This window comes from Cheilinus undulatus, linkage group 13 (genome assembly GCF_018320785.1).
Source record: "Cheilinus undulatus linkage group 13, ASM1832078v1, whole genome shotgun sequence".
Lineage (NCBI taxonomy): Eukaryota > Metazoa > Chordata > Actinopteri > Labriformes > Labridae > Cheilinus > Cheilinus undulatus.
In genome coordinates this window covers 28,363,644-28,507,822 of record NC_054877.1, presented here as the reverse complement: position 1 = coordinate 28,507,822, position 144,179 = coordinate 28,363,644, and the positions used below count along the sequence as shown (strand labels likewise).

At 39.3% G+C, this 144,179-nt stretch overlaps 5 protein-coding genes across 8 annotated transcripts; 1 reads left to right on the top strand and 4 right to left on the bottom strand.

Moving 5' to 3' along the window:
- Positions 1 to 25,710: 25,710 nt before the first annotated feature.
- LOC121520756 (microtubule organization protein AKNA-like) lies at positions 25,711 to 37,568 on the bottom strand. Its single transcript, XM_041804363.1, has 21 exons — positions 37,364 to 37,568; positions 35,828 to 36,987; positions 35,655 to 35,729; positions 35,404 to 35,521; positions 34,931 to 35,079; positions 34,803 to 34,862; positions 34,323 to 34,456; positions 34,040 to 34,232; positions 30,841 to 31,016; positions 30,254 to 30,412; positions 29,886 to 30,039; positions 29,641 to 29,735; positions 29,335 to 29,540; positions 27,983 to 28,097; positions 27,674 to 27,856; positions 27,454 to 27,560; positions 27,196 to 27,327; positions 26,991 to 27,095; positions 26,300 to 26,414; positions 26,009 to 26,177; positions 25,711 to 25,881 (listed from the first exon to the last, which is right to left on the bottom strand). The coding sequence occupies exons 1-21, from the start codon at positions 37,566 to 37,568 to the stop codon at positions 25,711 to 25,713; spliced, it is 3,981 nt and encodes a 1,326-aa protein (XP_041660297.1).
- A 3,556-nt stretch (positions 37,569 to 41,124) lies between these two features.
- Positions 41,125 to 54,323, top strand: gpsm2 (G protein signaling modulator 2). 2 transcript variants are annotated; one of them, XM_041803093.1, is made up of 16 exons: positions 41,125 to 41,341; positions 42,155 to 42,193; positions 44,721 to 45,037; positions 49,285 to 49,506; positions 49,583 to 49,718; positions 49,820 to 49,959; positions 50,051 to 50,174; positions 50,274 to 50,389; positions 50,726 to 50,881; positions 50,969 to 51,077; positions 51,190 to 51,319; positions 51,408 to 51,484; positions 51,622 to 51,810; positions 53,005 to 53,164; positions 53,247 to 53,437; positions 53,533 to 54,323. In XM_041803093.1, exons 3-16 carry the CDS (start codon positions 44,973 to 44,975, stop codon positions 53,701 to 53,703), a joined length of 1,986 nt encoding a protein of 661 aa, XP_041659027.1. In that variant the 5' UTR covers positions 41,125 to 41,341; positions 42,155 to 42,193; positions 44,721 to 44,972; the 3' UTR covers positions 53,704 to 54,323. The 2 variants fall into 2 exon arrangements, with proteins under 2 accessions (XP_041659027.1, XP_041659028.1); XM_041803094.1 differs by lacking the exon at positions 44,721 to 45,037.
- Positions 54,324 to 54,359: 36 nt separating this feature from the next.
- Positions 54,360 to 73,947, bottom strand: wdr47a (WD repeat domain 47a). Of its 2 annotated transcripts, none has more exons than XM_041803091.1 (17): positions 73,796 to 73,947; positions 70,592 to 70,761; positions 70,134 to 70,217; positions 69,862 to 69,946; positions 67,700 to 67,831; positions 67,400 to 67,576; positions 66,765 to 67,276; positions 66,564 to 66,681; positions 63,313 to 63,494; positions 60,196 to 60,441; positions 60,060 to 60,117; positions 59,671 to 59,828; positions 58,235 to 58,404; positions 57,986 to 58,156; positions 57,756 to 57,887; positions 57,375 to 57,593; positions 54,360 to 55,877 (listed from the first exon to the last, which is right to left on the bottom strand). In XM_041803091.1, exons 2-17 carry the CDS (start codon positions 70,747 to 70,749, stop codon positions 55,735 to 55,737), a joined length of 2,745 nt encoding a protein of 914 aa, XP_041659025.1. In that variant the 5' UTR covers positions 70,750 to 70,761; positions 73,796 to 73,947; the 3' UTR covers positions 54,360 to 55,734. The 2 variants fall into 2 exon arrangements, with proteins under 2 accessions (XP_041659025.1, XP_041659026.1); XM_041803092.1 differs by having other exon boundaries at positions 58,235 to 58,401.
- Positions 73,948 to 76,882: 2,935 nt separating this feature from the next.
- Positions 76,883 to 127,438, bottom strand: camsap2b (calmodulin regulated spectrin-associated protein family, member 2b). Of its 2 annotated transcripts, none has more exons than XM_041803077.1 (21): positions 126,783 to 127,438; positions 118,000 to 118,259; positions 106,018 to 106,197; positions 104,058 to 104,141; positions 97,135 to 97,276; positions 95,919 to 96,058; positions 94,533 to 94,623; positions 94,298 to 94,393; positions 91,732 to 91,801; positions 91,343 to 91,624; positions 90,418 to 91,150; positions 90,158 to 90,304; positions 88,811 to 89,045; positions 87,485 to 87,665; positions 86,682 to 87,390; positions 84,646 to 84,782; positions 84,308 to 84,522; positions 84,126 to 84,225; positions 80,752 to 80,867; positions 80,538 to 80,656; positions 76,883 to 78,685 (listed from the first exon to the last, which is right to left on the bottom strand). In XM_041803077.1, exons 1-21 carry the CDS (start codon positions 126,910 to 126,912, stop codon positions 78,386 to 78,388), a joined length of 4,467 nt encoding a protein of 1,488 aa, XP_041659011.1. In that variant the 5' UTR covers positions 126,913 to 127,438; the 3' UTR covers positions 76,883 to 78,385. The 2 variants fall into 2 exon arrangements, with proteins under 2 accessions (XP_041659011.1, XP_041659012.1); XM_041803078.1 differs by lacking the exon at positions 126,783 to 127,438 and adding an exon at positions 120,009 to 120,210.
- A 4,966-nt stretch (positions 127,439 to 132,404) lies between these two features.
- ticam1 (toll-like receptor adaptor molecule 1) lies at positions 132,405 to 134,908 on the bottom strand. Its single transcript, XM_041802355.1, has 2 exons — positions 134,673 to 134,908; positions 132,405 to 134,444 (listed from the first exon to the last, which is right to left on the bottom strand). Exon 2 carries the CDS (start codon positions 134,303 to 134,305, stop codon positions 132,536 to 132,538), a length of 1,770 nt encoding a protein of 589 aa, XP_041658289.1. The 5' UTR covers positions 134,306 to 134,444; positions 134,673 to 134,908; the 3' UTR covers positions 132,405 to 132,535.
- Between the last annotated feature and the right edge of the window lie 9,271 nt (positions 134,909 to 144,179).

The following is a 144,179-nucleotide window of genomic DNA, read 5'->3' as shown; positions in this document are numbered from 1 at the left end:
CCACTTTTTAACTCTGACCTTATTCTGAATCAACCAACCAGCTCTACAGCCCAGAGACACATCCTACGGCTGCCTTATGGAGGCCTTTACCTTGGAGAAGTTGTAAGATCTTGTTCTTGAATTTCTTTTTTCTTTGAAAGCATGCCAATTGTTATGAAACATTTAAGTGGGACATTCATGGTCAGGTTTCCCCATCACATTATTTTTCTTAAGAGATGTCAGGTCTCATCATTAACCTATCAAATACATCAGATTGATTATTTATAAAAAAAAAGTACCTCTTTTATAACATTTGCTTTATTCTAGTGCAGAAGTTCCTCATACACTGTGTTTACATGGACAGAAAAAATCTGGCTATTGACCTTATTCAAAATAAACATCAAGATCATTAATGAATTGCCTAAAGAAAACTCATTTTTACATGTGAAAGAGCATAGTCTGATTAAAGTCCTAAAGCAGTATCCCTTGCACACAATACGTCCAGTATTCCCACCAAATTCTGACCAACCTGCAAGACACACTGTACATCTTTTGCACATTTCAGTAATTGTATTAAAATATGGAAAATAAGCTTGTCAGCCAGAGCAACTTTTAACACCAGTCATAGGCTGTGTCCAAAACCACACACTAATTCCCCACTTCTTTAACTCTCTACATATGAGCTCTCTATGGACTGTGTGTTGCATTTATTAGATTTCTGACTCTACTCTCTGTCTTGGTGGCTGTTGATGAAAATATCATTGCTCACCCTCATCTGTAACATGCAGCTTAAAGCAGGCCAGGGATCAGTAATACCAGTAAATAACAGTATGATTCTGAATAAAACACAAGATACTTGTGCCCTATAAAGAGGATTAGTGCTCAGTGAAGAAAGCCCTAATCCATTACTATTTGCCTCCCCAAGTTAACCGTGCAGACTGATGGGTAGTAAGAAACCAAGTGGGAACCCTCCTTCGTCAGTGTTTTGTCCAGTTAGTTTCAGTCAGTGATGACTAATAGTACAATGAGAGTTGTTTTCCTTAAACAGTTATAAAAAACACACAAAAATGTGAATTACTAAAATTCTGGTTAATAATTAAAGTTTCATGCCACATTTATGCATTTCATGCATTTATTTGTGCAAACAGTCAATGGTCTCATAGCTGTCGTCATGATTAGGAAAACCTAAATAATCAAAACTTCTGAATCCTCAATTTCATGGCTTTCACATGGCATCACACAATTATGAAACTGATGGTCAAAATAGCCTTCTTTATTTTTTTCTTAGAAAGAAACCCAGGGAGGAGATTGTTAATTAATGCTATTAGACGCTCCACTGTCTTTTTATGGAACAAAGAATGGACTTCTCCTAACCCTGCCTAATAATTATTTGTTAGGCAAATTATATCTGCCTTTAAACTACTTTTCATTCCTCAGAACAATGCAAGACAGTCTGGTTGCAGACTGCAGATCTCAGACCCCACTTTGGTGAGATGCTACATCTGTCAGAACTGAAATACAAGCTTCAATTTTTAATATAAAATCGAATTCAAACTTGTGTTTAGGGTTAGGGAAGGGTTACGATAAAGGCAAGGAGACCTAAAAGTTAAAATTAAAAAAAGGTGAGCTGCAAAACCTGATTGCAGAACGTTTAATAAAGCCTAGTAAACAGTCTGCTTACTCGAAAAAGTTTTGTCCTCCATGAAAGCACTCTAAAGTTGCTAAGGATGAAGCTAAGAAAGCTATGTTAGCTGTAAAGATAGCATACCTAAATCTAAAGCTAATGAAGTAATAATAGTTAGCATAATAATGTTAGCAATGTAAGCTATGTAGCTAAATCTAAAGCTAATGAAGTAATAATAGCTATGTTAGCAATGTAAGCTATGTAGCTAAATCTAAGGCTGATGAAGCTATGTGGGTAAAGATACATAACAAATGTAGCTAAAGCTACTGAAGTTATGTTAGCTAGCAAGCTATGTACGGTATGTATCTATGTAGCTAAATCTAAAGCTGATGAGGCTATGTGGGTACAGGTAGATAATGCAGTATTCCCAAAGTAGGGGCTGCGAAACACTGAAGAGGTTTGCAGGATGCTTTCTAAAAAATAAAGAACATTTTAATTGAGTTTAAAGAAGCACATTGAGTTTATCTTAAAACTAGAAAAGCACTCGGAGAGCGCAGACCTCCGCCATTAGCCCTATCTCCCATTAGTACAGAACCCTTAAAAAAATTCCTGGATCTAGACGGTGATCCAGATCACTCCCAAAATCTAATCATTTCTTCCTTATGCCATTTCTGCCATTTCCTAAAAATTTCATCAAAATCCGTCCATAACTTCTTGAGTTATGTTGCTAAAAAAACTAACTAACAAACTAACTAACAAACCCTGCCAATCACATAACCTCCTTGACGGAGGTAATAAACTCATAGTTATTGTGTGAGATTTGTGCTTGAATGTAAGCAATGCATACAAAACTCTTCAAAATGTTAATTTGTTAAAGATGGTTTGTGCAACATTGCACACTTTTAAAAAAAACATCCAAAACATACAGGCAAATTGAGTCCCTTTTATTCTGACAGATGTGGTGTCTCACCATAGTGGTCTGCAAGAGAGGGTGTCTGAGATTTAAGGTCTGTAGCAAGTCCCCTCAAACAATGACTGAAGTAACAGGTAACAATGATCTTGTAGCATGAAATAGATTTTGTGAACTTACACTCAACTAGGCTTTGTTGATGAAGAATCGCTATCCTGTCACTTCTAAACAGCATCATTATTGGATTATAGCTAAATACAAAGTAAAAAATTTTTTAAAATTTTGTAGACTTTCATGTGATGATGTAGGGGAATGATGCTACTTTCCTGAGCTCTTTTTGCCCTCCAAACCCCCACGCTGGTCATGTGACAGAAAGCTATGACTAAGCCTAAGGTATCACTCATTCAGGCTCACTCAGAGTCCTAGCAGCACTAAATGATGTGTTCCCTATAAAATACGCTGTAAAAATAAGTAGTGGGTGATTCTGGGCACAGCTATAGTTTTCAAGACCCTGCTCATGTCATGTAAGTGCCACAAAAAGCAGCAAAAATTGCTATAGTGTTATTGACAAGGGTATTTACATGGTAGTAGCTGACTTAATAATCAGAACATTGCTGTCCATGTAGACATGGCTTTAGTTATTCAGCAGAAGAAGGAAGCATTTCCTGTTTAGCTTGTCCTGCTTGTAAATAGCAGTAACAACAGAGCAGAGATACTTCTACAAACAAGAGTGATATTTCATCTGTGTGTACATTGGATCTTCAAACTCCTGTTGATGTAAACACATTCCTTTGTCCGTGTTTGGTGGTGATGGGTGGGGGGCGATCACTGCGGGGTAAGAGAGAAAGGAAAGAGAGAAGGATCAACATGGGCTCAGTGAGAAAAGAAGTTAAACCATAAAAGCTCCTGTAGAGATTCATCATCACTTCTTATATGTTGGCGCTGTTTGCAAATACAATCTGATATTTTCTTTTCTGCAAAGAGCAGAAAAAAAGCTTTGTCATCATGAGTCACCAGCTGTTAATTTTTTATCATATTACACCCACTCATCACGGATACAATAAGACATCTGTGTCACGTTCCTGCAGCAGCTCTACATCTTCATTTTCATGAGTCACGTTCCCTTCAATTCCCCCCAGTCCATGTTATATGGACTCTATGAAAAGTCCCGCTGGTGACGGCTGATAGAGATCAGCCTCACATGCGCTACCTGTACATGTTACTTTATTTCTCTCTTGTTGCAGCAGGGAACTAAAGATTCAGTCAGTTTACATAGGCGTGGGATGCTGTTACACGATACACTTCAAGCGTTGTTGTAGCATAATACATTCGTCCTGTAAAACAAGCCTTCATCAGTGTTGTTCACAGTGACAAAGGCAAACAGAGCAGCTTGCTTTTGTCATGTGGTTACATAACACGTGCTCAGAAGACAAAGCTTTTATAACCAGAGGGAGTTTGCAAAGACTTACCAAAATTAATTCAAACTGCGTCTTCCACGAGAGATCACTACAGAAAGAGATAGATAAGATCTCAGTTAACAAGTTTTCAAATGGCTTGAAATTAAAATTATGACATCTAATGATTCATTCATTCAAATATTTATTTGTAGAAAGATGAGTAGACATGTATAAGTCTCATTTATGTGCAGTACATGTGGAGCCATCATCAAATTATTAGCTTAGCTCAGCTTATCTTAGCATAAAGTCTTAAGACAAGAAAATCTCACTAGCCTGGCATGAGTTCTCTCATTAAATGCTTTTTAAAGCCCTAAATGTGCATGTTTGACAAAGTTAACAGGGTATACTTACTCATACCAGCATTACTTCCAGGGCAAGGAACTAAAAACACAACAAAATATGAACAAATTCATCCAACTTTGTCCACAACTCCATCATAAACTACAGTGATGAATTTAGATGAATGATACAATTTCATAGAATACACACTTGATACCATTTATGACTAACCTGAGTATGTCCTGGGTTGACAAAAGCTCACTTTGACCCCGTTCTGTCCCACTGGTGCTGCCACCACTGTGTACACATCCCCACATGTCTCCTCCTGAATGTCACAGAAATTTGTGCCCCATGCTTCAATACAAGTGTAGTTAGCCCCCGTCCCATACAGCTCCACTGTGTGGTTCACTATTTGAAAGCCCAAAGAGCGCCAGTACACCCTGAGGGACTGGTTATCCCTGCGGTACAGCTTGACACTGGTTGGACAACAGGCACCTAGAGGAATGAGTCATGAAGAGCGTAGTTATAAATATTGCTTTTTTGTTAAAATTAACACTCAAAGAGAGAGAGTTAAAATATAAACACTTTCCAATGTGTAAACTGAACTTGGAACCTGTGAGCATCATATAAGCTCAGAAAAAGTGTTAGATTTAACATTATAGGAGCTGAGTTAACAGTGACAATTTTGCTATTAATCTACACTAAAATCAGACAAATTAACGCAGCCATTCATCACATCTGAGACACCAGAGCCAGGAATGTCAATGCAGGTGATGCTTAATGTAGTCTTATATGTTCATACAATCAAATGATCTCTGAAAGATCTGATATCTTGTCCACATAACCTGTCAAACCTTATTCTTCACCTTACACGCTTAAACTGGCTCCTGTTTCTACATTTTTGTGTTTCTTTTCTTCTTACTTGATGAGAATCCTTGCACTTTGCACTCTGATTTGTGTCCCGAGCTGCTAATGGCCTCCAGGGTGATGCTGTAGTTGGTGCTACAAGTGATGCATCCCATCAGGCAGTGGGTTTCCAGAGTGTGACACTTGGCGTGTCCGCGTGAGGATGTCAGTGTGGCGATGTAAGAGCGAGCACCGTCGCCAGGTGACCAGGTAACATTGCTCATGGCCTGGGTGACCTGAGTCACATTTACAAACTTGGGGCAGCAAGGACCTCAGGGAGGGAAGAACAACACAGTCATCAGTACTGGAACGCATGCACAATATATCATATTTGGTCACAAGTAATTACTATGTTAAAATGTATGCATGTAAAACAACCATTTAGGGCCCTGTGCTGGCGATAGCCAAGGCCAGAGGCATTAAGCTTTCAAATTGTCCATCCATTCATCCAGGACTCCTTGTTTAACCATTATCTTAAGAACTCTTTGAGGGATCTTCAAACTTTACATTTAATGTCCACAATAGCTCAAGAATAGCCTGATTAGATTTTGTTGTCACACCTCAAAGGTCAAGGTTATTGGGCCTCGTGTTCATCCCGTACTTGTGAACATGATCTCTCAAGAATGCTTTGAGGGATTTTCTTCTCTTCTCTTCTTCTCTTTCTCTAGACTTTGCATGAATGTCCACTCTGACACAGGGTTAGTTGCTTAAACAATTTCTACAAATCACACTACCACAAACAAAAACACGACAGCCCTTCTTCATCCACCACTGCACTCTCACTATCTGCTAATAGTTAACCTTGCAGAAGGATATAACTGCCAGTGAATTGTTCTAGCTTTCTTAGGAGGTCTGCTTTATTTTCAAATTGAGATTTTCTTGAAGGGGGAAAAAAGTATAGCAGCCTTTCCCAAACTTAAGAATGCTTCGGTCCAGTTTGAAGCCTGAAACTCTCCTGGGGCCCATAAAAACCCTTAAACAAACACAACATAAGACACAAAATATTCACCGCCAACACTTCAGGAAGCAGTGGGGCTAGTTTCCCTGTCTTAAGCTTTAGTTGATTTTATTTGTAGGTGACTAAACTGGGCAGAAACTATATTAAATGGTATATTGCTATATTAAACTCAAGATAACTTATGGTAAAAAAAAAGGTTAACAAAGGGATAACCAACCTAACTGTAATACCTGTTTCCAAGATTTTTGTGTATCCTGGCAGACTTTTGCCTGTTGCTGCTGTTGCCACTGCCATGACCTCGTATGTTGAGCCACAGGGCAGCTGTGTGAGCTCACACATGGAGCTGTCTCTTGTGTGACATTTGTGTGAGTCGTGCTGCCCGGTGGCAGTGATGGTATAATCAGTGTTGGGGTGGTTTGGGTTTGTGAATATGACTTTGTAGGTAGAAGTGTTGGTCTGTGTAATGTTTATGATCTCTGGAGCACATGGAGCTGCAGGAGGACAAACAGTGAATAGAATTAGCCATACAGCAAAACACACGTACAGTATATGCATTTTATGTCTTATTTAAACTAAATTTGTCAATGTTTTCTTATGTATTTGGGATAGGTGCATTAATCCTGTTAAATTCATAAATCAAATTTGTCGCGTCAGTTCATCTTATTACATTTCATTTATTCTTAAACATAAGTCTGAAATCCAAATCTCAATGCTCTTACAAAAATGGTAAAGAAGCCTCCCACCACTAGGAGCCACTGTAGCTTCAGTTAATGATCGCTTTCTCCCTTTAAGAGCTTTACCCCAGCACTTAGCCTAACAAAATATGAGAAGCTTAGCACTTAGCATGTTGTAGGGACAGAACGGTAAGACAGTTTTTTTTTAAACTAGAAAATGGAGATAAAGTTGTAAGTAGGGTGTTGAGGGTTATACTCCCATAAACTACTTAACCAGTGACAAGTCACCACATTTAGCACAAAATTAATTAGGAAAGAAGAACAAAGGCTGGTGGAGCTAGCTGCTAATGTTAGCCAGGCTCTATACAGCATATTAGACTCGGATCATACCCACTAACACAATGACCCTGTGATCAATTTGACTGTTCTCTAGGCATTTTCTCCATTTTAGACAAGTTGGGTAAAAGTAATTTAAATGGGTTAGTTGAGAAGGGAAATAGATACCTGGGGGCATTCATACTATAAACAATGGATACAATTATTTATCAAGAGTAAGAGAAAAAGTTTTAAACAATCCAAGACAGTCTGGGGCCTTTCGCCTCTGAAGGCCACTCTCACGAACCAGTCATCTGAGAACCCATCTATTTCAGAACGGTAATAATGTAATTTGTCGCTCCAGCATATTTCCACTTTCAGATTAGATACAGACTATGCAACGTTTCGTTAATAAAGCACACAAAGGTCAGAGGTCTAATCTGGGATGCAATGAAGTCTAGAACTGTTTCAGAAGTAGCCTTATGAATGGTAGCTTGCTTTAGCTTAGCTTTAGCTGAGTTAGCCAAAGCTATGTTGAAATGTGAGCTTTAGCTAATGTAGCTACATAGATAATGTTGGTATGTAGCTTACTTAGCTGCTTTGTGAGCTTAGCTTAAGCTACGTAAGCTAAGTAGCTATGCCAGCTACGTTATCTATGTAGCTTACGGAGCTATGGAGAAACTTTTCCTGTAAGCAGACTGTTTACTCGGCCTTATTGAATGTTATGAAACAAGGTTTTGCGGGTCAGGTTTTTAACTTTTAGTATCTCAACCCTTACCTTAACCCTACACAGAATTTCGATCTGTTTTTTTTTTTTTTAAGTTTTAGCTTGTATTTCCATTTTGAAATAAACTGCGTCTCAGACAAATGGTCTGTGAGAGTGGCGGTCAGAGATTAACAGTCTGCAGTCAGACCCTCTTAAGCAATCAAATGTCTGTATTGTTACTATAAAGTCACCACCATCAGCAAGTTAGCTTAGCATAATAAAAAACACTAAAAACAGAGTGATACTAGCTCGTGCTGTGCAAATTTGCATGATCTACTCTCTTAAATCTAAGTCTACTTCATGCTAAGTCCATTGGTTAGCACAAAATACCTGTGGCCATCCTATTATTGACTAGAAACAACAAAAAAAATTATCCGAAAAATGTTTTGTTAGCTGTAAAGAGTAATTTGGTTGGGTCTACATGTTCAAGTACATACCAAACAAATTCATCAAGATTTCATCAGCCCTCATCTGCTGTTTATACCTGTTTCATGTGTGTGTGGTTTACAGGTGCGGTTGCATCCTCGTAAGTCGCTGCATGGTGTGACGGTCACAGAGTAAACCGTGTTGCACCTCAAGTCTGACAGTGCGCACACAGGCGCTGTGTCGTTGCAGTGGATGATGTCATCTGTCTGTGCTGCGGTTGTCTGGTACAGCTCGGCCCCTTTAACCGGTGACCACATGATTTCCAGGGTCTCCGTAGAAACCAGCTCTATGGTAACACCCTCAGGACAGCATGGAACTGCAGGAGAGGCAAAAAGAAGAGATGAAAAAATAGGTAAGTATACTGATCAAATCAGTGCCAAGGACCATATGTGACCGAAGCCAGATAAAGTTCCTGCAAGTCAGCATTCCGGTGGTTGAGAAAAATTAATATACAGTCGTTTTCTTCAAAATGATAATTTTTCATTTTTTCTCATTTTATCCAAGTCCGACAATGAAACTACTCATCCGATGAAAAAAGTAACACAAATGTGACATTTAAAAGCGTTAATTTTGTGTTTTAAAATGCCCTGTTTTCTGAGTTTCTGCGGGGAGATTGAGGGGAGGGTAAAGCAAAACTGCGATTATTGACCACTCAGCCTGCCATTGTTCCCAGTTTTGCCCATTGAGATGGACAATAACAAACACTGCATGGCTCAAACGCCACCCCTCCCCTGGCACATAAATACAGCTGTTTCTAAGTTATCACCTTTATCAACAAGCCTCAAGATGCACCCTGCAGCCAAGAAAAGTAGAAGAGACGATGAAGAAGTAGCAAGAATTATCAACAGACTTGGGACGACTTCAGGATCACTCAACAGTGAAAGTTTGATGAAGGTGGATTTCCTATGGGAATATTTTGATGAGCGTCACCAGTCCGATTCAGAAGCTTGGTTTGGGTGGACTTTATGTAAATGTGGCCCTATTGTTCACACCCATTACCTGGCCTGCCTGAAAGTATGACAAGTCCTGAAACTTTAAGCCTGGTTTTCTCAGAACAAACAGAAACTAGAAGTTAACATTCAAATAAGCATATCTTTGTAAAATATACTCAGATTAAAGTGTACAATACACCATTTGAAAGCTTGGAATCTACACTTTCATAATGTGTAAAAAACTCAAAAATGACCTCGGATGACTTGCAGGAGTTTTTACCAGCTTTGGTCACATATTTGAAGTATTTCCAACCAGCTTAGTAGCCTTAGATATCACACTACTTCAACTTGCTTAGACTTTTCACATGACAAAAGATAGGAGGGTAGCTTCCAAAGACTGTATATTAAGATGGACAAAGCAATGGTGGTCCATGATTAAAGCTAAAATTTTGAGAGCTCGCCCTGTTAACTGGTGGAAGAAAAGATCATAAACTCTGCCTCTTCCATTTTAACAGATGAGAAATGGGTCAATGGTTACAATACATGCAAAAAAAATCTTGTCAAACCTGCAACCTATAGTGATAGTTATTACTACTGTACTGATTTTTATCAGATGGGTTTTATCAGTAAGTTCAATGTGTGTGTTAGTTAGCAAGAGGGGCATGATGTTTTTTGTTTGTTTGTTTGTTTGTTTTTTTAAATTTTCCACCAGCTCCAATCTGTGCATGTCTTGGCTCTCAATAATGTCCCAATCTTGATTTGCCAGTGCCTATTGTGAGGGTATTTTGGCTTCACTTTTGTATGAAGGGAGATGGTAGAGCTATATTGTCCTTCTACAGTCATCTGTAGCTATAAACAGTAGCTATAACATGTTCTCCTTTCTATTTGTTGTATAAAGTGACGCCAATATGTTTAGGGAGGAGGTTTCTAGAGCAGTGGCACACCTAAATGGGACACAGCCAGTGTAGTGATCAAACTGTACCTGTAACTTTTCATTCCTGGAATTTAAATTAACAAAAGAAACACTGTGGTATAGTTTTATTCATACAGGAGTGACATAGTGGAGTATTAAAGGTAGTCTTTCATTTGAAATATTGAGATTCAGCTGCCAAAAGCCTTGCAGTCATGAACCTTGATATCTAAAAGTCAAACTGAGAATACTAACTGCTAATAGTCATGAAAAAGGTCAGGCGAGTTTGAATGCTTCTTTGTTAAAGAGACGATGTTGAGCAAGCATGGATTAAATTTAGATTTGAATGCTTTCTTTAAGACTTACAAAAACTGGATGGAAGGGAGCACCAAAATGTATGGTATAAATTCTAAGTTGGAAGGGAGAGCAGACACAAAACGGAGTTAATATACAAACATACAGAACCATGTGAATGGCCCTTTTACTTGATAAAATACACTGGCTCTAAAATGGTCTTACTGGTGGTGTAATTTCGGACTTTTGAGTAAGGGCTGGAGCCGGCCTGGTTGTAGGGGAAGACGGTGGTGAGGTACGTGTAGCCACACATGCAGAAAAACGAGCAGGACTTTCCAGTGGTGTTACAAGACTCCTCTGTCCCATCGTCCCTCTTTATAAAAGCCATGTAGTACTCGACCATCAGCACTTCATCCCACACCACGGAGCAGTTTCCGGCTGTGGGCTCCTCCACCCAGATGTTCTCTGGTGGACATGGATCTGCCAGTTTCAGAGGGACAGAGATCAAGTCAGTTCAGGTCAGGTTAGTTCTATAAAAAGCTAAAGGTGGCATTAGCTTAGCTAAGATAGCATAGAAATTAATTTGGGGTAAACATTTCCCTTGGTTTTACTGGGCCTCTTCTGCTTAAACAATGTCCAACAAAAAGTATTCACCCCATTAGATGTTTTACCTTTTTGTTGATTTCATATATATATATCTATCAGGGTCAATATTTAGCTTTTTTGACAAAAAAAATGCAACAAAACCTCTTTAATGTGAAAGTGAAAACCGATTTCTACAAAGCTATGTCAATTAAATGAAAATGCATAATGCAAAATAATAAAGCATAAATAGTCACCCCCTTAAAGTCAGTATTTAGTAGATGCACCTTTGGCTGCCATCACAGCACTGAGTCTGTGTGGATAGGTCTCAATCTGGACCGTTTTTAATCCATTCTTCTGTGCAAAACTGCTCAAGCTCTGTCAGGTTGCACAGGGATTGGGTGTGAACAGCTCTTTATAGTCCAGCCACAAATTCTCTTTTGGATTGAGGTCTGGGCCTTGACTCTGCCACTCCAGAACATTCACCTTGTTGTCTTTAAACTATTTCTGTGTAGCTTTCGCGGTATGCTTCAATTATGTCTTGCTTGAAAAGAAGTCTTCTCCCAAGCTGTAGTTTTCTTGCATTCAGTTTACTTTATATCTTTTTAAGTCTTCCAGGACCCTTTCAAAGTAGTCACAGGTGTCTTGGTGGCCTCTCTCACTAGTCTCCTTTTTGCACAATCACTCCGTTTGTCAGGACGGCCTAATCTATGCTTACACATGTGCCATATTCTTTCCATTTCTTGGTGATGGATATAACTGAACTCCGGGGGATGTTCAGTGCGTTGTGTGTGTGTGTGTATATATATATATATATATATATATATATATATACATACATATATACATATATAAATATTTTTTTATTTTTTTTATTTTTTTTTTGCATCCATCCCCTGGCTTACACTTTTCAATAACTTTTTCTTTGAGTTTCTAGGAGTGTTTTTGTCTTTATGGTGTAATGGTAGCAAGGAATATGATTGATCAGTGACTGACACAGGTGTCTTTATACTACAGTCGCTTGAGACACATTCAGTGCACTCAGGGGATCTCCGTTTCACTCATTTTGAGACTATTAGCACCAGACCTCTGTCACTTTAAAGGGGGTGAATATTTACACAGTCAATTTATTTACATTACATATTTTTGTTTAATTGACATTATTTTGTAGAAACCTGTTTTCACCTTGGCATAAAGATTTTTTTGTTTGTAAAACTTTATATTTAAAAATATATATACACGTACTGCATGTGGTTGTGGTTGCGTGTGATATACCCACATGTGATGTAGCCTGCAGGCTGTGAGGGGGTGCTGCCACCAGCTTTGTTGTAGGCGATAACAAAGACAGAATGGTTCTGTCCACACTCCACGGGTATGATAAAACAGTGACTACCACCTATTGAGGTACAGTTTTGACCATTAGTGGTCAGGGCCATGTAGCTCTCAGCTCCTTGCACTGAGAGCCAGTACACCAGGATCCCAAGAGACCGACCCTGAGTCATCTGGACCCCGGTTACATTTGGGCTTGTAGGACCTGGAAATGAAAGCAGAGGGAGATGAGTAACATGATCTGATTGTTCACAACCTATCCTCCTATCAGAGATTAAGGTTTTTCTCATGCTTACGTGTGATTTGGCAGACAGTTAAGTTGTCAGCAGCACGACCCTCAGCGTCCCAGGCTGTGCCCTTGATGCAGTAGGTGGTCCCACCTTCAAGGTCGTCAAAGGTAACGTTGGTGTTGGTGGTATTTACTTTGAGGCGGGAGCTGGAGCCCTCTCGGATGATGCAGAGTGTGTAGAGGACAGCATTCTCCACTGGGTCCCAGTTCACATGGATGGTGGTATTATCAGGAGAGCTGGTGTTCAGCTTTGGCGCCATTATCACTAAAAACAGGAGCACGTAGAGATTAACAAGAATGAATATAAATGGAAAATTGCACTGATATCATCTACTCTCGCTCTCTCATTTTTTGTAATAGGTGTAAAATGGAAACAATTTCCCTGTGATTATGTTTCGTTGATTTCTCCTTCGGGAAGGGAGACAACCCAGTTCTCATGGTTTTACTTTTCCTATTAAAAGAATAGGATGGTGCGGAGGCATGGATATTGTTTCCGCCCTCCTGCGATAGCTGCAAAGAGTAAAGACTCTGTGACAATGGGCGGTGAAATGACACGCCATCATGGCCGGCGGAGTGAGATAACAAGCTATTGTCCTGCAGGAACAACAGCAGGCCCGTGTTTCACTCCTCATACTCTGATTATCATCTTGAGTAAACTGCTTCTTCTGTATAGAGTCTAGACAAGTGAAAGTGCAGGGAAAAGTTTGTTAATATTCAAATTCCTATAATATCATGTTGATATAAATGGTCCTTAATGGAGAAGATCAGAAATGCTTCAGAACCCAGATATACATCTTACTCTCCAATTTGAAGCAGTCAAGCTACAGTGTGAAGAGCGTTTGGGTTTCTAAGTCAGACTTTTTGTTCTTACTTGTTCTGGCCTGGATGGGGAACGAGGGCTGACTCCGCCCCCCAGAGTTGACGGACATGACGCTCAACACGTACTCTTTGTAAGGCTGCAGCTTCATCATCGTGCCTGGAGAGCTGTTCACCTCAGTCTCAGAGAAGAAATCACCAACCACTGACTCTGCCCTCAGGATGTAGCTGTTTGCCCCAGAAACCTCTCTGAATTCCACAATGATGCTGTCGCTGTGTTTGGAGTAGGCCTGGTCGATGCTGGGGACTTCAGGGGCTGGGGAACAAATCAGAGCAATCAAATCAGTTTGACAGATAACTAAAATATGCCTAAACTCAAGAGTTTATGTTGATTTAAGACCCAAGTACTCTGAAGTGTGTTGCCAATACATTTTCTTTTCTTAAGATGTTTCTTCTTAAATCATTTTAGACAATCCCAGCTGTCACTTGGCGAGAAACAGGGTAAACCTAGGACTGGTTGCCAGTCAATCACAGTGATAACATACAGGGCCAAACAACCAGGCATGCATAATCACACTCACACTTACAGATTTTGGGCCACCTATTAACCTAACAAACATGTATTTGGAATGTGTGAGGAAGCTGGAGTACTTAAGGCGAACCCATGCATGCATGGAGGAAACATGCAAACTCCACGTAGAAAGGCCCATTACTCCTGCAAATTGCTGCCATTGGGACAAAACATTGTATCTCCATTTTTTTTTTTTTTTTATAAATCAGTGCTATTGCTCACCCTTTACATCTATCAGTGTTTTTTTATCCAATTTTAAAGCATTTAAGAGTGTCTAAGAGATGCTAACTATGACCATTTAATGTTAAATTAATTGAAAAGTACAATGTTTTTCCCATTCCCTGAAAACTGATGAATTTGGAGATACAAGGTTTTGGCCTGATGCCAGGGAAGTGTAATAACTGCTCATAAATGTAATAAAGAAAAAAAATAATACAAATATACCATTTTTAAAACAATAATCCCACAAATGTAATAAATTTCCCACAAATGCAATAGATGCCAACTGCAATCGCAAAACAAATTTTCCCAAACATAATTACCATTACATTTGTGGGAAGGTATAAACGCAGCTTTCGAAAATTTTAATAATTTACCATGAATGTATTATGAACATGAAAACTAAAGGTTTGTGGTCATTGTTTCTTTTAGCCTTTTTACAACTTCCAGTGGGTTGACACCAGCCTAAGCTCAAGTCAAACTGAAAAAATGTAATCATGGCATTTTTTTGTTTGCCATGAATCTTAAAGTGGGTTTAGATGTGTCAAAACTGCACTTTGAAGAAATTACAAATAACATACAGAACTATTGCAGTTTTATCCCCGTCCAATCAAAATGTGTTTTTTAGTCCTAGGAAGTTTGTACCCTGTATCTTGAAGATACATCAACTTCCTTTAAAAAGGAGGGGAACACAGCCTCAGCCTAAGTTTTTTTCACATGAAGAAAAAAAATGTTTTTTTGTCCTCTATGAACTGTAAAATTACCCCCGTCATGGTTTAATTCAAGAGGAAACTCACTGATTTTTCAGAATTTTCCAAAAGTGATACCAATCCTCTCCTTTTCTCATTCAAAAATTATGTGCTAAGATTCATGGCTCTATGAGTGTTTAAATCTTCCTGTTTCATGGCGAAAAAAAAATCCTCACCATAACTACTATGTCTGATGTGACTTTTGCTTTAGCTCACTTGAACCCACTGGCAGTTGTGAAAATGCTTCAGTAAATAATTACCTATTGCCATTTTTCATGTTCACATCACATTTGTTGGAGGTTAATACAATTTTGATTTTTACACTCACACAAACAAAATAAATCCCATCTAATGTTATAGTTATTCCATTTGCAGTAGGCAACTGCTTTTACATTTGTGGGAAATGTTTTACATCTGTAAGATTATCACATCAAAACCCAGATTTGTATTACGTTTGTGGTTTTTTTACGTTTCTGGGTTGTTTTTAAGTTTGCAGGTGTTAAAAGGCCCCATCCACCTGATATATGAACCAGGAACCTTCTTACTGTGAGGCAACAGCTAATACTAACCCCTATGCTGCCATTCAAACCTAAGAGAAAATATTAATCTCTTTATTTCTAAATTAAAAACCACTAAATAAAAAATCTAGTTTATTTTTAAAGACAAATTAGAAACTCATGTCTTGTATTTCTGCCATCAGAGAATGTCAATAAATGAATCATATTTATTTATAAATTGACTTTCTTCATATGATGATAAAGACATATATAATCATGATTTTTTTATGATCCAGTATGTGGCATATAACGCATTGTGAGCTGAATGTACCACTATGGCTGTTCCAGACTGGAAGCGTGTGACTTTCATACCAGATGTGATTGTGCTGCGTGTTATGTGAGTCTCACTGCTGTCACAGCCCTGTCATTTTTCATACGTTTACCTCAATAAACCTCCCTAAAAGTGAGTGAATTCATTATACAGCAGCAGTGCGGGGATGGATTCAAAATTAAAGCATTCTTAGGAAATGCACTCATAGTGTGTTTACCTTTCCTGTGACATATAGTAAGGGTGTGGAAACACACTTATGGATTAAGTCACCAAAAGTAGAAGTTTAGAGAAAAAAACTTTAGATGTATTCAAGCTTGTGGCCCTTATCAGGATCATTTAGAAACATATTGCAAATATATATCAACAATCTAGATGTAATTATGTTCTACTGCAAGGTAAATATGTCTCTTTATTTATCATTTTCCTGTCAATTTTCATTGGCATCTCTGTGTGTGAGTTGTGCGTATCAGGCGCATGAGACTTGGCGCTCAAGCAGGCAGTCTGAAAGGCCCGACTTGTTAACATGTAAACTGAAAGTGATGTTGTGTCCCGGCCATGACACGCATCTTACACTACCAGTCTGAAATGGCGGTTACATTTCTAGAAAGAGTAGCAACTTATGTTCTTTGTAAAGTTCTTTTTTCTTAATTTTTTGTTTAAGCAAACTGCAGCTAAAATAAGATAAAGTCTGTAACAGTCCACCAGAACCAAAATGATGTTTTAGGAACACTAGTGGAGTATTTTTTTAATTCTCAGCTTAAGTCTCAGAAAGTAAGAGTCTTTGGAACATTGCAAGCAGATCTTTTCCATGGGAAAAACTAGATGAATCTACCCACCTAATTTAACTGAGAAAAATCTGCTTACTGGTAGAATTTAATTTTACCCACATATAAGCTAGCAGATACAGTCATCACATAATTTGCACATGACTAAATTGTTTCAGGATCATCACTTTTCATCACCATTGTAACTAAGCTTTTAAATGTATAAATTGACACACTTGTGAATTTTTGAAAGTTAACCCTTTTGAGATGATAAAGGTGAAATTTACATTTCATTATTTTTGCAGCCAGAACAACTTTTTAAAATTTTAAACTTCTTCCTATTAAATAAAACACCAGTATAAGACTGGAACATTGTATTTGAAAGTATGAAAAGCAATCTGTAACTGTCTGACTGTATTTCTGATTCTGAAAACTCCAGATGTGAAGGAAAATCAGTCAAGAGATGGAGCTAATGCTTATCTAGTGTTAAAGACCTAATGTTAATTTCTAAAAGATCTACTGATAGGTCATGATCTACATGTTGGTGGCCCCTGATTGGAGGAGAACATAACAGGAAATGATGATAATTGCGGTCATGGCAGATAGTTATATGTATCAGAAACTGAGTAGTCACCAGTGGTCTCCTCCGTCTCTGCACTGCTGAGCACATTGAAGGCGTTGTCCATGGCCTCCAGCTGCATGGTGTACACCGTGTTTGGGGACAGGGAGTTGACTGAGCCTATCACCGTGTTGCCACCGAAATGAGCGAAGACGGGCGTTTCTGGGGAGTTCTTGGGCGTTGCTGTGATCTTGTAGGAGCTGGCACCAGTTTGACCGCTCCACTGCACCGTCATACTCTTAGATGTGACCGTGAACACTGACAGGGTGATGTCTGAAGGAGATAGAGATGGAAACAATGGGAAGAGAAGTAGGGATAAAAAGATGCTAAGGGATTCATACAGAAAGACTCTCTAAGTTAATCATTGCTTAAAATGAATCTTTATATAATATTAGAACTGCAGATTATTATTAAAAGAAAAATAATTACCATTTTCAGCAGTATTAATCTGAAAGGGACAAGAAAAATACATTAATGAACATTACAAGACATGAGTCTCTCAACATCTTGAGACAATGGCATCATTTAATGGGAGCAGGCTCATGGTATTTCACATTATATCCTGAGGCAAATTATGTCCTGTATCATATTCTGGGAGCATGAGAGGCAGCAGGCTGCACATTACCTTCACTCAACACAGATTTCAGGACTGGTCAGTGCAGGTATTTCTTTCAGGTCTGAATGAATTTGTCTATTGAGCTACCGTTGGGCATGCCACACGCACTTGTTGACAGCAGTGACACTCAAAAGAGCCCCTGTGTTGTTTCAAAGAGTCTTTCCTCAATTATCATCCGTCTGGATATGTAAAATATGCACTGCATCAAAGATAGACTCTACATCGATTATGTTACATTTGTTGTATTTGTGAATTGATTTAAAAGTTACTAGAAAAATGAAGAGAGCGTAAATATCTCTTACCTCTGCAAAAGCCAGTAAAAGTAAAAGTTTCAGCATCTTTAACCTTGAGGCTCCCATTTCTCTGCTGCCTGGAGGCAATGATGTGAGATGCTGTTTCTCAAAATGACTTCAATGAGACAGCTCAAGCTTAAATTTGACTTTTTCTTTCTCCTTTCACTCTCACTCTTCCCTCCCCCTCTCATTCAGATGAAAGGACAGGTTCTGTTTTGTTTCAGCAAATACCAAAGAGCCCCAAAGGTTGTAACTCCTCCCCGGGGGATGCCTGGGTGGCCTATCAGAGGGAGAGGAGGAAGCTCACCTTCGTCAGATGGGGATGCAGATAAAAATGATTGTGTTTCAAACTTTTCCTGCCTTTTGTTTTTGCATGACCATGTTTGTGAAATGCATGGTTAGTGTGATTTGTTCCTTACCCTGTTATAGGAAATATTTTATAGCCTAAAGATTTAGATGAGAAAACTCATCTTGTTTGGGTCCAGTGTTAGAGATCTGAATCCTATGATAAATTATCTGCACTTCAGAGGAACTCTGCATATGAAGACACGTTGACTGTGTTGGATTAACATTAGTTTGTTTATGTTGTAAATGGCATATAAAGTGTTCGGAGCAAATGAAGTGAAGTGTCCTGCCACAGGACACATTGGCATGTGGCAGAGGGAGCTGGAAATCGAACCCTTGACTTTGCAGTTGATGGATGACCATGACTATTTTTTCCTTTATGATATAGAAAACTTGTGTTTTATGCATATGAAAGACATTTATGTTCATCCAGTATCAATATGTCTTGTTATACAAGGTTCCTTTACAAAGATCTGCACAATGGATAAAATGTGGTGATGCTTCAGTTCCTTCATCTTCTTCAGTGTCACTCGGGGTCAAAATTCAATTCACACAACACAAAGAAAACCATAAAAAAGCAACATCCAGCTATCTTACATAACCTTGTGCATTTGATTTCTGTAACTCCATACACTAAAGGAAACTTTACCTCCCCCTATAGTTACTGTGTCCAAAGAACTGTATGTGATGATAGCACAAGTAAAAGTGACGAAGGTGGGGTAAGATTATTATAATTGCTGTTCTAATCCCAGGTGGCAGGTGCATCATAAAGACGGGCTCCCTAAGGACCAGCTCAAACTCTTTTGTGTATGGAGACAAAAAAGGGAGAACTGAACCAATCCAACTTCACATGCAAGATAACTGCTGCTTTCAAAAGAATGCAGTTTCAGATTTCCAAAATCTCCAGTCATATTGGTTTTTTTTTACTGTGTAGCTCCAGAAAACTTCAAACTGAAACATCTTCTACAAATCACTTAAAAAATCAGTAGACACCATTTACAAACAAAAACCGTTCAATCCTAAATTCAGGCTGTGTATGAATTTTAGATTCTTAATGGACAGCTCCACATTTTTTTCCTTCTTAAAGAAATACTTAGATTTCACATGTACAATCCCAATTCCAAAAACATTAGGGCACTGTGAAAAAATGTACATAAAAACAGAATACAATGATTTGCACATCTCATAACACCATTTTTTTATTACATCATTAACAACATAGCTGTTTAAACTGAGACTTTTTACCATTAAATGAAAAATACTTGTCCATTTTGGGTTTAATGGCAACAAACATCCTCAAAAATTAGCGAAAAAGCTGGAAAAGTAAGTGGTACTAATGAAAAACAGCTGGAGGAGCATATTATAACTATGTAATTAGCAGTGGGTCAGTAAGATGACATGATATAAAAGGAGCATATTAAAGAGGCAGAGTCTCTCAGAAGTAAAGACTGGCAGAGGTTCACCAATCCACAAAAAGAAACTGTGTATAACAATTGTGCAACAATTTCAGACATGTAAAATTGTGAAGACTTTAAATATCCCACCATCTACAGTACATAATATTACTGAAAGAGATTATTATTATTATTAAGAGAATCTGGAGGAATCTTGGCTGAATCTTGTCCCAAGGAACAAGGCTGAAGGTCAATATTGCTCATGATCTTGGGGCCCTCAGGCAGCACTGCATCCAAAACAGGCGTGACTCAGGACTGGAAATCATTGCATGGGCTTGAGAACACTTCCAGAGATCATGGTCTAGTGGTTCTCAAATGGTGTGCCTTGAGGCAAGTCTAGGTGTGCCCTGAGAATCTGTACAACCATACATTATTACTACAATTATACAACAACATAAGGTTCTTCAACACCAAATCCATGCATTTAAGCAGCTGTTTTGCATGGATTTGGTGTGCTTTGAGATTTTGGCTTGATCTTTGGCATACCTTGGGCAAGAATACTTTGAAAACAACAAATTTAAGTTGAAACTTTATCAGTCAAAGAAGAATCCATAAATGCCGCCATCTTCTCTGAGCCAAAGCCATTTAAAATGGGCTGTGGGAAAATGGAAAACTGTTCTGTGGTCGGGATGTATCAAAAAGTGCAAATTCTGTATGGAAACTACAGATGCAGTGTCCTGTAAACTAAAGAGGAAAGGGACCATCCAGCTTGTTATCAGCACACAGTTCAAAAGCCTGCATCTCTTATTATATGGGGTATTATATATTAGTGCCTATGACTTGTACAGTTTACACATCTGGAAAGGCACTATCAAGGCTGAAAAGTAGGGGTGCAACGATACACAAAATTCACGGTTTGGTTTGGTTCAGTACGTTTTTGTCACGGTTAGATAATTTTTCGATACAATGCCTTTTTTTTACTTGTTTATTGAAAATTAAATGCAGCTATACCTGACGCATGTTCTTTTTTTTTTTTTTTCTTAATTTCGGGCGTCCAAAAAAAAAAAAAAAAAAAAAAAAGTTCTGTTCTGCTGTGCATACTTAGCACCATATAAAACAAAAACAGCACCATGTAAAAATAAGAATAATATTTAAAAAATAAATGTATCTGATGGAGAAATCACCCATCTTATGTGGTGCATTCTTAGCAGCAGAGTATATATTACAAATAAATTGCTCCCTAAATATTTTTTGAAACATGTCTCCTAACAACACAGTATCAACCAAATACAGTACTGTATCATTTGGGGGTCCCTGATGGTGTATTTTCTATTTTTGGCAGAATATAAAACAAACACACCCAATCCCTGACATGAAAACAATTTTAGAACCACTGTTCTATGGTGTGCAGTTCTAAAAGAATATTTAAAAAAACATCAAATGAAAAGTTAAATGTATCTGGTGCAGCTATACCTGACATATGTTCTGCTGTGCAGAACATCCACTGAGCTTTCAGCACAGAGCGCCTCATCAGAAGTTGATAAAATAAATATAAAATTGCGTATTGTTCGATTCAGTGGTCTCGGTTTGGTCCACACTGTATTGAATGGTTCAATACAGATACATGTATTGTTGCACCCCTACTGAAAAGTACAGTACATAGAGGTTTAAGAACAACACATGCTCGCATCAAAACAACTTCAGGCGAGGCCCGCATATTTCAGGTCTTGCATAGTACAGTGCTAAACCAGATCCATTCATCCATCACAACAGCATGGTTTTACAGTAGAAGAGTGCTGAACTAGCCTGTCTGCAGTCTAGACCTTTCACCAATTGAAAAATAGAAAAATAGGCTCATCATAGATTGAAAATTCTGGCAAAGAAGTCCCAGGACTGTTGAGCAACTAGAATCCTACGTCAGGCAAGAATGGGACAACAACCCTCTCCCCAAACTCCATTAACTGGTCTCTTCACTTCCCAGACATTTACAGACTGATGTTAAAATAGTAGGGGATGCTATATAATGGTAAACATGGCTCTGTCCCTACTTTTTATAGATGTGTGCTGCCATCAAATTCAAAATTAGCTACTGTTTTTTAGCTAAGTGGTAAAGTGTCTCAGTTTCAACATCTGGTGTGTTGTTCATGTTCTATTGTGAATAAAACATGGGTTTATGGGGTTTGCAAATCATTGTGTTCTGTTTTTTCTTTTATGTTTCACACGGCGGCCCACCTTTTTTGAATTGGAGCTGTACATCACAAAAGTAACAAGACAAGCAAATTGAAAGCAACCTCAGCTTGTTACTGCTATAACACAGGAAGTGACAATCAGTCGTCTCCCAACTGGAAGGCTGTGGGTTTGATCCTCAACCCTGATAGTCACATGTCAATGCGTCCTCAGGCAAGACCTTTAAGTGCTCTCACTGATGTGTCCCTTTACCATTTAGTCTATGGCAAAGACAGTAAAAAGAAATTGTGCCAGAAGTTGTTGGTTTAGCACAGCTGGCAGAGCAGGCGCCCATAGAGGCTTGAGTCCTGAATGCACTGGTTGTGGCATCGATTCCCTATCCTGGTGCTGTTTGGTGCATGTTTTCCTTTTCTCTCTCTGCCTGTAGTTCCTGTCTCTATTCAGATGTCCTGTTTAAATAGATACAAAAAGGCCAAACAAAACATCCTTGCCCCAATAAACCAGGCTAAAATAAGATATTTGATATAGAAGAAAAGACTTAGAGTTACCCCACTTTGCCAAGACCCTTCTCTGTCCACTCAATGTACCCTAGACCTCAGAATATTATCAAAAGAAGTGGCCAACAAGAAGAGAGTGGTCCAAAGATGTTAACCAAATAGTTTTCCTTTTTTTAAATAATTTTGTCTTTATTAGATAGGAAAGCAAAAGAGAGGCAAAACAAAAGTGAGGGAGCAGGGAAAGACTTGCAGCAAACTGCACCATCATCAAAATTCAAACATGTGACCAGTGCACTGAAACTTTAGAGTGTCTGCTCTACCATCTGGGCTAAATAGGAGCCCATTTGATCAAATCTCAAGACTTATAGCACTTCAGAAAGGGAAAAAGGAGCTGTGCATACAATTTTAATCAGTATTATTGCCCAAAGGTTTGGTACAAAGAAGCAAGGATCAAACAGAGCTTCAATTTCAGCACAGTCTAACAGACAGAGCAAGGGAGCAAGTCCTGGAACCATGTAATGCCTTATTAATTCCAATGAGAGTGCAGTTTAGCATTAGGATGCTTAAAAACATTGTGGAGGTTAATAGTGGCGTCCCAGTGAATGCCGTAAGTGCTCTACAAGAGATGCCTAAAACTCCTGCAGTAACTGTGAAACAACCCTGGTCATCTGGAGGGGGAGTATAGTCGCTGTCAGCAGTGACTGCAGAAAGCATGCAGGTTCTAGGTTTTTCCTTACAGATGCTCTATGGCCATCAAACAGTTCACAACAGTCTCACTCCTTGGAGTCAAAAACAAGGCATTATACTTAAACACACCAACATGTGACTGCAGGAGATGGGGGTCAAACCCCTAAACTTTCGACTGATAGAGAACAAAATATTATAGTCAATTAAATGTAAAGTTACTTTGATAAAGATTTACTTAAGAAGAAGTAAAATAACTGGTCTATAAATAAACTCAAGTAAAAGTAAAAAATAATGTATTTAGAGTTCTCAAGAAGTTGTTTTGGTTCAAAAGTGAAACATGATTTGTTTCATTGTTTTCCAGCCTCCTCTGTTTTAGCCTGAAGTTTTTTTAACGCACCAAGGACCATAGCAGTCACTGACCCCACTCTGTGATTTCACATGGTCTTTCACTTTGCGGCTGATTTGCTGCTGTTCCTAAATGCTTCCACTTTCTAATAATATCACTTACAGTTGACTGTGGAATATGCATCAGGGATGAATTTTCATCAACTGTCTTATTGTAAAGGTGGCATCCATCACAGTATCACTCTTAAAGTGACTAAGCTCTTCAGAACGACCCATTTTGTATCATGTTTGTAAATAGAGACTGCATGGCGAGGTGCTTGATTTTATACACCTGTGGCAATGGGCCTGATTGAAACACACCTGAGTTCAATGATTGACAGGTGTGGTGAAATACCTTTGCACTTATAATGTATCTTATCTATCTGTGTAGATATGTGAGGGATTTTCTGCACTCACTGGAAAGTCAAAGCATTCCTGCTTGGCTAACCCAGCCAAATAAAACAGTATGTCTATGTTGCAATAAATGGTTAAATCTATGATGAGGGTGTTCCTGACTGTAATACTGATACCTCTCTAAGCGATGGTTCTCAGCTGGTATAGCATTACAACTCGTCACCACCTCCTCAGTGATTGCTACTCAAATTTCTTAACCTTTTCAATAATGACAAAATGTTTTTAATGAAAAGTCGGGCAGTTTGGACTTGAGGTGGAACTAAAGATGGACAGGAACAAAGAGATTGAGGCACTTCCTTGAAAATAAAAGCACATCAAAAATTCTCTTTTTACCCAGGCACTCTGAAATGGCTTTGTTACACACCTGTTGAGAACCAAGGCTCTAAAGCATTCAACAAACGAAGGAAATGAGTGAAAAATACGCAAAATATGAATATTTCTTATGTTTCCTTTCTACTCGGTTCTGAATTCATGAGCATTATTATATTTTTCTATACGTTTGTATATTCTCTCCATCCTGAACTAATCTTGGAGATTTATACTACTGATAATAATTCTGAGTCCTATTTTCAAACGCACACACACACACAAACCACAAATAGAAACATAAATATGATGCTAAATATTCTTAGAATCTATAACCCTGAGGGATTATTTCAGCTTCTGTTTCACAGCTATGTAGCGCACACCTCTTTGGCACAGTCACAGGCAAACTGAAGTTTCTTTGGTTCAGTAACTGCGTCCTATAATTGAGTTTAAATGTGAGCAGTCTGCTCTGTTGATGGCCTGCAGGTTTAGCGAACATCGAGAACTTCTTCTGTTCTTCAGACAATTGCAGAGAATACTTCAGGAATGTTGTTTGGACACTTCTTCTTTCCCCCCTCAGAACAACAAAGAAAGCAGATACCCCACAACCAAAACTAAACACAGCCCAGCACCAGCAGGCGATGAGGCCACAAAGACACCCAACGGTTTCAGAGTAAGAGGACACTGAGGTGCTGGTACCCACAGGCCAGCAGGGCTGGGCATTACAGGAGTCCAAGGAAGATGTAAGCTAAAAGGAGAAAAGGTGATACTCCTAAGACGAAGAGGGATTTTCCTGACATGTAATGTTAATAATCTGACCTAGTTTGATTTGAATTTACTCCATCTCCTCACCCTGTGGCTGTGATAGTGTAGAGGTGAAAATAGGTGAAATGAAAAAGAAAACAAAAGGCTTATGTGGCACAAACAGACTTACCCATAGCACTGTGAAAAAAAGTAGAAAGGTTTTAATGATTTATTGTTCATGTGACTTTGCACTGTTGTATCATCCTTAAAAAGTTAAGCTGTGTTATTTCCCCCTCCTTTATACTCATAAAACTCTTTGATTAAATGTTGTTGCCTAAAGACCTCAAATCAAATGTAATCATCAAACATAGCAATTTCCCCCCAAAACACAAACATAAAAAGGTAACTAAAAAGTTCAAAAATTAGAGTTAAGAGTGTTAGATTAATTTCAGACTGTCTCTGTGTATTACCAATATCATAAAAACTGTACAATGCAATAATTTAACAAAAACATGTAACTAAATACTACTCTTGGCTAAGAAAAGAGATATATAGTCGTGTTTTTTGTTTGTTCCAAAGGAATCAGGTGTCAGGAGGTGCCATGGGCTCTGATGATCTCAGGGTAAACTGATCCTTATCCCTCTCTGTTACAATGCATGGTGTTTTCTGCCCCCTTGTGGCTGCATGTTGAGCATTTTCCTGTGGAGTTTGGCCTTGGCTAGATCAGCTGATAGTCTCTCTGCCATCCTGTCTGTGGTCTTCTTCATGCTGAGGGCGACTTCAATGGCCTGGTCCAGAGCCCTGCTCATCTCCTCTTCCTGGAGTAGAAGAAGAAAAAAATGCAGTATGCATACCATGAAACATTTGAACAACGGTGATAGTCTCGTTCCTGTGATTCTTAAGAGATCCTTGCCTGAGCACAGAGGAAATAATGAGATATCTCACCTTGCTTCCTTTACGCCTGCTTGTCCTGATGCCTGACTTTGAGGGCGCTGATACTGGGCTCAGTGTTCGCTGGAAGTACACGTTACTGGGCAGTAGTGCTGTGTCTGACTGGGTGGAGCGTTTTCTGTGATGCGATGTGTACTGCAGCGGCGGCTCCTTCACCTTATAACTGGAGTTTTTGGATGGATATTGAAGAAGATTCATCTTTAACAGGGCTAAAAGTCTGAAACAAATGATAGATATTTGACAGCTGCCTGGGAAATTATGTGTTTGCTTTTCTCATGATGGTACCTTGCTGGCAGGCTGCTGGAGGAGCCATAGTTGATCTGGAGGAGGGGCTTCTGAAGAGATGGCGAGGAAGAAAGAGACCAACTCTCCTTGTAGGAAAAACTGTCCATGACTAGAACTGAAACATGAGAAGCAAAAATGCCATTTCATCTATATATATATATATGCATAGTTTTTGTTTCAAAGTAAAGAATTGAAATTTACAGGATGAGGATTCTGATGTTTTATTGATCATTTCTGCCCTGCTTTGAAAAGATCAAGACTCTTTCTAGTATGTATTCTTTATCAACATTGTTTTAAGGCTTTAATACTGAGATGGTTCTTATTGTTGTATGAGTGAGTGACCGCGAGTGTCATAAAAGATGCCCATAAATAAAATGTATCATTATCAGTTGTAAGCTTTTATATAATAGAGCATTTCACTTAACAAGGTTTACATTTTTAATCTCCTGCAATGATTCAAAAACGTTTTAAAGATAATCACTCAGGCGCAGATGGCCTTAGGTTGCGCTCCATATACGCTGGTGGCCTGGCTTCAAGTCCAGCCTGTGGCACTTTGACTGTATGTCTTTCCCCACTTTGTCATCCCTGTTTCCAGCTCTATCCACTGTCCTGTACCATTCTAATAAGAGCAAAAAAGACTGAAAATATGAAAGAAAATGATAGATAAGCATTAGACCTTCAAATAACTTACATGACGATCTCTGCCTGCTATGGCCACCAGAAGCCACTTCTTTCCCTCCTTTTAAAAAGGAACTGGTCAGTCCTGAGGTTTTTATCGGGCTTATTTTACCTGACCCTGAGGGATTGTAAACACATGTTGTACATTTTAGAGTACAATACAAACAATAAAAAAAAATCACAAACATTGGTGCACTGAAGCCCCCCTCAGCTCAAACCTTTGTTGGATTTCGGTTTGTTGTGAAGCTCAGGTGAAGAGAGCACACTGTCGCTGCCTCTCCTACCACCTCCTGGTGAACTGTGGAACTGCAACATGGTCTCAGAGCCAGCGGTGTCACCACTGTCTGTACCTAGAAATAGAAAATCATCCTTCCCATTTTAACCATAATGATAAAAAACATGCTCTTATTTACAAATTGAGAGGCCCACTCTAGGGCAATCAGGTTTTTTAGCCATCATCTTCTTTTGATGGTTACCTTTGCTCTTGCTGGGGTCCATGTCTGAAGAGATCCAGTCCTCTATCCTCATCTGACTGGAACTGAGATTGTTCCCACTCTGTCTGCTACTCAATGGCTTCCACACGCTGAAAGTAACAATTAAAAGGGGCGTTATGGAGTCCAAAGTCCACATAAACAACCATGAACAAAGCTCATTATCCTTCTTTTTTCCCCCCATAATACCACTTAGCAGGGCCACCTGTTGCATGATAGTCTGAGTTGGGTTCTGGGTCTGGATTTCGACCTGCGCTCTTGACGATCCTGTTTGTACCTGGAGGTCAGATAGTCCATCTTCTGTGCTAGATGAGGCAGCTGGACCAGGCCTTTCTCAAGGTCTTTCTTCAGTCTGGACACTTCTGACTGCAAAGCCAGGATAGCTTCACTAAAACACACATGAAACACATACTGATGCAGATATTTGCCCTGTAAATATGCAATATCAAAGTAGATCAGGATTAAATGGTGGCATTACAACAACACTGGCTACTCTTAGTATAAACGCACTAACCTATTACAGGAGCAGGACGTCAGTGGGCTGACTCTCTCTTCTGTATCCATGCTGACACTGAGTATTGGTTCAGATACGTGGTGATGGAGCTGAGCAGGCAGACTGCATTCAGATCCTGTTCATAATTAAGTATTTACCAGAAAATATGAAATAATGAAATAATTTTATGTCAACAGCACTAACACTTCTACAATAAGTGCACTTTATGGTTGTCATGGTAACTAGAATTTTAAACTTGGTATAATCCTAATAATGAATACTGAGTGATTACTTGTCTGTTATTATAACAAATTACAGGTAAACTCTTGCACACTGTCAAATTTACCCTAAACCTTAGGCAATGTTTAGACCAGGGATGACCAAACTATGGTTTGTTAGTGATAAAGCCACTAACCTTAAATTTCATATGCAAGGCCTATTTCTGCATGTCCTCACTTCCATTAAACATGAATTGAATTAAGAAACATACATAATGACATGTATTAAATTAAAAAAAAAAAAAAAACTGTCTGGCTATAGACCACAGACCTCAGATGCTGAGATGCTGCCTCTGTCAGAATGGAAATACAAGCTAAAACTGTCCAAATAAAATGGGATTAAATTTATGGTCAGGTTGGGATAAAAATCAATAACTTGACCTGCAAAACTTAAATACAGAATGTGTTACAAAGTTGAGTAAACAGTTTACTTACAGGAGAAAGCTCATTGTCCATGAAAACACTCTAAAGCAGCTAACATCGCTAAGGCTAAAGCTAACCAAGCTATGTAGCCAACATAGCTTACATAGCTAACCAAGCTTAAACTAATCAGGCTATATCACTTAGTTCACCATATGCTACATTTGCTAAAGCTTGCATAACTATGTTTCTTACATACCTAATGTAGCTACCATAGCTTTAGCTATGTTTACTAAAGCTAACCCTGTCACCTTACCTACATAGATAATGTAGCTACCTTAGCTTTGGCTGTGTTTGCTAAACTCCATTGCTAAAGTTTAAGATAATGTAGTTACATTGGCTTACATTGTGTTGTTAACTAAAAAGCAAGCACAGCTACTTTAGCTTAAAATAAAGCTAACAAAGCAAGACTGATTTAATTAATTTAATCCCAGTTTAGACCTCTAAACTTTTTTTTCTGTTCTTTTATGAAAATGTTGCTAGTCTGTAATGTTCGCTAGGTGGTTATTAGTTGAATGTAACTGCCAGACCCCTTTTGCTTAACATTGTGAAGGGAAGGAGTTCCTCATTACATGGAATGAGTTTAGAAAGACTGTAGCAAATATTATTTCTGACTTATTCTATAACTTTTTGCAGTGTAGAATAAGAACTGAATGTTAGGAAGGGTTTACTGACCCTGCAGACGGACTGGAGGCTCCTTTGTGGTGCTCTCCACCCACCTCTCCACTGCATCTGCTGCACCAGAGGACTGTGTTTTGACAGATGGATGGGGACAAGCCCCGTGTTTGCTGCTGAGGCTAGCTGAATGGATGGCTGTCTGCAGGTTAGAGCAGGAGCCTTCACTGTCTGCACTGCTTAAACCATCGTTCTGTGACTGCACACTGTAAGAAAACGTATCAGATTTAAGCTAGATAATGACAGTGGATCAGTCAGTATACATACTGAAATTATTCTTTTGTTGCTGTTTGTATGGATGTTTACCTTTCTGTGTGCAGATTTGTTTGAAATGATCCAGTTCCTGACTGATTTAAGTAAGAACTTCCAAACCCACTGTCAGTCTCTGGGCTTACAATCCTCTGAAAACCATGAAACAAAACAAAATCAATAAAAGTAGTATTAGCATCCTACACTGAATTTAAAAATGGTTGCATTAAAAACTATTAGAGTATAAAAGAATTTGAGGACAGCAGAGATGTTCAAACAAACCAATCATATCTGTGACTGACCTGTGATACAGATGAAGTGTTGATGGGAGGCTTCGAGAGCTTGTGGGTGGCTGAGTCTCTGGGTGCGGCAGAAGAAGAGGAGACCTCCACAGCTAGACTCAAACAGTACCCCAGATCACACTCCTCTGCAGCATGCAGGACTGGGGTGCTATGACTGCAGCAGCAACAAGTGACATATTCAAAGCTAGTAAAGTGGGCTGACAATGCATACACTATGTAAAAGTAGCTCACTTACACTGTGACATGTTTACAAGATGGATTACTTGGATGAATCATGCATTATTTAAGACTAAACCAGTTAGACGCACAAAGACAGAAAGTCACTGGAGGCATTGTTAGCTGTGTTCTTCAGACTTTGCAGCACTGACCTGTCAGGTGCCCGCTGTGTTGGTTCAGAAGATAAGCTGACTCTATTCAAATATGCTATGATGTTGCTGTGGTCGATCACATCTGACAAGGCAGAGCTCCTCTCCTCTTCTGTTTCCAATGTGTTGATTTCCACTCTCTCCACAGAGCCCTGTGAGCTCCTGAAACTGAAAAGAGAACAGAGTGTGAACACAGCGTTCAAACACTGGATGGAATTGAACACCAACACTGCAGCTGAAACATTATCTGCTCCAGGAGGGCTGAAAACGTGTCTATTATTTTGGCACAAACACGAAAACAACAACTGATCAAACATGGAGCACACACAAAGATGGAGAAAAATTCACATAATTATGTTTCAAGGAGAGCTACTTTTTATATACATTAACACTGTTAAATCCTACGTATTATTAACATGTGTGTCATTCAAATGATCACATGTAAATCTCTTTAAAATCAGAAATATTCATCCTTCATAAACAAGAAGATAATGTTCTGTATAAAATATGAAATAGGAGTTGGACCAAATCTATCATGTTATAATGAACAAGGGAGTTTTATTTGAGTGCTTGAATATTTGAACAAGTACCTTGAATGGCAGCTGGTGTGTTCAGTATTTCTCAGTGAAAAGCCAGCTGCACTGACTTCACCACTTTGCTGTAGTCCATTACCTCCACAGGCCACTCTGGCATCCTTTTCTTCACCCTTAATTTCTTCATCGTTCTCCATTTCCAGCCCCCAAGTGGAAAAACCTGAACTTTGTCCCTGCAACATGAGACCCAGTCAGATAATTCGCAGTAAGGGTCATCTTTCACCAACAAACTCATAGTATTTCCTGCAGGAGAGAATTAATTGTAATTGAAGGTCAAAGGTGGGAGTGTGACAACTCTTGAGATCATTGTGTTGGAGTTTCAAATAGTAAAAAAAGATACATTTTAAAAGTGTCACAATAGATCATGTTAACATGCTCATACTAACAGGCTGACTGCTTGAAGGGAAAATATTTAAGCTTAAGGAGTTTTAATCTGATTTGAACTGTATTAATACTGATGTCTCTTTATGTCCTACTAAAGCAAAATAAGAATATTATTGACAACAATGATAATTTTTTTATTATAATTCTTAACTCTTGAAAACCATTGATGCAGGGTGGATGTGTAAATAAAGCCAATTACAGTAAGTTGCAGAAACAGCCTTTGTTTAATTATTTATTACAAAGGACAATGCACATTAATGAACATGGACATGTAAATGTGCCAGATTGTAGCCATAGGCTAATTTCCATCTGTAGTCCCCCAGCAGGTTGATGGTAAACAACAAAGAGTATTCTCCACAGCAAAACTCTCAGCCTTTTAAATATTTTACTATCAAAGGTAAGACTGTTACATGCACGAGGATGAGATTTTTTATCAGAAAACTCTGAGTACACATGTACAGAACAGAATCAGCAACAATATTAGCGGTGCTGCTTTGTCCACAGGGGGCACAAAAAGTGACACAAACAAAAGTGGTAATTCTTTACAGTGTTACAATGCCATTTAGCAGAAGATTTTGTCCAGAGCAACCGGTGTCCATGGCGTTAATGACCTTGCCGAAGGACCCACACAAGATACTGATCGTACTTTGACTGGGATTTGAACCGCAGCTCCCCTGACATGAAGTTATTGATGTAAACCAGTGAGCTATCCAGTGGAGCCTTAACCTTTAGATGAAGATCCTTTTGTTTAGAGGTAATTATTAGGTTAATAAAACATTTTTAAGAGATGGAATACAGAAGGAAATTAGCTTCATGCTAAATCTGGTGCAGCCATCTTTTTATTTTTGTAAATAATCAATGACACTGCACACTGTCCTGTTAAATAAATTAAACATTAAGAACTTCTAAGATGGTATATAATAAATTTATCTACATGTTAATAAAAGCAGAATTAATATGTATATTTGTTTGTAAGACATTTAAAATTGACAACAGTTTATATACCTGCCATAATAGTCTACATCTGCTTTATCTCACATCATGCTAAATTTCATTATCATTACTAGAACAGTTGAACTGACTCTAAGAGCAACTCTATTTTAGCTGCTGTGACTATTAATAATAGCCCTCTCATTTTGTTATCGTCCGAGCTGCTTATGCTAATATGGCATTGCTTTGTTTCCTATCAATAATGGAAGTTGTTGCTAATGCTTTACTTACTGCCATCATTATTGACGTTTTAGCCATATCCTACAAAATGGAAAGTAATTTTATGGCCATGATAGCCCACCCCCACCTTCCAACCCCAGCGTGGCTTCGGCAAATTGCTGTCAACATGAGTCTGGCTCTGCTAGAGGTTTCTGTCTGTTAAAGGGAAGGTTGTCCTCACAATTGAAACAATGCTAAATACTGCTAGTGCCAGGCTCATGGTAATTAGCATTGGGTCTTTAAAATAATAGGTCACATTATAGTGTCTAGACCTGCCTGATTTGTAAAGTGGCTTGAGATAACTTCAGTTATGAATTTGAGCTATACAAATAAGGACTGAGTTAAAGCTTGAGATATGAACATTAATAAAATATTTAACATCAATTAGACTTTGTAAAGGTTAACTGTAGAAAAACTAAAATATTTATTATTGGCTTGTAAGACACTCATTGGAGTATATCAGAAAATTCCTAATGTTTATAGACAGCTTATGCAATTTGATAGAATATTTATTAGCATTAATGAGATTACACATTTTTATAACTGACACATTTATAATTGCTTCCCCTTTAGAAGCACAAACTAAAAACTTGTTAATAGGTTGAATAACCCAAATGAACCATTATAATGTGTTTATAATATAAATCAGAGTGTTAATAATCACACAGCCATATTTAGAAACTTGTTCACACTTTATAGACAATTTATCAACATTAAGAAGATGTTTGATGCTTGTCATTAGACTATAATAGGTTAATACTATTGCCTTAGAAAGATTGATTAATCCTTTAATATGTATTTATTAACTGTTAGCAAAGCTCCTTTGCAGCTGGATCTGAAGTGGGAGCTAATAAAGTGGCATCTGAGTCTTATCTAGATGAATAAATCTGGACTGCTTTGCTGTAGAGTCCACAAATGATCATGAATTAATCTATTAATTCATCAATGTAATCCTTTTGTGGCCCCTCAAGTGAAGGGTTAGGGTAGGGTGAACATGATCAGTCTTTAACATCATTCAAGTCCATACAGTCAAGAGTGATGTATTAAAGTTTGAAGTTTTTTGAAGTTTTTATTCTATTATTGTGTCATACAATCATATGCCCAGCCCACATGAGCTTACATGACACCAAGAATTTAAACAAACCAGGATCAGAGTGCATAGTAGTTATTTCGTCATCATAAAACAGAAAAGGGAGATGGAGACAAACTAAAGAACCTCAGGATAATTATGATTTATCCTCTGGGAACTTCAAATAATTTAAACTTGTTCATTTCCTTCAGAAAAAAACCATCAACAGTTTTTTGTATCAAAAAGGAAGAAAAAGATTAGCTGAGTATAAAATGTGAAATAGGAAATGCTACGTTAAAAAAAAAAAATATATATATATATATATAGCTGTGGCATAAACCTTACTTTGGTTATGGTTAGGGGGGTCTATTAAATTTTTTAAGCACTGTATATTTTTTTTGTAATATAAAGCATCATAATAAAACTTTGAAATGAATATGGAATGTTATTTTACTGTTGGGAAAATGGAGAACCAGAGCAGACATTATGAAATTGATGTAGTGCTTGTGAAGCAAGAAGTGTGTCACTGATTACCTCATGCAGAGATGGAGGGGGGGAAGGTGTGGGCATGCGGAGAGGACTGAGCTTCACGTGCTGGGTCTCTGTCATGGGTGTGGGGGTGGAGGATGAGTGCGGTGGAGAAATCTGCTCACGCACGTTTTTATCTATCATCTCCTTTATGTCCTCAAGGTGCATTCCTATCCTGAATATATCTCCTTCCACCAGCCTGCACACGTTTTAACATACATATGAGTAGATGATGCATTATGATGACGTTAACACATTCCAACAGGTGCTTCTGCAGACACCCGCTCACCTGTTGGGGTCAAAGGTGCCAGTGTTCCTGGACAGGCCCATGTAGTTTTGCATCTCCAGAGCTCTGTGCTCATCCTTCTTACAGATGTATTTCCTCTCCAGCTGGTCCTGAGACTCCATGAGGCTCCTCAGCATCTGATCAAAGACATATCTTAACTAAAAAGCACTACCTCACATGCCCTCATACTTTTGATTACAGATATTTAAAATCAAATTTTACAGTGTCCTACTTTTTAGAGATTGAAAAATACATAATGGATAATTGAAATACTTTGATTTAATTTTGGATATCTAAAATTAGAATTACACCCAGTTGCAACTGTAATTTAGATATCTGAGATAGGATTTTATAGGAAGAAGTCAATTCTAGGTATCCAGAATAATTGGTCTGTATAGGACAAACAACGATTTTGAGTAACAAAATGCATTTATAATGTACATCTAAATACAGACCTACATAAAGGAGGTAAACAACACTTACCATTTGCTGCTCCGCTGTGCTCACTGACATGTTGCTTACACTTGATCTAAATTCTTCCACCTTAATAGACAAAATAATTGTTTAGATATTTACTGATTAGTAAAATCCTGACAAACATTGCAACTTACAGTCTGCATGAACTGGCTGATGATGTCCCTCAGCTCTGCAGTCATTTTCTCCCCTTCACTGGGATCTTTAACAGGCTGGCTGGAAGAATCTGCATTCAACTCCTTAAAGTGGCTCTGAGAGTTTTTCTCTCCTTTTCCATCAAGGACCTCTAAAAAAATTGAGTAAAGTGGACACATCCAACATTCCTACTTTTCTAGCTTTAATGCTCAGAACAACTTAATTTGTATGTTTTTTTGAAACAACTGAAAATACAAACGAGACCTATAGATACCAATTGAGTGGGAATTTGAAATAAAATATTTTAGTGTGTTCATATAGTCAGCTTTGCCGGCACTGTTCCCATGTAATAAAGCTGATAAAACAGCACCATCTGTTCCTTTCTGCCTTCATGCATTCATCATGTTTCTTGCAGGTAGCAAAGCAAACAGTTGACATGTTTTAATATCAGATGTCAGGGGACACAGAGACGTACTTGTTGGGGGAAGGAGAGGAGTGAAGGATCCAAGGTGACCTCCCTCACCTACAGGCCTGTTTTCTGATTGATCATCTTCATCGTCAAAATAAAGCATGAGCTCAGAGGACGGCTGAGTCTGTGAAAATAGATCCATTCATTTAAATTGTACTGTAAATAAGACCTCAAGATGTTTTTTTTAATAGATTTTCACTCTTCAGTCTTCTTGATTAAGATTAGTTGAATATACCTGTTTTGTTTTTTTTACTTACATTAGCTCCAATTCTCATTTGATCGATAAGGTTCTCTGCCTCAGCATATTTGGTGAGTAATTTATCATATTCAGCCTAAAGATAAATGGAATAATACAAATGTTACAGTTGTCATATTGATACTGTCTCAGGTAAAAAGGCATTGTGAAGAGTTAAGTTTAAATATTTCCTACCTGTAGGTGATGCACCATTGCAGGAGGGGTCTGTTTGTCCTCATCCTTGACCATGTAGGGATTCTCTGACAGCTGAACAGAATCCTCCAGGACTCTGCTGATCACATTCAACATCTCCGGAGAGGACTGGGCTTTGTGCATGGTGATGGGACACTGGGGAACAGGTTTGGTCGTTCCACTAGAAGCTTTGGGGATTTTTACTTTGGGGGCCACCTTAGAGAAGTCAGGGAGCGGGTAATGTACCTGGCCTTGGCCATATTTCATCTCTGTGAAGGACTTGGTGCGTACAAGTGGGACTCGTTGCACCGGTTCATCCTCTTCTGCCTTTTCTGAGTTTTCTACATCTTCAGCACTTGCATGCTGGATTCCTTGTGTGGAGTTTAGAGTTGCAGAGCTGGTAGAGATGCTTTTGTTATCAGCACTACTTTCTTCTTCCTCCTCAAGACTTAAGCTTTGTGTTTCTCTTTGAGTCATCTCATCAGACCCCAAAACACAGAAACTCTGATTAATCCCAGAATTTCTGTCTAATTGTTTACTAACAGTTGTGACACAGTTTTGTGATGGAGCTTTGCTCAAAGCTGTGTCATCCATGCTCTCCAGCAGGGAAACCTCTGGCAGAGTCTCTGCTTCAAGCAGCCTTCCTGGATGCAAAAGCTCTTCCCGGGAAAAATGTCGCAACAGCACCTGGTTAATGTCTGCAGGGCATGATGAAGCAAACTCACTTGGCTTTAAAGCTTTAAAAATGTTATCCTCTTTGGTGTTGGCATCCACTTGTGACAGAGTTGTTGGTTTCTCTATGTAAACCAAGCCTTCAATGAAGCCATCTCTCTCAGATTTATAACATTCTTGCATATCAGGGCTTGCATGAGCAGTTTTTCTTCCATCTGAACTTCCTTCTCCCTCAGAGTTACCCATCTGGTTGAAGTAGGAGCTTCCAAGGTCCCCATCATATGGGAGGTCATCCTGCTCTTCATCGCTTGTATTTTGCCCTGCGTCTTCATACCCTATTTTTTTGAGGGGCTTATCTTGCATTGTGTTTGGTCTTATGGCTGACACATACACCAAGTTGCTCTTGTTCTTGCTGTTTGGCCTCTCACTCTGACTGCTGACAGTGCTTAACTCTGAGGAGGAAACATCCAAGGCTGAAAGCTCTGAACTCCCTTCAAATTCAAAAGCACAAAAAAGAAACAGATTAAATAAGAGGAATCTAAAGATTGATTATAATCTTAATTTGTGCATTTAACATTTTTAAAATGGATGCCCTAACATTTGCAATGGCCTAGCTGTACTCTCAAAACCAACACATTTATAATACATTTAAATTTGTAACAACTTCTCTATTTCTTAATCTTCATCTGCCTTGTTGTCACTTCCTTTGGCTGTCTCATTTTTCAAACTAGATGGAGGTAGCCAAAAGAAGAAGCCAAAATTGTAACTTCATTTGTAACTCAATAAATTGGCCAGCACTACGTTATGTTTATTCCTGAGTAAAACCATGAATAAACAGCAATGGACTACCATGACCCCAGGACTTACCACTGAGATGAATGCTGGCCTCAGATGCAGCAGATTCTACCTGGGACAGATGAAGGGCTAAAGAACTCTCCAGATCACTCAGGTGGATACTTTCATCCTCACTCAGGTCGACAAAGATGCTCTGCTGAATGCACTTCTCCCACAACACCCTGGGCTTGCCCTCTCCCTGAAGATCCTCATCTGACTCATCTGGCTCTCCCTCCATGAACACTTAGTCTGTGTGTTGTTCACTTCTCTTCACCTGTTGCAGAAAGGAGAGCGGGTAGCACCTGTTCATCACTTAGCAACGTAACTCATGAGCTGACAACATTGGATCAAAATGTGTTAAGCAGTCAATTATTTAACAATCGGTGTATTGTGTGGGCAGAGGATGGTGTGACACAAGTGTGAACAATGTGAAATAATGTGAATGATTGGGTCAAGTTGTGAGTATGTTAGTGATGCAAAATTAGCTTAACTGTAATTGCAATCACTTTGTGCAATTACATAATCAAATAGGAGGCAGCAATGATTTTTGTATGGCGTAGTACTTGAAAGGTTTACAAAAATGCTTGCAGAAAGAATTTTAGGTGTACAATAGTGCCACTGCATTTGCACTTTGTAGAAGTACCTTTATCATCAAACAAGGAAAAAGTTTTATGGAGAATATGAAGTCATTTTGAAAGCAGTAGTGTAAAAACTCCAGGTTTTGTCACTTTTTATGCTACTTAATATTTGTATGGTATGAGGTAAGAAATACACCCTAAATAATGGCTACAGTTTCAATAGGGTCCTCGCACCGAGGTTGGTGCTCGGGCCCTAACTATCGTTCTATGCATTTTCCTTGATAACTAAGAAAGCAGACTGTTAATGCAATTTACAGTATGTATTATACAGTAATGGCAATCCCAAACTGCAATAATATCCAGTATAATCGCATCCATCCATCCACTTTCAGCCCCTTATCTGGAGATGGGTCACGGTGGCAGTAGGCCATACACGCCCACTCTGACATCCCTCTCCCCAGCTACATTTTCCAGCTCTTCCTGGGGGATTCCAAGGCATTCCCGGGCCAGATGAGATATATTATCCCTCCAGCAAGTCCTGGGTCTACCTTGGGGTCTCCTTCCAGGTGGACACGCCTGGAAAACCTCCACGGGGGTATCAAGAGATATCCTTATCAGATGCCCAAACCACTTCAACTAGCTCTTTTCAGGGCAAAAAATGTAACGGCTCTACTTTGAGCTCCCTCTGTATGTCTGAACTCCTCACCTATAAAGCTGAGCCCAGCCACCCTCCTGAGGAAATTCATTTGGACCACTTGAACCTGTGATCTTATTCTTTCAGTCATTATACATAGCTTATGACCATAGAAGAGGGCTGGAATGAAGACTGACTGGTAAATTGAGAGTTATTTCTTTCTGGCTCAGCTTCCTCTTCACCATGGCAGCATAGGGCAATGACTGCAGTACTGCAGATGCTGCACCAATCTGCCTGTTGATCTTGCGCTCCATTCTACCCTTGTTCATGAACAAGACCCTGAGATACTTCAACTTTTTCACTTGGGCAAAAGACAACCTCCCCACGTGGAGGGAGCAATCCACCATTTTCTGGCAGAGAACCATGGCCTTGAACTTGGAGGTGCTGACCCTCATCCTGACTGCTTTGCACTCAGCTACAAACCACCCCTGTGTATGCTAGAGGTCCCCAGCAGAAGAAGCCAACAGAACCACATCATCTGCAAAAAGCAGAAATGGAATCCCTAGGGGACCCAATGGAAAACCCTGCTCCCCCCTGGCTATGCATCAGGAGAATAGCCACAAAAATCCCAGACAGAATCAGAGATAAGGGGCAGCCCTGGTGGAGGCCAACACACCAGGGCTGCCCCTGGCCGACTGCTGACTTTGTGCCCAGGATGTGAACACAGGTCTCACTTTGGTTATACGGGGACCTGATGGCTCGCGGTAGAGGCCCTGGGACGCCATATTCCTGCAGTAACCACCACAGTATAATTATAGTTGCACATGATTACTACATTGTGCAGCACTATTATGCATGTGAGAGAATTAGTCTTTAAGAAGTTATCTTATGGGAGAAAATGCAGCAGAAAAAGAACATTTTCAATTTCAAGGAAAAAAATCTTTAAAAAAGTGTGAAAAAAGTAAAAAAAAAAAAAAAAAAAAAGATGAATTAATATGAAATATGATGGCCCTGGTCAATGTCATATTTTTTTTACTTGAGTGTTTTGAACCATTATTATCTGTTAACAAATGTTGCTTTGATTGTCAAATTGATAATGTTAAATCAAACTGTAAAATTATATGAGCCTAAAGGTACTGAAGTGTAGTGTATGCCTCTAACCTGTACCCAGATGTAAATATAGCAGAAATTGGGCTTAGTCAAATGAAGAACTCAGGTTAAAATTAAATGTGGACTTTGTTTTTATTCTATTATCATATGCATATATTCCTTAAATACACCGTTGTTTAGAAACCCCTGCAAACAAAAACATTAGGCGATATTTAAAATGTAGAACTTTGAAGTTTCGATTCCAGTTTACTTTCGCATTTGCATCAAAAGTTTTACATTTTTAGTATGCGTAGTCTTAAAGGCACAGTGTGTAAAATTGGGACAATCAACATCTAATAGTCAATTCTGGAGTGTGATGCTCATTTCTCTGGTGATAACTGTGGGAACCAGTGAAGTTTAAAAATCAATACATGCTTAACTGTTATTTGGTTCCTTCTATGGTGCCATAGAAACAGGCAAAATGCAAAAATCCAAGATGGCAGCTTCCTTGGAGGGGACCCTCCCTATGTATGAATACAAGGCTTATTCTGAGTTAATTTAAAACATAAATTTAAAAAATGTATTATCAGATGTCAACACTAATTTAGATCAGTCTACTTATAAATGTTATGTTTCATTTTAACCAAACTTGTTTTGCTAAATGCTACTAGGCTAAATATTACACACTGCACCTTTAAGACTCTTATGTACGTTAATAATGATTTTATAAACAGTAAAAAGTATGATTATAACTTGAGTAAATCTACTGACTTTCTACCAGACGATACTACAGAAAGACTGTCGTAAAGCAAATATCACTTAACTGCCTGTTGACCTACTTTTAACTTTTAATACAATTTCGGTCTCATATCATGATGCTGTGGTTGTTGTGCTGGTAGGTACTTACTCGGGTGTTGTAGGTTCCTTCGGCCGAGAAACATTAAGAAGATCCGATCCACAGCCATGCTCTAGCTCCTGACATCATGTTGTAGCCGGCTACAGTACTTCTGTCCCTGTCTTTCTTGACATACGGTTTCTCGGTGAGGTTTAGTTTCTCCACCATCATTAATAATGTATCGGACACTGAGCGTCTGAAGCCGGACTGGCAGCTGTACAGGCAGAGTGGTTGCTTGGTTACGCTGTCAAAGCCAAAAAGGACCACTAATGAAGTTTGCTAAGGTCTTTTATTTTTCTCTATAACAACATGTTTAGAGCTTTTTAGAAAACGTAACACTGTTACTCTCTTTGATGCAGTTGTTTTTTATTATCATAAATATTTTCTTCACTTCTTTTTTACTGTTCAGTCAAGAGTGCCAAAGTTCAATTCATTTCAAACTAGTGGTCTCCGTTGGGTACTGAGTCTGACAGCTTAATGACGACGTCACCTCTTTTCTATTCAAATCTGTTGGTCCAATGACTGTTATTCTGGGCGGGCCCATTTTTGAATGCCACGTTCTGATTGGCTAGTTGGCGAAAAACACAATACACTGCGGGTAGCCACAAGGGATTTATGCTTTCTCATCGAAGTTAAAAAGTTTAAACATTGTTAAACGATAATGTAGTGTAGGGAACAGATATAGAACTGCTTGTACCGAAATAACACATATTTCCTGTCTTTTTAAAATCGGAACGGACCTATGATTTCATTCCTGTAAGAACTTTCCAAAAAGGAGAGGACAAGTCACCATTGTTCGAACTGGATCGCCTAACGTAAGTTTACATGCTAACATGCTAGCTTGCTAATTTTAGCTGGATGTGATTCTGTAAGGTGTGATGGTTGAGAACACTGCCTCGGGTTGTTGTTTGGGCTACAGTTAAACTTTTTAAAGGACCCCTATTCATTAGGGATGGTGTTAAAGAGCTGTTCTTTAAGTTCATTCACTCATGTTGGAATACTGTTAGTATGAATGGAGACCGATGTGAGGATAAGCGATTTATCATGCTATTACTAATATCTGTCCACTCAGAGTTACTCATTTGTGTAACGGCTTATACACACCCATTTAAAATGCCACCAGGATCCAATCCATACCACGTTGTAGCATTTTGTCTATTTGTGCAAATATAATTACCTTTTACCGATTGCAGTTTTCTTGGACTGACATTATTGGATTTATATTCCAGAATATCAGTAATACAATTATGTACACACAGACTATTGTATTTCTTCATAACAGACATCCCACTCAGATCAACCCAATCTAATCTACCACACATACACACACTCATGTGTTTAGACTTCACAATGTACAGCATGCTTAGTTTAAATTATAATTATAATTTGAGTAGATTACCATGTCTGGGTATTTTGTTTATAAGGTGCTTTTTGTTAGGTAAAACTGGATTTTTATGGCTTTGTTTATGACAAAACTGAAAACTCAGTGAATGATCAACTGTGGTTATAGATCTCTACAGCTTGATATGAATCATATAACAATTCTGTGTCTTAGTTTCTTACATGGATGGAATCGAATACTTGAATGCTTCTGTATCTAAAGTTGATTGCGGCCATTTCTCTTGCAGGCTCTCGAGATATCCTATCCCTGTGAGGAAGAGTTACCGGTCAGTATCCATGCAGCACCTATGTAGCTATTTCTTTTTTTTGTTTTGGAGCATTCTTTTCCTGGCTCATGCTGTAATAATACACTCTGTTTCTGTTTTTAAACCTTTCTCCCAGTAGTGGTAGTCATTTCAGGGCTTCAATGGGCTCTAAGTACAAAGAAAACAGGTCAAATCCTCCATGTGTTTAAGATGAAATCATCTCCCGTTTGTGATTCAAGGACTCATGGATTCGCTGTCATAACACTGTCATTAAGAAACAATCTCTTGTTTCCTGAAGCACCTTTAGTCATGAATCACTTCCTCCTTCTAAACACTTGTTCATGCACACAGTAGGTTTGTGAGTCTCTTTAACACACCCAGCTGGCATGCAAAGGTGGAAAAGGCTGCACCAACACTGGCACACGTCAGGTGGTGATTATAATAATCTGCAGAAACATGCACTGCACAGACTGCCAAAGCCCTGGGCTTCAGCTTGTGTTAAAGCAGTTCACAGTCATGCAGCAGCAGAGAGAACTGGGTGGCAAAGGAAAAGATTTCGACATACTTGTATGTAAACGCCTCAGTCCAGTGCATGTGCTCAACAAATACAGACAGTAGATTTCCAAAGGCTTTATTTGTCAAGCTAATTCATGGATTACTTTATGATACATGCCTCCTCTTTATAAATTTGCAGACTCTTGAATCATTAATTGCCTTTCTGTGGCCTTTGTGTTTGATGTAAACAGTGACTATACCAGTTTTATAACAGTCTTGTGCAATGACATTTTGACTGAGTGAGTAATTTAGAGGCCTCAATTTAAAGTCTGGCTGATCACGTTTAAATTACTCATAAAAAATAATCAAGGTGATCATGACATGTCCAATCTTTTAAGTTCAGTACAACTGATGTGTTTGTTTTTGAGGTTTTACCATCAATGAATGTTTTTTTTATGTACACTCTCACCTTATATGCTTTGTTCTTGTTATCCAGTAATACTCATATATAGAATGAACTCACTTTGCAAATAATTGGTTTGCCCTAGTTCCAAGTTTGTGCATGTGGGTTTAGAAGGAGAGGCTGCTTGGTTAAACTTGGGGGACAAATGGGTGTGGTTAGTATGACTTCATGGAGAAGTGAGCTAATGGTCAGCTCTGGTCTTTGCTTGGTGTAGTTTATCTTATCCATGTAGCTCACTGATCACTCTCTTTCCTTCTGGTGAAAGTTGCAATAGCTTAGACTGTTAAGCATTTTTCTTTCCACTGCTTTGCTTTTAATTTAGAGAACTTTGCAACTTCTGCAATAGGTTGCTGCTGGTTGCTTTTTCTTTCAAGTGACATCCTCATTCTTTTGGAGAAAAGGTTTTTCTGCTTGCACAGTACTCTGCTGCGATCACAGCTTGCTCAGCTTGTAGCAACTTTAGAGCGCACTAGGGTTGAATGATATGGAGAAAAACTGGCATTGTGACGATGTTGTTTTTCTGTGCGATTGATTTTTCAATGTCAAAAGTGCATTATCCAAATAAATGCAGAAAGTTAATGTAGGCTTATGTACGGGAAATTAACATTTGAGTCATACAATAATAATTGAATTAGCTCTTATCTAAGGATGGGTATCGTTTTGGCTTTTTCTGATACCGATGTTAAAACAGTGCCAGGGCCTAAACGTAGTCTGAATCGGTACTTTTGAGAGGAAAAAGTGTGAAAGTCAGTGGTTAGACTAAAAGCTGCCTTAAGCTGTATTGAGTTCACAGACATATCTTTAAAATATGCCAGTTGAACATGGGATAAGAAGAGGGTCGGAAACAGGGAAGAGAGCGGGGAGAGACAGACAGGAAATAGTGCCACGGGCCGGACTCGAACCTGGGTCGCCCGCTCACATGGTGCGCACCCCAACCACTCGACCACCAGCACGCCATAAATCATGCAAATTCTATAATGATTTTCTTGCCTTTCATTTGGGATGGTGGGGTAGTTTTAGGTCTGAACTTCATTCAAACATTGGCATCTGCTAAAATGATATCCTAAATATTGATTATTGGCAAAAATTTAATATCATGTATCACTACAAAATGAAATGTCTGAGCAGCTATAGCTGGTGTTATGATTTTTCTACTAAATCCAGAATAAATGCTAAAACATCTTTTTAATCACTTAATCGGCATCAGTTACTTTGAGGATAGCTGAACACGAGAGCACAAGCTTCATCAGAATTCATCAGAATGCTTTGAGATCACGGCTGTAATACTCAGGCTTCGGTTCAGCGTGAAAAACATGCATATGCTGAGTAAGAAATGGCTGCTTGTGATGTCTTTCTTGGGATAAGGGTAAAAATGCATTTCACTGTGCAGCCCTGAAGTGTACTTGTGTCTCTGAGGTTGAGCTGAGTCTGCGCCTCAGACTGACAGCACGCATGTGTTGACCCCATCCATTCCTGCTCTCTCTCGTCCTACCTACCCCACTTGTGCACGCCGGTGTTTGGTTGGTGTTTCCATGGCAGCGTGTGGCCAGAACGAGGCTTCACATACAGCATCTTGTGTTCTCTTCACAGAGGGCAGCTGACGAGAGTGAGGGGCAGTGACGCAAAACTCACAGTATATGAAAGCAGCCGTGTGGACTGACGCTCAGGACTCTGCAGCTCTGTCTTACACTCACAGGGGTTACCTTCCCCTGAGGGATACACTTCACGTTGGGTCACTCTTGTTTGGTTCAGAGACCTTTTTTTCTTTTAGACTCTGTTTTTTTTAACGCAACCATTTTTTCGAGCTCCAGACTGGGATTTTCCCTCATATTATGCACATCAATGGATACAAGTGGTTCAGTGGTTAGCACAGGAGCTGAGGAGCAGTCCTTTCATGTCCGCTACAGGTAGGAATCACTCCTCTCAACTAACATGTGGTTATAGAGTAGATTCCCTAGATATGTTAATTGTTGTTGTAATTTCCCTTGTTAGTTTTGTAGGTACTAAGTCGGTAAAGAAGAGACACATCAGTTTAGTTAAAATGTCTCTTACATAAAATCTGTCCTTAATTCGGAGTACTCATTTCAGGGAAGTGTTGGTATATTGAACATGTCATTGAAAATTCCAGACAATGCGGATTCATTTGATAGGAGGCTCTTTTCACAAGGCTTATTGTGAGGTTGTTGACTAAAGGCAGTTTCCAAAAAAAAAAAGGCACCAGCCAGCTGTCCATACATTCAGGTAAAAAGCTCAGACAGCAGGTGTGATCTGCCAAACACAGAAAGCCCTGCTCCAGCTGGCTTCAATATTTAACAAGGCCTGAAAAATTTATCACTGCTGGCTTTGTTTTTCCTCACACGTGTGTCCAACTTATTTGGATAGATCGGGCATCTGCATTGGTATATCTAGTTTTCTCACTGTGTGCTGGTTATCGTCAATTAATTGATTCCATTAGACCTCACCACACAGTCTGATTGTGTCTTACACATCCAATAAAGCTTCTTAATGCTCACATCCGCTGTAATCTGCTGGTTGCACACTCTACAGCTGTAATCTCAGGTGACCAGGTCAGAGGAGAGAGTTTGAAAAAAGAGGATTAACGTGGAAAATGCTTATTCAGCAGTTTCCCTGCCTGCATGAATGGAAGGTTAATGCTGTGATAACATCACTTGTTTCTCCTTGAACGTTTGCCAAGCGTGATAATGACGTCAGAGAAAAATAGGATTTGACATTACAAGGAAGGAATGCTACTTTTTAACCAGTTAGATGCCTCTCAAATGGTCCATGTGCTGCTGCTGCTGTTGTTTTGAGACACCAAAAATGAGCAGGTAGGCTGGTGTTTGCTGCAGTTACTGTGTTAACTATCATTGTTATCTTGGTAGTAAACAAAGAGCAGGATCTCCTATTTTCAGACTGCTAATGACATGACCTCCATCTCCTATTCAGAAACCATGTTTTCCATTGTTCACAAATTATAGCTTTGCCAGCGGTGAAACAAGCTACTTTTCTTGGTGTTTTTGTGTCATATATTTAGATCACTGTAGCCTATGGAACCCATTTTTCATGTCAAACCAAAGTTTGCCTTTACTTCAGTGTTTCTGGGTCAGTTTTTCAGAGCTTTCAGTCACTATTTGGTAGCTACAGCAGGAAATTATGCAGTAAACAAACTGAATAGACTTTGTGTGAAGGTGATCTCAATGCAACAATGCAGTTTCCTGTAAAACCAAAGTTGGCAGACTGATGATTTCAAACAGAGGTACTGAGTGTAAATATAGGGGCTAAATCTGGAGATAATCCATCAGCAGATAAACCACCACCCATTGTTCAACACTTCTTTTATCTGGCCTTGAAACATCTGAGTCTAACTGCACTTATAAATCTGCAGGGCTTTGGTCTGAAGTGCTGTTTAATTATGTAGGTTTTAGTTTTAATTGATTTGTTAGCACAGTTTAAAAATGATATATAGTAATGACAGGTGTGATGTACAGTGCAGGAGGAGACAGAAAACTCAGATTATTTGAGGCCTCCACCTGAAAATCATTATGATATCAAAAAATTATAGGCTCACATTATTGACACACAGATAACAATATAAAAACATTAATATTACAGATGTACTGATTTTGAAAAGTAGGGCTGATACAATGTTTGAAATGTCTCTTTTGTTTAATCATGGAAACAGAGTAGAGTTGGTCCAACAGGTCACTTATTCTGCCCAGTAAAATGTCTTATTTGATCTTTCAATTAGGTGTGATTGATCCAAGCATTAATTTTGCAGCACAACAGATAAACATTGGCTACTGTTATATGTTCAAACATTAGTATTTGCAGATGGCCTGTGTTTGTCAACAAGGCCGACACAAAGGTTAAATTGATGCATATGTGCATCTCTATAAGTTTGTTAAATTAATGATAGTACTGTAAATATAGTTGTTTCAATGGCTGAAAAGATTTACTTTTAACAAAAAAACTCACAAATTGTAAACTTTGGACTGTTTGTGAACACAAACAAAATTCAGGTCAAGTATGGGAGCATATGCCTGCGTCAGCCCTGGTCCTGCGCTTCTCTGGTCTCCTGATGGCCATCCTCCAGGCCTGCAACAGGCCTATACCCCATCTCTCCAGCTGCTCCCGGTGTCTGGGCCAGCCCACAGGGTCCTAGGCACCGGGAAAGCACGCCAGGCGTCTGTAAAAGTGCAGCTGCCATTCCTGTATCAGGCAGATGCCGTTCCCATCCCCGCTTCTGAGTATGCCAGCCTTAGATACATGGTCTTTCCAACAATACCCTAAGATGCACTGTAGAGAAGTCATCCAGTGGGTGCCTCTGGCCATCAGTCAATGTCCAGGCCTCACAAGGGTACAGTAAGACTGCAAAGACCAAGGACTGAAAGACTGACTTCGTCTGCATAATGCTCAGATACTGGGAAAGCATACTGCCCTACTCAGCAAATACTTCGCTGCAGGTGGGAGTAAAGGTCAAAATTCAGTGTTTAAAAAATTCTCCTCCGCAAAAGCAAATGCTGAAATGCTAACCTGTCTAAAGCATCCAGAAATTGCAATGTGGATTTTAAATTCAAAACCCAAAATATCAAAAATAGAGTTGTCACAACATCAGAATTCAAAACTTTGGGGTGATTCTAGTAAAACTAAAAATGACATGGATGACCTGTTTTTTTCTGTTGTTATTATTATATGCCATTTTAGGAATTTATTGTAGAGATTGAACAGTGGAGGGTTGACTCTGTGGACTTGATCCCTTGCCGCCTGCGTACATTGGGCACAACCAGACCACGAAGCCATCAGCATCCTTTGGATGACCCATTTTGATATCCCAGCAACAAGAAATAGAAGTCCACGGCACCCCATACTGGGAAATGTTTTTTTAAATAAGTGTTGCTCAACTGGTCCAGCCTCAGAACTCAGATTTGCCTCCTTAATGAGAAATTGTGACCCAAATTTCTAAAACCACTTAAATAATTAATGGATAATGTTCCAGTTTGGACCTTAGATACAACAAAACAATATATGGTGAAACTTTGCTAAGTTGTAGTGATTAAATCACTACAGAATATCTGAGAGGACATGCACATGTACATTTTATTTTACTTTGTCCTCAGAGATAACATGTAATATGTTTTTCCCCCAGAGATCTCACACATTAGCATAGGAAAACTGTCTTTGTTCTCTCAGTTCTATGTGTTAAATAAGTGGAGATCTTGAGAAACAACCAACATGTAGTTATCACAGCAGAATAAAGAAAAACTACAACGTGTGCCTGCTTATGGCTTCCATACAGCATTGTGTTTTCCCCACATTTTTTCCAAGCCCATATTCATGACCCACTTTTCAATCCCAACCCACCACTTGAGAACTACTGTTTGAAATGGTCAGAATTGCAGGGAAGCTCCTGCACACTGTCAAAAATGTGCAAATACAATGCTAACATTTGAGTATACTACTTAAACGTTTCAATGTATTTATGCAAATGACAGTTAGAACTTAGTGGACCTGTGAATTTGAAGTGGCCACTGCTACTCTCTGTTTCTCTCATGGCAGCTCTGGGTTAAAACTGTGACTGAAGATCTTTAGATCCATTTTAAAGCTTTGGTACTTTCAGTTCAATTGATAATAAAAATAACAGATTTTTTTTTAATTTAAACACGTGATTGAAAAGCATCAAAAGTATTTTAATACTGACACTTCTGACAACTTTTATGTAAAGTATACAGTATTGTATATTAAAGAAAAAAAAACATTTGCATACGTAAACATTTTCCTCACCCTTTCCTCTGTTTGACTATAAAGGAACCCTTATTACTTTCTGAGGCATGTCAAAAGGATGTGACCATAACAAACAAACCCCACTTCTAGCCATTGTTCTCTGTGGGCGGAAGGAAGCAGCTGAACAACACTCCCTGTTGAAAGCCTTTTGCCTCGAAAGAGGATTTGGGTTTTGTTCCCTTGTTGTGAGTGAAGCTGCACAGTTGGCTCCAGCTTTCCGGAGACAGAGAAGTCTGACCTTTCTGCAGCTTCTTTAGTGTTGGACATTAATTAGTGTCTTTAGTAGCTGATAGGTAGTCGGAGCTGCCCAGTAAGCTTATTTTGTAGCAGTTTGTTAAACATTAACAGACGTATTTTCCTTCGTCTGTTGTAGGATGGAGGTGTCCTGCCTGGAGCTGGCACTGGAGGGTGAGCGGCTCTGTAAGGTGGGAGACTATAGGGCAGGGGTCTCGTTCTTTGAAGCCGCCATCCAGGTGGGCACGGAGGACCTACAGGTGCTCAGCGCCATCTACAGCCAGCTTGGGAATGCCTATTTTCATCTGCACGATTACGCCAAAGCCTTAGAGTACCACCGACATGACCTCACACTCACCAGGTTGGACATGCAGAAAAGGAGCCTTAAAAATACCACTGTTGTTAATGTTATTATTAACATATTTGGTTTATTTTAGGACAATTGGTGATCTACTTGGAGAGGCCAAGGCCAGTGGAAACCTTGGCAACACATTGAAGGTGCTGGGACGATTTGACGAGGCTGTGGTTTGCTGTCAGAGACACTTGGACATAGCGAGAGATATTGGTGACAAGGTGAGGCAGCAGTATGTGAAAGAACAGGATATTTACAATGAAACATTCTGTTTTTGGGGCATCAAGCTTCAGCACTGACATGCTTCTCCTGGATTTGTCAGGTTGGTCAGGCACGAGCTCTGTATAACTTTGGAAACGTGTATCATGCCAAAGGAAAAAGTATCTGTTGGAGCGGAGCAGAGCCTGGAGATTTTCCAGAGGAGGTCATGGAGGCTCTTAGGAAGGCAGCTGAGTACTACGAGTGAGTGCAGACCGTCCTATCTGGTGACATCTCAAACATTCTTTTCTTTTACTAATCAATCATAAACTTGGATCCATGTATGTTTTTTCAGGGCAAACTTGGCAATAGTGAAGGAGCTTGGGGATCGAGCTGCACAGGGTCGAACGTATGGCAACCTCGGCAACACGCACTACTTGTTAGGGAACTTTCGTAAAGCTGTAGCTTCTCATGAGCAGGTATGGTAAAGCAAAGTAACTCAAAAAGTCATCTACATGTTGCTTACTTGTTTTCTATCAGAAGCAATGAAACATGTTTCTTTGTCTGTTTTTGTGCAGCGCTTGCTCATAGCTAAGGAGTTTGGTGACCGCTCAGCAGAGAGACGGGCTTACTGCAACCTAGGAAACGCCTACATCTTTTTGGGGGAGTTTGAAGTAGCAGCTGAACATTATAAGTAAGCCATAGTCCACATGTTTATCTTGTTGAATCATTTTAGAAAAAAAGTGGAGGAGGGATAGGCTGGGAAAACACCAAGTTGCATGCAAGATTCAAAAGATGGGTGTGGTGTGAAGTAATTATCTCTGTTGAAGGACCATTTTTTAGCGAGTTGCTCCACCAAGCATGAATCCAGCTTCATTTTTTTCAAGTTTAATTTTATCTTTCATCAATCAGCACCTTAATTAAAGGCATTAAAAATGCAAATACCCTCCCCTTTGTTTAAGACATGAATGATGAGAGCTGCTTCTTTCCGCACATTTTTGATACAGCATGTTTTCTTTGTGTTTGTCAGGAGGACACTGCAGCTGGCAAGGCAGCTAAAGGACCGAGCTGTGGAGGCTCAGGCCTGCTATAGTCTGGGTAACACATACACACTCCTCCAGGACTATGAGAGAGCAATCGACTATCACCTGAAACACCTCATCATCGCCCAGGACCTCAATGACAGGTACGCACATACATCTAGCATTGGAAAGAGAATTCATGCTGATGTTTCCCAAACTTAAAATATTTCCCCTGTCTGTTTTGGATGCAGGATCGGGGAGGGTCGTGCATGCTGGAGTCTTGGAAATGCTCACACTGCTTTGGGGAATCATGACCAGGCCATGCACTTTGCTGAGAAACACCTGGAGATCTGCAAAGAGGTACAGGATGGAAACAATAGCAGTGTATATCATATTTAAAAGATTAAAAAGGCTAAAGAAATCTTGCTGATGTACGATTATTTATCATTCATTCAAGTGTTTGTGTTTCTAGACTGGAGACAGGAGCGGAGAGCTGACTGCTCGTATGAATGTATCCGACCTCCAGACGGTTCTGGGTCTGAGTTATAGCACGAATAACTCCACGCTGTCAGAGAACAAGGATGTAGACTACAATCAGCATGGTTCGTTTTCAAGTTATGTCATTACTTTTAAGTTTTATGCCTTATTTTTTTAGTTGGTATAACAGGTTAGTAACTTTGTTTGCTGTAGGAGCGAGGCCCAGAATGAGCAGAAGACACAGCATGGAGAACCTGGAGCTGATGAAACTCACCCCAGACAAGATTAATGTAAGACTGTTTCTCCTGTCACAAGAAATGACCTTTCTGTAACATGTTCATGCCAGCTTCTCTGGATTGTCTCAAAAGTCTGAGTTGCTTCTTTTCCTCATGTTTCCCTCTGCGTGGTGATATCTTATCTCTCAAAGGGTCAAAAGTGGAACAGTGACATCCTGACCAAACAGTCCAAACCCTCCTTGGCTAAAACCTCCACTAAGCTATTCTTTGTCAACCGCCTGCGTGGGAAAAAGTACAAGACTGGCAGCTCCAGTAAAGTCCTCCAGGACACCAGTAACACCCTGGACACCAGCCAGATGCCAGCACAGGGACCACAGAAGGTACTAGACAGGCCTGATAACTAAACACACATGCTAGACCTTTTAAGTATCCTACTATTGGCATAAAACAGACTCATCATTGTTTGTCTGGGGTAATGGTGGGGTCTTAAACGTGTTAAAAATGTTTTCAATGTTATATTCTCAAATTAAAGCATTTTTTTTTATAGTCTTAAATTTAACATGTAAACATGAGTAACTTTAACTTTGTAAAGAGTCAACCGATCCAAGCACAGTGTGTGCACAGTGACAATAAGAAAAGATCATATTTTACTGTACAGCTCCTCCGTATCTACTCAATTCACAGTACTTAAAGTAAACTTTAAATTAGATTTTTTTCTTAACTTGAGTAGATTTGTAGACCAGTACTTTGACCTGAGTAACTGAAAAATTGAGTACAACAGTTGCGTAGTATTTTTCCACCTCTGCTCCTATCTGTAAGTAACGGTGACGTGTGCGCGAGCGCTGCTGTGAGTCACGTTCAGGAAATAAACTCAACATCCCTGTTACTCACGCGCCTACGTTAGCTCCTCACCTCCCAATGGGAACCTGTGGGAGATGTTTTGTGTTATGTGTTGTGTTTCATTAAGTCTTTATAACTCGGTGAGTTTGCGAACCAGCTAACTGTCACGTGGACAAACGCAGTGGACTGAGTTTTTAAAGTGTACACCTCAACAGCCGTCCTCAAACAGCGAATCAGCTAAATCAGCAGGCAGGGGTCCCCGGGCATCACCCGTTGCCACGAGTTTAGAGGTAATTAGCAAAAACTGCGATTGGCGCCCTAGTTAGGTTGTTGCCACATTGTTTTTTAGACACGTGGAAGCGTTTCCAGCATAGAGGGTTTTTTGGAGCGCTACGATTTTGTTTCGGCTGTTTTCCATTCAATTGATACTAGATGTACCGAGCCTCGTTACCGTGGTGACTATTATAATAGAGGAGACTCCTGTTAGATCGTCCTTACAAAGATCAATAAGCCCATGTGCATCCAGCACCTTTGACTACAAGGTACTCATGAGCACTCTTAACTGTGATTGCCAAGATGTAAAATGGTTATTTATTTCGTAGGACCCTGATACTTTTTTGTATTAATCACACCTTTGCCAGTATTAATGTGACACTGGCATTATTTATAGTAGTTATAAAAAGTCTTCAACCGGGAGAATATTGTTTAAATGTTCTGTTTTTGTGCTTTATTAGCGACTCAGTCCTGACACACTTGGTGACGAGGGCTTCTTTGACCTGCTCAGCCGATTCCAGAGCAACCGTATGGATGACCAGCGCTGTTCGATACAGGATAAGGGCAGCAGGTTATCATTAAACAGTGGTCCAGAGTCACCTCCAAGAGCTATCAGGAAATGTAAGTACATTATTTAACATAAAAAAACCTACATATGAAAAACTGAACTTTGAGAATAATCAGTTCCTTTTAAACCCTAAAGCTGTATCGGAGTCTGCAAACGTCTCAGGTGTCCCAGGCCGGAGGTTAGAGGACTCATCAGCAGCAGGGGGCAGCCTGCCTGGCCTCAGGCTCAATCAAAACAGCAACCAAGCCGTACTCAGTCACCTGATGGCAAATGCAGACAATGCTGAGCCCGATGATGACTTCTTTGATATGCTCGTCAAGTGCCAGGTGCCATATACAGTGGACTGATATTGATGCAAAAGAAATTATCACTTTTATGACAAGTTCTAATCCTAACACTTTCTCTCTTTAACCTCCACCAGGGGTCCCGTTTGGATGACCAGCGCTGTGCCCCTCCTCCTCCTCCAGTCCGCGGGCCGACTGTACCAGACGAGGACTTCTTCAGCCTCATCATGCGCTCCCAGGCCAAACGAATGGATGAGCAGCGTGTCACCCTCCCTTCAGCATCTAACGCCAGGCCCGACTCTAACTGAACTCGGCACTAGAGAGAGACCGGTTCTCTCATGAAGGTGTGGACAACACCACAGATCTATCTATGTGGGGTCATTCAGATGAACGTTTCTCTTGACTGTTGCCCTTCTGGACAGAACAAAGCACTGTCAGCATTAATGTAGTAAACTGTACAGGAAAAGAATCTCAAATCATACATGGACTTGATTCACACAACTTGCACAACACCAGCAAACTCAGTAGCTTCAGGGATAAAAGTGCTTTTTAGTATTGTCATAAATCTGTTCTTCTACTGATGGCATTTCACCATTTGTGTATTTTTCAATACACAGCTGCAGTTATGTTTGTATTTATTGTACTTTTTATGATTGTGTTGATTCCTTTAACTGCCGTCCTACCACAAAATGTGTTTGTACCACTGTGGAGTCTGAGTCAGTGTGGACACACAGGTACAGCACTCTTTCCATGTATTATGCTCATATGTGAGGGTTTTTTTGTTTTTGTGTTTTACAGCCACAATGGCCAGGAAAGGGGAGAGGTATTTTAAGCAAAGTGATAAAAAATGAATTTAACCCCTGTACAGCCCATATGCTATTTTGTACAACATTCAACCATGAGGAATAAAGCCTCGTTTGTAAAATCATCTTGTGTTGACTTTTTAAAAACGACATGGGATACATTTTGTGTAAAAGACACTTTATTGAACGTACCAGCAGTCAGACTTGAGTTAACTTGAATTCATTTAAGTCATTTTTAAAAACAAGAAATATAAAGGCTTAATACAAGAGCCGCTAGCATTTAAAAACGTACTAATAATAACTGTACATACATTAACACAACTGAAATAAATACATCTATGTACGTATTAGTTTGGCCTTGTTTGTTAAAACAACATATACACTATACAGAACATAAAAACAGAAGTATGCATCTCTTTAAGTAAATCAATGTTAGAAGACAAAGTGCGCATGTAAATACATTAAAGAAAACAATGCATATGCCCAAAATACTGGTTTAAAATAAATATCTAAACACCCAGTCTTCTCAGCTTCCACTGTGCACATGGTTAACCCTTGTTATTGGCAAAGACTGCCCCCTACTGGTGTTCTCATCATAACAGCAGTAGACAAACCAAAGCTTGATGAACACTAAAAATGCCAAGGTGCTCAACCACAAATCACATTTTTGTTTTTCCCTTTGATGTCGACATAATCACGACCTTCCATTGAAAGCAAGCCATTGCAAGACATGAACAGCTTCAGCGCAGCAACACTGATTTCAAATTTCAAATAAATGCACAATATAATTTACATATTTTTAAGCCGTAATGCAGTAACAGTAGACGTCAGTACATCATCCCAAATAGAGGCAACAGCTGACTGATGGATAAATAGAATGACTTCCACAGATTAAGCCTCATTAAGGGCAAAGTTCACACTGAAAATGCACATTTTACACCATATAGTCGACTCTTTGTTCCTCAAATAATAGCAGCATAAAACCTGATGTAAGAAAACGATATGCAAAAGAAGAAGGAATGTAGGATTTCTCAAAATTAGTTCATAAAATTTGATCTAAAAATGACCATGTTATCTTTTTTTGTAACATTTTTAAATTTTTTGTTATGGAAACTCAAGGAAGGCACCATCATGAACAAAGCACTCTGTCCTGTCTAACCTCGACGACTCTTCAGTGAAACGGACATGCCGAAACTGACAGGTGTGTAAGGAGTGAGGGTGTACAGGATGGCAAAAACAGTGAGATAAATTAATGACCTTTCGGTGAATGCTCAGAGTGAGGGATGTAAAGGGAAAAAAAACATGCAGCATGTGCTTCTAATGTGTCACTGGTTTGTTTCCATGTGGTTTCCTTCAGACAGGAGGGAAAGGCTCATTCACCTGTGTGTCATCATGTATGTGTTTGTGTGGTTTCAGGGTGCAAGGGTCAGGTGTGTCAACAGGGTGTGACAGTGTTGATAGTGCAGGAGGAGTGATGTTATTTTAGAGGGAATGTGTGTCTTTAAGATTACAGACAGGTTTTTTGTTTGGTGTGTGTTACGGGTTGTGTGTCCAGAGAGTGACAGTGCGATCAGCTGAGGATGAGAGGAAGGACAGATCCTGTGTGTGCCATCGACACTGAATCACCTTGTCTCCGTGCTCTCCCACTACAGTCAGAGGCAGCTGTTTGGTCAGGTCACCTGGAGGAACACGAACAGACAAGCAGGTTAAAATAATGACCATCCAGGTCTCACATAAGATTAAATTATGTTTTAACTGCTTCAGTATCTGAGAATGATGTAGACTAATAATGTTTATAATAGAATAAACATAACTTTCAACACTGTTAGTAGTTGATCCCATTTTTGTTGCATATCAACAAACATAGAGCTTATTTGTAAAGTTTAAGTTTAAAAGGAAATGTATTGCTCTGAAGGGAGAGAAAAGGCGTCCCTTTCTTCCTCCGGGTTTGTAAAAATCAGAGGACTGGGGTACGAGAAAAAAGTGACAAAAAGGACTTAAAGAAATAACTGAGACTGAAAATTCAATCAGTGTACATATAAAGACACGGTATCTAGTAAAATTTCCTTTTTTAATTGCTAAAAATATAAATATAAAATAAAAATATATCAAAATATTGCAGTATCACTTTTTCAAGTATCGTTTCAGCCCAAACACACAGACATGCACACTTAAACAGTGCTGTGCCCCCTCCGCTCCCTTCTTGCCAGCACAGGATAACTTTGTTCCCCAGTACACCTTTGCAACAATCATAATGAAGGCGATAAGTCACAGGAGCATAAATATCGTGTCTTGAAACAGCACTGTAAAAGGCTAAATTCATCTTGAAGAAAGGCAAGGAATATGGCACGTGTAAAACTGCCTGGATCAGACTGTTCACACAAACCAAGCGGCCATGCAAGAAGGAGACTAGTGACAGAGGCCACGAAGACACTTATGACTACTCTGAAGGACTTACAAGCTTCAGCAGCTGAAATGGGAGAGACTCTGCATACAACAACTGATGCCAAGGTTTTTCATCAGTAAAAGCTTCATGGAGAGTGGCAAAGAGAAAGCTACCAATGCACAGTTTGAAGAAAACTCAGTAAATCTGGACTAGAGTTTCCCAAAAAGGATGTGGGAGACTCCATGGTCAAGTGGAAAAAAGTTCTCTAGTCTGATGAGACCAAAATTATGTTTTTTGTCCATCAGACAAGATGCTGTTTGGCGGACACCAAACACTGCACATCACCTCAAATACATCATCCCCAGTGTGAAGCACAGTGGTGGCAGCATCATGCTATGGGGATGCTTCTTGGCAGATGGGCCTGGAAGGCTTGTAAAGGTAGAGGGTAAAATGAATGCAGAAAAATATAGGAAAATCCTGGAGGACAATCTTAATCAGTCTGCAAGAGAACTACAGCTTGGGAGAAAATTTATTTTCCAACAAGGAAATGACCTGAAGCATACAGCAATAGTTGCACAGAAATGATTGTAAGACAAGGTGAATGCTCTTTACAGTCATTCTACATTAATCTGACTCATGAAAACCAGGTCTCACAACTCTCTTTGACCTAAAGTTTTTCCTAGTACTGGATCCATTCAAACCTACACTATATTTACTGTATGTATGCCAGTGGCAACAGGTGTGCTCAGCTTTTAGCTGCATCATCACCATGCCAGCAGGTGAGTCGTACCTTGCAGGTTGGTGACCATGACCTTTGTGTCGTAGGAGCCGGTGAGCAGGTAGTGAGCACCAGGGGAGAACCTGACAGAGCGCACGTCACTGCTGTGAGGCCGGTACACCTGGACGATCCGTCCTCCTCTGATGTCATATAGCATGCACGCACTGTCTTCCTGGCCTGTTGCTAGGAGACGGCCGCTTGGATCGACTGCTACTGAAGCAACAGGACTGCCTGTGGAGGAAAGATGCTTAACTGTGAAAAGTCTTTATGTACTGACAGCGTGGATTGTAGTTTTCTTTCTAATAAAGGAGCAGTTATTTCTGGTGTCACATATGATCTTTTCAGAGTTTCTGATACAAAGATGGAACTCTTCTGAAGGAAAATGAGCCAAACCTGAGCCATGGAAAGCAGTTCCCACCACTCGGACACAGCTGGGCACCCTGAGGTCCCAGAAACGAACCGTCTTGTCCTGAGAGCCTGAGGTGATCATCCAGCCTCCCCATGTGTACAGCGACAGGATGTGACCTTAACATCAGCACAAACCAAAGAGTTACACACCTGTCAGGTGACATTTTCTGCTCTTTTCTGAAGCTCAGAAGTATGTCATATAAGTGGATATGTACCCGTGTGTCCGCTGAGGGCGTGCAGACCCTGTCCTCTCTGACAGTCCGTTGTGTAGATGTTACAGTCTCCGGCTCCGGCGCTGATCAAGATGGCGCCTCCGCTCTCTGGACCCTCCATGAAGGCCAGGTCTCTGATGGTACCATCATGCATGCTAAACTCCAGGTCTGGGCCTGAGGACACAAAGACACAGACTTGTTAGATATTCTGTACATAAGAGACGACAAATTGTGGTTTTAGAGTTTCTTCACCTGTGGCGTTGCAGTTCTCTGCACTAAATGGAAGAACTTTGACATATTTGTCATTGGAGCCTGTCGCCAGCAGCTGCCCACAGTGACTCCAGGCCACACAGTAGATCGATCCTTTGTGGTGTTTGTTCCTCTTAAAGCGGACGACTGGCTGCTTTGTTGGACTTGAACTGCTAAAGAGAGAAAAAAAAGAAGGAATTAAGGAGCTTATCTTTGATTTCAGATGTTAAGAGAGAAACAGCCAAGGAGTGCAGTAATTTATAACGAACATATATCCAGGCACATATTTGAATGATCAACTTAAATGTGATATTAATATTAACTTGATATTAATACTGAGGGTATCGTCAACAATCCATCTTTTGTGGAAACTGAATTCCTTTTCAGTCCAGTAATCCTATTTTACTGAAAATCTTTGTTTTTCTTTCATCTGCTGGTTTCACAGCCTCGCAGTGAAGGACAGAAACAGTCTGAACAGTATTGTTCAAATTTGTTACCAAAAGTTCCTGTCTTTCAAAATGAAAGCAGGTTTTTTATCCAAACAGGAAGTAAACACCCCTTAGTTTAAAAAAAAAAAGATAGCAGAATTTCAAAATGTGGCAAAAAAGGAGATTAATCTCGATTAAGGACAGCCCTTTATAAACAGCTCTATATCAAATGTACATTTTTCCTATTGTATGATATTTTATATCCTGTATTGTTCTGTTTTATTGCTGAGCTTGTTTTCTCATTTTTCTTGTACATTGGTTGCTGATTTTACAGCAATTGAAGTGACAAGCATTGCAATTTAGCCTAGACAAAAAATGTAAAAACATAAACTAGTTACGGTCAGCACCTTTCAAATCCAGTTACACGGTGCATTACAGGCAGATTTTCCAAATACAAGGATTAAAACAAGCCGAGATGTGAACATTAAGATGTTTAAAAACCACAATAAGATGAAATTTCAAAATTCAAATTCATAAACCTGTACTAGAAAGTAAATGTAAAGTTCCTAAAAATATCACAATGCACAAGACAAAGCTCTAAGATAAAAGAGGGTTTTCACATAATTTAAAGTGAACAGAGGGTCGGCTAATTTGAGATCCTCTGACAGGCAATTCCAGCTATGGGGCCCAAACAGCAAAGGCCTGATCACCTTTAGTCACCAGTCTAGATCTCAATCTCTGGTCAAGTGCTTAAAAAAACACAGGATCAGAATTTTAAGATGGCCCCTGACCATAAAAGTCCATCTTAAAGTAACTGGTAACAAATGAAGGTTAGAGAAAATGGGTGTGATATGCTCAGATCTTCTCAACCTGTTAAAAGCTTCAATTTTAATGTCTGTTTCAGTTTTTGATTACACAGACCACCAATGGTGAGTTTATATGCAAAGAAAAGCATTTTATTCTTATGACCTTATCATAAGAATAAAACTTCCTGTTGACTATCCATGTTACCTCGGGTCTATATTTTCTGGATAAGCGCAGACACGTAGAGTTTTTGAGTTTGATCCCACAGCGTAGAGCGCTCCTGATGGGTGGAAGGCCACAGCTCGGACGGCCTGAGTATCTTCCAGGCTGTGCACCGGTACAAACAGGTTTTTTGATTTCTCTCCCTGGTGACATCCACATATTTGACAACACATGACCAAACAGACATTTTATCATTAGTAGTATTATCTACTTTTTATATTCTCTTCCATGTTATGTTCAGACAAGCATGACATCAAAGCTGAGACTGTAATAATCGGATTAGCCTCGTGCTAAGATAGCATACTAAGGCTTGAATTATTTAGAGCTGGTCATTATTTTCCTTTAGTAAATGCTTACTATTTGTTTACATTTACCTCTTTACTGCGTGATAAAGATCCTGGAGAGTCTTGTGGACCTTTGGTTTTCTGCCCACTGCAGAAGCAAAACAGTGAACATCAAATTTAACTGACAATAAACATTGAAATAAAAAGCAAAGACATCATACAGTACCTCTGGGAAATAACAGGAGACTCATTAGGAGGCGGGACTGCGCGCCCCCCCACTGTTTTTTGTGGGGTGCTGCTGAGCACCCCTCCTCCTCGGGTCCTACTTTGCTCAGGGCTCACAGATGGAGGGTTGTTATTGTCCTCAGAGGCGGGCGGGTTCCCATTTCCATTATACTGCTGAGTCAAAGACTTCACCTCCTCCCCTAAATTCTCCATCCCCACATTAAGCTCCTCGAGCTTCTGGATGGACCTGAAGAGACGAACACAGAAACGCACATGAAAGGGCTGAATAAAAAATAAAAAATGTTGTCATCATCCTAGAATCAGCATTCATAATAAACACACAGCAAAGGTCTGAATTCATCAAAATAAATAAGAACAATTAATTATTAGTATTTAGAAAAGCAAGTATTTCCCTTTCAGTAACTGTACAGATTTTAATACAGTGAGATGAAGCTGCAGCAAACTATCAGCTATCCTCACATTAATAGGTCCAAATCTGGTGATTAAAAATCTTCTATTTTCAATTGAGAAAGAGCAGAAAGAAGTATAATCTTATATAATCTTCCCATTTTTCCCCAAGACATCCCTTAACAATGCACACAGAAAAAAAAACATTTGAATAAAATACATTTCTTGTGTGACTTAAATCAAGTGGAGACTTTTCTACTAATTACATGGAAATGTCCTTCAGTTAGAACGTTTCAAGGGCAAATAGCTGACCTTCCCTCTTAAACAGTTTGAGTTTTAGTAACTTATTATCCTGAGTTCATTCTTTGAATGAGAGGCATAATTTTGATCAAACTCAAAGACTGTTGTGGTTATCAGCAAGTACTGTAGCTAAAAGATGTTAGCAATTTAGTGGAAGCACCACACTCTAATTCATTAATGAATATTTGATAATGGAGCTTTCAGTTGCTAGGATAAATCTGGTAGTTAATGTTATGATTGAAAGTTGGGGCACTGAATGCTGCAAGACCTATGATGTGACTGTTGTTGGCTATCTGTACAAATTTTTTCTTTCTTGTTATTCTATTGAATATGTATTTATGAATTTACTTGAATATATATTGTCTTGACTTATTGTAAATATCTCTCTTGTATTATATATTATAGAGAAAGACTTATGGGAAAGGGGAGGGCTATGGGATTAAGAAGATTAGGTAGCAATGACTTTGTGTCCCACTGTTAATTATGATGGTGTTGGTTCATGCAATTAAGAGAGGCCAACACAATCACTCACACCCTACTACTACTAATTTGTTAGAGTTAATGTTTTAATTTCTTCATGTCACCATGACACAAAACAGAAGAAAAACCTTTCCATTTTCATCACAATTCCTCAACAAAATAGCTTTATTAAAAATAAAGCTCAATTTAAATTCTTTGGTTTCTCACTCAATATTGCTCCATAGACTGATTCCTTACCCAGAAATTCTACGTTCCATCAATTTGGTTCTAAATCTCAGTCTTTTTAGAGATCTCTGTCCATTTTAACTTCTGATGGCTTTCTCTTTTTTAATTAATTTCTACAAGTTTGCTGGAAATGCTTTCTTATGAGTTTAACATATAATCCGCAGATTATTGTAATCTACTAATTCATAAAATCTCAGCAGCTGTAACTGAACAAATACCAGGTCCTCTACTGATGGTTCATATCACTCTTTTTTTGTACAATGAAAACCAAATGAGGAAATGTTTTACGAGCACTACCTCAAACTTCAACACAGTAGGTCAGATATGGAACAATCAATGAGTTATATAAAAGGTACAATACTTTATTATCTAATGAATGCTGTACTTTGTATAACAGGTTAACTGTTTTCGATATTTACTCTCTTATGTAATTTATGTATCATTTCCAGTTCAGCTTTCCATCAATAATCACCTAAAAACTTAGTTTACTCTGTGAACTCCAAAACCTCCTGTATTAATTGAAACATTGCTGCTTTTCCCTGTGTTACTAATACAGTGTTAAGTGTGTTTAAGATCTTCTTTGACCACATTAAACACCAGGGTTAAATTATTACCAATGTTTGGCCACATTTAAGATATTATTTACATACAAAAAAAGTTTTGTTTAGCTTCAGTAGGGAAATGTTAAAAACACAAAAATTGTGTAAAACATGAAGAGCAGACTGACTAAACAACTTTGAGTTATAGCTAATGTATGTTCTTCAATACTTCAGTCACAACATTTAATTATTAAAAAACAACATTATCAAACATGGCTTGTTTTTAACATCATGTGAGACAAATGTAAAATTTGCATAATGATTATCTGCTTTAAATTCTTCTATTAAACATTATGTTTCAAATTGCAGGAAAAGAAGGTAGCACAATGCCAAGTTTCTTTTCCCAAGAGCATGCAAGCTTCCTAATCCTGTATTAACTGCCTCCCCACCTCACACTTTCTTCATATTTAACCCTGATTTTTAGCCTTTTCCTTTAATGGTATTTTTTGTTCTTGTACTATAATAAATATGTAGTTAACTGTACTTTATTTCCAACAGATTGTATTTGCAGGCTACTTAAATGTAGTTACAACTACAAAGAGCAGAGGACAAAGAAAATAAAGTAATGATGTCATTATGCACAGCTCCCCTTGTGAATAATGCAAATACAGAGCTAGGGAGAGGCAGGGGAAAGGGGTGACGGGAGAAACTCTCAAGGGACAAATCAAAGCCCCTTTGTGTTCTTTTCATGGCAAAGGTGACCAATTTTCAAAGGTTTTTGTGTCATAAACTCATAACTGGTTGCTAATTTCTTGTTGAATCAGTTTTTACAATCCTGTATTTTTATCACACATGAACTGATTGTCCCAACATGTGATGTGACGTAGCACATCACCACAGATGGTGCAGTGTAGACTGCAGGCAGGTTTTGGGGGAGGTGTTTGTGATGCTGGGGAAAAGCCACCTGGGACTCATAATTATCAGAGCCTTAACATGTCTACTTGTCAGACAGCTGCTCCTCTTTTGTGTGCAGATATGAAAACCAAACAGTGATTAGCATTCTGCAGCAGAGTCACTCTAACAATGCAGACAGCCTTTATGAGTCAGCAGGTTTAGACTACCTGACAGAGGGAAGAACGTTTCATATTTATCATGCATGTGCATACCTGTTGAGAAACTTCTCTGTGAGACTGTGCTGCATGTCGCTGAGCGGAGGCTCCTGCTGGACCCCGCCCTCGAGCAACATCTGCTGGTACATCTGCCTCTGCTGCTGCTTCTGCTCCAGGTGCTGCTGCACACGGAGACGCTGTCGGTAGAACTCCTCATATTTCTCTGTGGAGTCACGAAGCTGTGGGATGAACATGGGAAAAAAAATCGTACTTTTTTAAAAATTGTAACTAAAAAGAAAGAGAAAGAAGGCCCCTATATAAACACTTTAAATGAAGTGCTCTCAATTTGTATGTATCAGAGGTAACCTGGCATGCCAGATGGATGTGTGAAACACATCCATCTGGAAAACCTTGCATAGACGGCGTTTGGGAAAGGGCAGAGGCTTTGAAAAAAACTCAGAGGGGTGATTTGATGAATGTTCTGTCTGTCACGTCTTTACGGGCCAATCAGAGCAACAAAACACAGTACCCGCTACCGAGCTGCGCCTTTGCCCCTACTGTTTTTGAAAAGAAAACAACTCAATGCTGTCTTTTGTTCCATACTAGCAACGGCCACTTGTTGCTGCTTGCTTACGTCACAACTCCGCCGCGCCCGAAAGTACTGCCCCTCGACGCTGACTGAAAGTACTGTCTTTTTCTAACCGGCCCCAAACAGTTCAGATGGGAACTTTGCGAGATGGATTTGCCAGTAAGAAACACGGAAACAAATCCGAATCCATCTGCTTTGCAAGGTTATATCAGAGGAGGATGAAGTATGAATCTGAGCGCTGAGGACAGGTCATTTCCGCTCTCTGTCCTCTGCTTCCTGTCCTGACTATCCAACATGATTGTTTTGGGAGAGGAGGGACACTGGCACTGCTCCAGCTCTTTAAAAAATCTCATATGGAAGGCAGAGAAAGAGAGGGCAGTGGGATGAGAGAGCCCCCAAAGTCTGCTTCTGTTTCTGGCCTCTTTACATGTTTCCAGGGTGATGAGGACGGCAGAGCGAAGCACTAAATTCACATCAAGCTGCACAGTGGGCCCAGAATAGAAAGCTTAAGACAGACAGGAGCAGATACTGTGTTAACACTGTGTTTAAAGGCGACGTGAGGGTAGTAATGACTCATTGTTGTACTCCAGGGATCTTAGGCCACAAGTCCCTTCTGGACAAATCCCTGGACTTCTTTTCCAGTCTCTTTCTGGATACTTAAAACAACCAGAGCTGCTTACAGGTACATCTCAAAAAATTAGACTATCATGAAAAAGTTCAATATTTTTTGCCACTCATTTCAGAAAGTGAACAACCAGCTTTTTAAGCAATGACCTTTTGTGGCTTACCCTCCTTGTGGAGGGTGTCAATGACTGTCTTCTGGACATCTGTCAAGTCTGCAGTCTTCCCCATGATTGTCTAGCCTTCTGCTCCAGACTGAGAGACCATTTAAAGGCTCAGGAAACCTTTGCAGGGGTTTTGAGTTAATTAGCTGATTAGGGTGTGACATCATGACTCTCCAATATTGAACTTTTTCACAATATTCTAATTTTCTGAGACACTGAATTTTGGGTTTTCATTATCTGTAAGCCATAATCATCAACATTTCAAGAAATAAAGGCTTGAAATATTTCACTCTATTTGTAATGAGTCTATATAATATATGGATTTCACTTTCTGAAACAAGTGACAAAAAATATTGAACTTTATTATGATGTTCTAATTTTTTGAGATGTACCTGTATACTAATCATAATTGTTAAGAAATAATCCAAAGCAATTAGTGACCATAAAAAAATTCTTTTCAATAAAACCTCCTTACATCCATCATCTTGTTCCTGAAGCTTTTTCCAGGTATTCTGTCTGCCACTTTTACTCTTTCAGTTATGGTCTGTAGCACAGCTTTGTATATATAACTGGAATACTTGACGCCAAGAAAGCTGACAAACATGTTTATTTATAGGCAAATTACTTAAAGTATAAAGCTGCAAGTCTTTTTCTGTATTTTCAGAGTAGATTTTTTGGACATGTTTGGAAACCACACATAATGACACCTTTAGAAACTGTGATAAACAATGAATACAAAATCATATCTCTAGCACTTTACATGTAAAAGGGTATTTATGCCCCTGTTAACCCTTGTCTGCAATATGTAACTACTAACTACTGAGGGAGAATGGTATGTGATGACATCCTGTCCCTAATTCACCATCGAAGGTGTAATACGGGGTAGACAGTGGTAAGCCTGAGGTCAGAGCCTGCCGGGCAAAACAACGCTGCATGAATGTGCATGACTGAGCATGTGTGTGGTTGAGCCCATGCTGTATGTTAATAAACCATGCCACTCCGCAACCCCATAACATAATGGAAAACCACACACTGGACACCAATTTTCAGATTAACTAGACCCTCAGACCATATTTAAAGATGAAAACCGATGTATAGGAGAATTTAGTAGCCCTGTTGATCAGTTAGGGTCCCGATCTTGACATTTTAGCACAGAGTATTTAAATTCTACATTATGAGTTCAAATGTGAATAGTGAGGTGGAAAATATGTTAACAGCAGGAAGGACAGAGTGGGTATGCCTAATACCCTCTTTAGTGTAGAGACATCTCAGCTTAAATTCTGGGGTTTAGTTACACTTAAATGAAATTGCAAATGCAATGTGAGAGTATAAAGGTTGCTAACTCCTTAAAGACACTATCTTAGAATTAAAATTTGTGAAAGGCTTTTGTGCTCACATAAATGATAACCAAAGTATGAATTTTAATCATTAATTGGGTAAAACTTACAAAAATAACACCAGAATGAGCCTGACCTATCCTTTAACCTGGAGCCATTATTTGCTTCACTCTTCCCATGTGTTCCCCTTTTGACTCTTCAAATACCTTCAAGTATACACACACAGTGTGCAGTCAGAGTAGTAAATAGGTAAATATTTATCTGTCTGTAAATACAAATACAAAAGCATTTTTAGGCACAAAGTTATGATTAGTACGATTTGAGCAAAGCATACGAACAACAGACCTCAAACAAATCAAAACAACAGCAAAGGCCATTGAATACTCCTCTCAAGCTTGACGGAGACAAGGCTGTAATGCAGACTGTCAGAGGGATGACTCAGACACACAGCGTACTGACGCTGTCCTATATATAGCCCATCACTGAAGGCAACACCCAGCAAGGAAGGAAAACAATGCAGGGACAGAACAAATTAAAAGCACTTGTTCAGCAAAGTGTGAAATAAAACAGGTCTGACCAGTTAAAATGATTGTTTACCTCATTCCTGTCAGCAGAGCCAGCTGGTGGAGCATCCTCGCCTGGAGCTGAGGCAGGGCGGAGATTCTGGGCTCCATCTGAACTCATCATCTTATCCACAGGTGTGTCCGTCCTTGACCTTTGGAGAAAAACACATAAAAAATACATGACCAAGATTTTGTAGGGTGAAATTAGAAATTGCAGGACTGTTACCCCACATACGTTTCAGGAGATTCCTCAAAGATGCTGTGGCAGTCAGAGCTCTCCATCATCAGACTCCTGCTCAGGTTCTGCCCTCCCACTCCGGGATAGTGGAAGTTAGCAAACGAGTGGGACATGGGAGAGACTCCTTTGCCCGGTGCTACTTCCCCATCACTCGCTCTCTTATCCTGACCGGACAGCCCATAAGACAACCCATCCAGCGCTGGGTTTAGGGAGCGAGACATGTAGGTGTCTGCAGATTGGGGTCGACGCAGTGGGGAGGAGGGATACGGAGAGAGTTTGCTGATGAGCGGGGTGAGGAGGTCGGCGTAGCCGGTCTTGGCAGGCTTGACCAAACGGTCTACGTGGATGTTGAGTTGCTTTTGTTCGAAGGCGCAGGAGAAGACGGAGTGGGCGAGGTTCTGCATCCATGAAAGCAGGGACAGGTCCAGGTCATCACAGCCGTTACCGCACAGCATGTCGACGCCCAGCAGCACTTCACTCTCTGTGATCTCCTCGCCTGTCGCTTTACTCTGCACATCAAACAAAACATGCAATCATCAGATTACAATAACATCCTATCTGTAGGCTAGCTTTAAAGCATTTCAGAGGTATAAAGTTGTGGAGAAAATATCCCTTTTTTTAGTCACACAAACCTGACAGAACTCCACACAGCACTCATAGAGGACTCCCTTGAGGAGAAGCTGGAAGAGTCGATCCTTGCTGGCCTTGAATCCAGCCTCACTCAGCTTCCTGTCAGCAGGGATGAACTCTGCTACCATGGTACAGGCCTCCTCAAAGCACTGCACCCTGGCTGTGCTTGGGTTCCAGTCCTAACAGATGCCAGCAGAAAGATAAAGAAACACTTCAGCAAAACACACTGTTGTTTTTTACAATGCTGGTGAAACTTGTTAAACTGAGGTATCCAGGTTTCAGTCGACTTTCAGACATCTTGCCTTGAACTCAGCGTGGTTTGTGAGGCGAGGCAGAGTAAGGAGCAAACACAGTTTGCTGTAGTCGTCTTTAGAGGGACAAAACTCCTCCAAGGCATGGAGACACTTCACTGCTTCCTGCATGGTGAACTCCAGCTGTATTAAAAAAAACATGAAAAAGGTTTTAGATTGTCACAGATGACTGAACAGACATTTGTCTCTGCACAACAGAGGTAGAAAAACATTGTTCTCATATCAGCTGCATTCATGAGACACAGATGACTTTTAAATGTCAGACTAGACACTTCAAACTTTAGTACACAAGATCAGATTCAGTAAATAGTACAGAAATGCTACACATTCTAAGAGGTTTTTGTGTTCAGCACATGCTTCGATATTCAATTTTACGCACACTGATACACTGTGTCTGCAAATGTCGACACACAAGTCTGACCAAATCCAGTTAAAAAGCCTGCAATACTTCTAGCACAGTGTGACAAGCTACGTTCACAACTCTGTTATGTGACAAAAGGCCCACAGATGGTCTGACTTAAGCAAATAAAAATAGGAAGACAGAGTTCTCTGAATGTGCCACTCAATAAAGTAGTTAATTCAATTTTCTTACATCAATCTGGGTTAAAAAATCTTGGAGTAACAGCTGTGTAGTCTGTTTAATGGTGGCAATCAGAGTGAGGATGAGGCAAGCTAAGATAATAATTTGAAACAATACCATACCGTATCATACCATTTGATACGATACAGTAAGATATGGTGCGGTGCGATACAATATGGGACGATATAATAAGATACGATATGGTGAGGTACAGTACTATAACATACGATATGATAAAATACAATACAATACACTACAACATGATATGACACGGAACACTACGATACAATATAATCACAGGAAGAGAAAAATGTAATACAAAAAAAGAAAATGAGAAACACTTGGGGCAAAAAATGTTTAAGAAATACTATAATTAAAACCAGGGACGAAAAAGACTGCTCACTACAGGTTGAAACCAGGCTACTGCGATTCCTTTTTATTATTTGCTGATGTGGTGCCAGTATTTGCCCACACAGACCTAAACAACAACTGCTTTACTAGAGACAGATATTAGTGGGAGAAGAAGCAGCAATGATTAAACATATTTGTATAAGTGATCTCAGTGATGTCTTTCAGTCAGTCAATAATAAGTGATGGACAGTGTCTACAGAGAGGTACTGTTATTATAAAGTAACGGCTGCTGTTGAACAGTGTTATTGCTTATTATTGCTTATTGTGAAAATAAACAAGTGTGTGTTTTAATGGTGAAAGCAATATTGGTTAGTTTTACTGTTTTCAAACCCTTTAGGTATCATATATTGACAAAGTTTGCATGCATGGGGTATTTAGTAAAAACAACTGGCTAGACCCTGTTACAGTTTATCTACAACCCAAAATAATAAATAATATATTTATACAACATTTTTAGTAACAGATGTTTACAAAGTGCTTTAACAGACATAGCAAAGGCATTAACTCAGGGATTAATAAAATAAACATCAACAATCCAACAAAACAAACAAGGTCTTGAAAGTCAAACAAAAGCCACAACAAAATGAATCAAAAGTCAACAAAATTAACACGACTGAAAGACCGATCATAACTGACCCATGTTGTAGCTTAGAAAAATACAACCAGGCAGCAGATGGCTGCACGTTTTTGCTTTTGTCTTCTACATCTGTGTACAGGACATCACAGGTGGTTAACAAATTGTCTTACGAGATCTCTAGCAAGAATACACAACAAAGGTAGAGCTGTACAGCTTAATCCTGATCAGCCCCTGACTGCTGAGTAGCCAATAACAACACCACTGCTTGCATGCAAATGTTGTGCACAAGTGCACACGCAACCTGCCTCCTCCTCTCTTTACAAACAGTCAGATAACATGCAGAGAAGAGGTTTAAACCAACATGAAAAATCAACGCTTGCTTCTCTTCTAGTCTTGAGGATTTTACCTTTTTTTTTTTTTTTACTACCATGACAACCAGTGACAGACAGTGGGAAGATAAAGCTGCTCTGTTACAAAAACCATTCATTTGAGAGAGAAATCAAGTCCAGGAGTAGTTGATTTGAACTTAGCATTTAAAAATACAAATTGTTGGCTAATATATAACGAGTAAGAGCTTTTACTTACATGCTGTGGCTCATCCTCTGCAGACATGGCATTATTCACACACAGAGCCTCCAAAAACTTCTGCTTGAGGATGATGTAACGAAACCTGAAAAATCCCAGACAATATTTGAAATCATGACACATAGAGTTCAATGACTATGCTTTTTGTCTTTCTTAGCTACTGTAGCATCAACATCCAACAAATACGTAAAAAAATTGAAAAATAAATAAGCTTATCAAATGTAAAGACAAAAAGCCGTAAATTAAGATAAACATGGTGAAAATGAACACACCTCTTTCTGTCAAACTTATCCATACACTCTAAAGGTTGAATGAACTGCAACACTTCATCCCATTGACCATCAAGAACAAGTTGTCTGAAAGAGAAGAAGTCATTTTAAATACACATGTCAAAAAATGAACTCAAATGTGTGAAAGCATAGGATTTAAATGCTTGGATAACAGGTTAGAAATGTCTTTATTTCTGTGTTAATTTCTTAATAAAGATGGAGAGCGACAGGGGAAGAATTTAACAGAAAAAAACACAATGTTGGCTGAGCACTCTCATCCAAAGCAAAGATTAGTTTGTCTCAAGCTCCAATGTGGAGGACACAGCCAGTTAAATGAAGCTAATGACTGGAATAGCTGCATATTTTAGCTCCTTATTTTGCAGCTTTTGGAGCTGAAATCCGAGCTGCCTGTAGCTGATTGTAAACTAGTCATTGAAGGTGTTGCTTTTGAGTTTATGTACCTGAGGAAAAGCATGTCATCTGAGTAAAGCCCATTGATGACTCCACTCTCCTTCTCCAAAGCCAGCATGCTGATGTGCAACTTCCTGGAGTTGAGGAAATCCAGGATCACCTTGATGATCTCCACCTCCTTCACATTGATGGTTTCCTCCGCTGTCATGGTGACGACGGGCTGCAGAAGACAAGAGCAACAGAAAACATGATAACACTATCAGGAACAATGCAATAAGAAAAGAGCAGTCTCTGTGTGGGTTTATGCTGCAGGGACTTAAAAAAAAAAGTTACTGAAGAAGACTTCTAGCAAGATGAGAGCCAAGCCTCTGGATCAGATTAAGGAAAAATGGTGCCAAGTTTGACTGAATTTATCAACAACCAGTAAGGCAATATTGTGATTTAACATCTTAGATACCATTCCACAAACCTCAGCTGGTTCTAGAGGTAATACCAAACAAGATGTTACTATTTTTTTTTGTTTTTAACAGATAAAAAAAAGACTGATAAAAGTGTTGTGATGCCCCAGATCCAATATGGATTTACCTTTAAAAATCACATTTCAGTTTACTTTTTCGTTGTTTGTTTCTACACACTCACAGGTAGGCTAATGATTAAATTATATTAAATACCACCGTTTATCTTCAATTATCTACATAAAATACACAAGATGCACTCATTATTAAAATGATGGCTTCTACCGATGTTTAGCCGATGGCCAACTCCTATGTCTTTCTAAATCACTTTGTTGGTGTAACGCTCTCACTATGCCAACATTTTCACTTGTGTTTGACCATGATAACAGCTCAGAGTATGTCAAACAGGTGACTTCTGCCCAGTAAAAAATGTCCTTAGTTCAGCAGTTAGATATACTAGATCCCGACGCTGAACTGAAATGACAAAACAGATACTGATTTCTGTTGAGCAACATTATTGGAAGACAGCAGATGTTTGTCAGTAAGGCTAATATCAGCCATGTAAAACAAATACATCTGTGCACAAGTCATTATTGTATGGCTTATTACATTGGTGTCCCAATCCAAACCCCATATATCAGATATTTCTGTAAACAAAAACCACTGAAACTAATCTAGACAAATATGAGTATCATATCTAACCTGGCATGCCAGATGGATTTGTTTCACACATCCATCTGGTAAACCTCTCATAGACAGCATTTGGGAAAGGGCAGAGCCTTTGAAAAACAAAAACATGTCAGGGTGACTCGATGAATGCTCTGTCTGTCACATCTTTACGGGCCAATCAGAGCAACAAAACATGTGACGTAGCCGCTACCGAGGTGCGTCCCTAGACTGTAGAAAGAACCACATAATGCAAACCATAGCGACTGTGAACATTGTCAGTGCACAACTTTAGTCATTTTTGAAAAGAAAACAACTCAATGCTGTTCTTTATTCTTCTTTAAACGAAGAAATGTCATCAAATTCTGGTAAAACTGGCGCTTTAGCAGCACCTATGCTGATGTCTCCTGCCATAATTGCACCGGCCTCTTGTTGCTGCTTGCTTACGTCACGACTCTGCCGCACCCAGAAGTACTGCCCCTCAACGCTGATTGGTCCTGCCACTTTCTAAACAGGCCCAAACGGTTCAGATAGGAGCTTTGCAAGATGGATTCGCCAGTGAGAAACACTGAAATGGGCGTATCCATCTGCTCTGCAAGGTTATATCATATCCGGATCAGCAGATACTAAATATTAAAATAACTGGATTGAAGGTAAAAAATGTCGATCTGGACAGCACTAGTATAATGGTATTTTAGATGGCTGGTACTTGGCTGGCAGGGGAGAAATAAAAGAAAATACCAACGATGATATTGATCTCAATAATCAAAATTGAAAGCTTTAGAATTATTTCTCACTCATAATTAAAACTGTGAAAACTTTAGTTAGAAAGTTGAAAAACAGCACATGAAAGTATGCTCCGGATGTGATCATAAGTTTGGTTTCTTCATACACAGATTACCAGAAATGTGCCTTGTCTAGGTTCAAATAAATGCATGAAATGTTCTTCATTATTATGTTAACAGTTTCAGTGACAATGTCTGCCACTATCAGTATGCATCTCTGGTACATAGCATCTTAAATACACACACTGTGGAGTCAGTGTCAGTCAGTATAATGGAAATAGTTTAAATGTGCATGAGTGGAGGTGAATGCATCTTCAAGAAAAGTATTTTAAATGAAAAATGGACAAATGCCTTATAAACTTGTGCATAGATACTGTGCAGCTTTTCCTCTTTATTCACAGTCTGATCAGTCTTTATGATTGAAACTCAGGCTAGTATCTGCTATACACAAAGCCAAAATGCATGGTCAGTAACCCAACTGGTTTTTAAAGTTTAACTTCTGAAGATCAAAGGTGTTTAACCAAACAGCACAGCAGTCTGTTGTGATTTGCAACAAAATCTTGTCTGCATGTTCAACCTTTCTAACAGCTTACATGCCATGAGGGTGTAATCAAGGTGCACAGGGAATGAGACAAAATGCTGTTGTGCATTTGAATTTACCACAGAACATGACTGTTTCTTTAAGCTTCTTCTTAATAAAAAACAGGATTATCTGAGGGCAGTATCTACTCAAAATTCAGTCCTTTGTCATAACAATATGTAATTTTACAAATGCTTGGACAGCAGATTATAAATCAGAAACTGGTAGGTATTTTACTAAGTTTGACAGCATGTACAATCATCTACATACTGTGTTAACAGAGGAGACAGTTAAAGCTCTTATATCTACTGTCATGCCTTACAAATATACAGGGTTATATCAGGATGTATGAGGATAAAGATATCTCTACTAGCAGCAAATAAGCTAGAAAGAAAGCGTTATTTCCTTACAAACAAACATCAGAGACAGGCACTGGGGTACTGCAGTCCTGCTAAGCTAGCATAGAGATGGTTAGCTAATAACATTGGCACTCAGTCAAACAGTATAAGAAGCTTAGGCTACTTGTTAGCGGTAAAAAAGCAAGTGAATATAGCGAGCGGATTATAAAAATATCCACAGCTAGTTACTATTAGAGCTCATACAAAGCTGGCTAATTTAGCGGTCGGTGGTCGGAGGGGTTGGGGGGGGGGGTGCTAGCTCGTCAGGCCGAGAGGAGAGAGGCATCATCCGCTAGTTAGCTGTCCGGGGCGGGGTGCACACTGACAGCTTTCCCAACAACAACACTAATATGCTGCGAACAATGCTCACCTGTGTCTACAAACACATGAAACTGCAGTCCCTCTGGTGTTTTCCGTGCCGCTGACGGGCGCTGTCACGACGGTACCGCTCGGTGAACAGAGGGCTGGCTGTATTGTGTCTGCGTCCCCTCTTTACTGGATCTTTCTGCGCCGCTCCTCTGCGGTCTGCTGCTGCCCAGCCCTGCCTGCAGGAGCACCGCCTCCATACATCCTCCAGACACCTCACATCAGCTGCAGCCTGAACGCAGCGTGATGATGCTAACAAGTTCACATCATGAAGACTAAAATAAAAATTAATATGGCAAGGTAAATAAAAGAGTTAAAGATATTGTCCAAAACAGAGCCGAGCACAGAAAATGAGAAGATGAGTCTTTTTTGTATTGGTTAAACTTAAACATTTACTGTTTATTGTTTTACCTAGATTTATAATACATATTTTAATAGGCAAAATTCAGAAGCCTTAAAGAAAAGCATCCACACTGGATTCATTTTCCCATGTCAATGAGTTCATTTTAGGCTTCATCCAAAATCACAATAGGCTACTTCATGTAGAGCAAGGTAGCTTGTCCTCTCGGCTGTATTTCAAGTCACAGCTAAATAAGCTAACACCAGTGCTATCTTTACCACCAGGCCATATATAGAATTTAACAATACACACTATATGGACAAAAGTATTTATTTTATGGCCATAACAGCCCCCACTCTCGTTGGAAGGCTTTTCACAAGATTTTGGAGTGTTTTGTCATGGGAATTTGTGCCCATTCATCCTGTAGAGCATTTTCAAAGTAAGGCCTGGCTCATAATTTCCATTTCAGTTCATTTCAAAGCTGCTCGTTGGGGTTGAGGTCAGGGCTCTGTGCAGGCTAGTCATACTCTTCCACACCAAACTCATCACACCATGACTTTATAATCCTTGCATTGAGCACTGGGGCATGGACATGTTGGATTAGAAAAGGGCCATCCCCAAGCTGTTGCCACACGGTTGGAAGCATATCGTCCAAAATGTCTAAGATTCCTCTTCACCGGTGATAAGGGGCCCATACACTATGCAGTCAGGCAGGTAACGTTCTCCTGTGCACCAAACTTAGGCTCACCCATCTGACTGCCAAACAGAGAAGTTTGACTGGTCACTCCACATTTCCACTGCAGTTACAGTTTCTGTTACATTAATTCCAGTGGAAATCAGAAATCTTCAGCTATGGAATCAGCAGTGTTGACAGCTTTTACACACTATTAGTCTTTCACTTCCAGGGCTTCAGATGAAAAGAAATGTATCAAAATTGCGCTCTCATTCTCTGCAGTCATGGCACTGATCATCCATCCATCCATTTTCTATACCGCTTATCCCGTTCAGGGTCGCAGGGGGCTGGAGCCTATCCCAGCTGTCACTGGACGAGAGGCGGGGTACACCCTGGACTGGTCGCCAGTCAATCGCAGGGTTGACATAGAGAGACAGACAACCAGGCACGTTAACATTTACACGTACAGCCAATTCAGCGTGATCTATTAACCTAATGAGCATGTTTTGGATGGTGGGAGGAAGCCAGAGTACTCAGAGAGAACCCATGTATGCACGGGGAGAACATGCAAACTCTGCACAGAAAGGCCCTAATTGGGAAGCGAACAAAGGACCTTCTTGCTGTGAGGCTATAGCGCTAACCCCTGTGCTGCGGTGCAGCCCGGAACTGATCAGATCTGGAAAAATATAGAATGAATCGTAATGGATGCAGGAAGGGGCCCATAAAGATCTATTATCCATCGGCACAGAATTCTCTGCAGTGGTGCTGCATGCTAGGTCTCTTGCAGACTAAATAAGCTGTCCTCCAGGATTTTCTTTTATTTTCATGATTTATTTTGCCCTTTACTTTTACAAGCCTTCCAGGGCTGCCGAAATGATTCCCCACAGCATTATGCTGCCACCACCGTGCTTCATAGTGGGGGATGGTGTGTTTGTGGTGATGTGCAGTGTTTAGAGCCCCCCTTGTCTGATGATCAAAAAGCACCATTTTTGTCTCATCAGACTAAAGAACTTTCTTTCACTTGACCACAGAGTCTCTTGCATGCCTTTTGGGGAACTCTAGTTGAAATTTAATGAGTTTTCTTCAACAGTGGTTTTCCTCTTTGCCACTCGCCCATAAAGATTTGATTGGTGAAGAACCCAGGCAACAGTTGTTGTATGCAGAGTCTCTCCCATCTCAGCTGCTGAAGCTTGTAACTCCTTCGGAGTATTCATAGGTGTCTATGTGGCCTCTCTCACTAGTCTCCTTGCATGGCTACTCATTGTGAGGACGGCCTGATCTAGACAGATTTAGCCATAGTCCTTCCATTTCTTCATGATGGATTAAACTGAACTCCAGGGATGTTCAGTGCCTCGGGATTTTTTTGTATCCGTCCCCTGACTTGCACTTTTCAATGACCTTCTCTCTGAATTTCTGGGAGTGTCCTTTTGTCTTCATGGTGTAATGGTAACCATGAATACTGATTAACCACCTTCCAGATACACGTGTCTTTTTTACCACAGTCACTTGAGACACATTCACTGCACTCAGGTGATCCCAATTTTACTAATAGTGAGACCACGAGCATCAATTGGCTGGACCTCTGTTGAATTAGGTTTACCATTTATGCAATTCCTCAGCTTGCTTTACATTTTTATTTAATTGAAATTACTTTGTAGAAATCTACTTTCAATTCGCATTAAATATTTTTTTTGTCACTAAAGCCTAATTATATTGATAATGACTGATTTACAAAATCAATTAAAGGGTAAAACATCCAAGAAGGTGAATAACTTTTGGCATTGTATATGGGCCTTGTGGATTTATCTACCCAGCTCGAAGAACTACAGGAGGTTTTCGTAGACAAAAGCAGATTTTTATCAATAACTAAATGTTTTCTATAAATATCCTGGTGTAGTTTTCAATGTCTGGGGCAGTAAAGCCTCTTTAGTTTGGAAAAAAAAACACACAGCTGTACTGAAACAAATCATGACTATGAGGATAATGAAGATCAAAGTATTTCAGTCCATTGCTGCAGAGTAAATCAACTCTCAGTCTAATGATGTTCTGTACATTTAAATCAAATGAGACACCATGAATACTGTTGATAGCTGGCATTTTAATAAAGCTCAAATGAATAGAAAAACAACAGAAAACATGAACAGTTGAGCCTGTTTAGTAAATTGAAAATAAAAAATGAATTCTGAGTTGGAAAAAATACTATGCTCTTCTCAGTATGCTTAATGGATTTCATACAATACCACAACAAAGCCTCAAAAAGACCTAACATACCTTGCATCATTGCTGACAATTTGCTCTCAGCACACTTCCTTCAACAGCCACACTGCGTCATTAGTACACACCTCCAACGAGTAAATGTCATTACAAAAAATACTTCTATATGTCAAAATATATCTGTACAGTGTTGAACACATACTGAAAGAACACATGATGAAATATGTAACAGAAATGTTGGAGAAAAATAACACGTGGACCATCATAAAGTGGAAACAGTGAACAGGGTCCTGAAGTGCGATCATCTGTGAACTCATTTATTTACAATTGTGGACGACTTTGAGAGGATAGTTAAGACAATGGTCAATGGTGTTTTTAAATAGCACAGACAGATGACAAAGTGTTGGATTTCCATCTATTCTACTACTGATAATAGTCTTGTCAGTGACGCGTTTGAGTGCTCTGACTCTTTGCATGTTTTAGCACAATAAAAGGCCCCAAAGGACAACCCCACCAACACACGCACGCATGATAAATTATAAAAGCTACTCAAAAAGCTACTACAAGCTGACTTGTTCATTTTGAATGGTTCTTCCATCATATACAAACTAATTTAACTTATATACCTGTAGTGTTCTGTTTCTCTGAGTAAAATCTAGATGACTTTTAAAATATCTCCAGAGCTTTATCAAAATGAAATAAATTAAGAGTCTATTGCAGGTGGCGCTCCACATACTCAACAAAATCAACCCTCCTTTTGGAAAGTAGTTGCAATCACCATCTGAGGTTCATCCTCAGTCTTATTGGCACTTCACTACACACTTACACAGAGTTAAACTTTAAGAAGCTTTTCAGTCACATGTAAAAAACAGAAAACATGCCTGAATAGCAGCAAAACTCGCATCAAAAATGCTGCCTCCACCTGATCACAGATCAGACAACCTGGTCTTTAGAAGGGGGGCATTATCTGATCTGAGACCCTCAGTTACACACAGCCTCAACCGACTCAATAAACAGGTGATGACACCAACACTCACATGGCATCCATATGACACAAAACAAGCATTAAGGCCACACATGATCAACTTAGAGAAACCAAACTGCCTCTGTCAGAGGCGTGACATTCACTGCTTCAGTGGTTCAACTATGTAAGGCATCGCTCCGCCTTTTGTTTTCTTCATTTGGCACATGAGAACATTGATACACATGCTGACACGTACACTATGTGCCCCATTGAAGTAGTCCAGAGTGCAACAGTCTCCTCTATGTGCAACAGCATCTGTGAGGCCTGTTTGTGTTTCTACATTCCAGTTGTGATTTCTTACAGGGGGACTTTCAATGACACAGTTCGATTCTTCTGTCCAGGTCTACTTTGGATGCAGTTTTTTGGGTGTCCCCTGTTTCTTTGTTTGCCACAGATGACTGGCGATGGTAATGGCGTCCACGCTGGCGGACATGGTTTTGGCTGGGATCAGACTGAACTGCTTCCTGTCAGAGTTGTATTTGTACAGGCCCTCGATCATTTTTGTTGTGATGCTCCTCGGCCCGATGCCAGCCAGTTTGGTGATCTCCTCGGTCTCGGGGCAGTACGTGTACACAGACCTGAACTGGCATCCTGCATCCCGGAACAACACCAGGAAGTTATTGGCTTCAGATTTCTCCATTTCCTGCAAAAATGGACACAGAACAAGTTTTAGAGGTATGTTTTCATTCCCATTCAAATTCCAATACCCTGAATAAAAAAAATAAAAAGATACATTAAATCCAGACATTAAATTTTAGCCCTGAAATGTTTGGCTTAGTTCAAAGCAAGTCCTTTTTAAGGACTCCAATAGGTTATGAGATCAGGTCACTTTCCTGCCTGGAATAGGTAATAATACCTGATAGTGGTTTTGGGGCTATATCTGAAGCATTTGTCATAATAAGAACTGTACTTAATTAAATGTTGGGGTCAAGCATCCATTGTATATTAAGATGTATGAAGCAATAGCCAAGAGATTTGGAGCTTCCCTAACAGGCTCAAGTATAAACCTTTCCCCCTCCATGTTAACAGATGGGACAAGGTTCAAATGACAGAGTTAAAGTTAAATAAATTTAAGAAAAACTTTATAACTACACAATATTAAGCATTAGTAAAGTATTATTTAAGGGGCACAGTTAGGGTTAGGGTTTTGCCATTATGTCACTATGACAGCTGTGCTTACAATGATGAAGATTAGGTCATAATGTAGAAATGCTTTATTAATGTTTTATTCATGCTAAATTGTGTAGTTATTATAAATTGTTCCTTAAATTTTTCCCATACCTGGATTTTTATCAATTATTAGATATTATGATGCTGATTTATGTCAAGGTGTTACATTTTCTGAGTGTTGTGGTTTTTAATGAGTTATTTGATGAATTAAAAGCTGATGTAATGTCATGATTGACTGCTCAGCTAACAAATTCTGTTCCCTTCAGCATTCTCAACTGGATTAGCAGAGTAGAGGAGGTAAAGGTAAGAAAAACAAAATGAAAACCAACATTACAGTCAATTGAGTTTTTCCATAACCTTAAGTGTCTGCTTTAAAAGCAGATTAAGAACCTTTCCAGTTCCATCAGTTCTTTGCTAAGCTCTTAAGGCATATGTAAATGTTCATGTGTAGCATGTGTGTTGTAACTATCTTAACTGTCTATTTTTGTGCATATGGTTATGTATGCTTTTATATACAGTCCATTGGGAAAGTATTCAGACCCCCTTCATTTTTCCAATTTTGTTATCTTGCAGCCTGAAGCTAGAGCCATCAATGTGGGCTGCAATTATTGTTGTCCTTCTGGATCTTTGTTCCATCCCCACACAGGATATCTGGAGCTTAGTCAGAGTGACCATCAAGTTCTTGGTCACCTCTCTTACGAAGACCTTTCTCTCCCAATCGCCCAATTTGGCCAGGCTAAAAGCTTTTGGAGGAGTCCTGATTGTGCCAAACTCCTTCCATTTGAGAATTATGGAGGCCACTGTGCTGGGACCTTTCAGTGCAACAGAACTTTTTTGTAGCCTTCCCTAAATCTGTGCCTTGCAACAATCCTGTTTGAGCTCTGCAGGCAGTTCCTTTGACCTCATGTAAGGGTCAAGCATATGTACTGTTGTTGAGTTATATGGAGCACTCTCTCTGGTCAAACTAAATGGACTTTGGGGGCCAAGTGTGCTTGTGCATGCTACAGATTGCCTACCATCCTTACTGTAAAGTACACTGTGTTGCCTTGTGTAGGAAATATAATGCATGAATACAGCCACAGTCTTTGCTGTTTTATCAGACAAACTGCATGCATTTTTTGTTGGAGACGGGTCGTGCCATCAGTTCTGCGGGTCCATCAGCTGGCTCCCTTCTTAGCATGTCATGTCAAATTACTTTACCAAAATATGATCAGGATTGGTCTGGCCTAGCTCACTCAAAGCTGATCCTTAGTCCTTATTAATACAGAATCAATAGAGAAGACTGGTATCTAATGTCAACACATATTCATAATTGTGAAACATACATCAAGTATCTTGTTCTTCTGTCCTTCGTTGACCTTGCCAGCTAGGCAGCAGTGAGCCAGGGCGTTCTGGATGATATGCTTGTTGGACTTTGCACTTGGTTCTTTGTAAAGTTTAGGTCCTGTGGGGAGAAAGAACAGCCATGAGGTCACAATAAAGCAAATGCTATGTACAGAGATTTCCATTTTTGTTGAATTGTGCTGGAATGTATTTTACCTGTGTACTCAGCGTTGGAGGGAGTGGACGAGGTGGTGGACTCATTTTCCCAATCCTTCTCTCCGTTACGACTACCAGTCGAAGGACACGAGGAGAAACCTTCAGCCGAGTCTGGCCTGGAGAGGATTAAATACAAACCAACAAATGACGGAAACAGACGAAACAAAAACCACAACATGTAAAAGTTGGTACACACAAGCACGAGAGGTGTATATAAGCAAACACAGACAGACACATGCAGACGCACAGATACAACACAAACAGAGATGCAGTAAAACAGGGTCAGATGCTGTGACATGATTCTCCAAACCCTGCCTGTTGTCTCACATTACATCATACTCTGAGCTATGCAGAGAGGAACAGTAAAGCATGTCCAGCCGAGCACAGCAAAGTGACACAACTGTCTTTATGGCTGCTGTGAGAGATGGGATCAAGTACTCGTGGAAGTAATAGCAAACACAGTAGTGAAGCGCAGAGCAGCCGACAGAAAGAAGAGAGCAAACATCAGCCTGAGAGCAATACTGCAGAGACAGAGAGAGGAAACAGAGCAGGAGAGCTGAGGTGGAAATATCTGAACTGTGCAGGTCCCATGTACCTTAATGCAGAAGCAAGAAGCGCTGAAATGGATTATACTGTATTATTTCACTTTGAAACATCTGTCTACTTTAAAAGATGTTTAATGAGGCCTTTTATGGAGCTATTTATTCATGAAGCCACACCTTGTACACTTCATCACTTGTAGAATTACTGACCTTCCCTTTCTTTCTTTAGGAGAGCTTAGAAAGAACGGAATGTTTGCAGAAGCTATTTTATTGCCTCTGAGGGAAGCATGCAGAATAAAGAGAAAAGGAAAAGGGAAACAAGAGAGTCAAGATGCAAAGTTTAAGCTTCTTAAAGTCATCCTCATCTTAAAATAGAACAAAATATCCCAATGCACTTTTAATCAGGGCAGAGTAAATGACACCCAAGAGTTATAGAATTTAAATTGGGGTAAGAGCTGAAACGTTTTAGTAGTTTAAAGTGGTATACTATACATCATGATTGTACTAAACACGTGGCAAACTGCAGTAAATCAGCCGCAGAATTTGAAAAGGTCAAAATGCAATAAAAAATTATCTAAATTAATTGTCTAGGGAAGAAAATTTCACAAGCATCTACAAATAGACTCTAAGAAATGATATATTATGTTAAATAAACCAGTTATGTCAACCAATCCCATGAAACTGGGCTGAGTAAATAGAAAAAGTACTATATAATTTATTTTTACCACCATACAGTTCGGTAACTCTAACATAACTGTTTAACCCTACAGTATTATAAATAAAAGCCCAACACATGAAAGTTGAATTTACAGTAAAGTAATCTGAAATGTCTTTAAAATATTCTGAATTTAGTATGCACAGTGGTGTTAAATTTACTTTAAGGATAAATAAGAAACGGACTCCACCATTTCACCCTAGTGACACATTGTTAAACGCATTTATTCTTATTATCCAATATTTAATAAACAAGATATTGGAATTTTAAAATAAATTGGAGACAATGTTAACCTTTAAAAACTAAATTTTTCACGTCTTAACCTGCTTTCTTCACTCTCATTACATTAATCTTATAAAGTGAGCTTTGGTTCTGGCCTGGAGTCAGGACTCACTACCGACTCTTTGCTGACCAATCGTGGCCCAATTTCTGATTTTTTTTTTCTTTTTTTTACCATACCCAAATGCTTTTCATGAAAAATGTGGTAGTTTGGACTTGAAAAGGAACAGAAGATTTGACAAAACAAAGAGATGGAGACATTTCTTAAAAAAAAAAAAAGAAAAAAAAAAAAAAGCACATTATAGACTTTTTGCCACGCTTCTTTCAGGTATACATCCACGGCCCATTGAAAATGGCTTTGCAGCCCACTTTTGGGTCTCAACCCACTAGTTGAGAACCAAGGCTTTAGGTAAGCCCAAGTTTACCCAAAATGACTTTATTCAGGACAATATTAATGACTAGTTTTTAGTTGTGCAATTTACCAAGCCAATTTAACTTACTCCTAATCCAGAGGCTTTAGTTGCTTTAGCAAATCTTCAGATTAAGTTAAACCTACTACAGTTGATTAGGTTTGGAACACTATAGCAGACATATTAACTAATCAGAAAATAAGTGTTACCTACTTGAACAACTCACTAAAGTCATTTTTTAGAAGGTGACTTGCACAGTTTTATTCTTAAACCACATTAATCCAGAGAATATGTGCATGAAAACGAATGGTTGCAAAGAAGAAAGTTAATGTTAGCCAAATGCTGAGAATTTCCACTGATTTAAAGGGATACTTCAACATTTTGGCAAATTTGGCCATTGCTATAATCCCTATAGTCTTACTAATAGGTTTGTTACCTTTAGTTGTCGGTGCAAGCTATTTTTAGATCGGCGGTGCTGAGTTAGGAGCTGCTCAACTAAGGCTATGGTGTCTTACGGTATTCCAACTTTCCCTCATCAAACTCATCAAATACACAATCCAACAACTCCATAACACTCTCGTGGACAAGTTGTGACCTGCACATTCACCACGCTATGAAATAATAACGTATAATTATGTAACATTACGACACATGAAGCAAATACTCAGCACTATTTCTTGAGTAAACCAATGGGCGGAGTGACACAGTGCAGCAGCCATGTCTGGAGTGTAGTTCCGGCTTTGCATTTAACTTCAAAACATCTCATAATGTTCCATGATTATTTTATAGCGTGGTGAATGTGCAGGTCACTACTTGTCCATGAGAGTGTTTTGGAGTTGTTGAATTGTGTATTTGATGAGTTTGATGAGGGAAAGCCAGGGTACCATAACAACCCATTTAGTTGGCAGAGCAGCTCCTAACTCGGCTTGCCGATCTAAAAATAGCTTGCACCGACAACTAAAGGTAACAAACCTATGAGTAAGACTATAGGGATTATAGCAATGGGCAGATTTGCCAAAATGTTTAAGTATCCCTTTAAACAAAGAGCAGATTCCTAGGGGAGCACAGTTCCAAAATAATCATTAATGATATTAAGAGAAAAAAAATGATGGGGGTCATTAAGTCTCATGGGAAAAAAGTACATTACATTTAAGACAAACTGCAAAGTGGGTACTTGTCTTGTTTAAGAATAAAACCTGCCGCTCAAAGAACATTTTGAACATCTCAAGAAAGTAATGAATCTTTGTGGTCAGTTTAAACATTACTGAAGCTTCGTCAAATTAAATATACCTAATTCATAAGAAATCTCTGTGGTTTTCTAAGATACATGTTAGACCATTAAGGTGCAGAATGGATTTGTTTTCTTCCTGTGATGCATAAATATAGAGCAACAAAGAAGGTCATAAATTCGGTGATGCAGCTTCTCACCTGTTGTTTTTCTTGTTATTTGGCTGGTCTTTGTCATTGTCTGCCAGATTGAGAGACGCCAAAGAAACACTGGATACTGAGAATCCTCGAGGGCGCACTCCTGCAGCACAACAATCAGGATGAGTGGTTGTTATACAGCAGTACTATGTGTTTTCTATTACCAGGATTCATGCTTTGCTCACCTGCCGCTCTCACAGGAGGAGTAGACGACTCCATGACGTCCCTGTGGATGGATTTTGGCCGAGGTTTCTTCTTGAGACTTCCAGATCGGGGCTTTATGACCTCGTCCATGTCCACCATCAGCTTCAGTTGCTTCTTCCTCAGATACTCATTCCTGATGTAATCTCTCCTCGCCTTCTCATCATCCTTCTTCTGCTGCTCCTCTTCAGCTTTCAACCTGCAGATGAGATTGATGTCATTATGACTGCAAAGATCTGAAAACACAATGTTTGTTTTAAGTTCTAAACCTGATGACAGTGATATGATTGATATAGTTAGAGAGTGAGAGAGTCAGCCAGACCGTGCAGCTTCCTTCTTCTGCTCCTGGTCTAGCTCCTGTTGTTGCTTCCTCTCCTGCGTCTCCTTCTCCCTCCGCAGTCTTTTCTCCAAGAGAGCAGCCTTCTTTGCTGCCATGTCCTCCTCCCCTTTAACATCATCCTGGTGTTTGATTGGAACAATAAAAACATCAAATTATCTGCATATTTAAAGCCTTTATCAGGACTGGGAGACTTTTCTGAACTCTTTACTCAGCTGGTGAATTACTACATTATTCATGAAATAATCATGACATGTAACACCCTTATGTGTTATATATTGTCATCACTCTTATTAGGATCCTACGTATGAAATGTATGATTTCTAATAATCATGGCATTGCTTTTTCTAAAGCTGCATTAGCAGAATAGCCAACAGTCTGACATGGCTCTATAATCAGAGCTCTAACGTGTCTTTATTCTAGCCTACATTCATTCACGTGTTGTCTTTGATCAGCTCATGGCTTAACAGACACACCCCTGCATATGTTGTGTCATGTCCACAGAGTGTGATATTATTCCTGCTGCTGCCACCTGCTCACTGCACCATAAAACGGTAAACTATACGAAATTAATTAGCTGTTTATATCATGTGGTATAATAATCTACTGATATGGTTTCGTCAGCACTGGGAGGAAAATATTTAGAGGTAAATTCAACATTAATAATAATTTTTGGTAACACTTAATTTTAGTGGGACCTAAATACCTAGTGATTTTGTTATAATATGTGGTATTATAAAACGTTTAAATTACCCTGTAATAAATTGGAATTTTACCAAGTAACAACTCATAAACATGGTAATATTAAAGAAGTATTTACTTGTACTTGTATTTGTATTTGTATTAATTGTATTAATTATCAAGTAACTCTTTGTAATATTGTGGCATTCCTCTGATAATTACGTAGTATTTTACCCTCACCCCCTAAAGGCTCATTTGTGCTCTACACATGTATGAAATTAGATCTGTGTGTTTCAAATGCTACAACTTTCATAGCGCTTATACTTCTTTGAGTCTGTTATATTGGAGTGGACATCGAGAAACTTATCCACAATATTATCGCAGAGCTACTCTGCTCAGATGAGCTCTTGTAATTGTCTTTGTGCCCAGGTAAGCTAACATCATCAATATGTTTCTAACATTTCACTCAACATTCAGCAATATTTCCTCAGAAAACTTTAGATTAATGTCTGCTTTTTTTCCCAATGATTCTTCTTTGTTGTGTTTTGCTACTCTGGAGTGAACTTCTGGCTACATCGCTTAACTCTGCCCCCATGATTGGAGGTGGTACTGCAACATTTGGTCAGTATTCATTAGCTTAGAGAGAACAGGGAAAAAGGAAGAAATGAATACAGAACATAGACAGAGAGGTCCATCCGTATGCGTTTCAAATGTAGAGCACAAATGAGCCTTGACCCGAACCCCTAATGCTAACCCTAAAAATGACTGAAAAATTATTCAGGAATTTAATTTAGTGGACTAAAATAATAAATTACCTGGGAAATATCAAGCAACTTAACTTACTACAGTATTACAAGGGTTAGAGTTAGGGCTAGTGTAAAATATCAGAGATTTAAATATTACAAGGAATTACTTGATAATCAATAAATTATTTATAGATAAATATTTCTTTAACATTACTGAGTAATAACTTGTTAAAATGCCAACCAATTACTTGGTTATTACCACCTTATTCTTAAGAAATTACCAGATAATTACACTTACTAATTCAAAATTACTAGGTAATTAGGGCTCACTAAAAGAGTTCAATGGCGAAGGAACTTTTTCTCTTATGAACATAAACCAACATTGGTTTTGTGCTTATTTTAAACATGGTAGTACAGCTTATTTGTTAGCTTGTTAGCTGCAAATTCAGTAGACAAAACACAAAAAAGAACCAAGCAAAGGGCTGAATAAATTAATGAAGGCAACCTAGCTTCCTTTTAGGTCTTATAACCAAAATGCTTTCATTTAAATTTGATATATTGTTCTCTCTGTGTTTTTTTGTATGTTCGTCTCACCTTGAAGAAGAATCCACAGCACATCTTCTGGTCCTCTCTGAAAGCATCTCTTCCTGCGTCTCCTTCCTCTGTCATCTCCTGAGCGTTCAGTCCAGATAGAGGCACCTCCACCAGGTCTCTCCTGTCCTGGGAGTCTCCCTTGACCTGGCTACCTGTTGGCGCTTTAATGTCAGAGACCGGCTGACACAAAACCTCTGATGATTTTGATTGTTTGACCTCTTCCTGTGACTGAGCCTGCTCTGTCTGTTTTCTTTCCTCCTGTTTCTCACTCTCTTTCTCTTTGGCAGCTTCTGACGGTTGATGAGTGCCAGCACTCGTCCTTGCCTCTGTCTCGTCTTTGTCTTCAGTGTTTTCTTTGTCGTCTTTGCTCTCTTGGTTGTTGCTCTCCCCTGATGAATCATCGTGGCCCAGGTAGGAAAATGAGCTGAGCTGCGATTGGCTGGAAGTGAAGCGCCTCAGTCTGGGCAGGCTGTCCACTGAGGTGGGGGTGTTGAGCATCCGACTGAAGGGTGTGACCTTCAGATCGTTTGGTCGGGGAGTGCGAGGTGTCCTGGCGTGGAAGGAGGCTGGCCGTCGCTTAATACCAGCAGGTGAACGATTTGGAGCGTGCGGAGAACCGGAGGAGGACAGTATGGGAGATAAAGACCCAACGGAGCCTCGTCCTGACCCTCGGCCTGTTACACTGCTGCTACGCAACTCACGCAGCTGCCTGTGGGGCAGAAACACGCACAAGAGCATCTTAGTGTTAGAGTAATGAGACTGAAATGAATTTTCTCGATAAAGTACTAATAAATCACCCTGACCTGTGTGGAGAGGGAGCTGGCGGAGGAATGACCCAGGCTTGTTGCTGTTGCTCTCTCATGGCCATGATCTTCTCCTGCTGCTGAGCCAAACGCTGCATCTCCGTCTGCAGGAAACTCAACGACGTGTTCAGCCTCTCAATGGAGCGTGTGTAATCTGCAAGGTCGACTTCTGGAGTCACACCTGTAACACCAAAATAAACCCACATGAAGGTCAGAGGAGCCATTTTGTTAAGACAGTGGTTCCCCATTTTTTTCTAGGGCCCCTCCTGCTTATATCTTAGAAAAGCTATGCCGCGCTATGACCCACTTGGAAAAAGTACACATCAGTATGAATTGTTGTCATGGACAAAATCCAGCAAATACACAGGTTCTTGACAAAAGATCTATGAATAAACTATCCATTATTATGAAAGTGTATTGGGGCCACCCTAGGAAAAAATAGTAAACCCAATTTCTCAAGTTTTTGAGATTTTTTGAGATCATAAAGTCCAGAATTAAACCACTGTTTTCAGCTTGGTTTCTTGTAAATTTTCAACTTAACTCTGTTGTAAATTTAAATTTCTTAGTTTCTAATGTTAAATTTAAGACTTTTAAGACTTTAGCTTTTTCTCGTAAATTTCCAACTTTTCAAACTTAACAATTCTGAGGTGGTTTTCTGGTAAATACACAACTTAATTATCTCAAATATTTTGATTTTTTACAGCAAAACTTTAATTTTTTGCGAAGAAATGAACAGATTTTCTTCCTTTTTTTAAAATCATATACATTGGCCCTCTCACACCATTGTATATTATGTTTCTAATCCTGATTTTAAAACCTATATATATATATATATATATATATATATATATATATATATGCACATCTAATTTTGACAAAGTCAGAGCAGACAGAGTCCCCTAACATCTTTTGCATCCTGCTAGAACGGCCTGGGAACCACTGTGTAAGGAGTTGTTCATAAGTTAAAACAATTCATCACTCTGTCCTTGCTCAGCTAAATGTTATGCCTTTATGTTCTAAAACGGTGTAACTGATGGAAATCTTTCAGTATTTTTTAGATAAAATAGGTAATAATAACAACAAAAACGTCCCTTTAGTTTGCATTTTTTTTTCTTATTTTCTCTAATGAGGTACTTGGTTGCTCTGTTCTGTGCTCTTTTACTCTAATGAGCACTAAAAAAATAAAATTCACGAGTGCCAACACCTTTAAACAGCAGGACAAACAAAATCACATCAATTTTGCTTAATCTTCCCCAAACTGTAAGAGAGGACCCATTTTTAGCTACTATATGACTGTTACTAAAGGTATGAAAACTTGGTACTCACCTCCACCATCCTCACAGGGAGATTTAGGAGCTGCTCCGTCTGGTTTGCACCTCTCTGCGCGCTCAATGCTGCCCTGACTTTTTACCTCTTTTGAGGAAGCCTGCGGCTCAGGAGAAGGTGTTTCTCCTCCCCCCGAACTGGGACTTGGAGGCGCAGTGACTCCTTTTCTCCTGACTACATTCAGAAAGGCTGTTCTGCCCATCTTTTGACGATGGCGTGTAAAAGCTGCTTCAACCTGGAAAATGTAAAAGGAGAATAATTTACACATATGAATTTACAAGAGCATCTAAATAATTGATAATCAAGTAAATGTTCATTTTTTTCCAGTAATTTACTTCAAGTTAAATTTTCACATATTCTAGATTCATTTTATACAACGTGAAACATTTCAAAACTTTTTTGTTTTGATCTTGATGATTACAGCTTACACCTCAAAAAACTAAAACCCACTACATCAAAAGGTTTCCTGAGCCTTCATTCTCTCACTCTGGTTCAGTACACACAACTGCAATCATGGGGAAGACTGCTGACTTGACTGTTGTCCAGAAGACAATCACTGGCACCCTTCATGGGTAAGCCACAGCAGGTCACTGATGAAAAGGTAGGCTGTTCTCAGAGGCTGTATCAAAACATATTAATGGAAAGTTGACTTGAAGGGAGAAGTGTGGTAAGAAAAGCTGTGCATGTAAGAGGGATGAGCTCAGCCTTTAGAGGACTGTCAAACAAAGCAGACTCAAGAACTTCAGGGAACTTCCCAAGGAGTGGAAAGGCTGAAGTCAGTGTATTAAGAACCACCACTCACAGATGGGCTCAGGAAATGGGCTTCAAGTGTTGTGTTTCTAGTGTCAAACCACAGATTCTCACCTGGACTGTGGCCCAAAGTCCTGTTTTTAGATTTAATTAAATTTGAATTTCATTTGGAAATCAAGATCCCACAGTCTGGAGGAAGATCAGAGAGGCACAGAATTCAAGGTGCTTTAGGTTCAGTGTTTTCAGTTTTCAAAGTCAGTGATAGTTTGGGGTGACATGTCATCCCGTGGTGTTGGTCCACTGTAGAAGGTCAACATTTTGGTATTATAAATTCTTTTTTGGACATGCTTTGTGTTATTCCAATATCTTAAGATAGTGAATTTTTTATTTTTGTGAGCTGTAAGCCATAATCATGAAGATTAAAACAAAAAATCCTAAAATATTTGATTTTGTATGAGATGAATCTAGAAAAAATGAGTTTCACTTTTTGAATTAGATCACAGGAATTAAATTAACCTTTTCATGGTATTCTATGTTTTAGATGCACCTGCATATTCAAAGATTCACTACTTGTTGTCTACATCTTAATCTGTCTACCTTCTTTTTCTGGGCTTCGATGGCTCTCCGTTTCTCTTCTAACTTCATCCTCAGCTGAATCATCTCTGAGGCTATCAAGTGGGAGGGGTCTCTGGGTGAAGGTGTGACTGGAGAGGGTGATGTGATTGGCAGAGGAGGCGTAGAGATCTAGAGAAGAGCGCAAAGATCAATTACATTAATTCTAAATCAGCTTACTTTATAGAAAATTAAATTTTTTACTCAGCACCAGAAGCAGACTTTCAATAAGGGGAGACTCAAACCTGAGGTGGAATGTTCCTTGTCTGTTGTGCATAGGGTACATTGAGATCTGAACTCTCAGGCGTGGTTCCTCCGCTGCTCCGTCCCTCCAGCTTCCTGAACTTCTGCTCTGCAAAGCTCGTCATTCGGACCATCCCGCCTCCAGAGCCTCCGGAGGATGAGGCCGGGCTGGCTGTGTGAGATCTAGGGAGTGTGGGTGCTGAACTGGGACAAGGACTGCTCCTTTCCCCTCCGTCCCCCCTCCTCTCGACCTCAGGGTCAGCATCCCGGGGTCCTTTCCCCCCTCCCTCCCTGCTCCTCTCTCTCTCCTGGTGGTCAGGCAGAGGGCATGACCTTGTCATGGCCTCGCAGTCTGGGTCCATGTCTGAATAGTCTCTGAGAGAGGAGGAGTCCTCATCCAAGCTCTGGATGTCCTCCGTCCTCACGTGGATGCCTGTGTCCACTTCATCCGTGGACACAGAGTTGGGGTCATGGTCATTGAGACGAGCTTTAGCTGACCCTGCATCGTCTCCTGGACCTTGGGCCCCTGGAGGGTCTGAGGGATCAGCACCATGGAGAAAGAAGCCGTTGTCTCCGTCACCCACGCCCAGGCTAGCGTGAGGCCTTTCGGTGTCGTGGATAATCTTCAGTGCCTCCTCCATGCTTGGAGGAGTGGATGGACTGATGTGGCCACTGTAGTTGCCATGGTGATTGCTGGAGTTGTGGCTGCTGTCAGGGAGGATCCCGTTGGGGTACCTGGGGACAAATTTTGGTGAATCAATCTTAAAGAAAATACTTGCATTATTGTGTTTTTGAACATTTAAAACATCTTCAATATAATATTGATAAAGGTTATTTCTTTTAAAAACATTTACATTTTAGACTAACAAACAGTTAAAGAATTGCCAGCTTTATCAATTAGAAAATTTGCCAGGGACCCTCTTGTACCTGCTTTGGTTCTTGATTGAAAAAGTGTGGTTTCGCCCCAGAGGTTTGTGGGTGATGAAGTCCTCATCCTCCTCTGGTATATGTTTACCCTGGCCGTTCACACTGACAGGTGTGAGTGACATGTGGCGCTTCATACCCCCCCGAGATGCAAAGTGAACTTTAAACCCAAGACCATCACTGCTGGCAGAGCGGGTCATACCGCAGAGAGAGGGAGCCTCACAGGATGGCAAAGTGGGGTCTCCATCCAGGGGGATCTCAAAGGAGATTCCCCGAGTTGAAGAGCTGAGGGAGGATAAAAAATGTACTGTAAATTTAGTGAGGAAACAACTCACCACTTAAAATTTTGAAATTACAGTTGTCTGCTCTTGTTGTAGAGTTCAGGTACGAACCGTTTTTCTTTGGGCCACGTCCCAACACAGCCATCCACATAGGACATGGAGGTAGACCTCTTCATCACACCTGTATCAGGCACACAGAGGAATGGTTTAGAACCTTATTTCTCCAGTCAAAAAAAATGGTGCAGTTAAATGCTTTGTTTAAGGCAAACAGGTTTACACACACTGTATGCACACAGAGTAAAGGCCAGAGTGGCCTTCAGGGATCTACAGTTTTTTTGTCTTTGTGTTTTTTACAATAGCAGCAAAAATCATGTTCCTTCTTAGCAGCATTACAAGTGTAATGCTGCTAATCAGTCATCTATACTGTTGTCATAACGTTATCTGTTGTCTTTGCGACTGTGGTCAAGATCAGAGGTCATCATGGAAGCAGGTCAAAGAGTGTGAATCATGGCTACAGCAGAAGTGCTCTGAGTTATTCTAGCAGTCTTGCACTCTGAAAGCAACAAAGAGAAAGGAAACACCTGTGAACTCATTCCTAAGTATAAAAAAAATAACAATACGGAGTGGCAATCTTTTAAATAAAACTTGAGGTATAAATGTGATAACAAACCAAGAAAATTAGTCCAGTTATCCTAGCTAAATATTGTTACGTATGTTAAATCAGGGTGTCTAACTACAGAAGATGTGAGAAAACTTGCATCCCACCAGTTCTATCAAATCAGGGGTGTCGGGCATCCCACTCTCCCCACAATCTTTGCTGATTATGCCACATAACAAGAGCATTTGTCATTCATCATATTAAAGCTATTTATTCAGGTAATATTTCTGATGGATAAATTATTCAGTTTAAATTAACCACGGGTTAAATTTTTATCATTTGACTCAAATGTGACTGGAGAGCCTGATAGACACTGCATTGTTATTAATCAGCCACTAGAGGGCCTCTGTTTTTATATCAAAACACGCATTACTGTACTTGTCACTACTTGGGCCTCTATTACAGATGGTTAATATGATTATCATTTTCTCTTTTTTCTACAACTACAATAAAAGACACCTAGCTGCTTGAAAATCTCTTAAATGAAACTCTATTACCACAACTCTTGTTTTATTTTCAGGTGAGAAACAAGAACCAATCTCAACCTGGAGTATGAACCCACCAAATGCTATCAGGTAACCAATGTGCTCATAGGTTACATTTGTATGTTTTACCCACACTCTGCATTTCCCTACATACTGTATATGGGTTAATGAGATCAGGCTTCATTCATTGTGGCTGTGCTTTCTGACATTTGAAACTAATTTCAAATAAAACAGGTCAATACTTTGACACATGTTGTTACTATTAGTCTAGTTACAGTGGGTACATACATTTTTAAAATAAAATCAAGAATTTTATGCTAAAATAAAATGTAGCTGTTTTACCTTGGTGGTGCCACCTGACATGGAAAGTGCACACACTTAGCTGAGCAAAACTATCATAAATCATTAAAAAAAGTAATACCTCCTTTACCTTATTAGAAGTCGCACCAACTGAAACACTGGTTGCACCACCTGACACTTTCACCTAATCTCAAACTAACAGGCAAGCACTTAGAAACATACCGTTTCATTTGCTCTTGTTAGAAAGTGGACACATATATTTTGAAATAAAATCAAGAGTTTTATGTTAAAATTTTACATTAGTTGTACCACCTGAAAGTGAAAATGTACCTGCTGACTTGTGACTGAAAAGAAATGTCTTTGTTCTATTAACTTTTTCACTTTGGCATGGTTGTCATTAATTACTTTTAAAATAAAAGTCCCATGAGTACTCATGTATCACCCTGACATTCAAGAACTTAAAAATTCAGGTACAATGTTTTTCTTACCAACTTTAAAATGACAGATTTTAATAACATTTGTTTATTTCAAAGATTTCAAATGTACAATCATGCCAAAGTATTGTAATTTGAATTTCTCACAAATAAAATGCCATTTTAACTACAGCAGTAGTTCTAAACTGGTCCAGAGTCATGACCCACCACCACCTCCTTGTTGACCAATTGTGACCCCGATTTCTAAAATTCTTCAATCATAACCAAGTGTTTTTGATAAAGAAAATAGTGCAGTTAGGATCCAAAATGGACGAAAACATGAAGAACAAAGAGAAAAGACGAAACAAACATCTTTGAATTACACATCATCATAAGTGCACATTTTATTATACCTGATTTTCCCTAGACATCATGGAAATTCTGAAATTTCTCAAGGAATTTCCTCATTGTCTTTGGGAGAAAAATATTATCATAGGGGAGAAGGAAAGAAGTCGACCTTAATGTCCTTATATGGCTCCTTGCACCATAAAAGGTTAACAGTGTCAATAATCTGTTAATGCCAAAATATGAAAATACTTATAATATTCAAATACAATGTAAATGTATTCAAACAAAGCAGGTTTCATAGACCAAATTGATATATGTCATGATTATTTTTTTCGGAAAGGAAATAATAGATTTGAACACAAAAATATGCATGTCATGTCATTGACCCATCTATATTTATTTTTAGAGGCAGTCATAAGTTACCCATAGACAACTACACTGTGTATAGCTCCATTTGTTATCAGATAATTTACCCTCTGCAGGGATGTCTTCTGCTCTGTCTGTATAGCTCTGTTTCACTGGGCTGGACACTGGGGCCATATTTCTGCAGGATAATACAGGCTCACAGGCTGCAAAGAGAAAAATACAGTCATGTACTTTAACCATCAGCTACAAGAGTTCAAACACAGCATGCATCGCATGACAAAGTTGTCATTGGCATCATATGTTCCAACATAAAGCTGATATTGATGATATGTTATACTGTACCGTTTGGATCAAAGACCCTTGGCTGGACAAATGAGGGTTTCACCACTTCAAACCACCAGAAAAGCTCAGCCATAAACACTAGGTAGTTACTCTGCAAGAGCACAGACACAGATGCACATTTGTGATTAATGTTTCAGCCTTATTAGAGTTTTTTTTTTTCTTGATGTCAAAGAAAAAAAGGTGTCTGTAGATCTCCTTGAGTCTCCGTAAAGATGACAATAGTAATATCGGTAGATCGATGAGTTCACTGCCTGACAACTGTTGCTAGGTAACAGGCTTAGGTGTGTGTATGTGTAGTTGACTCTCAGTAATGTTTCATTGTCTGAGGGGCTTTAATGTCAAACCCATACGCCTCACAACAACAGCCAAAAACACCATCTGGGGTTTAGTTTTGCTGTGACACATATACACAGATGGAAGCTCGGAGCAGCGAGTGAGAAATCCCGAATCAGTGACAAATGCACTCATGGAATAAACAGAAGGTCTCTGAACGACTAAATGGATGATTATATTTATAGGAAACATTCTGGTTACATAAAGATATTACTTTCCAACTGAACAAATGTTGCTTCTATTTATTTTAGACATAGAAGAAACAGTTACAGCAAATATTTTAAGCAACATTTCCAGCCTCTTAAGTTTTCTTTGTGAGCATATTTTTTCCACTTTTTGAACTCTTTATATTTTTTACATCCGTTATAAACTCATCATGAACAATGTGATGGCTTAAAAAAGAAATGCCAAGCAGAGAGAGCATTTAAAGCCATGCTGTGCTGTTTTGTTTTAAAGAATGGAAAGTCCCGGCCAGCCTGGACCGTGACTTGAATCTTGAATGTTTCTACCCACGTGCCCTGCATACTATTTACCCACACAGACTCTGCTGCTGTGATGTCTGGATGGCACAGGGATGCTCACAAAGTTGCTCACTAAGTCTTTTATAAGTTGTAAACAACTGATGTGAAATGGGCAGATCCAAGCCTGAGGAGAGAGAGAGTCAGCTGTTGTGTTATCTAAGAGTTCACTGATTTTGTTGTCTGATAAAAACAAAAGGGGGTGAACAAGGGAGACAGGCAGAGACGGGTCAGGACTGTGAATCTCCTCAGAGCAGAATTGGTCTCTGTCTGAGAGAAAAAGGGGGGCCTGTTGCACCAAAACACTCACATGCAGAGTAAAAACCGCTATAAGAGGCAGGCCTGCACACACTTATCCATTATGAAACTTTTCCTTGCATGACTCACTTTTGCCTTTTTGTAATTTCCCGCCCTGACTCTCCTTTTTCTCCCTTAACAGCTTTACCCTCCTCTGATTTTAACTGAATCAACTTTACAAAAATAGCATTCACTCCCTTCTTCAAGTACTTTCTGTACAAACAAAAAAGACTTTTACCTTTATGGATGCATGTGCGTAGAGCATGTCCTCCAGGCTGAAGTGGCAGCAGTGGTTCAGGTTGTTCCTGCAGAACTCCTGCACCAGCTGCAGGTTGTACAGACTGTCAGCCAAAGACATGGTGTCTTTGAGGCAGATATCTGCTCAGCCAGGGGAGGGGTCAGACACACAAACACACACACAAGCAAGGGAGGGGGTAATAGCAGAGGCCAGGCAGGAAGAGGAGGAAAAGATAAGGCATAGTTTGTGTTTAAAAAAAGACCAGATCAGAAGAAAATTACCCTACTTCCCTGCTATGATCTGTAACATATGCAGTAGCTCATTTGAATCCCTTAAACATTTCATGACACAAGTTTTCAAATCTTCCTGAACTCTTTCTGCATGAATCATCAGCATTTTTATCCCTTGACTAACTGTAAGGACAGCCCCCCATATGTGTGTGACAAAAAGAACAGAACCAAACATGATGTCACTCTCTACTCCACTGTACTTCACTTATTGAATCAAGCTGCTGGTTAGTAGACGTTAAATGAAGATTAACTCGCTCACACATCTGGTCCACATGTGTAAAAGCTCTCTGTGAACTATGTTTAATCCCATGAGACTCCCACATAAGAGCTGTTTATCTTTGAAATAGCAGCCAGCTACTCCTCTAACGGTTCTCACTCAGTCCCCGTGACCAATCTCAGCCCAACCCGGGGCATTTTTAGAAATGAGAGTGCAGGAGAGCTAAGAGGAAACAAGTCTTTGTCTGACACTCTTGTTCCATGTCTGTGCTGACTCCTGTGTGCCTCACAGTGTATTTCTTAGGTCAACATAAACAACCTTCTCCATTTATGTCATTAAAAGTAACCACAGAGGGACTAAACAGGGTCCTTAATCTCCTGATCATCTTGTCATTAAGATTACGATTAAAGTTATTTACTCTGCTACAATTAAGAGTAGGTTTACTTACTCTTTATATGAAAAAGGCAAACTGCTGATAAACCCTCTCTTTCTTTGAGGCTTCTATTGAAATGCATGACATCAGTGCAGAAAAGCGCCCTTTGTCTGATCCAGTTATGACAGAAAATCCTTGTGGTGCCCGCTCCTTCCTTTTCTGACCATACGGCCACACTTAGTGTATTCTTGTTTACTTTTTTAACAATCAAAGCAAAAAAAGGCATGTATGGCGAGGTCAAGTAAGTGTAATCAAAGAACGAGGGGTTGTTCCCACCTTCCAGTCTGATGGACTGAGGACAGTAGAAGTGCAGCAACGTGGTCAGGGCACAACCGTCTGTGTTGTCCTTCAGCAGGTTCTCCACCAGAGGGAGCGACGGAGAGTTCCTCTGCTGAGCGTGCTCCTTCCTGTAGCGAGCCTGAAACCATGGCAACAGCAAAAAGACATCATCTATATGTGTCATCAGGGTGTGTATGCGTTCTGCATGCACCAGCAATCACACAATCCAACCCTCTGACACGTGTTAGTTGAAGGTGTTCAAGGCATGAGGTGGGCTTCAGGCTCGACTCGGATAACGCTGATTAAATATATCATGCAAATAATCTGACAGCATATAGATTTAAATAGTCATCTTACTAATGAATGCATCACAATGATGCAATCCTAACAGCCCTACAATGCTCCTCATGATTGCTCATGAGCACTAGTTAGTACTCTAAGAGGTGAGGTGGTAGATGTGTGCACAAAGTATGCTTCACATTGTGATTTACTAGTAATATAAAAATGTCTTTTTCCCTCCAACTTCTCAGTATGTTTTGAGGAACTTCTCAAAGAAATAACACTAAATACAGTACATTCAGAAGTATTTAGATCCCTTCACTTTTTTAGTTTTGTTATGTTGCAGCCTGATTCTACAGTTTAAAAAAACATTTTTTCCTATCTACTCTCAGAATTCCAAAATGACAAAGTGAAAAAAGATTTTTAGAATTTTTTTGGCACAGTTATAAAAAAAAAAAAAATTTATACATTTGCAAAAATTTCTAAAATTCTGTTTTTAGTTTTTCATGCCGTGGTACTGGGCGTAGAATACTTGAATACTTCCTGAATGCACTGTATATTTTCATGGTGTTAGTACTGCCACTTTGCTATAAACTACATACACGTGGTGTCATTAATGCATTTTACAAGAGATTACATGGAAGCTTCAATCACAGCTGCAGCCACTCTGTCAGCAATCTCTGAGAAAAAGTCCCTCTTTTCATTTAGCTCACATTAATAGTACAACATTACTTATTCACTTCTGATAACTCCAACAGCTTATATAGAAAGAAAAAGCAGCTTCACACTTGTTTTTTAAAATAGTTACAAACAGGAACATGGAACTGACAATATCAGGGCAGTGGCATTAGTCTCCAACATTTCAAGTGCGTGGTCTTACAAATAATCAAATCTAGGATATGATACCATGGTACAGTGCTGTGTACCATTATCAAGGTTGACATCCTGACCTGAAATTGATGTAAATCTATCAGTAAGATTCCTGGTAATGTGGGGACAAGGGCAGGGGTGGGATAATGTGAGGGGTTTTGGACCAATGCATGATGGGGCTCCAGGCTACATGCAATGACAGGAGAATCTGAAGGGAGGATGTGAAGGAGTTTATGCTTGCAGGTTTGGGATAAGATAAAGAGGATCCTTCAGAGTGGATGGACTTACAGGTACTAATCTCCAGTACCATTTGCTAGGAGACTTGATGTAGGAGGATGATTGGACAACAACAGGAGAGAGTGGGAGAAGCGTTAGGCTGACAGCAAGGAAATAAGCTCTGCTACAATAGTAATTTTAAGTCTAGGGGATAAATCCTCACCACACACTTAATGGACATAGAGGAAGAAAGCTTTATTTCTGAGAAGGCTGCACCATCTTCTGTTGTGGCATAATAAAAACATATGAGCTGCTCACGTGGACTCCTGAGCTCTACGAATGATGCTGGGTTTGGGCTTTCACAAGCTTGCAATATTTAACTAAAAGTGCTGACAAATGATCATAAAAGTGCAATAAAAACAGGCTGTTTTTCAGTCTTGTGCACACCAAGGTTGACAAAATGTTCAAACTCTGACTCTTTTGATATAGTTTGTTTAAAACAATACATCATCTGTTATCCTAATCATCAATAGTTTCTAAACTACCAATTCTTAATAAAATTAAAATAAAACAAAACAAAACATCTCTTTCATAAGACAAATGACTGACTCCATCAAAAGTTTTAAGAATTTCCTGCAAAGTCTAAACACTGCCTGCAATTTTTGATGACCAAATTACCAAAAAAGACAAAATATTTTGTGCCCAGGATTTCTATTTTTGTCGCCATAGTTTCAAAACATGTAGTGAAATATCGGCACAATTTTGCAGTCAGTGTAGCAAATATCACATCATGATTTTATTTTGAAAAATGCTGCTGTTGTCAATGGGAGGCCATACTTTGAGCTATTAACAATATAATGATACACTGCTTACCAAAGTATTCACCTCCTTGGATGTTTTACCGTTTCAGTGATTTTATAAGTCAGTTATAGTCAATAGAATTTGTCTTTTATGACACAAAAATAAAAAAAAAACTCTTTAATGTAACAGATTTCTACAAAGTAATGTCAATTAAACAAAATATGTCATGTTAAATAAGTTGCTGCAGTCAGTATTTAGTAGATGCACCTTTAGCTGCAGTCACAGCACAGAGTCTGTGTGGATAGGTCCACAAGTCCATGAAGAATGTTTATGAGTAAGACAAATTCTTTGTCACTTTTTAGTCATCTTCACAGACAAAAAAAAAATCAAATTTCAAGCAAAAAAATAATAAAATCTACCAAGTAATGATAGGAAGCCTTTATATATAAAAAAAATCTACACCAAAACTTTGACCAACTCTTTTGTAATTATTTTGTGAGCTTAGTTACAAATCAGTAAACAATCAAATAATAGCAGCCATAGCTAAAAATCCCTCCTTAACTGAAAGCTACAAACATGGTGGTCATTTATATTTTGCATTACACATCCATTCTGGGAATTTGAATACTAACTTGACTTCACTAAAGTGTGTCCACACTATGCATTAACAGCATGTCTTTGGTTAACAGATCAGCACAGCAGCTCCTGAGACTCTTAACTGGTCTAAATTGTCTTGAATTGTGGTTTGTGCATGCACCTATGTATATACAAATATGTATCCACACTCCAAAACAGCAGACATCTTAGTCATAAGACCAGAGATAGAGATTTTTCACACCGTCCCAGAATAGAGGAGACTTTCTGAGAAGTGTCTTGTGCTCCTTCGTTAGTGTGTGTGTTTGTGCAGGCATGTGTGCTTGTGTATGTGTGAAATTATCTGCTCTGAGTTTGTCCTGTTCAGTGAATAGACTTCTGTTCAGGCTGATAAAGCAGAGAAGGGGCTCTGTGACGATCATGGATTAAGAAAGCAGCTGACTGACAATAAGTGCACAGCGTATTTCTCTGCCCTCATTGTAACTTGCCTTTGAAAACTCTGAGTTTTAATATCAGAGTCAATGTGGGATAGGTCGTGTTTACTAAGTGTATTTTCAACATTCAGACAAAATAGTATGACGGCGACAAAACGAACACAAAAACAGACAGTGATAGAAAGAAAGTTCAACAAGAAACTCCCAACATTGATAAATGTGCTCTTTAACTTATTTAGCCACTCGTGATGACTTTCTGAGCTCACTAAGGGAAAAGACAACGTTTCTATGTTGAGGGACCAGGGACTCTCAGCCTGTTACTCCACAAAGTCGTGTGACTCTTGGTCATGTGACTACTCTCTTGAGTTTTGAGGTCTGTCATCAAGTTGATATCTAATTAGCTATATTAATATGAGAAACATTTCCTCAGTTCACCTAAAATCTTTCTGACTGGGGATTCAAAATGTGCTGCTTACACGGACGCTAAATAAACCGATTCAGTCATTAAGTGCACGGATGCTCTAGGCTGACATTCATCTGTACACGTTATTTGACTCCATTTTGCCATGATATGTACATTTTGGTTGTTTTTTGTCAAGAGCTCTACTTCTTTATCTTGTTATCTAAGGATAGCAAAGCAGATTGTCACATAATAATTTGTTAATTTCACAAACTTCTCAAGAAAACAACTAAAATTAACAGGAATAACAGAAAAATAAAATGTATGCATGCATGTCCTCACAGGGGTTTTGTAATTGTATGCTTTTACACATTTGTTCTGTTGCTTCATCCAATCATTATTTTGTTCCATCAAGTCCAATATTAAACAGTTTTCATTACTGAAATATAATTGTTTGATATTTTTCATAAATTTGGGTCAAGATTTCTAATTAATGAGCTGGCAGTGGGTTTTGAAACTGAATCAGTTGATAGCCACCACTCGAACCCCTAACAAATTCACCTTGTTCAGTATTAAATAATCAAAACTGGACAGCAGGCCTTGGTATTTATCAAGTACAGCAAGTCAACTGTGGATTTTTATTGATGGCCATATGTTAAAAAAAGTGTTACTGACAAACAGAATTATCACTGCATGCATCCTTTAGCTGTCTACTTGTGCAAAACAGATTTTATTCTCCTTCTCTCTTTTGACTTTGGATGTTTGTATTTTCTTTTTTAATTTCAAAATGAACTGTGTCACAGCTATCATGGCTGCAGACTTAAACTTGTGCTGGTTAAAGATCTTTTTAACCACACATGACATTAATGGCAGTCAGCAACTGACACATTCAGTTGAGTTAAAGAGACAATCAGTGTTAATCTCTTTGAACTGGGACTGAATGGCAGGAAGTTTATCTATCCGTATCCATGAGTTGCTGAGTTTAATGTGGCCTGTGTATACACAGGCAGTGATGTTATAATGAGATTATTTTAGAGGGATTTTTTTCAGCCTTTACCCTCTTGTCACTGTTTCTGTGATGAGTGCTGTGACCTGATAAGTCGCTGTGTTGTGGTTTGATGGCTAAGCGAATGGAAAGAGACGGTAGCTGACTGCTATGTGTGTTTATCCCGACAGATAGGCTAGTTGTGTCATACGTCCCTTACATAACCACGATCCCAGCAGGATGACAACACCGTCTCTGTCAGTGACTGTCTTCTGCTACAGCTGACAAAGTTCCTGAGTGTCTCCCTGAGAGTCCTCCACCCTCATGCGGTTTCTCCTTTTACCCTGTCTGATTATTCCTCCTCCTTCTCTCTGTGTGTCACCCTCTCCCTGTTTTTCCCCCGACCCCGCACATTTCATTTCTTCTTTTCTAACAGCAGCTTCGTGACTCTTGCCAACATTTCTGTGCAGCTGGCCTGAGACTGAGCTCATCTGTTCCTCTGGTTTACTGAGCAGTGTGCACTGTGCTGTAGGCTAATGTGTTCATATCATGTGTTTCTGCATGTGCCCCGTGTGGACGCAAACATGTGCTTATGCTTAAGAGAAAAAAGTTATAGTAGCCACATAAATCTACTATTAACAGATACATGTAGAGAAAACTATTTTAATCAACAAATTAAAGGAAAGGCTCAATGTCTTTTTTTCTTTTTTGCTGGGAATCAGTGATATTCTCTTAGATTAAACCAATGACTGAAAACAAAGGGAAAAAAACTATTACCAATCTAAGTTGTTGTTGATGTCTCTTTTTGTTTTATTGCTCCAGGAGATAAAATAATTTTAGGTTTTAGAGTGAGCTTTGTGGTGTACCATACACTATCAAACAGCCGTCCACCCATTAGCTTAGCATTGAAGTCAGTGTGCCTGGTGTTAGCCACATAGTGTTATTTCTCACAAAACTTTTTTTTAAGCCTGCTCAGATCCAACAAAGGATGATTAAAAACAGCCAATTTGGGAATTTGAGGGAAGCTTGTACAAATATTTTAAACCTCAAACGGAGCAAGGCTAACTTTGTGCTGTGTGTTTATGCTGAAGATGAGGAGAGTATTTTTAAACATTGGACTAAGGAAGGTTAATTATTTGCCACTGAGTGCAGGATACCAAAGGTTAAAAGTTAAAACCTAGCCTGAAAACCCTGATGACAAAAATTTTAATAAAGCCAATGAAACATTCTGCCTACAGGAGAAAAAAAGCTCATCCTCCATGAAAACATGCAAACGCAGCATGTGTAGTTTACGTATCTGTTAGCTGCATAACCCACATGGATAATAGAGCTACATAGCTAATGTGGTTAAATTTAAGTTAATGAAGCAGCTATGTAAGCTAGGTATCTGCATTATCTACGTAGAAAAAGGTTAGCTTTAGCTACATTTGCTAAAGCTGAAGTAGCTAAAGCTAACTTAGCTATAGATAAGAGAGCTACATGGCTAATGTAGCTGTGTAGCTTAAACTAATCTCACAAAGCAGCTATGTAAAGTAAATAGACGCATTATCTATGCAACTAAGACTTGTTTGCCAAAGCTCACATTGCCAAAGCTAACTTAGTTAGATTGGCTTATTTAGCAACATTAATGTCAACACATAGCTATGTTAGCTTCAGCTGAAAGTAATAAAGCTAAAGTGAGCCATGGTGTATCTACTTCTCAAACAGATCGGTACATAATTTAACCTAGGATTAGACATCTGACTTTTTTTTTGGTTATATTTAAGAAATGTTTACTCTTTAATGTTTTTAATGTGGTTATTTTATGAATGTAACTGCCAGACTTTGTTTATGAAAAAGCTAAATAAAAAAAATCTAAAACTGGCAATAGATTGGCAAATCCTTCCTTTCTGAGATATCAGATGTCTCAAATGAATAGTCTGTGAGAGTGGTGGTCAGAGATGAACAGTCAAAAGCCAAAGCCCTCTCATCTCGACAGCTATGTCTATGTGAAAATTAAAAAAAACACTACTTAAAGATAAAAAGACTTACAACAACTATATTAGCAAACAACAGATGAGTGCAGTAACCTGCTGTGTTAGCTAACTCTAAGGCCTAAGTAATCTGTGCATTTCATGGCATCTGTAACCTATATTTAACGGAGTGGAATTAACTGAATTAACTGGCAATGGAGGCAGGGACAGGATAGCTCTTGTTTCCTCTCTTTCCAGCCATCAAGACAAGCCTAGCTAAGTTAGACAGACACTAAGGACAAACAAAATGCTGAAATGTCCTTCAAACACACTATTGTTGTATAACAGTGACAAAGTTAATTCTACAAAAGTATATGAGTCAGTCTTACTTTGTGTGTTGAGTTTGACTCCTGGTGAGAAGCCTCTCTCAGCTTTTGCTCCTCCACAAGGATGTCCTTCAGGTGTTCATTCACCTGAGAGAGAATCAGGTAGAGAGACAGACAGGAAGAGAGGGATCAAGGTCACATTTCAGACTGCATACTGAGACTGAATGGTGAATCTGTGCTGGAGTGAGGAGAAACTTGAACATGAGAACAGGAAGCTCTGCACATCAAAGACAACTTTTCACCACCTCTGTCCATTAGCTTCTAATGCTAAATATGACTGAAACCTACTGGGCTGATGTCTGACTCAAACACAATGAAGAAAGAACTTCAAAGATTACTCTAATTATAGTACTCCCCTTTAACAAGCCCCCTCTTTTTACATTTACTAGTTTTCTGTCCTCAAAGGGTCTGTACAAACAGTGATGTAACATTTTGGCCCGGGGATGCAGAGGGTTGCATCGGCCAATCACAACCATGTTCTGCTGCATCACAGAGCTACACAGCGAGCTCTCATCTGCTCCTTTTTATGTTTGTGTCTACAAATGAATCCTGCATGTGTATCCTCCTGCCTTTGGGCTGAAAAAGGCAACAGAAAGAGCGAGACCTTTTTCAACTAGGAATCAAAGCAATCATTTTACATTGATTATTATTAGCTAACACTACAATGGGGCTTGTTCGATTTTCATCAATCAAGGTTAATGTAGGGCAGGGGATATTTTTAGACAACTGTGGGACAACTTTTATCTGCCGTTTAAGTTACTTCAAGTGACTTAATGTTTTCTACGATATTAAAATATACTACAAATACAGGCCTGTGGCCATTAATGTTGATTTTTGAGCTGCCAGCACCTGTGTGTTTTTTTTAATACAAAACCAAGGTTGTTCAGTATTTTCAGCACCAGATATCCTACTGTTAGTGCAGAATTGCCCTCAGTGCCAACTTCTCTTTACCACTTTGCTCACAGCGCTGCCAAATAAAAATAGATAAACGTTTGGAAAAGTGTAGCACATGACAATGTAATTTTTCCCTCACCAATCAAAACCAATAAGGGCTGGGACTTGTATACTGCTAACATTTCACTCAACTTATTTTTATAAGTATTTTTTTATAGAATTTTGTGAAATATTTTTGCATTTCATTAAAGATACTTGTTTTATCAAATTAATTATGAATGTGTTTTGTAAAATATTTTTGCTTTGAGTTATGAAGAAACCTTTCCTTCTATACTTTCATTTTAAGGGAATGTTTTTTGTGTCACTGAAATGTTTTTTGCAGTTGACCCTTAAGAGATACCATACCCACGATATCAATTTTATCAACGAAATTCATGGAGGAGAAAAAAATCGGACTCCTCTTTTAAGGGTGCAATTTGCAGGTCTGGAGCTACACAAACAAAGACTTCAGTCCTTCACATTTTTATCAGAGATCTTTCCTTGGATTAATCAAAATATCAAGAATACCAAGAGATAAAAAGATCACCTACAGCCAAAACTAAAGGAAGCAGAAAGTGCTGTGAGCTAACTTTAGTAACCTATCAACAGGAAGCGCTGTTGAGAAGTGCCCTGAAATTGCTGGTGCAAAGTTAGCTGCTTATGGACAGGGTCTGAACTTTACTGACCTTTCGCTCCATACTGTAGGTCTGACCTTAACCTCCAGATCCAGCCAGTCAAACAGACATGACAAGAATGATTCAGATATCTCTGTGTAATCTCTCTGACATGATCCAATGTAGTTGATGCCAGTTCTTCATCTAGCTTGTCTTGAAAATTTGTGAGCTTTTAAACCGACTGTGGATAAATTGAGTGTGAGAAACTGGCCTCTCATGTTCTCTATTTTTAGAGTAAAACAAAGAACCATGTGTCTACTGTGGTGAAAGATTTGAGGATTTGTACTTTTGATATGAAAAGCACATGTCCTTGAGGTTTTGTGTTCGCATGGCTGTGCTTCAGTGTCTTTGTGTACCTTGTTGATCCAGGTTGTGATTGCATCCTCAGTGTCATACGGCAGCTCCTGGACGTGTCTGTCGCGGTGTGAGGGATCAGTAGAGGAGTACCTGTTGATGCAGGACATCACCCTCTCCACACTCACCATCTCCACAGTATACGCCATCATCAGGGTGTCTATGAGCGCCAGGTGGGAACTCTGCAGGGACACAACAACAGTCACAGAATTACATTTAACTCTCCACCTTCAATCAAATTTACAACTTTGCTTTCTGGCCATCTGTGTGCTTCTGCACAACAGACTGAAACTTTTTGGGTACTTTTGAAGGGCACTGTTGCTAAAGAACGATTCAAACTGATGCTTCCAGTCAGTAAATATTTTAAGATGACCATAGCATTTCTTTTCTAGAAAGAAAAAGATAGGCAAGCATGAACACTTTCAGCTCTAAAGGATCTGCAAGACTGTAATAACAATCTAATAAAATAAACAAAAATATGTGTCAACAACTGCAACAAAATGGAGCACTTAAAACTTAACTGCTCGGGACTTAGCAGGAGGTTTTTCAACTTGCTATTAACTTACTTAGTTTCTCCTTGCCTTTTGTATTTTATGAGCTGACAGCTGAGAGACGGGATCCAACAGCCTTTTTCAATCCCATTATCACAATGTTGTTATTACCATAGTTCAACAATATGAACATAATAACACGGACAACGATCAACATCCACCATATCTGTAGCTGATGACACAGTCTGCAGTTTGCATCTCTTCATTTTTGTTGTGATGGCGGCATGACTTTTTGGTCAGTAGGAAGTTTTGAGCAGTTTTAAAGGTGCAGTGTGTAAAATTGGGAATATCAACATCTAACAGTCAATTCTAGAATGTGATGCCCATTTTTATGAGTGGAATTTAAAAAATGTGTATCTGTTATCTGTTATTAGGCCCCTTCTGTGGTGCCATAGAAACATACACAATGCAAAAATCCAAGATGGTAGTGTGTGCGGAGGGAACCCTCCCTATGTATGAATAAAACTGTGATTTTTAAAAAAAAATAACATTTTTGTATTCAAGTGAGAAAACACTAATTTGGATGGACATACTTATAAATATCATGTTTCATTTTTTCCATATTTCTTCTGCTAAATGCTACTTGGCCAAATATTACACACTGCACCTTTAAGGAACCACACCCATAATAAACACTGTATTGTGTTAAAAATCTCATATACTGTGATGTAAAGTGAGTGAAAAGTGGACCTACACAATATGAACAAAACAGACATTATTTATCCTTATGAGACCCTGCATGTATATAAGGACAGTTGTACATTTTGACTTACCTACAACATAAAATAAATTCTGTTTTCTGAATTTATAATTATTATTTATTTTTTATTATAATAGTCCAGAATTATACTGAATGGGCAAGTATTTATGGAGAGTTTGCTTTAAATTTGCAGGAATTTTATTGAAAATTTTCGGGGATGTGCTTCTTTTTTTGGGGGGGGGGGGCATTTTATGCCTTTATTTGATAGAGGAGAACGGTGGATAAAGTCAGAAATGGGGAACAGAGCGGGGGGAGACATGCAGCTAAAGGGCCATAGGCCGGATTCGAACCCGGGCTGCCAGCATACATGGGTCGCGCCTCAAACCACTAAGCCATCTGTGTGCCCCGGGATGTACTTTTTATGGGGAGAGGCGGTGTGCCTTGAAATTTCTAAATTTGCTTATTAATTTATTTAATATTCAATGTTATGGGAATTTGATCCAAAGTTTGGGTGGGAAGTTTCTCTTGTAATTTTCCTGAATTTTCATGGAATTTGTTGAACATTTTTGGGAATTTTTGGGGAATTCATTATTTAAATTTTGGGGAATTTGACTTGATGTTTTAGGTGCAATTTGCCTGAAAATTTTCAGGAAAAGACATTCTGATGTATTTTTAAAGGGATTTTTGAATTTATACAGACATTTTTTGGTAATGTCTTGGAAATTTAGGAGGAATTAATGTTTTGGAAATCTCTGATAATTCTTTCATGGAGAATGGGAATTTTTCAAGACTTTCAGTAAAAATCTGGTTCATACTTAGCTTTACTGACTGAATGCCCCCCTACCAATTGGCCAAAACAAACTCATAATAAATAAAATTAAAATAGAAATGAATTAAAACGTGATGTGTGTTGAACAGGAAGATAAGTCTGTTATCCTCAAAGCAAACATGATTTTTGGGTGAAAACTTTGGGTGAAAACAAAGACAGGGTTTAGGTTTTATCAACTTATCAGGTTCCACTTATCCTTAAATAAGTAGGAAAAACTAAAAATGTGTTCAAAACAAAAGCTTGGGTCTCAAGAGGTTAAGGTGCAATAAAAGAAATATACAAGTGCATATAGGCTTTAATCACAGATTTCCTGTTTTACAGAAAAGGGTGTATGCACAGCATTTCCCTCCTTAACCAAAAATAAATCAAAAAACTTTCTCATCACTGAATAGTTACCAATTAATCTGAGCTACACCTGACCACATTAAAATGATGTTAAAGTGTCACCACTACATTAAGCATTTCACATATTTTCTATTATTGAAAGTGATAAATTCAAACTTTGGTGGTAGGTTTCTTGTGAGTGCTCAAAATTTTATGATGATGGCATTGGGATCAATGCTGCAGCTGTAGTGAGAATGAGATCTCTTAGATCTGATCTGATCTGATTTAATCAACCCCTCCGGCCTCATGGTCTGAAACCACTTCACTCTATACTTTATGTGTAAAACAATTTAAACAGTGCAAAAACAACCTGCCCTTCAGTCATTCACTTTATGAGAGTAGTTATAGCAGCCACCAACACCCATACAATTCAACACACTGCTGGCCTTTCTAATCCCATTCCAGACCGGTCAGACCAACAGCCCTCCCTTTCCTTTTCCTGTCACACCACTCAAAAACATTTACGCTCTGTGTGCATGTGCATGGGAACTTGTTGCTTACCTAAGCATTTGTCTATATTTCCAACCTAACAGAAAAAACACATAAAGTCAGTCGCTCCATGATCACTGTCCCACCTGACTCTGAACTGTCGAACACAGACCTCTATTCAGAACCACAGAGCCTCGTGTAACTGCCAGTGTGACTGAGTGTTTACCCCAAGAAATCTAATTCACTGCTACAACTCTACTGCTCAGTGTCAGCACAGGCCACTGTAGTGCCAGTCCAAACAGATCACATGTGCAGGGAAATATAGCTGTGAAAAACAAATGCATCACAGGAAAATGCAAAGATAATAAAAAAAAACCTCTATGTCAAATATTACACTTATTGGACCAATATAAAAATGTATCCACCAATTAATGTTTACTCTACTGACACTGTGATACTTTGGGGGTTTAATGTCTCTGGTAGGACAGTGAATAGAGCTGAAAACTGGGAAGAGAGTGGGAAATGACATGGTGCCACAGACTGGATATGAAACCTATGCTGTCCACCTTAAAGACAACAGCTTAAATACATAAAGTGTGTGGCCATACTGTAACCACAAGCCTACAGGCACCCCTGATGCTGAACTTTATTTGTATCTGTAGACAAACAAATTCCTGCACCTTCAGGATATTGCCAGATATTTGACATTGTGTACATTCTCCTCAAGAGGTACAGTATCCAGTCGGCTTCACAGCTGGATAAACTGAGAACAGAGGGGCACGCTGATGGAGGGAAAGACACACAAAGGTAGAGAGAGACAGATGTAGGGAGAGGACGACAAATGAAAACAGGGACATACCAAGCAGCTTAGACAGGAGAGATCCAAAGAACATGATTTTCATGAAAACTCACAGAGCTTTTTCTGTGATTGAAGATTTTCTGAACTCATTTGCATAAACCCCTAAAATCTTGAAGGTAGTTAAGAAGCTTGTGTAGGTGTGTGTTCATGCATGTGCATGTGTGTATACAGACCTCTGCAGGGTGTCCATGTGAAATTTAATACCGATGATTAAATACATTTAAGTTTAATAGGTTCCTTTGAGAATAGCTGCATTCAAACACTAATCTGAGTTTTAACACCCCTATGGTCAGCTGCCAAGGTTTTCACCATACATCCGCAGAAACATTTTATAGATGAAAAGATAAAAATGATAAAAGGTCAATAAAAAGGAGAATAAGGTATTTTTGCTTTTAGAGACAGAACGGTGCAGTCAACTTTATGAAGGGGTACCTTCGATGTAAATGTTCCATCCATCCATTTTCGACATCGCTTATCCCATTCAGGGTCGTGGGGGGTGGAGCCTATCCCAAGTGTCACTGGGTGAAAAGCGAGGTGCACCTAACCTTGCAAAGCCAATGGATTGGCCAGACTCCAGGTCTGTCATCAGGCAAATCCATTTAGCAGATCCATCTTGTAAGCTCCAATCCACAACGTTGGGATCAATCAGCATCATTTGAGGACAACAGTGTGGCAACTATGGGCAAGGTTTTATAGTACTGTGAGCTGGTAGCAATGGCTGCGGCTTGGTGTAGCTGTTAGCTCGGATGTAGTGTTAGTTTAGCGGCAATTTATCAGACCTGGACCACATTTCTTTATTAAACAAAGAGCAAAGAGCTGCGCTGAACGCTTTTCATGACTGAAAAGATGATTTCCCTCTTCTGCGGACCTGCTTTGGCATGAGTTTGCTATTATTACCAGGGTGGGGGTCTTGAGTTGAACTGTAATCCAGTAGCATTTAGCTTGTATGTAGCCCCATGGATTATGACCGAAGTACGTCAACAGAAAATAATTTTTCCTTTTGGGGTTGATCTGTCATTCATTCTGGCATGAACCAATGGCACTGTTGTAGCTCTGTGACCCACTGACCTCCCAGTGACACTTTGCTCTCACTGCAGGATGAGACTTAATATTAATATGTGATGATTTATGATTGGGAGTCCATGTATTGTGTTGTATTTTGAAAGTGACAGATATTCTACGCTTTTGTCTTCCTGTTTGGAGCTTTCTGATCCATGGGAATTGGTGCAGCTTCTCCAGCGAAGCACAGCAGAGTGGTACTTCAGGGCCACACCGGTGCTGTGGAACTGCTCTGATTGACTAGACAGGGAGCAATTTCCTCCGCAGCGTGATTTGCCGGTAATTGGAAATTGGAGGTCACACCTATGGTCAATTTAGAGTCACCAGTTAACCTAATGAGCATGTTTTTGGTCTGTGGGACGAAAGGGGGAATACCAGAGAGAACCCATGCATGCACAGGGAGAACATGCAAACTCTGCACAGAGAGGCCCAGGTTGGGATTGAAACCAGGAACCTTCTTGCTGTGAGGCAACAGCACTAACTCCTGTGCTGCTGTGCAGCCCAATAAAGAAGCTTAATATAACAATTTAGCCAATGCCGACACATTTTTTTCATTACTTCTTTGGTGTTAAAACTCCCACTATGCTCAGATTTTCTAACTGTTGCTTTAATTTGACCATGAAGACAGAACGCAGTTGATCTAACTGGTCATGTCTTCTGCCCTGTTAAAAATGTCTCATTTTTTGTAAATTTATGAGTTCAAAATGAGCTAAAAGGCATACAGTATGTTCATACTATGCATGGAGCATCAGCTGTTTCTCTTTGTTTCCAGTTCGAATGCCAATCTAAGCTAGCTCTGTAACTTTATCATCAGCAGAATCAGCCTATTTATCACCTCCGTTTACAAAAATGTACAAGTATCCTTTTTAAAGCACTGGAGAGGGCTTTACTTTTAAAAAAATATTTAAACACAATGATCAGCTTTTCAGCTCACAGTTTGTCCATGGTCCTTAATTGAAGCTTGACTTGCAGTCGATTATAATTTCAACCTAACAACTGTTTTTAGTAACCGTTCCTGAGTGCTGCATTTGCTTGTTTGAAGGTTTCACATGCATGAGCGTTTTACTGTGGATATAAGCATGCTGGGAGTACAGTGACACAAAGAAGAGCACAGACAGTACTGTACATGGAGCCGCACACTCTACACTACTGTTGACACCACAGCATGGATTTAAAGCCATGTGCCGTCTATTATCCCCACACAGAGTCTTTTTTGTTGTGTGTGCATGTGCATGCGTAAAAAACTCCCAGTTACAGACACGCCTTATAAGGCTGTGGAAATGGCCGAGTCTGGTCATGAAGAGCTGCAGAGAACTCGTGCACACTATCAAACAAAAGCATCAGCATTCAGAGCCACCACTGTTGTATGGCTGAGTCTGTACGTTTGTGTGCCCTTCATCAAAGGCATCTATAGGAAAAGACTTTCCAGCTGAGCAAACAGATAATCAAAGTAACCTCCACAAACATCACAAGTGTCCTCTAACACAGCTACACATAGGAAAATGACCTACATCAGAGCTACACAACTTTACACACACATGTCTGGCCCTGTTCAGATATTTATGGTGCCACTATCCGTACTATAAATGAGCACTTTAGCTATCTCTCACACACATTTGTCCATAAAATCCTCCAAATCTTTCAGCATTACTCTGCAGAGAGCTTTTAGATGATGGGACACACCCCTCTGCAGGAAGATTCAATTACCACTATGCCTCTCTCTCCTCTGTTACTTTGTCCGCCTGGTGTTGTAGCACTTTGCATGTGAGCGTGTGCGAGACAGAAGAATAAGAAAGCACTATGGGGAAGCTTAAAGGTGTTGTTCGCAGTGCAGGAGGTGCACATGTAAGTGTTAGTGTTCATTTGTGCATAAGACGTGCTTTGACTCACTGTGAGACCCCACCCTCCACCATGCTGCAGTAGTGCACATCACGTCCGCTCCCCTCCTTTCTTCGTATGTACTACATCCTCCCTCCTCTCCTCCTCTTTCCAGATGGTCATATTAACATTGGACTCTCTTTCTGGCACACACATGTCATCCCCTCACAGCCATAAAGACCGATACCTCCCCTCCCCTCTCTAAGCTTTCTTCCCGCCTTTCCTTAACCTTTTCCATTTGTCTTCTTTCAGACCTCCACGCTCACTCTTTTCCTCTCTTGCTCTACTTTCCTTCCTCTGCCTGAATCACAGCCAAATGGCAGCTCCTTTACTCCATATTTTCCCCTCCCTCTCTCACTAAATCTATTCGTACTGTGACAGACTGACACCCTCCTCCTTTTTCTTCCTCCCTGACATGAGTTATCCGTCTATTGCACAGGATTGGGAAAACCATGAGGTCATCATTTTCTCTGCACATATACCATAACCCAAAAACGAAAAGCCTCAACTTACTGAAATTACCCCGCTGACTCCACAGATAGTCCCTCCACTCAGAGGAAAGATTAACCAGAAGTGAAATAAATAACAAGGATAGACAGCAAACAAATTGCCTGGCTGAGTTTAACACAAATGAAGGTCAACAGTCAAAGGGAGGCTCCGTTTGTCTATTTAATACTGTCACTTAAGCTGTCAACTAAATCACAGAGACAAGGAGACACATGTAGAGACTTACATGTGCACTTTATAGGTGTAAAAGGAAGTCAGATCATTAAGCTTTGCACCTAATCCTGTCCATCACTCCTCCACCTTCATGACATCCTCAACCAATGAGATTTTTTCCACACGACCAACCGTTGACATAAAAACGCCCTTCACTTCTGACTTTGAATTCTCCTCTAGAACTGATGGAAAATTTCAATAAGTGCAACAACCTTAGAGGAAGAAAGATGAGTGGTGGGCCTGATGAAATGTGCTCAAGCTTAAATTAAATATTCAGGAGATAACACAGCCCCGGTCTCATTTAATCCACAAAGATAGAGTTAGGATGAGACAGAGGCAGAGGCTAAAAAAAAGGCCATGACGGAAAGAGAGAGCGAGCCGGGAAAGTGGAGGAAAGACACAGTGAGACACACAGGGAGACGGGGGAGGGGAGAGGAGGGGGTGCACTGCAATGCAGACACCTTTTGGCGTCAGCAGAAGTGCCCGGTCTCTAGCCATGCGTGTGGCAACAGACTGCCACAGACTCACCCTCATTTCATTACTTTTATGTTAATGAAGCTCTTTATGGTTTAAGATCTTTACGTCTCTGACAGTGACTATATGATGTTCTATAAACTGAACAATGAGCTTATTATTGATTTCATTCAAAAAGGTATTACTGTGTTTGATTCTTTCCTTATATAGCAAAATAGCTCAAAGCCTCTCAAATGTGAGGATTTTCCTATGTTTAACAACTCAATTTCTCACAAAATATTAACAAAAAAGAAAGATTTGTCATCTGTAAAACAAGGAAATGTGTTGAATATCTGCATGTCTGCATTGGCAGTGGTATTCAGTACAACACCATGGCCTTGTGAGTGTGATGCATAAATACATTTATACAAAGTAGTAAAAAGTACTTCCCAAAATGGTGTGGGTTTTTTTGTTTAATACTATGGAAACAATAAGATCCAAAGCTTCACTGGTACCTACCAGACTGTTGTTCAGAAAAAGAACGATTTCCTGATCTCTTGCTGCACTGTGCATTCTGTGTCTGTTCTTAACACTCAATCATGCCTTGGTCTCCTGTGTGATTTAACTTCAAAACAAAGAGGCTCTGCTGTAAAACTAACCACACAACAGATAGTTCTAACCAAGCAAGCTGTTTGGACAAGGAGGAGTTCATGACTGTTGACAAAGAGTGCAACATCACTGGGACTTTTTATCATGGTAACAGTGTTTTAACTTTTACTCTTCCACTGCTTGCATGAAAAATTCACATGTATGAATAATCGCAAAGGTGGAAATAGTACGCAGCTATTGTACTCAAGATTAAGTACAGTTACTCTGGTTAAAACTTACTAAGGTAGTAAAGATACTGGTCTAAAAATCTACTCAAGTAAAGTAGAAAGCAATTAATTTAAAGTTGACTTTAAAGACTGAGAAGCTACTGAGGAGTTGACAGTAAAATAACAGCATTACTTATTGACAAGAACAACAAGACAACAGATCTCCAACCAGGCTATTCAGGTGGGCCTCATCTGTCAAGAGCAAATCAGAGAGTCAACCTCATAAAAAAACATGATTATGAAGAATAAGCTTTATACATTCTTTAGGAGCACCTAAAGTCACAAGTAGGAACTCTAACTCAGTGGATATCTTCACCCATAGTGCAAATGTTTCAAAAACAACAACAATCCGCCAGGCACGACAAAAGCTGGGATCAGTGTACAGCAGACAACATCCAAACATAAATAAACACTTCTGAACACTCTGTCCACACACACAGATTTGAAATTGCAGTGGGCATAGCTTAAAACAGCTGACTCTCTACATGGTTGAACTAACAACACTTGATCAACATTGTCAAATATTTCCAACACTGAAGACCGTTTCACTCAAAATGAAGTTAAAACGACACTTTGGGAGTAAAAATTTACTCACAAATGTTTAACCCAGACATATCAACACTCCAGCTTTTTCTGTTTTGGGATTTGATATAGAGTCATCCTCTCTCTTTTAACTGCTGTGTAGTCAATAGAGGCGGAAAAAAGATTATTATACTTAAATAAAAGTACAGTTAATCTGGTTGAAACTTATTCAAGTAGAAGTTAAAGTACTGATTTCAAAATGTACTCACAAAGTACAAGTACCCCCTAAAAAACTACTGTTATAGTTACCTGAGTAAATGTAATCTGTTAATTCCCATCCCTGGACAGTTGTACATAAAATAAAGGAAGTGGTATCTGTAAATTAAGAAGTGATTGCAGTTCTGTATCGGGATGGGAAAGGAGATCCAGTTCCAGTTAAGTAGTTCCATTTGGTTCAATCCAACATTTTTTACATCTAATCTGATCAATTCCTTACTTCCACGTGCTGTAAAAACACAGTCTCATGAAAACTAGTCAGCGGGAAGAAGAACAGAGCAGTAAACATGGTGGACAGTCAAAAAAGCAGGCTGAAGCGGTTGAAAGTGTGGCTTCATTTCTCTAAAAAATAACACAAGCAGCGCGACTTGCTACGCCTGTATGGCATGCATCTTCTTGCAAAAGAAATGTTCATTTTCGGCAAGATTTCAATCTATTTATATATGTCCACAGATTTAGGATCCAGAGACTATTCTTATATGTATTTTAAAGTTTAATCTTTTAAATACAATGAGCAGTGCTACTGTATTCTAATTCATGTTTAGAGACAGAAGATCCAGAGAGCAGTTTGTCTTAACTGAGACATTTCCAACAAAAATAAATATTTTTAAACATACATATTTCCTTAGCACGCTCCCCTCCCAAACACTTCATGTTTAACATGTAAGGTTATAAAAACTGTTTATTAATGCCAGTAATTGAAATGTGCTTGTCAGTGACTCTCACTGGAGTCAATCCAGTTAAGTGTTCAGAGAGAAAGAGGAATTGGATAAGAACTGAATCTATAAGAAGAATTTATAATGGCATCAATATCATAAATCTAATCCATTCCCATCCCTTGATCTTCATTGGGGTGGCTTCACATTAGGTATATAAAAGTACACTTGAGCCCAGAGTCCGGTTCCATTTGGTCAGTTTGAACACAAGCATATGATACCCAGGCACCATGCTTAATAAAAAAGTAGTCTCAAGTGCACTCAGTCATATATGTGAGAGACGTAAACACAACAGAGCTCAGCGCAAGAAATGTTACACATGCAAAAACAGACTAGTGAGGGAGAGGGGAGGGGGATAGCTGTACCTTGGCACAGTACAAAGCAGATTTGCCTGATTCTGAAAATAAGTCTTGGAAATAGCTGTGAGAGGGAAAAATAAGGACCTGTTATGGGTTGCACTGATTATTTGTATGCTCCAAAATGGCCTAGCTTGAATGTAAGCTTTAGATTTGGACAGGGTTTATGCTCTACTAACATTAAAGCAGTTGCACCAACAATGACTGTCTCTTAAATATTACACTTTTCTCTTTTTATAAAGTTCACCATAAACATACTATTGTCTTGGTGATGGTTTTGAAAGGTGGGATAACTTGGAGGATTACAAAGAGAAGAAGATTTAAGTGGCTGTTTGGTGCAACAGGCCTTGTAGTTTTTAATCACTATAAGCTGCTCTTACAGCTACTGTATGAAAGAACCACCACACATGATGCTGCCTGCCCTATATTCACTTACCCCCTCTTGTGGGATTGATTGATTTATTGTATTCAGAACACCAAAGTGATACACATATTGTAAAGTCCCAGTGCTTCTGCACTCTGTATCAGCACTCTATTAATGCCAATCAGATTACTTTGTTGGAATATACTGTCCAATAATCGAATTTCCTACAAGCTAATTAATGGATTTTATAAAAGTATCTGTACATCACAGCTTAATTAATTGTTTCCGCTGAGCTCTGCGTACATATTGACATCACAGTACAAGAATATCTCTTGGTGTTGGGAGCTAAGGCATGTCATGTTTGCCCGGTACTGTATAATGACACTGAGGCTCAACAGTGAGTAATGGGTTGCTATAGGAAACCTGTCATTAGTGGTTGTTTCTCTCTCAACAGGACAGCCCTTGGAGGACTGCCTACCAGTTCAACACCTACTGCCATCAAAAAAAACACACTATCAAATAACTCAATTATGAACTCCTATGAGGGAAAAAATCCAAAACTCAAAGAACTTTCTGGTGTTTTTTTGCAGAGACAATACGATTATTTATCAATTAGCTGCATGACAGAGAATTACAACATTCAAGTTATTTATTTTTTAAGACTCAGCTGGTTTTATATCACTCTCAACTTTGCTTGTATTTTAGACTGTAAATCCAAGGAAGGAGTCAAAGGGAAAAGTTGAGCCCTGAGAAATTGTGGTGGACATTTTCTGCTATAGTTGGAAACTTTCTATGAAATTGTCCTCAATATAGCCCTGGGTTATAGTATAATAGGCACCAGCACATGCAAGAGAATATGCATAACATAAATGGCTTTGGTTTATTTAGATCTAAAATCCAAATTGGACTTCATTATTACGTACCATGTATGTTTATTTGGAAAAAAAAGACATAATATCATAGACAAAAAAACCTGTTAGGTTTCAGATGCAAGCAGGTAAATCTCCACTCACCATGTGTATGGGTGTGCTGGTCAGGTCTCTCTCAGTAACCAGTCGATCCTGGTCTGTGACATACAGGCCTTTCTGGGCCAGGGCCTGGATGACCGCATTGTGTCCCAGTAAAGGTTTGACGGCATCACTGCGTAGGATCAGGCTCCCGGCCCGACAGTAAAGCTCTGCAGACTGGAGCAGGCACGCCACAGGAGGCTTCAAGTGCTCCTGGTTGTACTGATCCTTGTAAAAAGGCTCCACCAGCTCCTCTGGTACAGCATCTGAGGAGAGAGACAGACACCAAAAGAGGGGGAAGATTTTATTTTTGAACAGTATGCATACCCTGTCCTCCAGCTCCATCTCTGCATCGACACAGACATACACAGCAAAAACGTGGAGGCAGTATAAAAGTCATGCCGTAATTATTTCTATACATCAGAACCTTTGCTGCCATGGCTTCACTACATTCTCACTAAGAGCTTCGCCCTCATGGCGACAACGAGCTAAAAGATTGTTGCACTCGTACAACTACAAACAAACAGAAAAGATGGCATACTCTAGGAAACATGCTGAAAATGAGTATTAAAAAGTACATTTTGACATTAACAGGCCCTGTAAACCCTGATAAGTTAATAGAACTCAAATATTAGTTTATTTATAGCAACTCAATTTTACTTATATATCTACGTTAGGTTAACCAAGCCTTTTAAGGTTTAGATAAGCTATATAAACTTTCTTATACTTTGAAAATTCTGTTTAAATTACATTTATTACAACATGTTGAAGTACTTTTCCTACAGCTACATGCATCACATACCTTTAGTTTTCACTTATTTCTTCTACTAGCCATCCCAGGTAGACTAACTTTAGTGACCACGGGTGACAATGACTGAAATGTGCACACTGAACTAGATAGTGCTCTTCTATCACACCATCCATGCTACAGTGAAGTTTCTACCCACAGCCAGGTGGGACTTTTCTAACATTCATGGTGTTAAAGTGTCTAATACTCAAAAACGTATTAGGATACTAAATTAAGGGATGCGTGTCTAATGATTTGAGTACAATGACAAAAACAAAACACAGAGTGATCAAGTAGTGTTAGCTTAAAAACTAAAAATGTGTTTGATTAACTCAGAAAAATAGTGCTGAAATAGCTGTTCTGAATCTTTAACAACCTTTAACTGTTTGGTCTTACAGTGAAGAGCAGAGTGAGACAATCACAGTCCCTAGTACCAAATGTCCATCTATCCATCAGGTATCTATAATACTTATCTCATTCCAGGTCACAAGGTGGTTGGAGACAACTGCAGTTATCACTGAGGGAGAGGAAGGGTATGCCATGGACAGGTCACCAGTCAAACACTCAGCTACGGAGACAGACAAGCGACTGCTCCCACTTGCATCAATGGGCAATTTAAGAGTCAACAATTAACCTAACAAGCATGTTGTTGGACTGTGGGAGGAAACCAAAGTATTTAGAGAACCTGTGCATGGAGAGAGAACCTGTAAACTTAACTCAGGGCTTAGGCCTTCTTGGCGTGATTCAAAAACACTTACCATTGCTCCTCAAGCTTTTTCTCAACATCTTCAGCCAAAAATTTCCCCATAGCTACAACATAAGCTATATCAACCTCCTTTATCTAACTCTACCATTATCATTCTAAATGCACATCACGACTAAACCCGAAGGAGTGATACTGTGTTTTTATGGCCTTGAATTAAGACAACAGTCCAATTTAAGAAAGACTTTTTAAGGACATACATGAACCTTGTTAGTTGCTGTATAGTTGTAGTAATAATGTATGGTTGTACAAATTCCCACATCCTACCTTGAAGTGACTCAGGACATTCCTGTGTGCCTCAGCTCACCATTTAGAAACCATTAGCCAAAGATGAAGTATAAGTTACAGAGCAGCAGCACTTCTAATCCTGTTACCTCACTGAGTAAATCTTATTGAAAAACAAATGGTTTAACGCATCACACACATCTTATCACATATAACTGCTCACTCAAATTGTTACCTTACTTGTCATCAATCTGTCTTTGTATCACAAACGTCCTGTATCCACGCTCATCTGTCACTGTGTGACACACTTTTTAGACACCGTTTGCTCCAGCATGAGTGTATTCCTGGTGAGTGGGGTCATTTCCTTTGACTCACACCGAGGGAAACAAAGGACACTAAATGAACCCAGCTTAAAAGAGCAGCTTTCTGTACTCAAATCATTCAAAACAACAACAGTGTGCCAGCAAAGAGCCCAACCTACCAGAGTAATAAAATGAAAACTGGGAACTCAGAGCAGAAATAATTCACCAGGCATGTGATCAAACCTCAGCAGTTTTCCAGTGGCTGTGGTTAGTGCAACCCCCCAGAACAACCCCACACTGTGAGGAGATACTTAAAGCAACAGGCAGATGTTTTACCAAACTTTCTTGTTTTACATTACTAACAACAGTTTTATCAGAATTTAAGTTCGGGTGAAAAAAATGTAGCCTACTTTAAACAGACTTGGAAACTCTTGACAGAGCAATCACATAAAGTATTTAAAAACTACCATTAGGCTTGAGGTTTAGGTATTCAAAAAGTGTTTAAAACTTAACAGTGACCTATTATAGCATCGCAAGCAAGTTTTCTAGAGTTCATAAAAAAATCTGCCTTGTCAAGTAAAACCCCTCTTCTTTGTGTTCACCATCAGAGGAAACAGACAGGAAGTAGCTGCTACAGGAAGTCCAGGCATGGAGAAGACCGTCCCCCTGAGACTCTGAGGATCACAGCTCAGCATGCACAACATCAAGGTCAGTGGTGTTTATCTCTGCCAGCTAAATGCTCTTTGTTGTAAAAGCTAATCCATACAGTAATCTAGCTGCTGAAAGTCAGGATAATTCTTTGCTAATAACTCATTTGCAGAGATTATTCATAAACTCATAATCCTTGGTTTAAATGTTTTTTTTTCAGTACCGCGTGTTTCTTTCAGCCAAAGTTGCACATTTTCTAGCAGCCAGAAAAAGCTGTAACTGCATAACTTATTTACTAGCCCTCTTAAGCTAGTTTGTCTACGTTGTTAGCAAATTTGTTCATGACAGAACATTTTCATTCATTCTGAGACTTGGCTGCATTCAGACAGACAAGGCATCAAACCATTAACCCTATGATTTGCAAGCTACACAAAGGCTGGTCTTACATATACCATTAATCCAATCCATGTCCATTGTTCTACATTACACACTGAGCAGTTAAGTTAGCAGGAAGCATGAGCCATCCTTGATTTCAAAGAACTGCAGCATATGAAACACAGATTATTGAACGATAATAACACTGACTGCAGAGCTGTTCGCTGATCAAAGCCTTGAAGTTACTTCACTGCAGTGATGAGTGTGCATGTTTTCAATCCACTGATCATTTCCCTCATGGCTTTAACAGAAACCCATTATTTCTGCTGCCACATCTGAAGAAAATACTCTATTGGCCCTTTTTAAAGTGATGCCAAGGGGGCTCATCTCCATCCTTTCAGAGGCATCTTTTTAATGAAAAGTTAGTGTTGGTGATCTGTGGTGCTGCTGGTTACATCACTGTTGTGATACAGCCAAAATCACTCTGGTGTTGTGGAAGATAATGTAACATAGCTCTTCAATGTTCAAAACCAAGGACTGAATGTTTACTGGACTTCATGTTTGAAATCAGACTTCCACTGAAATTAAAACTGACTGCCATGGTAGAGATGTCACACTGTGGCCCAGTTTGGGCTGAATAGTCAGTGTATTACCACAGAGTGCTGTTGAGTTCAATTACACTCAATTGACATGACTGAATGAAGTGAAGGACGAAGTTAAACACCAGATGGTGAACACTAAACAACTGTATTAGACCCAAAAGAGCATTTGAAAAATCAATGCTGTTCATGTATTGACTGACTTGTTAACTGAACATTGTGTTGGCAGGCAGATAGTTTTCCAAAGCTTTGTTGTGTCTCTCTGCTTGTCAGGTTAGATGTTTGAACGTTAGGCACTTCAGCATTGCTCTTAAAACTGAGGCAACCATAGTCCACTTTGCTGCAATTTCATTTGATGCTCAAATAAATCCACAATAAGACTTTAGCAGAGACAATTAAGCTGTGATCTAACATTTAAACCCACTCACACAACTCCCCATGCCCAAAATGCTAAGCCCCGTCACTGAAGCATCTAAAAATATAGCCCACCAGATATGAGACTTTTGAAATTGACATGTCAGGTTTAGGGGGTTGAAAATTAAATGATTCACATCATCGGCCAAAGGAAATGCATGGAGGTAGAATGTTGGGTTTGGATGGAAAGAGAAGAATTTTGATGGCACAATTTCAGTCTGATAAAGAATACTGGTTATGTTTGTTCTGAACTAAAGACGCTCAAAGAGGTTTCAATCAATTATAACTTCAGATGAGCTTATACAACTGACTGGTCACCAGGACACACTGTCTGCACTCACCTCTCTAGGTTTCACCAGCATCTCTGTGTGGATGCAACAGTTGCAGTGTTTCGGTTCATGAAGTGGCCCTTTTTACAGGGAATATTAACCCAAATGTGTTTGTCTATGTTAGTTTTACAATTGCTGTTAAAAGTGGGTGGGTCCTTGTGAATGACTCTTTGTTTACCTTTTCATGATAATGTAAAAATATATCCATCAAATATGTGTTAATAATGTGTTTCCTGAGACACTGCTGTTTTCTCTGGGCCAAAGCTTATTTTAAAAGGACTGAGGCAAAATGGAAAAATGTGTGGTCAGATGAATCAAAAATTTAAATTCACTTTGGGAACACAAAAGAAGGGAGGGACTATCCAGCTTGTTATCAATGAACAGTTGGAAAACCTGCATCTCTAATAGAATAGAGTTGCATTACACAGATTACACATCTGGAAAGGAGCTATCAATGCTTAAAAATATATAGAGGTTTTAGAGCAACATATGCCTCCATACAGACAACATCTCTTTCAGTGAAGCCCTCCATATTTCAATGCTAAACCACATAACACATCCATCACAACAGCATGGGGTCACAGTAGAAGAGTCTGGGTGCTGACCAGTCCAGACCTTTCACCAACAGAAAACATTTGGTGTATCATAAAACAAAAAAACTGGCAAAGAAGACCCAGGACTGTTGAGCAGCTAGAATCCTACATTAAAAAGAATGGGACAACATTCCTCTCCCAAAACTTTAGCAACTCATCTCCCATATGTTAACAGACTGCTGTTTAAAGAAGAGAGGATGCTGAACATGGGCCTTTTCAAGCGCTGGGCAATTAATCAAAAAATAATCAAAACCAACATTTAGAGCCTCTAACCAAAGAAAACCTGCCGTGTTGATTATTTCAATTTTTCACCTTTTCTTGGAAAACTTCTATTTTTTATGAAAACCATTTTCATTTCAGCTGATGTGTGTTTTGATTTCAAATGTTTCAATAGATAAACATAAATTGATAATTTGTGCCCGTTCCTTTCAGTTGCTCTTTTAAAATTATACAAATATTTACAGTACAAACAGAGTCAGAGGTTAGGGGTGGAATAATCATTCATTAATCATAATCAAGGTAAAAAGTTCAATTAATCGTGATTTTGATTTTTGCCATAACTGCCCAGCCCTACGCTCTTCAATTCAAAGTGAGCTCATATTTTATATGAAATGGCAGTTTCAACATCTGATATGTTGTTTGTGCTCTACTGTGAATGAAATATCGGACTAATTTGGAATTGTGGTTGTGTATTTCCACCTGAAAGCTTTATTAAAACCTTTTGTTTTCTTTGACTTTGCCTTGATTTCATACTATTACTCATTTCTGCTTGTTTTTGTCCAGCCTGTCTTATTCCCTCTCTCCTCCATCCTTTGTTGTTAGCAATCAAACTTTACATTTTCTGTTTTCCCATCATGTAAAAATAAATCTAAAGTCTCAACAAAAACCTTTCAGCTGATGAGACAGTGATTACATCCCAGTAACACCACATTCAAACCATCGCTCATCTGGCCAAACTAGGCCAAACAAAGCTCTGAGGACCGGCTATGAATTGGGCCACAGTTCTCGGCGGTGCTGGGAGCTAAAACTGTGTCACTGGAGGGGATGGAAATAAACATGGTGGCAGTACAGTATGCTAACAGCCACAAGTCTTATAAGCTAAGAGCAGCTCTCTCACAGGTTGCTGCTCTCTTCTTTGTACGTCTCTCCAACATTACAGGTCGATTGTTTGCAGTCTTTTTGGCACTGATCAATAGGAGTGATTCAGAGGTCTGTCTTTTAATGGGTTTATGTCTGTCTGTGTTATGGCTTTTTAGAAACTCAGCACAAGGAGGTTGGGAACGCATTCATCAGGAGCATGAGTAAACCTTTTGGGCTGAGAGCACACAGGAATAACTCTTTATGGGAGCAAGTGGGAAGAGCTGCAGGGTAGGACATGGCTGGACTCCACTATGAAGGAGAACTAAAGGCTGTCACAGTACCAGAGTTAAAACTTAAATGCAAGTTAAAATCCAAACTTATCAATGCCTATTTTGATACCATTTCAACACAAAGTGGAGTCCTTGGCATCCATATTGGGAAAATTTTGTTTTCAAATTAAAAAAATGCCTCCAAACTCCTGCCATCTCTCTAAATTACACACTGGAAACATTTTGATGTCAGTGTGTTTGTGCAATTTAGATAATGTCAGTCTTTGGTATGCATAATGTTAATGCTAAAAGGAGCTGACACACATCAGCAGACATGGAGATTTGAAATGGACATTGCTGCTCTTTCTTGCTCACAACAGCTGCTGGTTAAAAATATGCCTAAAATCTGTAGTTTATATTGAAGCTTCTGTACCATTTAATACTATCCATCAATAAAAAATGGATTATATCATAAAGGAAAGCCATGAAAGTATCAGACTTTCACAGCCCTACAGTACACTAGTTAGTACAAAAACAGAAACTTCTCTAACAGAGCCCTGGGCAGAATATCATGTAGTCATGCATCATGCGTCATTTGGTTGGTAAACTGTATGCATCTTTAAAATACACTGATCAAAGACAAAAATATTTTTGTTTCTTTGCATTCTCAGTGACCAAATCAAAAGATTTTAAGACCATATTTTTTATTTTTCCATTACAAATGGCCTTTGAACATTTTGTTCCAACAGCAAAAAATAAAATGTGTAAATCATTTTTTCAAACAAAACAGCTATTCCCTGCCTCCAGGCTTAATTTCTAGGATGAAAATTCATTTTAAAATACCATTTTAAGCCTTTAACAAGCAACCTTAATGAACAATCAACAGTCAGAGTTACCCTGATAAACAATGATTGGTCACAGAGTTACTCTGATGGCCATTCAACAGTCACAGAGTTACTCTGATGACCATTTAACAGTCACAGAGTTACTCTGATGAACACTCAACAGTCACAGAGTTACTCTGATGACCATTTAACAGTCACAGAGTTACTCTGATTAACACTCAACAGTCACAGAGTTATTCTGATGACCATTTAACAGTCACAGAGTTACTCTGATTAACACTCAACAGTCACAGAGTTACTCTGATGAACACTCAACAGTCACAGAGTTACTCTGATGACCATTTAACAGTCACAGAGTTACTCTGATTAACACTCAACAGTCATAGAGTTACTCTGATGACCATTTAACACTCACAGAGTTACTCTGATGAACACTCAACAGTCACAGAGTTACTCTGATGACCATTTAACACTCACAGAGTTACTCTGATGACCACTCAACAGTCATAGAGTTACTCTGATGACCACTCAACAGTGATAGTGTTATCCTGATGACCACTCAACAGTCACAGGGTTACTCTGATGACCACTGAACAGTCACAGAGTTACTCTGATGACCACTCAACAGTCGCAGCCGTTCTGTTGTCATTTTTTTGCACCTATACACCTTTCTTTTTCCACTCCACGTCTTATTCTTTAGCTGGAACATAATCTCACTTTAAAATGATATATATTACATATTAAGCTGTTTGGATCAACTTTAAAGCTCCCGACAATTTTTTAGCTGGTTCTGAATCAAACTGATTTTTATGACCCACAAAAGCAAACAAGAGAATCAGTGGGAACTGATATCTTCTATATTGCAAATGTTGATGCCTGAAACAGTTGACATTGGGAAGGTGTCAAAAATTCACCAACAGCGATACATCTGACTGTTAAAGGACACTAGGGTGAAATATTTCATTGACAAAATGACTCACACATCAACAGGACAAGATCAAAAGATAGATAAGAAGTAAAAATTGTCGTCTTTCTCACATGTGCATTAAAATCCATCTGTGATTGTTGCATTTCTTATCAGTTAGTTAATAAAGACAAGTATCCCATACTAAACCTTCAACAAAGACTCAGTCCTTTAAGCATCTGTTGATCAGACCTCAGCCAGTGTGATCTCCAGTCTAAGTATTACATAATAGGTTTGCCCTGACTTCTGCAGTGATGAATTATCAGCATTAGCAACAAGTTAGATCGCTGAAACTGTGACAGGGTGTCTCTGACCTCAACGTAGCTCATATAAATTGATATTTGCTAAGCTTTTTCATCAAATTTGTCCTACCTAAAGGGAAAATGGTAAAAATTTTCTATCAATATTAAATCAAAGGTCGTGTGGTGTCTCAATGTGTATGATTCCGGTGCTAAATTGACAAAATAGTCCCTCCAGAGGCCCCCTGTTGTCTACTTAACATTAGCCCATATTGTAACACATCTATGGTGATCTTAACGTGGTTTTCCACTGAATCCGATCTAAACATGGCATGATTACGAGGCGCCAGTACATACCCGAGCCGAAAGCCTTGGCCACGAGCCACGTCAGGCTGCAGGATATCTTGGCCCTGGTGAAATCATAGTGATCGAAGCTCTTGATGGCAGGGACGATGAAGGTCCGTCTGTCATCTGCAGCATCTCCCATCTTCTCCCCCTCTCCCTCTGTCTCTCTTCAGTTGAGTGCAGCTGAAGGATCAGTCAGCCCGAGGAACTCCTCCTGACTGCGGATGACATCCCGTCCAGAGGAATTCAATGCAGCAAAATTTCCCCTTCTCCAGAAAAAAAAGAAAAACTTTGAGCGTGGCCTGGTTGACGGGAGAGCAGTTGGGTTAGGAAAAAGGCTCCCTCTGGCTCACATGAGCACCATGTTTAGTTTTCGGCTCTTACTGTGTCGGTGGTATCCTTAAACCGTAACAGCACAGCGCAGTTTTAGCAGCAGGATTCCTGAAGGTTTCCTCCATTCCCTGACATGTTTATCCGACATAACGGAGCAGCTGAGCGGCGGAGGAGGACAGCTGGAGTCTGACACCAGAGGACGGCCTCATTCTCTTACTGAAGACGCCGTTTCCTCCATGTTGTTGCTCCTTTTTCTATCTCTTACGGTTTTCCTCCCTTCTCCTATCTCTCTCCCCCTCTCTCCGTGGCGTCTTCCCTGCGCTTTTCCTGCCGCACTGTTCGGAGGATAAGCGTTCTGCGCATGCGTGATCCACCCACCCAGTCTATTCAGTCCTGACAGAAGTCATCACACAACCAAGCTGTAGTTCACAGGCAAGGTTTTTTGATTAAATCCCAGATGTGTTTCCACGGAGAAAAGACAGTTAAAAAAACCCTTTACTCCGTTTTTTATAACACAGTAACCAAAATCACCCATAAAACGCAAAAGTACCATTACCTTAAAGTTTCTGCATGGAGGTTTAACCTCCTTAGATCCTGTTACATTTTGGCTAACCTAAAACATGGTTAACTTATGCTACTAGAATTTTTGGCAGAATTGTCCAGAATATCCATAAAAGTTTATCTAATTTGTTTGGGATTTCTAGGGAATTGGCTTTTGGGGAGTTTATTCTTAAAGTTTTGGGAATTTGATTGAAATATATTGGTGGGGAATTTCTTTTAAAAAAATTCCAGAATTTTCATAAAATTTTTAGGGAATTTCTTTGGATATTTGGGGGAAACTGTTTAGGAATTTCCCATAATTTTCAATGGAACAATTGGGGGATTTATTTAAAATTTTGGGGGGAATTTGACTTTGGGTGGATTTTTTAAAAATATATATTTCTGGATTTTTGGAGAAAATGTATGTATATCATTTGTTTTTTTCAGAAAAAGTTTACTGAAACATTTTAGGGAGTATTTTAAAGGGATTTATTTGGAATTAAAAAGAAGTTGTTCATTATTTCTTGGAACCCTGTGGGAATGTAGTGGGATTTTGTTTAATTCTCTAAATATTGGGAATTTTCAAAGATGCAACTTTTTTACAGTAAAAATTGTGTTCATACCTGACCTTACTGACTGAACAGCCACCTTCTCTTCAGGGTAATTCTTTTTTTTTTTAAGTGTTTGAAATTTGATTGGAATACTTGGCTGGGGAATTTCTTTTGAATGTTCCTGAAATTAAAATTCAGGACACTTTCCATTATTTTTTATTACCACTATTTTGGACATTTTACTTGAAATTTTGGATGGAATTTGCTTTGTAATTTTGGGGAATTTGTCTGAAAATTTTCGGGAGCTTTCATTGCTTTTTTGTGATTTATTTTTTTAAACATCTTTAGGCTTTCTCAGAAAAGTTTCCTGAACTTTTTGAGGATATCTGAGGTATTCTTTAGGTATTTTTTGGGGGAATTTAATAGACATTTTAATGTCGTGGAAATTTAGGGGGACCTTTTATATTTGCAAATATCTGATATCTAAAAAGGAATCTTCCAAAACCTCTATAACTTTTTTTTGAAAGTTTAGTTCACCTCGAACCAACAGGGCGAAAAATACTCAAAATGTAGTTTTAATAAAGGAGTTTCTTGTCCCAGTATGCAGATCACTTTTGAGTGAAAACTACTTCATGTTCAAAGACAGGGCTTAGATTTTGTACTTATCAGGTCCTACTGATCCTAACAGAAAATGGATTCAAAACAAACAATCTGGTCTCAGTAGGTTTAGCTGGTTATGAAAATGACTAAACAGATGGTTTTTTTTTTGGTTTTTTTTTACCTAAAATCCAAACAAGATCATCACAATAGAGGCTGGCTAGTTTTCGAGCTTTAGTAATTTAGAATTTCTGAATCCACTGCATCAGACACAGTGATTAAAAGCAGCTTTTTTTCTTACGTTTCTTTTGACAAAGATTCTTTTAAAAAAAAAAACCCTACTCTGACTTTGCTTCATTTTATCTTATCTTACTTTGTCAATATTTAGACTTAGAACATAAGTAATACTTGGCATGCACAGACTCTTATGGACAGTACACTAAAGGATGAAGACATGAGAATGCCCCAGCTTGGCCGCTGAAGAATGTGTATGTTGCCAAAAAAGACTGCATCTGACCATGAACACTTTAGGCCAAGACATACATAAGGTTTGGGAACATTTTGATGCCCTAAGAGAAAGTGCAAACGTACCTATCACCTTTGTATTTATGAAACATTCCCCTTCATTTTTAAAACAGTGTCCACTAAAGTAAAGAAATGAGGGTTGACCCTACAGGGCAACTTATTCCGATGTGCTTAGTTGTGTTTGGATATTGCCTGTTGTACAGTGATCCCTGTGGGGCTTCTTTTGCTCATGTTTTGGTGGATTGTTGTTTTTTTGTGTGAGACACATGGATGAAGTTATCCACTGAGTTAGAGTTCCCACCTGTGACTTTAGGAGCTCCTAAAGGATGGATACAGCTCATTCTTCATGAGATGAATGGTTTTGCTATAAAGTTGAGTCTCCGCTTTGTTCTCCCCAGAGGAAACCTACCTTGTCACAGATTTTCAAGAGTATCGCAGCTCTGTCACACTGTAAAATATTTGACTTTTAAAAGTGTAGATTAACCAGTATAGACACTTTTAGAGCGTTATATTGAACTCTATATAAGTTCAATAAACACTGTCAATTTTGTTGTGTATTTTACTTTACCAGAGCACTAGCATTTTACTGTACAACTCCTCAGTAGCTTAAAGTAACTGATTTAACTTTTACTTGAGTATATTTATTGACCAGTACTTTAACCTTTACTGAAGTATAATTTAACCAAAGTTACTCTTTTACATGAGTACATTTGCCACCTCTGGTTGACAATATGACAAGTAGCTTTACTTTTTCTTCACAAACCTGGTTTTGGACTAATTAAATACACTTTAAAACATAATTATTCATTTAACTAACTAAATGAAGTTAATTTCTTCAAATATATTTCCCCCAATATCTGTTCACCTGTGTGAAAGTTTGACTGGTGGAAGCTGAGTAATAATTGATGACTTTCCAAAGTTATTGTTTCAGCCTATTCTGAGGTCAGAACACAGGATGAGCTGTTCTAGCTGAGTGGATTCTTAGAGATAAGGCATGCAGATATTGTTTAAAGGGGACATATTATGCAAAAATCCCTTTTTCAGGGTTTTTCTAACAAAATAAGTGCCCCTGCCCTGTCCACAATCCCCTCAAGTACCAGAAAAATCCACTCCCTCCCCCCTCTCTCTTTCGCCACCTTTCAGAAAATGTGTGCTGAAACGAGCTGTTCTCAGATTTTCCCCTAATGATGTCATGTGGGGAGTTAGCCCCAGCTGCCAGCTGAGAGGAGGATTAGGAGAGCCACACCCATTGAGTCACATCCATTTCCCAAGAGGGGCAGAGTCAGATAGCTCAGTAACATTTAAAGCCTCAGACACAGAAACAGCTCGTTCTGAGCAGGGCTGAAGCAGAGGGGTATTAGACATGCAAGAATCAAATACTGGAGTGTTTTCATCAACAAACTTCACAAGCATGTTTTGAGGACCCCTGAGAACAATATAAACTTGGCATAAAAGGGTAAAATATGTGACCTTTAACACTCACAAGGAGATTACTGATATTAGTTTTAGAGTCAACGACAGCTGGAAAAAAGTGATGCAGTATTTTGAAAATGACACCATGCAGCAGAAGAATGAATGATCAAATTGTCAATTATGGACAGTTTAAATCTATTTGACAAAAACATGGTGCCATATAATTATTTGCCCAGCAGAGGATGGTATTTAGTTTTGACTGTTCTTTTTGGATGTTAGTAGTTTACGGAAGAGGATGAGGACCAGATGTGAAGGAAAAAAATTAGAGATAAAAGTTTAAATGACCAGGAAATAGTTGAAACGTCTAGAATAAAGTTGAAATACAATTTAGAGAAAATTGTTGAAATAAGACTATGACAAACATCGGCCATTCTCAACAGGGATGCCTCCTGGCATCATCAGAGGTGCCTTCAAAAAGCTTTATATGTAACCAAAAATTACCACGAGTATGAAGGTCACTGGCTATCCCAGCATAAATCATCAAAATGTTCCCACATGCTCCAGAAATCACATCAATGTAGGGGTCTTGCAGGTTTTTCGGTTTGTCTGGTGTTCATGGAGTGAGAAATGAAATAAAATGTGTATTTAAGGCCCATACAATAACAAAAAATTTCTTCTAGGGCATTTGAACTGTTTCATGTGAGTGGTTTAGAGATTTATGTCATTGATTCTGGCAAACATAAATCCCTTGGAAGTAACAGGGGTGTAAAATGTTAGTCTTTTAAATAAGTTTCATATGGTACAACTTGGGATTCTTCAAAACTTTAAAGGGTGCCTGCGCAGAATAAAAAAATGAGATACACTGTATTAGACAGTAACACTGTTAATGAGTTAAAGGTGAAAGAGTCAGCATGTTAAATCCAGTTCTGAAGTACAGTTTCAAAATTTCCCTGGTATAAGGCTGTCTGTTATGGTGTAATCATGTTTTACCTTTTCCCCCAAAATTTAGACTTTTCTCAAAATTGTATTTCAACCTTATTCTCGAAATTTCTATTTTAATCTTGAAACAGTACTTCAACTTCATTCCCGTCCTTTCAGCTTTAGTGCCATAGGGCATAGCATTATTTTTTCCTAGCCCTAATCCTCTTCCATAGTTGCTGAAGCAGTAGCGCTTATCAGAGTCATCTTTTTAAGGAAAAAAAGGATTGTTTCATAAAAGGATATACAACCTGGAAAAAAAAGATCATGAAAAGAGTTGGAAAACTGTAGAAAAGAACTGTGTATCATGCTGCTTATCATATTGTGAGCTGAGTATGACTACAATATAATTGTAAAACAAAAAAGGCAGAAGCGAATGAAAACAGCAACAAATCTGTGATTTAAACATCTGTTAGCCTCACTTCTTACAATACAAACACATCTGTAAACTCCTGTAAGCAGCTGTGCTTCCCAATAATAAAGATCCTTTTTAGGAGTGAAGATATGTTTGACGACACTGCCCCCCTGTGCCTCACATCTATTCTCACAGCTGAAGTGAATTGGAACTGTAATTCCTATTTCATTCAGTAGATGGCAGTCTTATTCTTTATATATATTTGAAAGGCCTCAGTTCTGTTCAGTGAGCACTCAGGGGTCCTTCAATCATAAAACACAAAGGTTAGTTTTTGACACTTTTATTAATTTTACTAGTTTTATACAATAACAGAATCAGCAGTAAAATCCTCACAGTGGTTTTAAAAGCAGTTTCATTGTAGTGTTCCCAAAAAATGACAGTTTCTCTAATTTCTACAAATAAACAGTCCATGTTTATTCCCCCTCCTCCTCTCTGTAAATAGAATCATCTTTGTCCTCACCTCCAGGCAGACCCACAGTCATTCGAGAGTCATTACCAATCATGATGTACTTTGCATTTTCAATGTGAATATTTGGCTGCTTCTGAGTCTGATGCCCGGCATCACCCTGCTCTTGAGGCAGACTTGGATTGAGAAGAAGTTTCTGTGCAAGTAAAAGGCCGAGGTTCTCTTTCTCTAACAACTCTGCAGCTTTGCTCTCCTTGAGCAGCTGTTTCTGGTGCTCATTTGATTGTTTTAGTCTCTCCTGTTTCTTCTTCTGCATTTTCAGTGTCTGCTCCTCAGTCCACATCTTCTTTTGCCTTTTTATTGTTGATAGAGTCATCGCCTTTCGTGCTCTTTTCTCAAAGTGTTTATCCTCCTCAAGCAGGGATTTTGTGCGCAGGACTAAATGCATGTCCTCTCTGGGCATGCGGTTCTTCAGAGGCAGCACAGGTATCACTGTGTTGTATTTGTGTTTCTTGGTGATGGAGTTGATGAGGGCCGAGTCTGCTTCCACCTCCTGCCTGAGGGTGTTGAAGTTACGTGTGAGCAGGAGGAGAGTGAAGGCTGAGTTGTTGATGGCGTCCTCCACGCAGCGCAGAGCGCTCTTCCCAGGGATGTCGAAGTCCTCGCAGAAAATTGCGCCATTAGAACCGATGAGTTTTTCCAGTTTTTCCCTCATGCTGTCAGCCATATCGGCATCTTCTGGTGCATGCAGGATAACAAACGCATAAAAGATTTCCTCTTCTTCCTCTTCTAAACTATCACTTCTTTGCATTTCATTTGCAACTTCCATCTTGGGCAGGAAGATGTTTGTTGCAGCAGGTAGATCAGATTTAGGTTCTGTGGTTGGTTTGGTGGGTTGGTTTGGAGTCGGATGGATGTGACTGTCTAACTTTCTGCTTTCTGTAGACTCAGAAGGTTCAACTGATCTCAGCTCCCCAGGTTTTTCAGGGGCATTTCCTGCCTCAGCTTCGCCATCAAAGCAGGCAGGAGTGTTTGTTTTACATTCCTTTGGTGTTTCAGGAGTTCTTTTGTCATCTTGGAAGGAGGCGGTTGGAGGTAAACTTATCTCAAGGTGAGTGGGGTAAGAAGGCATGGAGCAGCTTGCCTGCAGTGGGCTGGGGATATTTTGCAGTCTCTCTGACTGACTCTGAGAGAGACTCACTTTTAAAGCTGTGTTTGCTTCACTTTGACTTCTGAGAGGATCACTGCAAGGCCCTGACTTGAGATCTGTTGAGGCGCACATCCACTCTGCCACCTCAGGGCCGCAGACCTGTTTAGCTTCCTCTCTGAGCTGAAAATACTCCAGATCGCCATTAGTGCTTGTTTTTCTGTCATCACTGGAAACGGCTCTCTTATATGCTAGATTTCTCTGATGATGACCACACAGCCTCTGCTCCGACAAAACTTTAAAAATGCGAGCCAAGGCCGCCAAAGATTCTCCTGTGAGCTCTTTAAAATCCCCACAATGGGCGCAGAAATCTTCTAATTTACCTCCGCTCAGCTGCCACTTTTCGGCCAGATGGTTAGCGAGGTGGTTTTCCCTCACAGTCTGGAGTTTTTCCAGAGCCTGTGCCTGTCTCTGGAGAACGATCAGACACAAGGCGTGTATGATTTTATTTTCAGGAGACTCACCCAGCTGGAATGTCAGGCTTTGCAGTCGTTCCGGAGGTGTTTTTACTAGTATGTCAAGGACGTCTCTCAGTCCTGTCCCCGGATTCTGTTCTCCTTCGGGACTCATTATCAGTTTTATTCCCCGTACAGTTTATGACAGAGGCAGGTAAGATCACATTAGCTCTTCCGGCTCACTCTCCTTCATTTCTGTACATAAGTGGAATTTCTGAAAGAAAGATGTTGCTGTTTTCATTGACATAGTAGGCCTATAAAGAGAAAGAAACGACAAAAATCATGTTATGTCACCAACATGCTCAGGTCCCGACACGAGGGATCTTTTGGACTTTGACAACATGTTAAGGAAACTAGCTATGTCTGTACCAGTACCCACAGCAACACTTTATAGCTTTAATATTTCATTTTTGACCACAATGGGAATTTTAAACAGAATCTGTAAACCTAAAACAATGAAAAACTTGAGCACAAGTACTCACTTGTGAGATCTAGGCGCCATAACATCAAATTAGGCTCCACGCTTGAATAAGGAAGTAAGTCAGTGTGTTTTTCAAGCTCAGTTCAGGCAGCAGCAAAGTCCTCTTCCTAACAGGAAATTCTATCAAGATTGACCTCAGAGAAAGACGAGCCCTAAAAAGTCTTGTCAAACTTGTGCTATCAATAGTTTATCTGTGGCCGTACAGCTCTAGGCCTCTGCCAGCTTTACTAAACTTTTGCACAGCACAATGATGATGTCACAGGTTGTGAAGTATGGGAGCTCAAGGAGGACAAAAAGCAAGAGCAGGAAGAAACAGTCATAGCTTTTGGACTTGTAACTTTCAAAAGTGCTTGAAAAGCACGTTTACAGTTTTCAACAAATGTTACACATTTGTTTGTCTGTATGCACTTTTTCAGCACCATGTGTTTTAAAATGATATAACCTGTTATTTTCAGCATCAATGGTATCAAAATATGCCCAAGATTTGGAAAACATAGATCTAAGATGCGTTTTGAATCCACAGCTGCCATAAGCAAAAGAGACAGAAGGCTGTCTGAATTGCATAAATTGTGTTCGGTTTAGACAGCATGACAGCAATTTAATGAATCACAATATCTAAAATGCCTAAGTATTTTAAACCCTATGACATAGGGCCTATGTTCTCAACTGGTGGGTTGTGAAGCCATTTCCAGTGGTTGCAGATGTGTGCTTGGAATAAATATGTGGCAAAACATCTAGCTTTTAAAAGCTGAGCTTTTATTTTGAAGGAATGATTGTTTTTGGTAGGCATCTCATTACCTTAACCTGATAAAAGTCTCTTATTATTCTGGTACATCTTGTGTTTTTACTCAAGTCCAAATTGCTCCATTTTTATCAAAAACAAATTTGGGTTGTGATTTTTTAAAAGGGAAGTAGTGGTGGGCCCTGGGGCTAAACCAGTTAAGAACCACTGTTTTAAAAGACAACAACTTTTTCATAAGACAGGTACTCGGGAGAGAAATGGATCCATCAGCAGAGGTGGTTTTAAGCATTTAGAGGCCCCCGTGCAACTAAATAGCACTACAAGCCCAACCAAACCAAACCAGAAGTTTAGCAGCAATTAGAAGAGCAATCTACAGTGCCAATCAAAAGTATTCATCCCCTTGGATGATTTACACTTTTATTAATTTTATTAATCAATTAAAGTCAATCTAATTTGAATTTTTGACGAAACAACAAGCACTAAGTCTGTGTGCATATGTCTCAATCAAGCTTGCACATCTGGTGGCCTCTCTCACTAGTCCCCCTCTATTTTGACCTCTCAGTTTGTGAGGACAGTCTGATGTAGGCAGATTTACAAATGTGCCATATTCCTTCCATTTCTCCATGATGGATTTAACTGAACTAAGCGTGCCTTGACGTTTTTTTTGTATCCATCCCCTGACTTAGACTTTTCAATAACCTTTTCTCTGAGTTTCTCTGAATGTTCTTTTGTGTTCATGGTGTAATGGTAGCTAGGAATACTGATTAACTAGTGACTGGACCTTCCAGACACAGACGTCTTTACATAACAATCACGAGACACATTCATTGCACAGGTGATCTCCATTTCACAAATTGTGAGACTACTAGCACCAATTAGCTGGAACTCTGTTGGATTAGGTCAGTCCCTTAATATTTATGCAATCACTTTGTTTTTACATCTTTTTCTCTCTCAGTATTATTGCTTCTACTCACAGTCCAACGACATGCCCATTAGGTTAATTCTTGCCAATGAATGTGGGTGTGTGCATTCCTCCCTATACTTTATGTCAACCTTGTGATTGACTGGCAGCCAGTCCAGGGTGTACCCTACCCTACCTCTTGCCAAATGACAGCTGGGAATGGCTCCGGTTCCCATTGACCCCAAAAGGGTCAAGTTGTTTTAGATAATGGATGGATGTAATTAATATTCTGTTTTTAACTCTGTAAAGCACTTTAAATTCCTTTGTGTTTGAATGGTTATCTATAAATAAACCTGCATTGCCTTTCCTGACTATGATTTAAAAATATTTAGGGCTTTTGAAGGGATTGAACTTGGCTGCTCGGGACAGGGGTCTTCCACTTGGATTTTTTTGGAAAATCAAAATCTACTTCGATGCTGTTTTACTCTCTCTTCACCCATTATTGCATTTAAAATGCAGGTCCTAATAAATGAAAGTAATTTTAGACATTTACCTCATATCTGATGCACAGTTACACATACTGTATATTTTGAGGTCCCTTGGAGCATCAGACCTCAGGCGACTGCCTACCTTTCCACAGTAAGGCTGCCCATCAAGAGTTGTATTCAAACTCCTGCATTGTCTAAATTACACAAAAGTTCTAGCAGTGTTTTAGTACTGAATGTTCTTGTGAAATTAAAACAGTAATTAGGCAGGGAAGGTTTTAGTAATTTGGAGGTCTCAGTTAAAGACCCAACTAGATTTTGCTAAAAGCAGTAACAGCAAGTGAACTAATTATTTTGAAACATGTCTTTCTAGTTAACAAAGCCAGAGAACTACAGGACATGCCCAGTTTGAAATATAAATACCCACACACCCAACAGAACTTCATCAGCACTTAGAAGAACATAATAACTAACACTCAGCACATCTAAATAATATTCTTATATGTCTCTAGTACAGGTGAAACTAATACAATTAAAATATATGTTTATATTCACACTATAAGTACAATATCAATTCCTCTGTTACAAATCATAACTTTGTATTTGTTGCATGCCATTTAAACACACAGTAATCAAATCAAATCAACATTGCTTCAATACATTAATAGGGATCCTCCTAATTATAATTTTCTTGATATTAAGACATTTTTTTGGTTTTTGGAGGGCTTCAGGTGACCTCCTGAAGGATTGTTTTTAGAGAATGAAACTCGTTCTTGATGATATTTCTTGACATTTAGCCTTTTTATACATCAGAAGATATAAGTATTCCTTAACCACTGAAAGTAAATTTAGATGCATATTTCATACGTTTGAACTGTTGACTATATCTTGAGGGCCCTTGGAGAACAAGGACTACCTTTGCTGACTGCAAAACCACATTTGTTGAAATTTTAATGCAAGTTTTTGTTCAAGGTGGAAACGACTTCTTTGTAAATTTTAACTTTTCTGTGCTGCTGCCTGTCTTGGCCAGGACACTCTTGAAAGAGATTTTTGATTCTGGTGAGGTTTTCTTGCCTAGATAGGGTTACATAAAATTTTAAAAATACTTGACTAGATCTTTATCTTTGTTGTCATATCTGGTATCGGACCCCTTTACTACACATAATAAGGGCCACCTATAAGAGGGGCTGAAGAGGAGCGCTTTCTGGGGCCCAGCCTAATGGGGTCCATGGAGGAAGGAAGAACATGCTCCATAGAGTTAATATGACAGCCATATTTAAATCAACCACTTCTATCAAAGAAACACATATTTTTAATTGTTATTTATGCTGTAGTAAAATATAACTTAAAAAATCCAAATGACTGCAAAAGTGGCAACAAGGGCAAAAACTGGCAAAAACAGATTGACTTGCAAAAATGGACAGAAAAAAGTAATGAAATGTGGTTACAAAGCGGAAAACATAGTTTCAAAGAGCAAAAATTTGATAAGAGGGGCACAATTGGGTAAAGTAAGGCAAAAAGGGTCAAACTGGTGGAAAATGGTGAAAAGCAGTTAAAAAGTGGCAAAAAATGTTCAAAAGTGCGATCAGTATTTCAAATCCACATGAAAAATTCTTAGGTGAAAAGTGTGGAAGTTTTTAGCTCCTCAAGTACAATAGGCACAGAAAAGAGAAAAATTCTGGCTTTTCTCTCCCTCTCTGCTGAAGAGCAAGTGTATTTTTATCCACGGAGGAAACCTCCAACCCTGTATTTACCAGGGGTGGGGTCACAGCAGGCACAGAGCAGGCCAATGTCAAATCTCTCAATATGCAGCAGACAGAGCCTCTCTGTTCTTAGTGCAGAGTTCAGTATGATATGTTTACTATTTGACCACTTCAGAAGGGTTACAGTAACTCATTTTTGTTGAGCTTTCATGTTAAAGAGTAGAGTATCACCATAAGTTAGGCTAAATATGACATGGCAGAGGGACCACAGCTCTGTTATTTTTAAGCATAACCATCTAAAGCTAACTGTTTATGGAAGAAAATGTAGGGACTGTATGAAAATTTTCACCGAAATCAGATGCAATTTCAATGTTAAAATCTCCTAAGGGTCTGAGAATAAGTAGAAAATGTGTTTGATACCATTTATCAAATCAAATCAACATTTCTGCATCTCTTGTTTTTACCTGTGTCTTTCATGTGAAAATATCTGGATGTTCAAAGAGGACATCTTGTTTTTGTTTTAATCCGTATTGAACTTAAGCAAAGGAGATTCTTGTGTGCTGAGAGGAGGAACACACACAACACATGAACACACATCAGCACATATTTCGTCAATGCTCTGTGACATTCACCAACCCTGTCCTGACTCATTTTTCTTTTAGCTGCGGTGAAAAAAAAAAAAAAAAAAAAAAACTGTGTGCTCCTTGCTGGGGGGCTGTGCTGCAGCTGCAGGAGAAACCAAAGCCAGAGTGAACACTACAAAGTGCATATTCAAGTCATACAATACAACAGGAAGTCATGATAAATTCATTAGATTTCACAAATAACAAGAGCACTTACCATACCTGAAATGATGTGCTGCATTGTGTTCGATCTCTGAATCTGAAGGGTTACAGAAGATGTTGAAACACTGGTGAGGTTGAGTGTTGTCATAAAAAATCTCCTCCATGAAAAAGTTCTTAAAATTTGTAATAATACCTTTTATGCACAGAATTTTCATTCTATTGGGACTGCCCTTGAGCAAATATTAAATTTAGCACCTTTTTTCTCTATGACGTGTATCCTCACGTTTTAGCTGAGGCGTTCTGCCTTATTCTGTCAGACAGTGTTGTTCACAGCTCGCTTGACTTGCGAACGCATTTGTATACATCACCAGTCTTTGCACATGCCTGTAGCTTCAGGGGGGAATAGGAAAAGGCATATACTGCAAAAAGTCAAATCTATGCAAAGAGTTTTTAAATTTCTTGTCAAAATTATTTAATTAAGTTATTTTGATCCACATTCAACTCATGAGGCCAGATTGAAAAAAAAGCAAACATTTTTTTTCTTAACTACAAAAAAATATGGCCTGCATTGCATGCCAGTAAGTTTAAAATCTGACAATGGTCTAGCAAAACTTTTTTTTTATGATTTCCGAATAAGATGTACTATCTCATTACGGCTCATTTTCAGACACTTAACAAGACACATTTTTTTAAATTTCTGCCCCATTGGTAGATTTTTTTTAAACTCCATGCAAGCAATTCAGGCCTTATTTTTTTCTCATAGAAATACACAAAATGCACAATAAGTCTTCTAAAATTGGAGATTTTGAGTTTAATTTGACAAACTAAGGAAAACCCAAAGAGGGTTTGGGTTAGGCACCCAAATCCTAAAAGGTAGGTTAAGGGATTTAAAGTCCGCCTCTGTGTATTCCATTCCTATACTTAAGGTCATTTCCAGACCATCTTCTAACATGTATACTTAAGTATTTGTTGCACCAGTTTAGCAGTGCTCAGTGTCATTTTACGATTGTTTTTTTAAGTTAGGGTTTAATATTAATCATGGAAGCCCTAACATGCATCTATACATTTTATTATATGCAATTTTTCCATCATAACAAGTCGATTTCAGTTATTTTATCAAGATCATGACTTTTTTCTATCATATCTTTAAAAGTAATACTGTTTTTTATCATAATAATGCAATTATATTTTGAAAAAAAAAAGGCTGAAATTAACTCACTAGCATGGTAAAAATACGGTAAAAAAGTATGGTATGTCCGTCCAGGGCCTCCATAGTTAATAACTCTGAGGATGATTTTCTTTCTCAAAAAAGTGACAAAATTCAGCCCAGTATTTCTGGTCTGGCCCACAACTTGTTAGATGTGCATGTTATTTCTTCCCCTAGTAAACCTCCCTTAAACACAAACATGCAAGCTGCTGCACACATGAAAGAGGTCACACAAAAAATGAAGCGACGCACACACAGAGTTCCGCACAGCCTCAGGATCATCCTCAGTCGGTTACATAACGGGCTGCCAAACGTCCATCTTTATTGAGGTCACTTCTTTTAACGAGAGGCACGCTCTCCCAGCAGCTGTGTTAGTCAGCCTGGCGGTAAATTCGCCTTCACCTTCAGGGGAAACATATAGCAAGAGGCTCTGTCAGCTCAGCGAATCATTGCTCTGTAGAGCTTTGCCGTTTGGAGTAAACGAATTATGACCTCTGCTTGGGGTTTGAAATTGAAATATTGCATTGTTTCAACATGGACACTCTTTCTTTATAAAACGCAAAGATGTGAGTGTGTCTTCTGGGCGTGGGAGAGAGCCTTGAGAGAGACACTGAGGGGTCACATATAAGAGGCTTTAGGGTGGACAAGTGAAAAGGAGGCCCTTTCTTGGACAGAGACTACGGATTAGGATGAAAGACATATGAGTGGGGGATGCTCTCTGTTTTTTATCTCTCACATCTCGCTGCATCCATATTTAACATCATGTCTGTGCAAAATGTGCAAGAAATGAAGAAGACACAATGGCAGACTCATCAGAAGACAGAGAGGTATAACAAAGACAAATATATAAGATAAGGGGTAAAGATCAGAGCAAAAATATGAGCAGAGACCTTGACAGATCGATCGGCTCTTTAGAATTCAGTTTGCAAGAGGCCGAGAGAGGCCACGCAACGCGCTGCTCTTTTCCCAGCCACTCGATTCGTCACACATGCTAAGAGAATTTAACACACTCGCTTCTGGCAGGCAAATATATGCTTCACACACATGTACATGCGAAGAGATACACAGATACAAGACCGTGCACTCATTCAATCGAGCGTCCACGCCCACAGTTTAGCCTCTATTGAGACACTGAATGAAACACCTGCACTTTAGCTACTCCTGCACTCCTCACCAGAAAAATTTAGCATTTTCCTGCATTCTCTGCAGTTTTGCTGAGGGACTCACAAAGCGGTGTACAGCCTTGAAATCTTACGCAACAGTGCATTTTGTTCCAGTGGACATTATATATGGATGGCTGCAGCTTTAGGTAACCGGCATACGTACGTCGAGTTTAGCCCAGTCCATGCGTGTTCTGTGTATCAAAGCAAAAATAACCCTTGTTATCACACACCGAGGCCTGTTTATGTTGTTGACAAAGCAGGCCAACAGATCTGAGCTAATGTGACAGTTAACTAGCATTAATTCAGGAGCAAAGGTAAATGAAGCGGGCCTGCGGACACGACAGGGGAGTGCAGTGTGGATGGGAAGACGTGTGTACTGTACCACACTGGACCATGCTTGGGTGAGCATGTAGGCCATGCCAACAACAATGCATAATACAGCCTCTGGTGATGGGGGATGCATATGCACACACACAACACCCCCACTTTACCTCACGCACACACGCACAGGCTCACACGCATGCACAGACATTGACGGTGATGGGGCATGGAGCAGTTTATGCTCATATCAAGAGAAAGTCTCTGATCAGTGTGACAGGAAGGGCACTCGCCCCAGAGGAATCAGCTAACTCTTGCCTTGCAAAAGCGCATCCACAATAAATCAGGCACGTTTGCATTAGCAACAGAGGAAAGCCAACGTCTGATATTTAACTTCATTAATATGCTAAATGTATGAATATGATTTGTTACGGTTCAGCGTCCAGAGTAGCATGTCCAAGAGTGGCATGATAACCCTGAAGAGAAGAATGAGCAGAAATTCAGGTTGCATGTATAATCCTCTCAGTTTAATAGGTTGTTAAGCTTCACAAGCAATTTACATAGGGCTTTTAAATTAGCACCAGTTTTGGTGTGCTTGAAAAATATGTTTTAAACTGTTTTTCTGACACTTTGGCCTGTGGCGAAAAAAAATCTTGCTTATTTTTGTGGTTTTAGCTTTCATTTTAATGCTTTTTCACATGTGCAACAGAAATATCTAAGCCTGATGACGCTTTGGATGTCTTTCTGATTCATCAGGTTTGAACCAGTTCACATTCTGCCTGGTAGGGATGTGTTTGTGAACGAGCTGGTTCTAAGAGCTGGCTCTGTCATATGAAGATTTTTTCTTTTTTATTTGTTATTGTTATCTAATAGACAGGATGATCTTTACTTCACACCACACTCTGAGGTCTTGTGCTTTCTGATATGTCGTTAATGTTTTATACCAGGAGTGTCACACAGCCCAGTCAGCGAGCAGGTTTCATCCAGCCTGCAAGATGTTTTATTGAGGTGGAACACTTTTGAAAATGAAAATACTTGATTTTGAGCACATGTGAGCAGAATATCTGCACACACATAATTAAAAGGTCAAAACATCGCTACATTTGGCTTACCTGGTAAAAGACAAAAAGCAAAGAGCTGTTTTAGAGTTGAAAGAGCTGACTGCTGAGCTGAGCAAAATGATCTGGATCACAATAGAGTGGTGCAGTCATGATGTAATTTTGTAGGCAAACTCAGAAGTTAGCACCACATGGGTTCCCTCTATGTTGAGCCTTTGGGGTTTTTCAATGGATTTTTGGATTATTGCAGAAAATAAGATCTGTGTCCAATAAGAGTTTATGAAACTTGCATGTTTTGTTCATAAAGATAATCTTCATGAATTGATAATATAAGCATCATATCTGGTTTGTTAATCCAACTGACGAAAGTAAAAAGCTAACGTCATCCTATATTGAACTACAACACGGTCACCTGAATTTAATGTCATCACCCGCTGAATGGCAGGCTCAGTTGCTGCGCTCTGGATGACGACAAAGTATTCCCGACAAACGCTGTAGTCCTTGTTAGCTGTCTTTTAGCAACCGCCTTGTGAAAAGATACACAAGTCAAAGGTGGGGCATGTTTCAGATGTAATTTATGTTGTAGGATAAAACATAAAAGTAGAGGTATTATGCCTTTTTTCAAGGCCTTACACATCTCTTTGATACCCACGTAGTAGCTTCACATGGTTTACAGCTCAAAAAACTCCTGATGTTTCTCACACTGGCGTCCTGAAAAACCCTTATTTTAACCTCCGTCTGAAACACTTCGTTTTTGCTGCTGTCTCTTTAACACCCAACTGGACCTGCTTTCCTCTGATTGGCCGATTTTCCAGAGGCTGGCCGGGCGGCACTCAATGTTTTGTGCCTGCCCCCTCCAATGTGGCTAATTTGCTATGCTAGTATTTGTAAACTTTGAATGAACCGGTCCAACTGAGTAAAATATGGCGAATTTTGATATACATGCGTACGTGTCACACCCGGAGTCTGACGCTGGTAGTTTGGAGAGAGAGGGGGAAGAAAACCAGCAGCAGCAGCGAAGGATAGAGCAGGACGTATCTGTTTGGTAAGTGTTACTGTGTTGCTAAACGGCTTTGTGGGGGCGGTCTGTCCACTTTGCCGGCAGCACAGATGAACCAGTCAGGAGATCTTATTGCGATGACCTCA

Excerpts from the sequence above, each read along its gene's own strand:
- LOC121520756 (XM_041804363.1), bottom strand. The coding sequence starts at position 37,568 with ATGGAGGGAGAGCCAGATGAGTCAGATGAGGATCTTCAGGGAGAGGGC. Across the intron at positions 27,328-27,453 it reads GGACCCCAGCAAGAGCAAAG|GTACAGACAGTGGTGACACC; the intron begins GTAACCATCAAA and ends TTCTATTTCTAG. Across the intron at positions 26,178-26,299 it reads TCCAGCAGCCTGCCAGCAAG|TTATAAGGTGAAGGAGCCGC; the intron begins GTACCATCATGA and ends CAAAAACTCCAG.
- gpsm2 (XM_041803093.1), top strand. The coding sequence starts at position 44,973 with ATGGATACAAGTGGTTCAGTGGTTAGCACAGGAGCTGAGGAGCAGTCC. Across the intron at positions 45,038-49,284 it reads TCCTTTCATGTCCGCTACAG|GATGGAGGTGTCCTGCCTGG; the intron begins GTAGGAATCACT and ends CGTCTGTTGTAG. Across the intron at positions 53,165-53,246 it reads TCCAAGAGCTATCAGGAAAT|CTGTATCGGAGTCTGCAAAC; the intron begins GTAAGTACATTA and ends TAAACCCTAAAG.
- wdr47a (XM_041803091.1), bottom strand. The coding sequence starts at position 70,749 with ATGACAGCGGAGGAAACCATCAATGTGAAGGAGGTGGAGATCATCAAG. Across the intron at positions 59,829-60,059 it reads CTTTATCACGCAGTAAAGAG|GGAGAGAAATCAAAAAACCT; the intron begins GTAAATGTAAAC and ends GGATGTCACCAG. Across the intron at positions 58,405-59,670 it reads CCAGAAAATATAGACCCGAG|CAGTTCAAGTCCAACAAAGC; the intron begins GTAACATGGATA and ends TTCTCTCTTTAG.
- camsap2b (XM_041803077.1), bottom strand. The coding sequence starts at position 126,912 with ATGGGAGATGCTGCAGATGACAGACGGACCTTCATCGTCCCTGCCATC. Across the intron at positions 94,394-94,532 it reads AAGGGTCTTTGATCCAAACG|CCTGTGAGCCTGTATTATCC; the intron begins GTACAGTATAAC and ends TTCTCTTTGCAG. Across the intron at positions 84,783-86,681 it reads GCTGTGGATTCTTCTTCAAG|GATGATGTTAAAGGGGAGGA; the intron begins GTGAGACGAACA and ends ATCAAACACCAG.
- ticam1 (XM_041802355.1), bottom strand. The coding sequence starts at position 134,305 with ATGAGTCCCGAAGGAGAACAGAATCCGGGGACAGGACTGAGAGACGTC.